At 46.3% G+C, this 143,259-nt stretch overlaps 4 protein-coding genes across 4 annotated transcripts; 3 read left to right on the plus strand and 1 right to left on the minus strand.

The window, feature by feature from the left end:
- Positions 1-1,670: 1,670 nt before the first annotated feature.
- Positions 1,671-4,788, minus strand: NXNL1 (nucleoredoxin like 1). Its single transcript, XM_056849642.1, has 2 exons — positions 4,463-4,788; positions 1,671-1,983 (listed from the first exon to the last, which is right to left on the minus strand). Exons 1-2 carry the CDS (start codon positions 4,786-4,788, stop codon positions 1,671-1,673), a joined length of 639 nt encoding a protein of 212 aa, XP_056705620.1.
- Positions 4,789-26,019: 21,231 nt separating this feature from the next.
- Positions 26,020-70,164, plus strand: SLC27A1 (solute carrier family 27 member 1). The gene is made up of 12 exons (XM_056858224.1): positions 26,020-26,186; positions 41,578-41,972; positions 44,496-44,657; positions 45,210-45,279; positions 45,916-46,007; positions 48,142-48,251; positions 51,202-51,411; positions 52,965-53,091; positions 54,212-54,349; positions 55,766-55,930; positions 65,635-65,781; positions 70,007-70,164. The coding sequence occupies exons 1-12, from the start codon at positions 26,020-26,022 to the stop codon at positions 70,162-70,164; spliced, it is 1,941 nt and encodes a 646-aa protein (XP_056714202.1).
- A 6,356-nt stretch (positions 70,165-76,520) lies between these two features.
- On the plus strand, positions 76,521-87,521 carry PGLS (6-phosphogluconolactonase). Its single transcript, XM_056857967.1, has 5 exons — positions 76,521-76,824; positions 80,264-80,371; positions 80,961-81,062; positions 85,106-85,246; positions 87,008-87,521. Exons 1-5 carry the CDS (start codon positions 76,522-76,524, stop codon positions 87,143-87,145), a joined length of 792 nt encoding a protein of 263 aa, XP_056713945.1. The 5' UTR covers position 76,521; the 3' UTR covers positions 87,146-87,521.
- Positions 87,522-101,836: 14,315 nt separating this feature from the next.
- COLGALT1 (collagen beta(1-O)galactosyltransferase 1) lies at positions 101,837-132,390 on the plus strand. The gene is made up of 12 exons (XM_056857311.1): positions 101,837-102,063; positions 110,529-110,639; positions 111,604-111,721; positions 113,318-113,452; positions 115,397-115,601; positions 116,931-117,050; positions 123,630-123,706; positions 124,937-125,043; positions 126,120-126,252; positions 129,423-129,550; positions 130,341-130,547; positions 132,123-132,390. The coding sequence occupies exons 1-12, from the start codon at positions 101,837-101,839 to the stop codon at positions 132,388-132,390; spliced, it is 1,836 nt and encodes a 611-aa protein (XP_056713289.1).
- The last annotated feature ends 10,869 nt before the right edge of the window (positions 132,391-143,259 follow it).

Below are 143,259 nucleotides of genomic sequence, written 5' to 3' on the forward strand. Positions count from 1 at the left end.
ATCATGATTCATAGACTCATCGAATAATAGAGTTGGAAGGTACTACCAGGGTCATCTAGCCCAACTCCCTGCACAATGCAGGAAATTCACAACTACCTCCCCCCCACACCCCCAGTGACCCCTACTTCATGCCCAGAAGATGGCCAAGGTGCCCTCCCTCTCATGATCAGCCTAAGGTCATCGAATCAGCATTGCTGACAGATGGCCATCTAGCCTCTTCTTTAAAACCTCCAGGGAAGGAGAGCTCACCACCTCCCGAGGAAGCCTGTTCCACTGAGGATCTGCTCTAACTGTTAGAAAGTTCCTCCTAATGTCTAGATGGAAACTCTTTTGATTTAATTTCAGCCCGTTGTTTCTGGTCCGACCTTCTGGAGCAACAGAAAACAACTCTGCACCCTTCTCTATATGACAGCAAGTGATAAAATCCAAACCAACATACTAATATTCCAAGCTACTAACATGGCTAGAATTTATTTGTTTGTTTGTTTGTTATTGTTGCGATTTATAACCCACCCTCCCCGGCCGAAGCCAGGCTCAGAGTGGGTAACATCATATAAAATACCTTAATACAGTCGATAATAAAAATAACCAAAAAAATCTAAATTTTAAACAATAAAATCCCAATTAAACTTAAAAACTACAATTCAATAGATGACGGCTAAGTATCTCTCATATTGCCGGAGAGAGGTGGCAGGTTACCCCTCAATTAACATAAATTAGTATAAAAAGGAGGGGAACAGGGAAGCCAGCAAGGCCAGCAAATCAATAATCAGATACAAAACCAATGAAAGTAACACCAGAATTATTTACAAAACTAGCAGCAAATAGGGCTTTATTTCATTAACCCTGAAATGCCTAGCAGAATGCAATGGGTTCACAGCTTTAATAAAACCTCTGATAGGAGGAGCTCTCTGGTGGGCTTCTATTGAGAAGATGCTCTCTAATGAAGAGGCCTCCACAGATAAGGCCCTGCTTCCACTGAATGTCAGGCTGGCTTGCATTGTTACTAGGGTTGCTGTCTTCCGGGTGGGATCCGGCGATCTCCTGGAATTGTGACTGATCTCCGGACTACAGAGATCAGCTCCCTGGAGAAAATGGCTGCATTGCTACATCCTGCCCTCCCCAGGCTGCACCCTAAATCTCCAGGAATTTCCCAGCCCCAAGTTGGCAACCCTAACGGTGACATGATTCCAAAGTAGAGCAGATTGCAGAGAGACTGCAATGCGTGAGGAGAAAGTAATCACACGTGATGTGTATAAAGTTTGCAAATAAAGAAAATATGGAAATATTAGTTTATTTTCTTGGAGTCTTCTTCTGCTGTTCATGGGGAGGAGTAAGATGCTATACACCAGTGGTTCCCAAAGTGGGCAGTACTACCCCCTGGGGGGGATTACCTAGGGGAGCACCTAAGAGGCAAGGGGGCAGTGGGGGCGCTAGAGGTGCCCCCCTACAACTGTGTTGTTCACTACACTAGATCAAGCTATGGCACCATGCTGGCAAATTTGGTGGAAACGATCAGAATTCCCCCCCCCCCCCAGACTTTGAAGAGCTGGTGCCGCTGGATGAAGTCCGTCAGTTTGGTTGTCAGTTATGCACATCATTAAGGTCAAAAGTCTTTCCTTTGGGAAGGGCCAGCTTCATCTGAGTTTCCAAGGAAAGCAAATGACCCCTCAAGAGGACTCCTCCTCATCTTCATCCACCTCCTCTTCCTCTTGGTTGCTTCTCTTTTTCCTTTTCCTCTTTTTCATCTTGTACTTTAGCCTGCGGATGGGATCGGTGACGCTCCTCCAGTTCAGGTCGTCGAAATCCTCTGGCATGAGGAAATTCCTGTCCACGAGTTCAGCTACCTCCTGCCAGTTCTGGAAGCACGCCGTGCCCAGTTCCTTGATCTCCTCTACCGCGTTGGCAGCGATGACCTCTCCGTTTGGCTTCAATACCACCACCACCGGGGGGTCGGTCACCAAAAATTTTAATTCCAGTTCCCTAGGCAACGATAAAGAACGGAAGATTAAGCTCTGGAGAAAGAAAAGCAGATTAGTGCGGAGGACAGGTAGGGTTGCCAGCTCTGGGTTGGGAAATACCTGGGGATTTGGGGGCGGAGCCTGAGGAGGGTGGGGTTTGGGGAGGGGAGGGACTTATGGGATATCGTGCCATAGAGTCCGCCTTCCAAAGCTGCCCTTTTCTCCAGGTGAACTGATCTCTGTCGCCTGGAGATCAGTTGTAATAGAGGGAGATCTCCAGGCTGGCCAACCCTAAGGACAGATATGGCAGAGAGATAAGTGATAGGGTTGCCAGGTCCCTCTTCACCACCAGTGGGAGGTTTTTGGGGCGGAGCCTGAGGAGAGCAGGGTTTGGGGAGGGGAGGGACTTAATGCCATAGAGTCCAATTGCCAAAGTGGCCATTTTCTCCAGGTGAACTCATCTCTATTGGCTGGAGATCAGTTGTAATAGCAGGAGATGTCCAGCTTCTACCAGGCAGTTGGCAACCCTAATAAGTGATCACTTGTGGAGTTCTCTTCTCCCACGTAAGGGATAGGATCATTTGCTCTGTGTTAGTACCTGGAGGTTGGCAACCCTATCCACATGACATATTTAAATGGTAGGGTTGCCAGGTCCCTCTTCGCCACCGGTGGGAGGTTTTTGGGGTGGAGCCTGAGGAGGGCGGGGTTTGGGGAGGGGAGGGACTTCAGTGCCATAGAGTCCAATTGCCAAAGCAGCCATTTTATCCAGGTGAACTGGTCTCTATCAGCTTGAGATCAGTTGTAATAGCGGGAGATCTCCATCTAGTACCTGGAGGTTGGCAACCCTATTAAATCGCCCAGCTCTGCCCTAAAATGATGCCACCATACCCAGGTTGGGCCCATGGGTAGGGTTGCCAGCTCCAGGTTGGGAAATACCTGGTGGGTTTGGGGGTGGAGCCTGAGGAGGGCAGGGTTTGGGAGGGGGAAAGACTTCAATGGGGTATAATGCCATAGAGTCCACTTTCCAAGGCAGCCATTTTCTCCAGGGGAACTTATCTCTGTCGCCTGGAGATCAATTGTAATAGCGGGAGATCTCCAGCCACCACCCAGAGGTTGGCAACCCTATCCATGGATGCGATAACATCTAATTTGGCCCTTCATGCAAGGCCAGGAAACCCTTTGAACAACAGAGATGTTGGCTTCTTTGACTGTCACTATAATCTGTGGTCTCCTGCTGTTCTATCAGTGTATGCCATTTTTTAAAAACCCTCTTTTTCTCTATTTGTGTAACATCTGAGAGAGAGCAACAGTAGGCTGCTCCCTGCTGGGTCCTCAGGACATTCATCCTTTTAAAGTTTTATTGTTTTAAGATAAAAAAAATTATGACGGACAAGAATGATCAAACATTAAAATATGCACGTTATTATAATAAACTCTGCTTTAATTATATTGTAAAACTTCTTGTTGAAGCCTTACTGTTGGGTTTTTCTTACCCCAGTAGTAGAAGAAGAAGAGTTGGTTTTTATACACCAATGTTCTCTGCCACTTAAAGGAGAATCAGACCGGCTTACAATCACCTTCCCTTCCCCACAACAGACACCCTGTGAGGTAGGTGGGGCTGAGAGAGCGTGACTAGCCCAAGGTCACCCAGCTGGCTTCATGTGTAGGAGTGAGGAAACAAATCCAGTTCACCAGATTAGCCTCCGCCGCTCGTGTGGAGGAGAAGGGAATCGAACTCGGTTCTCCAGATCAGACTCCACCGCTCCAAACCACCGCTCTTATCCACTATACCACGCTGGCTCTCCCAGCAACAGAGGACAAATATGGGAATGCATGGGAGGGAAAGAAAAAGCTGTATTTTTTTTTAAGTTGCAAGCAGCCTAGAGGACAATATGATTGGAAAGTGGGGCACAAATCACTTATTTATTTTAAACATTTATATCCCACCTTGACTCTTCAGACTCAAGGTGGCTAATAGAGCAACATGGGATCGTGAGGACACCATACGTCATAATCCAATCCACAAGATTTTTACAAAGCCCAGATTAAAAGCACACCAAAAGAACAGATTGCAAATTTAAAAGCTCACAGAATTTTAAAAATATTAAGTAAAATCACAGAAAATTTATATGATGAATAATAAACAGGTGCATTTTGCGTAGCAGTGTCCCCACGCATAATAAATCATACCAATTAAGTGTGATCATAGTTGCTCAGTTTTAATTGTGGTATTGCTCCGTCCCTAAGATGTTGTGGAAAAGACAACGATGCTGGGAAAATGTGAAGGCAGCAGGAAAAGAGGAAGACCCAACATGAGATGGATTGACTCAATCAAGGGAGCCACGGCCCACAGTTTGCAAGACCGAAGCAAGGCTATTAACGATATGACCTTTTGGAGGTCACTGATTCATAGGGTCACCAAAAGTTGGAAGCAACTTGACGGCACACACCACACACACACACACACACACACAGCTCTGTCAAAACAGTCAAGCTCTTACTTTTTTAATTCATCCAGAAAGGGTAAGAACAACCATCTCTTGGGCATGTCCTTCAGGAACTCATCTTGCTGTTCTTCCGTCTCGTCCAGAGACACGTAAATCAGGACCACCTGGGAGGCTCGCTCCACGTAAAATTCATCTGTGAGCCTCACAAAAAACTCCTTGAGGATGGGCACAAATTCCTGGCAGCGAGGACATTCGGCAGAGCCAAAATACAGTAGCATCACCTTATTCTCCAGCGCTCGGATCAGCTCGCGTTCCAGTTCCAATTCATCGTTGTCCTTGTTGTTCACAATCAGGGTCTTGTCCATAAAAAGGGAAACCATCGCTACAGCCTTAGCCAAGGGTGTTGAGCTAGAAAAATCATAATTACAAAAACCATTAAGGCCCGCAAACCTCTTATACAGCACAATTCTAAGGTCACTTTCCTAGGAGAAAGCTTCACTTAATAGACCTGGGCAGGATTCTGAGTAGACCAGCTAAGGATTACTTTTTTTAGTATTGCAAAGGAGAGCTAGTTGATATTGTAGTTTGTTTTTTTTAAAGTCAGGGATGGGTCCCACAGACCTGGATAGGTCAGGCTACCCCAATCTCGTCGGATCCCAGAAGCTAAGCAGGATCATTCCTGGTTAGTACACATGAACACATGAAGCTGCCTTATACTGAATCAGACCCTTGTCCATCAGTCAGTATTGTCTACTCAGACAGGCAGCGGCTCTCCAGGGTCTCAGGCTGAGGTCTTTCACATCACCTACTCACCTAGTCCCTTTAACTGGAGATGCCGGGGATTGTTGCCAACCTTCTGCATGCCAAGCAGATGCTCTACCACTGAGCCACAGCCTCTCCCCTTACTTGGATGGAAGATAGGGTTGCCAACTTCCAGGTACTAGCTGGAGATCTCTTGCTATTACAACTGATCTCCAGTTGATAGAGATCAGTTCACCTGGAGAAAATGGCCGCTTGGGCAATTGGAGTCTATGCCTGGCATCGAAGTCCCTTCCCTCCCCAGACCCCACCCTCCTCAGGCTCCGCCCCAAAAACCTCCCGCCGGTGGCGAAGAGGGACCTGGCAACCTTACTGGAAGACCACCAAGGAAATCCATGGTCATTATGCAGAGGCAGGCAACAGCAAACCCCCTCAGCTAGTCCCTTGCCTTGAAAACCCTGCGAAGGTCTCCATACATCGGCTGAGACTTGACGGCGCTTTTCACCACCAACGATTGGGTCATGCATACAGCCTGACCTCGTCTGTATTTCAAAGGCCATAGATTGGGAGCAAAATAGCTCGACAAATTGCAGTCTCTTACGTCAGAACAATGCAGCTGATGACCTTTTTGCAGCAACCAATCTATGCACTTTATCTTGCCCAAAAGGTGGCCCAGAGAGAAAGTGTGGCGTAGAGGCCAGACCACAAAGACCTGGGTTAAAATTCCGGCTCACCTGTGAAGCAAACTCGGTGACCCTGGCTAGTCACCTTTTCATAGCCACATCTCCATGCGATGGCTGCTGGTGAGGGCAGAGAGCAATAAGGGGCCAATGCCCTTACCTCTTCCGTCACGTGGCAAGGGGTGGATTAGACAGCAATGTAGGCATGCTGTTGACAGATGATTCTTTGCTTGAATCAAGGCCATTCCTTGAAGATCTCCATAAATAAAGCGGCAACAAATCAATGACTATGCATCGATACTCAGGGACTAGAAGGATCCTGAGATAGCTCTAGCAAGGCAACCGACTCTACGCATCTCGGCGCTACGGACCGTTTTTCTGTACCTGACAGACGTTATCCAGCCTCCTCCCCAGGATGGAACTCGACAGTCTCCTTGCTAAATGGACAAGGTGCTCATGCTTTGATCCAGCTCACTTTGAAAATACCTCCATTCCCAGAAGGGAAGAGCTAGGTTCCCCACACAGTTGGGTGCCTCATGTCCTCGGGGAGAGATCCTTTGATCGTTCCAGGAGAGATTCCCACCCCAGTCCAGTGGAGACCCAGTTGCCTGTTTTCCTTCCGCAGCTTGGATCACTGGTGTGAATAACCTTTCCTGCTAGGTCTTGCCTTCTTGTCTATTAATAGAATAAGTAGCCGGGGTTTTAATCTTCTTAAAGAGGACCTTTCGAGATAATATGGCCAGTGCTTGTGAGGATTTGTTGTTGACCCTGACAGCTTCTCGAACTGTCAGTGATCCTTGAGAACGGAGCGATTCCCTCTTTTCTTGGTGCCGCCTTCTAGAAAATCTTATAATTGGACAGAAAGAGCAAACTGCGCTACGCTTACCCCAAAGTCTAGCTACCCAAAAGTGTGACACTGTGCTTTGAGGTTGTGAGTCGTGTGACCCTTCTGATGCAACAGGCCCTTACAAAAATAACGTGAGATAAAACTGACGCCTAAAACTGTCTGGTTGTTTCTGCTATTGCTCTTCAAAGACATCTGTGTGCATTAAAAAACAACAACCAAACATGCTCACATCAAATTGGACGTGCACCACACATCTATTTCCCAGTGCTTTTCAGAACTGCTCTAAGCTCAGAGACTGAACGAAATGTCTCCCTGTGGTGGATGAAAGTTGACACACTTTTTAAGGATTTCAGTGCACGAGAATACACACACCTATGTACAAAAAGGGGCACTGGGTTATTTTCTATAGGGTTATAAAACACTAGCTAATGGCTGGCGTTACAGACACACACATCTCCTGGGACAATATTCAAAAACATTCAGATAATGAGGTATTATTTGACTAAACGGCACTTAAGGTAAAGGTAAAGGTCATGCAAGCACTGGGCCATTCCTGACCCATGGGGTGACGTCACATTCTGACGTTTACTAGGCAGACTATTTTTACGGGGTGGTTTGCCAGTGCCTTCCCCAGTCGTCTACACTTTACTCCCATCAAGCTGGGTCCTCATTTTACCCACCTCGGAAGGATGGAAGGCTGAGTCAACCTTGAGCCGGCTTCCTGAAACCGACTTCCGTTGGGATCGAACTCGGGTCATGAGCAGAGCTTGAACTGCAGTACTGCAGCTTACCACTCTACGCCACAGGGCTCTTATATAGGCACTTATTTAGGTATTCAACTACCTGAATAGTTCTGACTAGCCTGATCTCTTCAGAGTTCAGGAGCTAAGCAGGGCCGGTATTTGGACAGGAGACCACCAAAGAAGACTGGGGCTGATATGCAGAGGAAGTAGGGATGCCAACCTCCAGGTAGGACCTGGGGATCCCCCAGAATGACAGGTCATCTCCAGACTACAGAGATCAGTTCCCCTGGAGAAAATGGATGCTTTGGAAGGTGGACTTTATGGCATTGTATCCCACTGAGATCCCTGTCACCTGGGGATCAGTTGCAATAGCAGAAGATTTTGTATTGTATATTTCATTATATTAATTATTTATCTTGCTAACATAGGATTTGTTGCTACCCATGGGGAATATGTATATTTGGAGTGTTTAAGACAAGAAACCATTACCAACTGGAGAAATTAAGGTAGCTTTTGCAAATGTTATACAAACCAAGTAATTGTTATAAGAAATAATGGAGAGTCAGGTGGGAGTTTATAGTAATAATTTTATTGATAATAGGTGACAGAAGAGGAACTGAAGAACAACCAGAAACGGCCGTCTTCCTCTTCTGCCTGACATCTGTGGAAAAAGACGCATGGATTATTAATCCTATTATAGGATATGATTAGAACTTATAGTCAACATTGAGATATATTATATAACATGCTATTTTGACTGGAATTATACTTACCTGTGTGAAACCAGAATTGGTGGTATATATAATTTTTCACTGGTTGGTGTATATTAATAATATATGTATAAATATGTTAGTTGAGAAACTGAGTATATATTTGATGAATGAATATTGTTTCTGTGTTTATTTGGATGTAACTATACTGTACACAGAAGTGTCTATTTTTTGCTAACCACCTGGAGGTTGGCAACCCTAGTAATTCAGGTAACTTGAAATCTGCTTTAAAGCTCTTTGTTGGATTTTATACAATACAATGGTACTTGCCAATGTGTAAAATTCAAGTTGAACTGAGAAGTGCTGGGCTTTCGTATTGAGTGCAACCCTATGCAGAGTAAATCCAGTCTAAATCTATCAGCTTCAATTCGTTTAGACTGCAGTAACTCTGTGTAGGATTGCGCTGTGGGTCCCATAGAGTGGAATGGGTCTGGGAGGGAGGCGTGGTTTCTTTGGAATCACGTAAGCACGAGTAACCCTCCCCCTAACAAATAAGCCATGAGATATCTCTAACAATAGGCTGGGACTATATTAACCAAAGGATGGAGAAGTAATTTTGCTGATCTGGAAGTAGAGGAAAGGTCACCGGAACATGATGTACAGAACTAACTGCAGCTCAAATTGAATGGAGAGAGAAACAAAAGACAATTTGTTTTCAAGGGTTTATAGGTGACCCGTTCTGGTTAAATATTGCTCTAAGATTTGCAAGCATTGTCCAATTCAATTGAAAACGAGTGCCTTATCAAGAAATAGTTAGCCAAAAGGCATTCATTTTAAAGGATTGATATATGCTCCAACCTGTTAGAATATATTTATTTGATTCTCCTTCTTTTCATTCCACATGTCACAATGACAAATTTTGCTCAAAGCAGGTAACAAAATTCAAGCACGCATCAATGAAATCATCAACAACGAAAGCTAAAAAGTACAATAAAAACCGCAGCAGAAAACCACCCTGGATCAGAGAAATCAGAGAAAATTTTAAAAACAGGTTTTTTAAAAAGAGAGCAAATCAGAAACAGTCAACAAAACACCTGATTAATTTTTTTTAAGGCTTCACATCATTTTACTTAAACTCCTGTAATGAATGCACCGAGATCCAGAGTGGTGTAGCGGCTAAGAGAGGTAGGCTAATCAGGAGAACCAGGTTCGATTCCCCACTCCTCCACATGAAGCCTGCTGGGTGATCTTGGGCCAGTCACAGTTCTCTCTGAACTCTCTCAGCCCAAGTGGAGGCAGGCAATGGCAAACCACCTCTGAACATCTCTTGCCTTGAAAACCCTACTGGGTCGCCATAAGTCAGCTATGGCTTGATGGCCTAAATAAATAAATAAATAAAGACACCAGTGAACATTATAGGAGGACCACAATGCCACACTCTTGAGGGTCCCATTGCTTCATTAGCCAGAACCCAGGAAGTAGGGTTGCCAGTCTCCAGGTACTAGCTGGAGATCTCCTGCTATTACAATTGATCCCCAGCCGATAGAGATCAGTTCACCTGGGGGAAATGGCCGCTTTGGCAATTGGACTCAATGGCATTGAAGTCCCTCCCCTCTCCAAACCCTGCCTTTCTCAGGCTCTGCCCCAAAAACCTCCTGCCGGTTGTGAAGAGGGATCTGGCAACCCTACCAGGAAGGGCCATCAGGGTATAGATTATAGCAGGACCTAGATTATGCCAGGTCCCTCTTCACCACTGGTGGGAGGTTTGGGGGTGGAGCCTGAGGAGGGCAGGAATTGGGGAGGGGAGGGACTTCAATGCCATAGAGTCCAATTGCCAAAGAGGCTGTTTTCTCCAGGTGAACTGATCTCTAGCAGCTGGAGATCTGTTGTAATAGCGGAAGATCTCCAGCTAGTACCTGGAGGTTGGCCAACTTACCAGGAGCAAATGATATTTTGGCTATCCTGATCCCAAACTGCTTAGGAATGTATAGATCAGAACCAGCTCTTTAAATTCCACCCAGAAACAAATTAGGAACCACTGTATTTCCTACAGGGTGAAGGTCATCTGTTCACTAATGGGTGCCTCCCTCCCCCCAGTATAGTTCACAGTTCCATTGGTCATGACAGAATCTCAAAGTTAACATCACAGTGTTTCCTGTTTCTGTAATTTTGTGATTAGGCAAGTCTACAAGGGCCTTTTTTTGTTGCCAAATCAAAATGTTCTTTAAAAAACCAGTCTCATTGGTATTTAGTCCTTCAGAGAGATTGCCTAAAGTAAGGCACATTTCACAAGAAAGCTCCTTATCGTATTTAAAGTTGTTTCGACAATGAATTCCCCAATGACACACCATACCTACCTCCTTCCAATAAGAACTGAATCATTGGTGGCAAAAGTTATGATCATTAATCAAACCTATCATCAGTTTGCATTTCTTGCTTGCGGCAACTTCAGGCAATGTTCTGCAATTGCAACGGGTATTGCACGCAGTGGGATTTCAATAGCCTGGATGTAATGCTGCGATAAGGGGGCTGACACATTGATTTGCATCACTTCATTTGGCATATTATGGACGGCGAGCAGCAAAATGGTTAGAACCAACAAACAATCTTTAGTTAAGAACATAAGAGGTCCCCTGCTGAATCAGAGGTGCCCTCCAGATGGTAGCTGAAGATCTCTCCCTATTACAACTGATCTCCAGATGGCAGGGATCAGTTCACCTGGAGAAAATGACTGATTTAGAAGGTGAACTCTATGGCATTGAAGACCCTCCCTTCCCCAAACCACACCCTCTTCAGGCTCCACCCCCAAAATCTCCACATATTTCCCAACCCAAAGCTGCCCTCCCTCTCATCATCTGCTTAAGGTCACAGAATCTGCATTGCTGACAGATGGCCATCTAGCCTCTGCTTAAAAACCTCCAGGGAAGGAGCACTTACCACCTCCCGAGGAAGCCTTTTCCACTGAGGAACCGCTCTAACTGTGAGAAAGTTCTTCCTGATGTCTAGACGGAAACTCTTTTGATTTAATTTCAACCCGTTGGTTCTGGTCCGACCTTCTGGGGCAACAGAAAACAACTCGGCACCCTCCTCTATATGACAGCCCTTCAAGTACTTGAAGATGGTTATCGTATCCCCTCTCAGTCTCCTCCTCTCCAGGCTAAACATACCCAGCTCCTTCAATCTTTCCTCATAGGACTTGGTCTCCAGACCCCCCTCACCATCCTCGTTGCTCTCCTCTGGACACGTTCCAGCTTGTCTTCATCTTTCTTAAACTGTTGTGCCCAAAACTTAACACAATACTCTAGGTCAGGTCTAACCAGAGCAGAGTAAAGCGATACCACCACTTTGCATGATCCGGACACTATGCTTCTGTTGATACAGCCCAAGATCGCATTTGCCTTTTTAGCTATTTTAAGTGAATGCAACATCTAATGATTGAACACAGAACTGGGAAACAGATCACTAATTTCCAGTATGTTACATTTAGATGAGGGAGACCATGGTTCTAAATCTGGGCTGAGATGTGTGAAGCTCACTGAACTGGGATGCCAGGTCCTTCTTCGCTACCGGCGGGAGGTTTTTGGGGCGGAGCCTGAAGAGGGCGGGGTTTGGGGAGGGGAGGGTCTTCAATGCCACAGAGTCCAGTTGCCAAAGCGGCCATTTTCTCCAGGGGAACTGATCTCTATCGGCTGGAGAACAGTTGCAATAGCAGGAGATCTCCAGCTACTACCTGGAAGGATACTTTGTGATTTTGATTTCCTTGGGAGCCGTTCTGGCCATTGGAATTTTGCGGCTATGAGTAATTTGTCGTAGTTTTTATTTTCCTGTGGTGATTATGATCAGCTGACAAAGCCTTTGGCGAAACGTGAATATTGATCTAGACGACACGTCCTTATTTTTCATCTCTTCTTCGACTGTCTTCATTGGGGACTTCCATTGTCTACCTTCTATACTGACAATTCTGCAATACAAAATGATCTAAAGGGTACTTACCTTGGAAAGAAGAACCCATTAGTCCATTTTGTATATTTGTGTATATATTGCATATACATTGTTCGTCGTTATCTTAGAGCTAAGTTTTCACTTGTCACCTTGCACTTTTAATATAATTGTATTGCATTGAGATTTGGGTGCTGGTTTTGTTTTTTAACACTACCTGGAAGTTGGCGACCCTACTGAACAGCCTCGATTGACTGAGACCACTCACAAATATAACAATGCAAACAACAACAACAACCACCATATTAAAAAAAAACATCAACATTATTACAAAACATTATTACAACATTATTACAAAAAACATTATTACAACATTATTACAAAAAACATTATTACAAAAAGAAATAAAATAATGGCCCCCGCCATTCCTTGTTTGACGTCACAAAGGGAACCGGGCAAAAGCTGGCGGCGCCCTGGACGACTCCTGTTGCCCTGGTTACCAGAACGCCAATCTCCCATCAGCACACAACCTCCACTTCCGGTAAAAATCGAACGCCGGCTCTATATTGGGCTAAGGAGCTCTGAGCGGCGCTGCCGTCTCCTGATGACGCCGCCCCACTCCCTCTCTCGCCAACAGCGCCGCCCTGGACCGGAAGTGGCAGCCGCATCCACCCCTCTACGTCCTTACGGCCGCTCTCCTCCCTGCCCTTCTACCCCTCCGCTTCTCTATGCCCAGGCGTCGCCGTTCCTAACCCCTAGCTTCGGCCGCTCCCCCCCCACCCCGCGGCCAGGGAGGCGGGGTTTTCCCTTCCCCGGCCACGCCCCCCTGCGCGCGCACACCCTCCCCTGCGCGCGGAGGGAGGTGTTTTCTGAAGCGTCCGCCGGCAAGGTGCGCGGAGGAGAAGGCGCTGCGGGGAACGCTCGGGTCGACGGCGCGAGGTGCGGAATCGCCGCGTTGCCTTGGCAACGTAGTGGCGGGGGGACGGGAGGGAGTCTGCGGCGTTGCCCTGGCAACGGGGTGGGTGGGTGGCTGGCTGGCGAGAGATGGCATTGCCCTGGCAACGGGGCAAGGGGATGTGAGAACTTTGTTTTGCTCAGGGAGTGATTGTTGTGAGAGGGTTTTTTTTTTTGGGGGGGGGGGTTATTACGACTTTGGTGTGGATGGAAGTTGGTTTCCCAAAGGGGGGGTGTGAGGTTGGGGGCGCTACTGAAGATGGCAGATTTTTTTGGGGTGGGGGCAGTGTGAGGCTGTGGGGGGCTATTGAAGATGGCAGATCTTTTTTTGGGGGGAGTAGTGTGAGGCTGTGGGGGGCTATTGAAGATGGCAGATCTTTTTTGGGGTGGGGGCAGTGTGAGGCTGTGGGGGGCTATTGAAGATGGCAGATCTTTTTTGGGGTGGGGGCAGTGTGAGGCTGTGGGGGGCTATTGAAGATGGCAGATCTTTTTTGGAGTGGGGGCAGTGTGAGGCTGTGGGGGGCTACTGAAGATGGCAGATCTTTTTTGGGGTGGGGGCAGTGTGAGGCTGTGGGGGGGCTATTGAAGATGGCAGATCTTTTTTGGGGTGGGGGCAGTGTGAGGCTGTGGGGGGGCTACTGAAGATGGCAGATCTTTTTTGGGGTGGGGGCAGTGTGAGGCTGTGGGGGGCTATTGAAGATGGCAGATCTTTTTTTGGGGGGTAGTGTGAGGCTGTGGGGGGCTATTGAAGATGGCAGATATTTTTGGGGGTGGGGGCAGTGTGAGGTTGGGGGCACTACTGAAGAAGGCAGATCTTTTTGGGGGTGGGGGCAGTGTGAGGCTGGGGGCACTACTGAACATGGCAGATCTTTTTTGGGGGTGGGGGCTGTGTGAGGATCAACTTCCAGGTGGGGGGGGGCTCACCTGAATATCTCTTTTGGCTGGCTTGAGGGGAGAAGGTTGCCAACTTCCTCCGCTAGCGGTGGCAGCTGTGACATTAGGTGCATGAGCTGGTGGAATGGTGGGACGTGGGGTAAGAAAAGCATCTCCTGCTAATGAGCTGAGCGTTCTGTATGGGTTAAGAGTGCTGGGCAAGGACTGGGCTCGAATGTGAGTGTAGATGTGACACAGTCTTGGGTGAACAGATGAAGCTGCCTTATACTGAATTAGACCCTTGGTCCATCAAAGTCAGTTTTGTCTGCTCAGACTGGCAGCAACTCTCCAGGGTCTCAGGCAGAGGTCTTTCGCATCACCTACTCGCCTAGTTCCTTTAACTGGAGATGCCGGGGACTGAACCTGGGACCTTCTGCATGCCAAGCTGATGCTCTACCACTGAGCCACAGCCCCTTCGGTCACTCTCCCTTCTATGCCTAGACTACCTCCCAGGTGTCAGGATCAGGCGTCTGTCCCTAGCATCCCATAAGCAAACTCATCCAGGCAGGTAGTTCTGAAGCAGTAATACTTTATTAGGAGCAACAGGACAGATTAAATAACTGACTGTCTACAAACAGGTAAGGCTTGTAATGAGGAAACGTTGGCAGGTTACATGTTTAAAAGCAATACAGGCTTGGGAAGTAAACATGAGCAAGCAGTCCCGAGATAAGCAGTTCCCAGGGATGAAGACTAAACAGCGGCCCAGCATATGCAGAGCTGGGGAAAAACAGGACGGGGGAAACTATGGGGGTTACCGCACTTGTATTCCCAGCGATGTATTAAGAGTTTGAAAATGTTATAAAAAATACTGTTCACATTTGTTTGGCCTCTTTAGCTGTGAAGATGTCTTCCAACCATTTATAAGCCGTGGTATCCAAAAACCCTTTTAAAGTGATGTTTTTAATAACATTTTCAAACTCTTAATACATTGCTGGGAATACAAAGTGTGGTAACCCCCAATACACAGAGTTAACAGGCATGACAACCGAAGTCTTGACACGTAGCCAAACACTGGCCCAGGCCAGGTCAAAAGCCTTTACTCCTGTTAGGGAGCAAGGCCTAACATTAGGGTCATTGTAAAAATGGAAAAGGGGTGGGAGAACTATAGATGCTACTTTGAGTGCCTTGGAGAAAGGCAGGGGTAAAGACGCAACAGATTTTGGGAGTCCCAGACTGATTGTAACGACATAAGAGAACGACAGCTCCCTCCCCAGTTCCTTAACTTTTAACTTTAAAAAAATCCTGAAAGAAGTGGTTAAAAACCCAGGTGTTTTATACGGAGTGTGTCCTTGATCCAGTACCAGAGCATCTTCTGTGCATGCCCAAGATGGTTCCAGGTTCAATCTCGGATAAAAGCGCCAGGTGATGGGCGATGAGCGAAATTTGAGTCTTGTAGCACCTTAGAGACCCACAAGATTTTCAACTTTTGAGAGTCAAAGATCTCTTCCTCAGGTAATGGTGGTGGTGGAGGAAAGTGCTGTCAAGTCACAGCTGTCTTATGGCCATCCTTTAGGGTTTTCAAGGCAAGGGACGTTTGGAGAGGGTTTGCCATCGCCTGCCCCAATGTGGGCTGAGAGAGTTCCGAGAGAACCTCTTTCCCATCAAGTTCCACCCAATTTATGGTGATCCCATAGGGTTATCAAGGCAAAGGACATTCAGGGGTGGTTTGTCATTGCCTGTCTCTGCATAGCATCCGTGGACTCCCTTGGTGGTCTCCCATCCAAGCACTGACCAGGGCCAACCCTGCTTAACTTCCGAGATCTGAGAAGATTGGGCTAGCCTGGGTCTTCCAGGTGAGGATATCTAGCTGTGTGTGTGCGCGCGCCATTAAGTCACACCTGACTTATGGTGACCCTGTAGGGTTTTTAAGGCAAGAGATGCTAAGAGGTGGTTTGCCATTGCCTGCCTCCACGTCACGCCCCTGGTGTTCCTTGGAGGTCTCTCGTCCAAATACAAGCCAGGCTGAGAGTGTGTGACTGGCCCAAGGTCACCCAGCAAGCTTCATGTGGAGGAGTGGGGAATTGAACCTGGTTCTCCAGATTAGAGTCTGCCGCTCTTAACTACTACACCATGCTGGCTCTCATCAGGTAATGTGGTGTTAAAGACCTCTGTCTGGGAGCCTGGAGAGCAGCTGCCAGTCAGAGCAGACAATACTAACCTTGACAGACCAGTGCTTCATTAAACACAAGAGCTACCCAGGCTGAGTTTTCCTGGTCACTGGGCGCTCCTAGGAAGGGGGCATCCAATTACTTCACATCCTCACCCCTTGCTTGTGTGGTGTCTGGTTTGGAAGTCCTTTGGAATGAAAAGTTTTGCTCTGTAGGTATGGCTTTACACTGGGATTTGTGTCATGTGGCTCTGTTCAGAGTAGAGCCCAGGAGAAAGGAAAGAGATTGGCACGGTGATTAGAGGTGGTGGTGTGGCGGGTTCAGAGAAATGCGAGGCCATGCTGCGCCTGAGGCCCTTTGTTGAGGAGACGCCTGGCCGTCTTGTCAGGTTTTGAAAGGCTGTCGGCTTGCCAGGCTGAACGCGCCGTAGGGTCAAAAAGTCTGACCCGAGAAACTGTTGCATCGGTGGGCCAGGGTTTCGTGCGACAGGTACATGGCCAGGATTGGCAGCAGCATAAAGTGTAATAATTTATTTAGTTATGTCTGGGAATGTGCTGAGCTAGAAAAGACAGACAGGTGCCAGTGTAGGCATCAGACAAATGGATTGCCGGCAGGGATCTGAAAGCAGACTTTCAGTTATTTGAATAAAGCCAGTTCCAGGGACTGTCTCCTTATCGGCAGGGTTTCCTCTGTCTCTGGCAGATTCTTATCTCTCTCTCTCCCTCTCCCCCCCCCTCTCTCTCCCCATCCTTTTTTAAACATTCCCACATATAGTGATACGGTGTTTTCTCCCTGCTACTAAGTAACCTGTTCTGTTGCCTATCTATGCATGGCTCAGAAGTATTTCCTATTATCCCGTTTGTGTCCGCTGTGATTCTTCTCCTTTCCATGTGATTCGAGTAAATAGCTTCTTGTCATCTTTATTGCAGCCTAGATAGCTGCCGGCTGATACCATGTGCTTCTTTTGGCCTTCTCTTTAAGCTGACCCCTGTGTCGCAACCCATTGCTTTTTATGCCACCGATTCTGTATGCTTTCATTGTGTTTCGTTGGTGCGTGTTGCTCGGTTCTGAACTGTCTCCAGGTCCGTTCCCTTCTCTGTATTGCAGGCCACATGTAAAATTACCCGTTACAAAATTCTTATACACGGAGTTGATATGCATGCAATATAAATGACCAATGCCGGACCATTTGTGTTTCAGCAATAACCAAACTCAAGAACTCTATGCTGTACTAATGTCTAAACAAAGCTGTCAGCATACAAAATACGCAGTTCAAAAATCTATTCAAAAAGCCTAATACAAATGCCACTAGAAGAAGAAGAGTTGTTTTTTATATGCCAACTTTCTCTACCACTTAAGGGAACCTCAAACCGGCTTACAATCATCTTCCCTCCCCCTCCCCACAACAGACACACCCTGTGAGGTAGGTGGGGCTGAGAGATTCCCTCCCCCTCCCCACAACAGACACACCCTGTGAGGTAGGTGAGGCTGAGAGAGTGTGACTAGCCCAAGGTCACCCAGCTGGCTTCATGTGGAGGAGTGGGGAAACAAATCCAGTTCACCAGATTAGCATCTGCCGCTCATGTGGAGGAGAGGGGAATCAAACCCTGTTCTCCAGATCAGAGTCCACCTCTCCAAACCACTGCTCTTAACCACTACACCACGCTGGCTGACACACAATAAATATGCTAAATGCAAATGCCACCATAACACTAACAAACAGTAAATCTACTGTTACAGCAATTTTTTGAGCAAGTTATATTCCTTCATTTATCCAATAAGGCAAATAAGTTCGTAGGGATGAGGAAAAGAGAGCTTCACAAGAAAGCCAGAAACTCCTTGGGGGCGTGGCGAGACGACTCCTCTTCTGTCTCCAATACACAGCCTTTGTGGGTAACTTTCCTGCAACAGAGATAAGAGAATTACAGGAACTCTTAACCACTTACTTCGCATATTGAACTCACCCTGGGCTCATTATCGAAACTGTTTCTTATGAAGCCCTCTTTTCCTCATTGCTACCAACTTTTTTTTGCCTTATTTGATAAATGAAGGAATATAACTTGGTTTAATAAATAAAGGGAAGATGACTGGGGAAGGCACTGGCAAACCACCCCATATACAAGGTCTGCCTAGTAAACGTTGGGATGTGACGTCACCCCATGGGTCAGGAATGACCTGGTGCTTGCACAGGGGACCTTTACCTTTTTACCTTATAACTTGCTCAGCAGTTGCTGTAACAGTAGATTTATTGTTTGTCAGCGTTATGGTGGCATTTGTGTTTAGTATATTTATTGGGTGTCAGTGTTATAGTGGCGTTTGTACTAGGCTTTTTGAATAGATTTTTGCACTGCTTATTTTGTATGCTGCTAGCTTAGGTTTGGTCATATGTGTTTCGGCCTGAATAGGCCTTCCTCAGTGGTTATGAATACCGAAAGTAATTAAAAACACATCCAGAAATGTACCTTATGAGGGATTTTTATCTATTATCTTGTGTGGCTTGGTGTAAATTCTTAGCCCAAATCATGGGCATTGCCACATGGACGGTTGTTCATACAGTCTGGTATAGAATTAACAATGTTTCCGGATGTGTGTACATCAACCCATGATAAATCAACCTTTGAAGGTCCCTCTACTTATCTGATTGAGTTTTTCCCCCCTTTTGGTTGTGCCCTTCCCTTCTCTCACATTTTTAAAAAACGGTGACTGAAACCAGCCACAATATTCCTGAATCGTAAGCAATATCAGCATTGAGCTGGATGGCCCAGGTTAGTCCATTCTCAAAAGAAGAAGTTGGTTTTTATATGCCGACTTTCTCTACCGCATAAGGGAGAATCAAACCGGCTTACAGTCATCTCCCCTTGCCCTACCCACAACAGGCACCCTGTGAGCTAGGTGGGGCTGAGAGAGCTCCAAGAAAACTGTGAGTAGCCCAAGGTCACCCAGCTGGTTTTCTGTGTAGGAGCGGGGGGAAAAATCCAGTTCACCAGATTAGCCTCTGCCGCTCATGTGGAGGAGTGGGGAATCAAACCCCGTTCTCCAGGTCTGAGTCCACTGCTCCAAACCACTGCTCTTAATCACTACACCACGCTGGCTCACACATCTTGGAAGCTAAGCAGGGTTGGCCGTAGGTGGTATTTGGATGGGAGACCAAGGAAGTCCAGGGTTCTTACACCGAGGAAGGAATGGCAAACCACCTCTGAACGTCTCTTTCCTTGAAATCCCTATGTCTATGACTTGATGGCACTTTCCTTCACCACCAATCAGTATCAAGTTTGATTCCGTTCCTGATGTTTCTGATGCAGAAACAAGCCAGGGTGGAAATAGAAAATAGGACCATTCACTTGATTCCTCGGTTCCTGTTGCCCAGAACTGTAACATTTCTAGATTTGATCAGCACCATAAAAAAGAGCCCTTGGAGCAAACAACTGTCTAGCCCTGCATCCTATTTCCACTGCGGCCAGCCAGATGCTTCCAGGAAGCTTATAAGCAGAACACAAAGGCAACAGCCCTCCCTGCTGTTTGTTCCCCCGTTGTTTGTATTCAGAGATATACTGCCTCTGAATGCGGAGGCTCCATTTAACTGTCCCAGCTGATATAAATTCCTAGCCGTATCATCTATAAATTTGTTTAATGTCCCTACTCAATGGCTCACCACCACATCTTGTGGCGGTGACTTCCATAAGTTAATGATATGTGTGCGTGTAAAAGTACTTTCTTTTCTCTCCCCTGAATCTACTACCCATCTCTGGGTGATCCTGACTGCTAGAATTATGACCGAGGGTGAAAAATGTCTCCGTCCACTTTCTTCATACCATTTGTGATTTTACGATTCTTGGAACACTTCGTCATTTGAGGTTGGCGTCTAAGAATTTGCTTGTGTGTGCAGACTTATTTATTCAAACCATTTTTGTATCCTGCCCCTCAGTCCAAAGGTTCTCAGGTTACTCACAACATAATAAAATCATTGGATCTCCCCCTGTTATTTTAGCTGTTGATTTTTGCATTTTGTATTTACTGTTTTATTTTGTGTATCATCGTTTAATTCCTAGGTTGTTGTGACTAGATTTTTGTAGTTTATTGTTGTATTAGTTCTAGTTTTGCTTTGTAGTTAGATCTTGTCATTAGTTCTTTTTAGACAGTTGGGTGTAATTAGATAGTTTATTCCTTGCTGTATTTATTAGTATATAGCCCCCTTTACTTAGATTATGCATTTACTTGCCCTAAACAACTTCCCAATTAACCATTTGTATTCCTTTTTTTTGGGTTTAATAAATAATTAAAAATAATAATAAAATTTAAACTGTATTAAATGCAGCCCAGACCCATAGCAAAACGCATTGAAAGCAGCAGAACAATTGATAACAAATTAACATAAAAACATCCCCTCTGACCCATATAAAAACGTGTACATGAAGCAGCCAAATTAAACATGAGCAGAACAAATGAAACCTAAGCAGCGGCGCAGACCAGGGATGACTTAATTTAGACTCTCTCACATACACTGTATTTCATTTCCAGTCCAGAACAAAGCAACACACACACACAAAGGGGAAAACGTTCAAAAGAATGTTTGAGGTTAGGACAAAATGTTTCCTTTCTAGACCTGTGGATGACTAAACGTCAGTTTTAAATTTAAAAGTTCTGATTCAGGGCCAAACAGGAGCTGGCAAACTGATGAGGATGCCTATATTTATTTATGTATTAGAATTACTGCCCTGCCCTGGATGGCCCAGGCTAGCCTGATCTGAGATCTCAGAAGCTAAGCGGGGTCAGCCCTGGTTAGTATTTGGATGGGAGATCTCCAAGGAATACCAGGGTCATTGTGCAGAGGAAGGAAATAGCAAACTGCCCCTGTTAGCCTCTTGGGGAGGGGCTGTTAGCCTCTTGCCCCTCTTCTTGGGGAGGGGCTGTGGCTCAGTGGTAGAGCATCTGCTTGGCATGCAGAAGGTCCCAGGTTCAGTCCCCGGCATCTCCAGTTAAAGGGACTAGGCGAGTAGGTGATGCGAAAGACCTCTGCCTGAGATCCTGGAGAGCCACTGCCGGTCAGAGTAGACAATACTGACTTTGATGGACCAAGGGTCTGATTCAGTAAAAGGCAGCTTCATGTGCCTACCACATCACCATAAGTTGGCTGCGACTTTATGGCACTTTACACACACACATTAGATTTACTTCCCAATTCTTCTACCAGTGGGTCCGTCAAGCAGCTTACAGCTCGGATTGGCATGCTGATCAATTGACCAGTTAAATATTGCCAGTCGCTCAGCTGATGTAGGACTGGTCAGATGGATGAAGCCAAGAATGCAATTATATTGATGGCAGCTTATCTTTTTATGGTGTAATTTCATGGGAAGGGCTGCGGCAATTGAAAGCAGCATACCGAAGCTTCTTGTATTGGACATCTGTTGTATGTGCTGGCATCTCCAGACAGGAAGACCGGCCTGATGCCTGCTTAACACAAATGCCTTTAAAAATTGACATTTGTTTTCAGTAGTTAGTGGCTTTGTTTTGTTTGCCATAGGTTTTCAAGGCAAGAGACGTTCAGAGGTGATTTGCCATTGCCTGCCTCTGCATCACACCCCTAGTATTCCTTGGAGGTGTCCAAATACTTGGGAGGGTCGAGGCTGAGAGTGTGTGACTGGCTCAAGATCACCCAGCGAGTTTGCCCAGCAGAGTGGGGATTTGAACCCAGGTCTCCCAGATCCTAGTCCGACACCTTAACCACTATACCGTGCTGGCTCTCCCAGTTTTTACTTAGATGTGTCTGTCATCTGAATGAACCTCTAATTCAGGAGTGTCAAACTCATTTGTTATGAGGGCTGGATATGACATAAATGTTTCTTGGTTGGGCCGGGTCATGCCCTGCCAGCCCAGATCAGGACTGGAGGGGATGGCTGGCTTGCGAGCCAGATAAGAGCTCTCAAGGGGCTGGATCCGGCCCATGGGCCGTATGTTTGACAGCCCTGCTCTAACTTATCACAAACCCTAAGTACAACTTTTCAAAGTGCAGTGTTGATGTACAAATAATAACTAATATAATGATAGGAAGAAGGGTTGGTTTTTATATGCCAACTTTCTCAACCACTTAAGGAAGGATCAAACAAGCTTACAGTCACCTTCCCCTCCCCACAACAGGCACCCTGTGAGTTAGGTGGGGCTGAGAGAGCTCTAAGAGCACTGTGACTAGCCCAAGATCACCCAGCTGGCTTCATGTGTAGGAGTGGGGAAACAAATCCAGTTCACCAGATTAGCATCCGCTGCTCATGTAGAGGAGTGGAGAATCAAACCCGGTTCTCCAGATCAGACTCCACTGCTCCAAACCACCATTCTCAACCACTACACCACACTGGCTCTCCACCACAGTGGTTCTTGGACTGGTTCCCAATGCAATTTAAAATGCAACTTAAAATAGAGCCAATTAAAAAAATAAATAAAACAGCAGCCAAATGACCCTCAGAAGCGGGAGCAGCAGTTGAAGGCCTGTCTGAACAGGTCTGAGAAAAAGAAGGTGCGCAGGGGCCTAGCAGGCGTTTTTGGCAAGTTGTTCCACAGGCAGAAATGTTCTTTCCTTGAAGCTGTCCTCTTAGCCTGAGAAGTTGGAGACTGCTCTGTGAAATTCCTCCCTGTGATCTTGGCACCCACAGGGACAACATGCGGTAGAAAGTGTTCGTTCAGATGCCCCGGGAATGCTTCCAGCTGTACAAGCCGAAGCCCGCTCTTTGCATTTTTCCCAGTTTGATTTAATAATTAGATTTCCTCTCTGTCGCATGCTTCCATGTGAATGTGTGTCACATTCTTCTTCTTTCCCACCAGATAATCACTGGGGATGCAGCTTTGCATCCCCAGTGAGCCAGCGTGGTGTAGTGGTTAAGAGCGGTGGTTTGGAGTGGTGGAGTCTGATCTGGAGAACCGGGTTTGATTTCCCGCTTCTCAGCATGAGCAGCGGAGGCTAATCTGGTGAACTGGGTTTGTTTCCCCACTCCTACACACAAAGCCAGCTGGGTGACCTTGGGCTAGTCACAGCTCTCTTAGCCCCACCTACGTCACAGGGTGTATGTTATGGGGAGGGGAAGGTGATTGTAAGCCAGTTTGATTCTCCCTTAAATGGTAGAGAAAGTCAGCATATAAAAACCAACTCTTCTTTTTTCTACTTGAGAGCTATTGATTTTGAAGGTTAAGCAGGGTGGGTAATAATGGGAGGATTCCCCCCCCCCCCAAAAAAAACCCTGGAATTGTTGATTCAACATTCTTAAAAAAAATATAGTCAGCTTCCTTTCTCTCTTTTAAAACCAGCCTGATATGGACGTGTTAAAACAAGGCCTACAGTTACAATGGAGGGTTTCAACTAAGACCTTTCACTGGCAGTGGTTAATTGATATCATAAGAACGTAAGGAAAGCCCTGCTGGATCAGACCAAGGTCCATCCAGTCCAGCAGTCTGTTCACACAGCGGCCAACCAGGTGCCTCTAGGAAGCCCACAAGCAAGACGACTGCAGCAGCATTGCCCTGCCTGTGATCCACAGCACCTAATATAATAGGCATGCTCCTCTGATCCTGGAGAGAATAGGTAAGTATCATGACTAGTATCCATTTTGACTAGTAGCAATGGATAGTCCTCTCCTCCATGAACAGGTCCACTCCCCTCTTAAATCCTTCCAAGTTGGCAGCCATCACCGCATCCTGGGGCAGGGAGTTTCACAGTTTAACTCTGCATTGTGTGATGGAAGACTCCCTTTTATCTGTTTTGAATCTCTCACTCTCCAGCTTCAGCAGATGACCCCTCGTTCTAGTATTATGAGAGAGGGAGAAAAACGTCTCCCTGTCCACTCTCTCCATACCATGCATAATTTTATAGACCTCAGTCATGTCTCCCCTTAACCGCCGTCTTTCCAAGCTAAACAGCCCTAAGCATTTCAGCCGCCCCTCATAGGGCATCATCTCCCCAAACATCTCCTCACGCACTGCTGCCAGTTTGCTGGAGGATGCAGTGGGTGAACGACTGCCAGGTGTTGGCACCGCTGAGTCTGCCTGGCCCCTCGCCATGGGGGCTACTCATCTTGGTTTCTTCCGGGCCGTTTTTCACTTCCCATTCTGTTCCAGTGGACAGTGAAGGAAATGCTGTTGGCTTCTGGGCAGGTGATTTACGGCCCATTCCTAAGCGGAGCCAAGCCCGTCGGTGCCCATCCCCTTCAATGGATTTAGAAGGGTGTAACTCTGGTTAGGATTGCAATGTTAGAAAGGGAGACGGAGGGAAAGTCGCCCAACTCGTCATGATAGAATTGTATCTGGGTCTGTTCACAGGCAGTTCGATGACAGGTTGATGCGGGAGAGTTCTCTCTCATGTGATAATGATTCCACAGGGGGTAGCCGTGTTAATCTCTTGCAGCAAAAATGTGCAGGAGTCTTCTGGCACCTTAAAAATGATCAGGGTTTCAAAACTGGAGTATAAAAAACCGTCGTGGACTAGAGCAACTGACTTTGTTGGGCATCTGAGAAAGTGGGTGTTAATCCTGGAAATTTTACTAGGGGAAAGAGAAGATTGATATCTTTAAGATTCCGTGAGGCTCTCGTTTATTCTTTCTCACATGACTGGAAGGGTTGCCTACCTGCTTCTACCTATTTCTTGACAGTTCCTCATTTCATAAGAGCTTTTTTTCTCTTGCTAGATTGAAGGCTAACCTTTCTATGGTTATGCAAGGTAGATACATGAACCAACCCTATTCGGAAAGGACCTGCCCATGTTCTTCTGGTTCTGTTGATTGTCTAGCACACATGTTCCTGGAACGTCATTTGTATGAGCATCTGAGATCAAGATATATTATTCCTCTCCTAACAGATCGGACTAGTAACTCTGTGTCTGAGCGAATTCCCTATTCATTAAGTGACAGCGATCGTAAGGTTAAATTGGTAGCAGCAAAATGCATCTTATGTCCCTTAAACAACAGATTTGGAATTATGCTGCTCAAGATTTATGAATCAAGGAGCTTCTAAGGGAGAATGGAAAAGAAAGGGTGTGTGGTGCTTTATAAAAAAGCCGTAGAAGCATTAAGTCTGGAGTTATTGTGGTCACGTGCATCCCTCGAAGAAGAGGGGAGATTCCAAAGTGATCACTATTAAAGTGCTTAAAAAAGGCACCTGTAGTTTGATCATTCACCTGCAAGACCATTGTACAAAGGTTTCTGTGCTTCAACTTTGGTGATTCTTTGCAGTTAATAGGCCAACATTAAGAATGTTCCTGTATGCATCCTTTGTTTCATGGTGCCCAGGTGGTATTATTAGCTAGGTTCTCAGCATTCCCTATGGAGGCATTCTCAAGGTTGTGCACAGGAAATATTGGATCACCAGTATAATATACCTTTGGTGGCTCTGACCTTTCAGGAAATGGGAGGACCATTGTGTTCTGTAACAGGTACAATATCTAGATGGTGGCAGTTACACACAGAATGCATCACAGTAGGGTATTCTTTCCAGCAAAGACTGAGAGATCCAGGTTCGAATCTCCACTCTGCCATGGAAGCTTGCTGGGTGACCTTGGGCCAGTCATATCAGCTCAGCCTAACCTACCTCACAGGGTTGTTGTGATGATAAGATAGAGGAGAGGAGGAGGATGTAAGTTGCATTGGGGTGAAAGGCACGGGTATAATTGAAGGAAGTAAATACATGTTTGCTTTTCTGCAGTATCTCTTGCCTTGGTTAACCCTTCCTGCTCCTTGCTGCAATCCCATTGCCCGCATCTGCAAAAGGACCCTAGACATTCTTTGGTGGTCACCCATCCAAATACTAACGAGAGCCAACCCTGTTTAGCTTCCAAGATCTGATGAGTCCGGGCTAGCCTGGGCCATCCAGGTCATGCTCTGTCCCACACACTTAATGTTGTTGATGCGCAACAATCCCAGTAATCAAAACTGCATCTAACATTCTTTTTTTTCCCCTTCAGAATGCACACGATCGGGGTCTGCGCTGCTGCTTTTGGGACTCTTGGCCTAATGCGGTTTTTTGGTATGCCCTGGTTGTGGAGTGTGGCGGCTGCTCTGGGCATCTACATTGGCACTGGCGGCTGGAGATTTCTCCGGATTGTCTTTAAGACTGCCTTGAGGGACCTTCTGTAAGTACAAGCGCCTCCTGTGTTGTAGTGTGCAGGATACTAAATGAGAATCTCTCTCGCCCAGTGACAGCTCTGTAGCTGTTTCAGTGCTAAAGAATTCAGGGCTAAGGAATTTAATGGGCTTAGGTGGGTGGGAGAAGGGTATCTTCCATCAACCTCAAGGAAGTTAAGTTTCATCTAAAGGAGTTGGGAGCAGAAGCTTGTAGTAAATTGGATTTTTTGCTCTTAAGCCCTGTGGAGGTCAAGAAAGAACTTGTGTTAAATCTTGTTCCCATTTACTAAAGTCTTGTATACATATTAGGAAAGCAGCGGACAAGTCCAGGTTGGTTTCCCCACCCCTACACATGAAGCCAGCTGGGTGACCTTGAGCTAGTCACAGCTCTCTCAGCCCCACCTACCTCACAGGGTGTCTGTTGTGGGGAAGGGAAGGTGATTGTAAGCTGGTTTGATTCTCCCTTAAGTGGGAGAGAAAGTCGGCATATCAAAATCAACTCTCCTCCTCTTCCTCCTCCTCCTCCTTCTTAATGTGAGGAAGTGGGCAGCTGAAGCTCTTCATAGCATGGCGATAACATCAGCTGGTAAATAACATTCCGTTCAGCCGCGGTGAAAGGAATGGGACGTCTTCCTCCAGGCCTGCTGGTAACTTTCCAAAAGACTTGAGGTCATTGCTGCAACGAAACTCAGATCAAATCTTAGTGCCACAGCCCTGTTCTTCTTTTTGATGTAATCTGGTAGTGGGACCCAGTATATCGTAGTAGTACGCTCTCAAACATGGGGCTGGTTGTAGTTCTTTCTACAGTAGATAGTTTTCTTGCCTTTTATTCTCATAGCAACCCTGCGAGGTAGGCTGGGTTGAGAGCCAGGGACAGGAAAAGGACATGTGCTGAGCACTTAAATCCCCCCTTTTTATTGCCTTCCCGACAAACAGAAAAAACAAAGAAAAAATAGTTTTAAAAGATATACATAAAGGCAAAAAATATAACAGTGGTGGTGGATCTATCATTGCCTTGAAAATCCAGTGGTTAAGGGGCGACATGATAGAGGTCTATAAAATTATGCATGGTATGGAGACAGTGGACAGGGAGAAGCTTTTCTCCCTCTCTCATAATACCAGAACGCGGGGTCAACTGCTGAAGCTGGAGGGTGAGAGATTCAAAACAGATAAAAGGGAGTCTTTCTTCACACAATGCATAGTTAAATTGTGGAACTCCCTACCCCAGGATGTGGTGATGGCTGCCAACTTGGAAGGCTTGAAGAGGGGAGTGGACTTGTTCATGGAGGAGAAGGCTATTCATGGCTACTGGTCAAAATGAATACTAGTCATGATGCATAACTGTTCTCTCCAGGATCAGAGGAGCCTGCCTATTTTATTAGGTGCTGTGGAACACAAGCAGGATAATGCTGCTGCAGTTGTCTTGTTTGTGAGCTTCTTAGAAACACCTGGTTGGCCGCTGTGTAAACAGTCTGCTGGACTTGATGGGCCTTGGTCTGATCCAGCATGGCCTTTCTTATGTTCTTATGTCATGTTCTTATGTACACAAACATTTCTATAAACGATTTCCAAATATCTAAAAGTCCATGCACAATTGCCGTCTGTATGCTGTGCGTTCAAATATTGATCTAAGGTCCTCAGTCCATTGATTTACCAGAGGTGGGCATTTATCTTTCCAGTGTTGTAATGTGAGTGTTTTGTCTGTAGTAAGGACACGGAGGGTCCGTTGGTTAGCTTTCAAGACACAAGCAAATAGTTTTAAAGTACATAGATACCCTCAAAAAATCAGTGAACATTCGAATACAAAATTGATATAATAACTTCTTCCTAGAAAAACCAAAAAGAGCCCAAGTTGGATAGTCCAACTGCAAGGAGTAATCCCAATAATTAGTTAACAAGTATGCCTGATAATATAAACTAAGATCAGGGAAACTAAATCCTCCTTCGTTGAATGGAAGTTGCATCCTCTTTAAAGACATCCGGGCTGGTGAGGAACCCCACATATATTTCCGAAACAAAGTATTATTTTTATGAATATATCTGGAAGGTATAAAGATAGGAATTGCACGTAAAATTTAAATAATCCTAGGTATAAAATTAATTTTGAGCGTATTGACTTTCCTCCATAGAGACAAGTTTAAAGTTGCCCATCTGTCCAATTAGCTGTTTAAAATTTAGCATAATCATGTGCGGAATATTTCTAGGAATCAGTATTCAAAGATAAGGAGTGACATCTGGGCACCGCCAAACATGTCCATGGGCAGAACCCAATTAATTTTGCCCAATTAATTGAATATCCAGACAAGTCTCCAGAGGTATTAATTGTATTAATTAATGCAAGAATCGAAGACTGACTTCCCGAAATAAATAATAAAAGATAATCTGCGTAGAGAATAATTTTAAATTCCAAAGAGTTATGTGCCTAGCTTTTATAAATCCGACCTGGTCTACGTGTACCAATTCAATTCAGAATAATACTTATAGGACTGTAAATTTATTTCACTAGAAGCAGTATGTATTATATTCTTTTCATCATTGATCAAAGGGATATAGTTCTTATTCCTTTGCTGTCTTAAACGATATGCTAGAATTTTACCTGGTCTCTCACCACCTTATACTGCTGCCTTATACTGAATCAGACCCTTGATCCATCAAAGTCAATACTGTCTTCTCTCCAGGGTCTCAGGCAGAGGTCTTTCACATCACCTACTTGCCTAGTCCCTTTAACTGGAGATACCTGGGATTGAACCTGGGAACTTCTGCATGCCAAGCAGATGCTCTACCACTGAGTCACAGCCCCTCTAACAAGTTAGAGCATATTCTGCTTTCACTGATATTATATTGTTTAATTCATATTTAACTTTTTGCAATTCCTGCTAAAGTTCTGGTGTGGGGAATACAGCAAACTGGCTTTAAAAGTATTTAAATTTTTCAGTGTTGTTTATTTCATTTCTCTAAGCTTCTTCTTATGAGAAGCATATGCAATTATTTCCCCTCTAATAAAATCTTTACACGCATTAGCATGACTACTAGCAGTTCCTTGCTTTATATTAAAATATTCTGATAAGTCAGCTATCTGATTTTTTTTAAAAGTCTCATCATTAAGAAGAGAAACATTAAGACACCATAAACCAGTTTGTCCAGCCCAGTCTGGGAACTGCAAGTCTAATGATATGGGCCCATGAATCAGAAATAACATCTATATCACAGGCGTAATCTGGGGCATCAAAAAAGCTGAAGCAAGAAAGTAGTCTAACCAGAAACAATTATGATGCTCAGAAGAAACAGAAGTATAACCTCTGTCTGTTGGGTACAGTATATGCCAGGGATCGATCAAACCTAGCTCAGCATTATAGGCTTCAGTTCAAGTCAGATCATCTTTATTTCGATACAAGATCAGCTCTGAATAAAAATGAAAAATTAGGTTAAAATAATTAAAAGAAAAAAAGTGTCAGTGGTTCTGGGAGATATGATTTGAACAGGAGAAGGAAAGATCGGCTATGGGGTAAGATTTTCAGTCAGCCGTTTTCGAATCCCACAAGACCGAAGGCAAAATTTGGCCGCTTGGGTAGTTATCTCCCGAGAGGAGTCTGCTAAGAGAAGGGAAACGTTAGCTTCTCCAGATCTCCCAGGAAAGGTTGTCAATACACGGAGAATATACTGCGATCTTATATGGTTGTATAGGCTTTAGTTGCAGATCTCACCAAATAATATTCTTTGCGTGGGAGTGAGCTACGATCCAAAGCAGAATCTCTGTGGCTGAGCCTGAATCTGAATGGGAATCTCCCCAGTCCAAGTGTTAACCTGTATGTTGTAGAATGTTAGATGTGTGATTCTGTTTCCTGTTTGTTTGGGTTTTTTAAAGGGAAAAAACACCCAAATGGAAGCTGGGGTCTTGATGGGCTGACTCAAGGAAAGGGGCCTCTATTTCTGCCAGCCGATCCTCTGCTCAAAACCACACTCTCCTTGCAACTTTTATTCTTATGGGGGAAGAATTTATAGGGGAAGTCAAGTCTTTCTCCCTCTGCCAGTCCCCTCCTCAAAATTTCAGACACTTCTGGGGGCTTTCCCTTCTTTTCTTCGAGCGGCAGACTCTAATCTGGTGATCCGGGTTGGTTTCCCCGCTCCTCCATGTGAAGCCAGCTGGGTGACCTTGGAGTAGTCACAGTTCTTTCCGAACTCTCTCAGCCCCACCTACCTCACAAGGTGTCTGCTGCGGGGAGAGGAAGGGATGAAGATTGTAAGCCGGTTTGATTCTCCTTAAAAGGTAGAGAAACTGGGCTTATAAAAACCAACTCTCCTTCTGCTCCTTCCTTTCTTAGTAGGGCAACCCTAAGCAGAGTTACACCCTTCTCAGCCAATTGACTTCAGTGGGGAGGGGCCGTGGCTCAGTGGTAGAGCATCTGCTTGGCATGCAGAAGGTCTCCAGGTTCAATCCCTGGCATCTCCAGTTAAAGGGATGAGGCAAGTAGGTGATGTGAAAGACCTCTGCTTGAAACCCTGGAGAGTCACTGTCGGTCTGAGTAGGCAATACTGACTTTGATGGACCAGGGGTCTGATTCAGTATAAGGCAGCTTCATGTGACCATATGACTTGGAAGGGTATGTCTCTGATTAGGAGGATGCTGTAAGCATAATGTGTGGCATTGGCCCCTGAACTGGAAATACTGAGTTCAAACAGCTGCTCTGAAGCGTGAAACACACCAGGGGGCCTACACCTTAGGTTGACAAAGGCTTCATGCTTCTTGCCACGAAATCTCCATGTTAGGTGAACTTATATGGTTTGCACACAATGTCTTACACATATACACATGAAGCTGCCTTATACTGAATCAGACCCCCGGTCCATCAAAGTCAGTATGGTCTATTCAGACCAGCAGCGGCTCTCCAGGATCTCAGGCAGAGGTCTTTCACATCACCTACTTACCTAGTCCTTTTAACTGGACATGCTGGGGATTAAACCCAGGACCTTCTGCATGCCAAGCAGATGCTCTACCACTGAGCCACAGCCCCTCCCCTTACGCACGTGAGATTTCTGTGCAAAATGTTCAGTACCATCCTAATCCTCTTACTTGTGCCCTTCCCTATAGTAGAAATCGGCACCTGTTTTCTGCAAATTTGTGCATCCTTGAGATATTTGGGGGTGGGGTGGGGACAAAGGATTTGAGGTTGCTGCACTTACAAAGGCTACTTTACTTCTTACAGCCGCTGTCACCGCCCTCTGGCTCTCTACTTCCTCCCAATTGCATGGCAAGTGAGAAGTAACAGTGGAAAATAAAGCCCCCCTTAAGACTGTGGAAAGTGCAGTTAATGCTTGAAAAGACTCTTCTGTTCTTTTCCTGGCAGAGCTTGGGGGGGGTAAGGTCACGGTGACAGGCCAGCCTTCCTGGGCAAAACGCCACCAGCTTATTACTAAAGCTGCTCTCCCTTCCCCCACCCTGGGTCCCTACGCTCCTGTTTTGGATGCCCAAATCAGGTGTGATCTGTGGTTTTTAAAAGGTGGTTGATTTGTATTGGTAGTTTAACCCTCTGGAGAGCCAGCGTGGTGTAGTGGTTAAGAGTGGTGGTTTGGAGCGGTGGACACTGATCTGGAGAACCGGGTTTGATTCCCCGCTCCTCCACATGAGCGGTGGATGCTAATTTGGTGAACTGGATTTGTTTCCCCCCTCCTACGCATGAAGCCAGCTGGGTGACCTTGGGCTAGTCACAGCTCTCTTAGAGCTCTCTCAGCCCCACCTACCTCACAGGGTGTCTGTTGTCGGGAGGGGAAAGGAAGGTGATTGTAAGCCAGTTTGATTCTTCCTTAAGGGGTAGAGAAAGTCGGCATATAAAAACCAACTCTCTTCCTTCTCCTCCTCCTCTTAGGAGTCTTCCATTGTTCCTCTTGGCTCAACTGCCGAAGGAAGGCAGGCCGATGGAGGTATTTCTCTACATATGGGGAGATGGAATCTGTTAAGTGCAGTACCTGGTCTTTATTTGTTTATTTAAACATTTATTAGCTGCTTTTCTTTCATATGGAGCTCCAGGCAGCTTACAATATAAAGTACGTAAAATAAATAAGAATACATTAAACCAACATTTAATCAAACACAGTCCTAAAATGAAACCATCTTCAGCTGCCTCCTAAAGATTGGAGGAGAGGTGGCCAGGCACAACCTCCTTGGGGAGGTTGTTCCATGCTTTTGTGGGGCTGCCACTAAAAAGGCCCTCTCTCGTGTACCCACCAAGCACGCTTCTTTGCTTGATGTGGCAGTCGGGAGAGCTTCTCCCTGTGATCTTAATTCCTGGGCAGGAACATTATTTTCCTCTGGAGTCTTGGCATGTTGCTGGAATTTAATCTGGCCAGGGTTGTCCATTAAAACGAGGGCTGTCGCACGTAACAGCAGGGAATGGATCTGTTGCCTGCCCTCGGAATGTCTGAACTAAATGTTGTCTCCCTTGCTTTTTTGCCTAGATTTTTGTCAATATCACTGGAGCTACTGCAATAGTTTCACCCTCGCAGGTTGTTAGAGATTGAGCTTCTTGGAGGGTATGGCAGAAGAAGAAGAAGAGTTGGTTTTTATATGCCACCTTTCTCTACCACTTAAGGGAGAATCAAACCAGCTCACAATCATGTTCCCTTCCCCTCTCCACAACCCTGTGAGGTAGGTGGGGCTGAGAGAGCTCTTAATAGAGCTGTGACTAGCCCAAGGTCACTCAGCTGGCTTTGTGTGGAGGAGTGGGGGAAACCAACCCGGTTCACCAGATCAGCGTCCACTGCTCATGTGGAGGAGTGGGGAATCAAACCCGGTTTTCCAGATTAAAGTCCACCTCTCCGAACCACTGCTCTTAACCTCTACACCACACTGCTATAGTCAGAGAGTTGGGGTATACAAAAAATAAATCAGAGGCTGCTGTTTCATGTGTCATTGGGAGCCCTTCTGCATAAAGACACGCAGCTTCTGGCCGTTTGCGGCATTTTGCCGGTGACTAAGGTGACTTCCGCATGACGACGAACTCTGCGGTTCTCCATTGTGGCTGCTTACTCAGGCACGGGGCCACAGGGCTTCCATGGGGCAGTTTCCCCTGCCCAGTGGGGTTGCCAACATCCAGATGGGAAGGTGATTTATCAGTACACAGCCACTAATCACTCTAAATTTTCTTTTTCAAATTGTATTACACTTTGTACATATCAACATATGATGAATTATTACAGTAAGACATACAATACTGAATACACAAAACGGACCATAACATATAAATGTCCATGAATCAAAGTTTGTATTACTGATGTTCAAGGTTGTAAAACAAACATCCATCCAGAATTGCAATCATGTAATAGTTGGAACACCAGGGTCATATGTTGATATGTACAAAGTGTAATACAATTTGAAAAAGAAAATTTAGAGTGATTAGTGGCTGTGTACTGATAAATTACCTTCCTGCATAGGGATTTCCATAACCTTACTTCAGTACACCTCTTGTTTATAGAAAATCCAGGTGGGGGCTGGAGTTCTCCCACAATGACCCCTGATGTCCAGTCTTTTGGAGATCAGTTCCCCCAGGAGGAAATGCCAGTTTTGGAGAGCTCAAAGGTGACCGTGAGAGCGCTGCGGTGCTGGGTGGAGCCGGGAAACGAACCCTGCCTCCCATAAGCAGCAAACTCAGACCAAATACCCAGTGTGGAAGCAATATAAGTGGTCCTCGTTCCCGTTGGCACTGCGATGCTTTCGATTCCGTTCTGGGGTATATTTAGGATTAAGTGCGAAACCAGCTGAAGAATTTGCAGCTTCGTTTAGCCTCCAGTCCGAGGTAGGGTTATTTCAGGTCAGGGAGAGCTCAATGAATGGGTTAGTTTTCCTGGCTCCCCCGCCCCTACTTCCCTCGCTCTGGATACAATGGGGACTGGGAAAGTTGCAAAGCGCATCTCTCTCCCTCCCCCTTTCCTCCTTTGTTTCTTTCTTATTCACCTTTCACATGCATCACAATGTGCACAGAATACAGAACTGGAAGTGCATCACGTGGGGATTACACAGACATCTTCCCACAAAATGCTGTTTGTACAAAAAAAAAAAGTAGTTATCTTGTTACGTTTCAGGAAGGGGGTTGGCTGCTAACAAGCAGGGCTGTTCCGTCTTCAGATGATTTTGCCCAAGTAATAAAGGGCAAAGAGCAGGTTATGAAATTGTTGGCTTTTATTCAAAAGACATTTGCTTTTCTTCCCCCCACCCCATTAATAGTTATTTATTTATTTATTTTAAATAATAATAAGCACAGAAGGTGAAAAACATAAAACAGAACAGATAAAACGGAGATTACTACTATACATAAAAGGATCTAGCAAATTCAAATCAAGGACACAGAATAAACAGAATAAAGTACAATAAACATGCTTAATATAATATACAATAGAGAAGAAGACACTACTTCAGAGTAGTGACAAAATTCAAAAGCAGCTTAGCTAATAGTCAAATATGTCATATAAAAATAGTTAAACCAACAAGTAGAATATGTAAGCCAGTGTGGTTATTTCTATGATATCTATAATTATTTCTATTAATTTCTATATACCATTAGTTTTTAGATGAACTAAGTCAGAGTTTCCCAAAAGTATTGAGAACTTTTCAGGAGGGAAATTCGTCATGGAGCACGAATTTTCACCTAGCACCTAGATACTAAACTGAACAACAGTAGTATTTTTCTTTCCAATCGCTTCACGGAGCACTAGGAGATGTTTCGCGGAGCACCAAGTAGTTTGTGAACTTCTGTTCTAAGTAATTACTTTAAATGTGTCAATAGATTATATTTTTCTGCTGTATAATCAAGAGTTACATCATTATTTATAATATCCAGGCAATATACAAAGAGAATATAATCAATCCCTCAAACTTTATTGTGAGAACAGTATAAGTACAGGTTGAGTATCCCTTACCTGGACACCTGATATCCAGACCGATCCAAATTTTTGAAATATTGTTTAAAATTGTTTATAAAGTATATATAAAACATAAATGAATTTTGTGTTTAGACTTGGGTCCCATCACCAAGATATCTCATTATGTATACACAAAAATTCCACAATATGGAAAGATCCAAAGTATGGACCACTTCTGGTCCTGAGCAGTCCGGATAAGGGATACTCAACCTGTTATATGGTTTCCATTCCTCATAAAATTCTTCACTCGGCCTTTGTTCATGGGGTTTGCCAATTTTGCCATTACAGGATATTCTGCGATTTTGGTTTTCCAGTCCTCGAGATCTGGGCATTCTTCTAACTTTCATTTTGTTGCTAACGTAACTCTGGCTGCAATTACCATATATTTGAACTAGGGATGCCAACCTCCTGTACTGTTTTTCTAAACCTTTTGGTACGAGTACAGAGGTGCCATTTTTCTCCCCAACCTCCAGGTAGTAGCTGGAGATCTCCCGCTATTACGACTGATCTCCAGCAGATAAAGATCAGTTCCCCTGGAGAAAATGGCTGCTTTGGCAATTGGACTCTATGGCATTGAAGGCCCTCCATCCTCAGGCTCCACTCCAGAAATCTCCGCCGATGGTGAAGTGGGACCTGGCAACCCTAACTTGAACAGTTCTACCAAAGTTTTTGGCATACCTATTGGTATAGTTCCCAACAGCATATTGTTTGAGACCATTGGAAATCTAACCTTAAAGATTTTCTGTATGTTTAAAAGAAATTTGGTATGAAATGTTTTTTTTAAAAAATAAAATGTTTTAAAAATGAAATAACCCACATGACAACGGTCAGGCGTGTGAAAGCTAGGGTTGCCAACAGGCCTGGAGAAGAATGCCCTGCCCTTTTAATATGTCCTGCATAATATATAGCAACCTCAACAACCAGACTAGCCCAATCTGGAAGCTACATAGGGTCGGCCCTGGTTAGTTTTTGAGTGGAAGACCACCAGAGGACCAGAGTTACTATGGAGAGGAAGGCAATGGTAAACCATGTCTACTCATCTTTTGCTTGGAAAATCCACAGGGTAGATCTTTTTGCCGAAATGCGTTTGGCATTCTGTTTTATTGTATTTGGCAATGTTATTGTATTGTTACAGTTGTTACCTGTATTTGATGTGTTTGTATATTAAATTCCTAGTGGTATGTTTTGTGCACATAATTGAATTTTTCATTTATATATTCCATCATACTACTTGTTTTTGTTCCTTTGAGAGAAACTGGGGCTAAGGGGGAGGGTATAATCATCCGGGGGAGAAGTTCAGCTACTTTTAGGTAGTTCTGACCTTAGAGTTCCAGACGATTCCTAGAGCTATCCAGAAGTGATGGTAAGATTACCATAGAGTTTCTGGCCATTGCTAGAGCTACGCTTGTCACTTCTGGGCAGCTCTAGGAATCAGCAGGAACTCTATGATCAGAACTTCCATTATTTTTATTTTCCCCCAATCACTCCCTGTGCCATTCAGTTGTCTTAGCAGGAGCAAATTGAGGCCTAGGCCTCAACACCATCAGCATGTTGACATCACTTCCGGAAGTGATGTCATCACTTCGCCAACGACGACGTGGGAAATGCACTGGCATTTGGGCAAAACTCTATGGTTAAAAACAGCCTCCACCATTGAGTTTTTGCCCAATTACCAGAGTGTCTCCCACGGTGTCAGCTACATGCTGACATCACTTTCAGAAGTGACGTCACCATGCCGACAGTGTTGACAGTTTGCTCCTGGTAAGACTCTCACCCCACCCCATCTCCTGCCAGTTGCCAGGGAGTACCTGGCAACCCTAGGAATGAGGCTCTTTAGACCAGGGGTGTCAAACATACGGCCCATGGGCCAGATGCGGCCCCTCGAGAGCTCTTATCCGGCCTGCGAGCCAGCCGAAGCTGCTGCCCCCCCCATCCTGATGTGGGCTGGCGAGGCATGGCCCGGCCCAACCAAGTGACATTTATGTCGTATCTGGCCCTTGTAACAAATGAGCTCGACACCCCTGCTTTAGGCAAAGGCCAGCAGTATCCTTACCCCACCGCCCTCCGTTGACTCCTGTGGAAATCTGTAACGGAATGCAAAGCTGTGGACGACAGCTGCGTGCAGCTAGCGAGCTCTGGGCAATGAAGCTGAAATGGATAGCTGTTTCCAGTGACTGCAAGGAGCCTGCTTTGTCACGTGAAGAGGTTACTGAGGTTACAGGGGGATCCGGTGAAGAATCTGAATCCCGAAGCATCTCAGCTTTCATTTGAAGCCGGAAAAGAAAAGGGGGTTTGAGACCTTAAGACTACAGAGGGGCTGTTGAAAATATGCAGGCTCCGGTGTTCGGGTGTTTGACTTCTGGTTTATAGTTTTGAGTCAGACCCATTTTTCCAATGCCTTCTCCCCTGTCCCCTTCTGCCTGTCTTGTTCTGTCTTGTGCTGCTTGCTGCTGGGGGGGGGGGAACTCTCCTGGTTACACAACTTTCAGCAGTGTGCAAGTAGGGCTACCAACCTCCAGGTACTAGCTGGAGATCTCCTGCTATTACAACTAATCTCCAGCCGACAGAGACCAGTTCACCTGGAGAAAATGGCCACTTTGGCAGTTGGACTCTATGGCATTGAAGTCCCTCCCCATACCCTGCCTTCCTCAGGCTCCGCCCCCAAACCTCCTGCTGGTGGTGAAGCGGGACCTGGCGACCCTATGTGCAAATAAAACAATTTCATTCCACCTCCCCCCAAAAAGCAAGTTTGTATGCAATTTGTTTATACCATTTACTCTGGGCGCAGAACTTGGGTTTACTATTTTATTATTATTTTATTTGAAAATATTTTTTTTACCCCACCATATAATGGCCCTGAAGGCATTTGGCACTCACTGATGAAAGCACAAAATATTAGCAACATGCCCAAGGCTGGTGGGCAGATGTTCCCATGTCATCTTCCCAGTCTTCAAGGTCTTCCTGTCACGGCTACTGTTACAGGTTAAAAAAAACCCCACCTAGGGATGCCAACCTCCAGGTGGTGGCTGGAGATCTGCTATTACAACTTATCTCCAGGTGATAGAGATCAGTTCCCCTGGAGAAAATGGCCGCATTGGCAATTGGACTCTATGGCATTGAAGTCCCTCTCCTCTCCAAACCCCGCCCTCTTCACTCCACCCCCCAAAAATCTCCAGGTATTTTCCAACCTGGAGCTGGCAACCCTACTCCCACCCCAAAGGGGTGCCAGGGTTCCGCAGCCATGCGGGATTGGTGGTTGGCTGCTTCTTCCCATCCTCTCTCGATGTTCCTCTCAAGGGCAAGTTAGAAGCTTGGAGGAAGGATTGTTCTGTTGGATCCGGGTCTAGGCTTGACGGGGAAGTTGGTGCTTTATGGTGGACTGTCCTTTCTCTGAGGAATCTCAGCAGTTGCATTCCCCCCATGTCTTTGTTTGGTGCTGTACCAGAAGCGCTGGATCCAAACAACTGCTAGAAATTGTTCTTTGGACTCTGATCTGGAGAACCGGGTTCGATCCCCCACTCCTCTACCTGAGCGGCGGAGGCTAATCTGGTGAACTGGATTTGTTTCCCCACTCCTGCACATGAAGCCAGCTGGGTGACCTTGGGATAGTCACAGTTCTCTTAGAGCTCTCTCAGCCTCACCTACCTCACAGGGTGTCTGTTGAGGGGAGGGGAAGGGAAGGTGATTATAAGCTGGTTTGATTCTTCCTTAAGTGGTAAAGAAAGCCGGCATATAAAAACCAACTCTTCTTCCTCTTCATCCTGTTCTTCTTCCTCTTCTTCCTCCTCCTTGTCGTCTTCCTCCTCTTCTTCCTCCTTGCCTGTCCCTCAGAAATAGCAGCTGTCTCCACAGTGGGAAGGGGGAATTGGCAGGCTTTGTTCTTTGTTGCCCAAGCAAAAGCTGTGAATGAAGGGGAATGAACCCAGGGATTGGATGGGCCATGGAATGTAGTATGCAATGGGAATGGCTCTGTTCCACCTTCATGCTTGATTCTGTTTAGAACTCCAGGGATGAGGAGGGGAGGGAGCTTATAGCTACCCACTGATAGGTATTGGTTCGTGCTCCTCACTTGAACACACATGAACACATGAAAGCTGCCTTATACTGAATCAGACCCTTGGTCCATCAAAATCAGTATTATCTAAGACCGGCAGGGGCTCTCCAGGTCTTAGGCAGAGGTCTTTCACATCACCTACTTGCCTAGTCCCTTTAACTGGAGATGCCTGGGATTGAACCTGGGACCTTCTGCATTCCAAGCAGATGCTCTACCACTGAGTCACAGCCCCTTCTGTGACTGCTGAGAATTTTCCTGGGACAGCTAGTACAGAGGGCAGCCATGTTGGTCTGCAGAAGAGCTAGATTTGAGTCCAGTCGCACCCTCAGACCAACAAGGTGTTCCAGGGTATAAGCTTTCAATAAGGAGCCCTGTGGCGTATAGTGGTAAGCTGCAGGACTGCAGTTTAAAGCTCTGCTCACGACCTGAGTCCGATCCCAACAGAAGTTGGTTCCAGGAAGCTGGCTAAAGGTTGACTCAGCCTTCCATCCTTCCGAGATCGGTAAAACGAGTACCCGGCTTGCTGGGGGTAAAGTGTAGACGACTGGGTTAGGCAATGGCAAACCACCCTGTAAACACAGTCTGCCTAGTAAACGTCGTGAGGTGACATCACCCCATAGGTCAGGAATGACCCGGTGCTTGCACAGGGAAGTACCTTTACCTTTTTAAGCTTTCAAAAATCAAAGCTCCCTTTGTCATATCTGACGAAGGCAGCTTTGAGTCTCAAAGCCGATACCCTGAAAATCTTGTTAATCTTTGATGTGCTATTGGACTCGAATTTAGCAGCTTAATTTGCTTGCGGGGGGGGAAGAGTGTGCTGGAGATTTATGGCGTCTTTGTAATGTTTGCCTTTTTAACAAATATATGAATGGAGCGCGTGTGCGTGTTAAGTGCCATCAAGTAGCTTCCGACTAGGGTTGCCAGGTCCCTCTTCGCCACCGATGGGAGATTTTTGGGGCGGAGCCTGAGGAGGGCAGGGTTTGGGAGGGGAGGAGCTTCAGTGCCATAGAGTTCAATTGCCAAAGCGGCCATTTTTCTCCAGGTGATCTGATCTCTTTTGGCTGGAGATCAGTTGAATTAGCAGATCTCCTGCTACAACCTGGCAGTTGGCAACCCTACTTCCGACTCATGGCGACCTTATGAATCAATGTCCTCCAAAACGTCCTGTCGTGAACAGCCTTGCTCAGGTCTTGCAAATGGAGGGCCGTGGCTTCCTTTATAGAGTCAATCCATCTCTCATTGGGTCTTCCTTGTTTCCTGCTGCCTTCAACCTTTCCTAGCACAATTGTCTTTTCCAGTGACTCTTGTCTTCTCAAAATGGAGCACAGTAGAAGCAAATTACTATTTAGCTTATTAGTTGCTGTGAAATAGCTACTATTCAGCATACAAGGGGTCAGACTGTTTTAATGTTATTATTTAAGAATGGGTTTTATTTGACAGATTGTGATGGCCTTCGGCCACAAACCATAAACTTTGACTGGTTGATATTCAGCATGCCTGCTAGGGTAACGGAACCTTTGCAGCTTCTGGTGTCAGCAGTTAAATGGCCTTTGCCTACAGGAACGGGAACAGGGAAGCTGGGTTTTACTCATGGGGGACTGAGCCGTTGAGGCTCATAAGTTAGGATGCTAGGTGGCAACCTTATGCTCAAATGTTTAGTCTAGATCTGATGAGATCAGGCTAGCCTGAGCTATCCAGATTTTGCAAAACAGTAATAAAAAAAACTGAACCAATGCTGGAAAGTAAGAGAAAATCGTGCAAATTAACATTGCATATGTAAATAAAATTGCCAGATTTCCTGGATTCAGATTTGTCTGTCCCCTGCTATCATTGCCTTCTGCCAGTGGGTGCAGAACTTTTTGTTTTTATCCAGCATTCTACCACTAAATTCTTATTGACCCTTTTCCTTGGTCATGTGTATGTTTGTGGGTTCAGTTTTAATTCTTTTTATATTTGTTTTCTCCAGCATTCCATCACTAAATTCTCATTGACCCTTTTCCTTGGTTGTGTGTGTGTTTGTCGGTTCTGTTTTAATTCTTTTTATATTAGTTTTAAATCTTGTTTTAATTGCGTTGATTGTCCATTGCCTTGGAGACCCTAAGTTGGGTGGAAAGGCAGCGTAAAAAATGTTTTAAATAAATACAATGATCATACAAGGGGTGTGCACGCATACCCGACTCTGGTGCTAGTGCCATATAACCCTCTCTTGTGTTGAACGTGCCAGGGGTGTACACACATACCCTACAGTGCTAGTGCCATATAATCCTCTCTTGTGTTGAAGTAATTTATCTGAAGCCTCAGCCTCTTGAAAAGCGAGCATTTGGACGAGGCAATCCCCCGGAATTGGATTACTCTGTAGCCCTTTCCTCTCCATGTTGGGAGCTTTACATTTTGAGTCCTAATAACACAGACCTTGTCCCTCATTGTTGCAGGGGCCTGTTGGTGCTTATTCAGGTCAAGTATGAATTGAACCGTCATCGGAAAGCCAACGCCAACGTGCCCAAGATCTTCCAGAACATGGTCCGCCGGCATCCGGACAAAGTGGCTCTGATCTACGAGTCCACTGACGACAAGTGGACCTTCCGGCGCCTGGACGAGTTCTCCAACGGCGTGGCCAACTTCTTCTCCCAGCAGGGCTTTCTCCCGGGCGACGTCATCGCCATCTTTATGGAGAGCCGGCCGGAGTTTGTGGGCCTCTGGCTAGGGATGGCTAAAGTGGGCATCGAGGCGGCCCTCATCAACTTCAACTTGCGCCTTGATTCGCTGCTGTACTGCGTGAAAACCTCGGGGGCGAAAGCCCTCATTTTTGGCTGGGAGCTGTCAGCAGGTGGGACGTGTATCCATTTGAGGTTGTGACACACACACCCCTTAAAGTGCTTTGGGGCCAAACTCAGTGGTGGGAGGCCAAGAGGAGGATCTTCTTTGGAGCAAATAAATTTTATTTGTGGCTAATATGCCAGATAAAACACCCACCTTTAGTTTTAAGTGGGGGAGGGGAGACAGATAAGATATAAACATTTGCCTGGGTGGCCCCTGATCTCATCAGATCTCAGAAGCACAGCAGGGTTGGCCATAGTTAGTGTGTAGATGGGAGACTACCGAGAAAGTCCAGGGTTGCTACACAGAGGCAGGCAATGGCAAGCCACCTCTGGTCATCTCTTGCCTTGATAAACATTTGGGGTTGCCATTAGCTACGACTTGGCAGCACTTTCCTGGCCTGGTGGGACTCTGTCAAATGAGACTTGTGCCTTGTGGGACTTGGCCCAGTTCCACAGGGCCTGCAAGACGGAGATATTCTGCCAGGCCTGTGGCTGAGGACGGGGATGGTAGCCCAGTTCAATCTGGCCTCCCCTTCCTCTTGGTGTAGTGGTTAAGGGCGGTGGTTTGAAGCGGTGGACTCTGATATGGAGAACCGGGTTTGATTCCCCACTCCTCCACATGAAGCCAGCTGGGTGACCTTGGGCTAGTCATACAGTCTCAGCCCCACCTACCTCACAGGGTGTCTGTTGTGGGGAGGGGAAGGGAAGGTGATTGTAAGCCAGTTTGATTCTTCCTTAAGTGGTAGAGAAAGTCGGCATATAAAAACCAACTCTTCTTCTTCCTCCTCCTCTTCCTTTTCTTCCCGTCCTTCTTTCCCTCCCTTCTCCTTGTCCCTTCCCTTCCTCCACCTTCCCTTCCCCTTCCGTCCCCTTTCCCCTTGTCTTTTCCTCTCCTTTGTCCTTCTGTCTCCACCTCCTTGAAATGAATAATATCAGTTGGGACTCTTGGCCCTTCTATTGTTATCTGGAATTACGGCCGCCTATGGAAACGTCCTCCCCCAAGGGAAAATAGTTGATGGCGCCATCTTTATTTAAATGTAGTAAAATTGGTTCTGTTTTTAATTGCATTTTAAATTTTGTATTTATTATGTGTTCGTGTATGATATTAGCCGCCATGAGTCTGGTTAACTGATAGAGGGCGGGGTATAAATAAAATATCATCATCATCATCATCGCTAAACATAATAATTGGCATTTAGTGTCACTTGAGTATCTTTATTGTGAATGCTAGGTCCCATATTGCATCTAGTAGATGTTTTGTTTACTCCGCTGAGTGACTATTCTAACATAGTCATACCCCCCCCCCCAAATGTGGCTTTTTTGGGCTTCTCTTCCGAGTGACATTTGGAAATCTGGTTGCCAGCTCCAAGCTTGGGGAGTTCCTGGAGATTTGGGGGCAGTACTTCAAGGGGGCAGAGTATGGGGAGGGAGCTCAGCGGGCGCGTGATGCTGTCGAGTTCCCCCTCTGAAGCTGCCATTCCCTCCAGGAGAACTGATCTCTGCCATCTGGAGATAGATTTTAACTCCAGGAGAACTTAGAATCATAGAGCTGGAAGAGGGGCCATACAGGCCATCTAGTCCAACCCCCTGCTCAATGCAGGATCAGCCTAGAGCATTCCTGACAGGTGTTCGTCCAGCCTGTGTTTAAAGACTGCCAGTGAGGGGTTTCTCCCTACATTAAGATGGGCCTTTTCTAGGGCTCAATTTGATGCCCTCCTATCAGCTGTACTTTCGGGAAGAACACACATGAAGCTGCCTGATGCTGAATCAGACCCTTGGTCCATCAAAGTCAGTACTGTGTACTCTGGCCGGCAGCGGTTCTCCAGGGTCTCAGGCAGGGGTCTTTCACATCACCTACTTGGCTGGCCCCTTTAACTGGAGATGCCGGGGATTGAACCTGGGACCTTCTGCATGCCAAGCAGATGCTCTTCCACTGAGCCACAGCCCCTCCCTATGTATTAGTGAAGACACTAATACATTAATTGTTCCATTGTGAATATTATGATGATGCCAGAAATCGTTTAGTTACTCCCGTTATCTCGGTTTTTACATTCTTACACTTCTGAGGCCTCTTTGGTGAAATACTTACTGGAAGATAGGGTGACTTCTATTTTGTGCTCTGTAGCAAAATTTTGCTCTTATGTCTGCTGGAAACGGAAGGCATTAATGACGAATAAAGGCCTTATGGGTAGATCATTAGGTTAATCAGCACTGTTGAGATGCTGTAAGCAGGATTTGTATAGTTTTACCATCGGATGTATATTTTATATGTTATGCTGGCCTTTGGCTGTAATAAAGATGAATGAATGAACGAATGAATGAATGAATGAATGAATGCCAGCAAGGGAGATCTCACCACCTCCCTAGGTAGCTGATTCCACTGTCGAACCAACCTTACTGTAAAAGTTTTTCCCCTAATATCCAGCCAGAACTTTTCTTCAGGCCCCACCCTGTGTGGAAACCATGCTGAAGCCAGCATGTTTGCCGTTTGAAGCTTCTTATAATGGGCCCTGATTTTGTTGTTGTTGCAGCGGTAGCCGAGGTGAATGGCATGCTGGGTAAAAACATGGTCAAGTTCTGTTCTGGGGACATGAGCTCCGAATCCGTTCCTTCGGACACCAAGCATCTGGATCCTCTTCTGGCCCAGGCATCAAAATCCCCTCCGGCTCAGGTTTCCCCCAAGAGATTGGACGGTAGGTTTCCTTGCAGACGCCTGAGTTTCTGTTGATCTATGCTGGAGATAAGCATAAGTTGATCTATGCTGGATATAAGCATAAGTCCTGGAGAGAAGATCCTGGAGATAAGTTTTGATGCTCAGAGGACTTGATCTCCGCTTGCACTAGGCCTGTTTTCTAAGAGTAATCTTGAACGCATGAACACGTTTAAGTCCTCCGTCTAAGAACGGAGAGAGATATATCTGCGTTTCTGTAGCAACTCATGGATTTGCCCGCAGGGTCCAAGCGGGGACGCCAGCAGCTCTTCCTTCAGGGGAGTCTGTCAGAGGTGTGGGTTTCGGCAGAGCTTTCTTCCAGGTTCAGGTTCCCGATGTCTCAGCCAGGCACCTTGGGGCCCTGCGACTGGTTCAAAGAGCCGAATTGCCTCTGGCAGTGCGGGCTGCGATCTGTCGCGAGTGGGATCAGCTGGCTCAGCAGCCTCTTGGCTGATTGCAACTGCTTGGGTGATGGGCACGCTGCCAAGCCCAGCCCGCTGCCAGCTCCTACCCGATTCCCGTTTCTCTCCCCTAGATCGACTGTTCTACATCTACACCTCCGGCACAACCGGAATGCCAAAGGCCGCCATCGTGGTGCACAGCAGGTGAGGCGCGTCTGCGTGTCTGGCCGGGCCAGGGCGCTTAGTCTTCCGTCAGCGTTCGGTGTTTGTGAACATTTTTATCCTGCACGTGGATCGCTAGAGGACAGCCCTCTTAAAGTCTCCTTGTGTAAAGAAATATTTCCTTTGCCTATCATCGTCATTGGATGCCCTAAAGTTCTGGTATTTTAAAGGTGAAGGTAGTCTCCTGTGCAAGCACCGGGTCATTACTGACCCATAGGGTGGCGTCACATCCTGACATTTCCTTGGCAGACTATGTTTAAGGGGTGGTTTTGCCATTGCCTTCCCCAGTCATCTACGCTTTACCCCCAGCAAGCAGGGTACTCATTTTACCAACCTCGGAAGGATGGAAGGCTGAGTCAACCTTGAGCCGGCTGCCTGAAACAGACTTCCGTCGGGATTGAATTCAGGTCGCGAGCAGAGCTTTTGACTGCTGCTGCAGCTTACCACTCTGCGCCATGGGGCTCTACTATTTTAGGAAAGGAGAAACAGTTTTCTCTGTCCACTCCCTCTGTCCCATGCATTATTTTGTCAACCTCCATCATGTCCCCCCAGCTTAGTCATCTCTTTTCTAAACTGAAATGTCCCAGAACTCTTCAGCTTTTCTTTGCTTCCTTTCAGATATTACCGAATAGCAGCTTTTGGATATTACGCCTACAGAATGACTCCCGACGACATAATCTATAACTGCCTACCACTCTACCACTCAGCAGGTAGGCAAGATCCGTCAGTGCTGATTTCAGAATGGAGACCGGCTCCGGTGTCACCAGAGACTCTCCGATGTTATAGAAATGTTGGGGTGGGGGGTGGGAGGGATCCAACCATCCTTCAGATAGCCTTCCTCTAACCCTAAGGAGCCTTCCTCCAAATTAAGTGACTCTTTGATGGAGATAGCTTCAGGTGGCTAGCCGTGTTAATTGGAGCCAGCGTGATGTAGTGGGGTTTCCCCCCCCCCCTTCAGTTGTGATTTATATTCTTCTATCAGATCTTCCCTTATACTCTTCTGGTCTTACTGAGGAAGAAGCTATCCAAAGAATAAAACACAGACTATTAGATATAGGACTGCAAGATCTAAATAGTGCTGCAAATAAAACATGCTCCCCGTTAAATTTAGGGGGACCCTTTGACGTTTACCAACCCTCTGCATACTTATCTCTCCTGTGTGATCCAGCTCAACATAGAGCTATCTCTCTGGCCAGATTTAACGTTTTGCCATCTGCGGTACTCGAAGGCAGATTTCGGAAAAATCCTTTGTCTAACAGGCTCTGCCTGTGTGACAGTAATTGAATAGAAACAGTCGCTCGCGTTTTATTTTATTGTAGTTTCTACACAGAATCTCGTAATGAACTATTAAGCCCCCTGTTGGTAAATAGATTGAATGTCTCAGATTCTTTTAACGTTCTCTATTTATTGAACAATCGTTCACCCCAAATGTTGGAGACAGTGGCTCAGTTTTTAATGTTTGTTTTAAAAGCCTGCCAAACAGCTAATTAGGTGGCAGTACCAACAAACTATATTTCTCAATGTAACCGCCTTTTAACCATTTTATAAAGGGTACTTTTTAACTGCCCTGACCTGGATGGCCCAGGCTAGCCTGATCTCGTCAGATTTCAGAAGCTAAGCAAGGTCAGCCCTAGTTAGTATTTGGATGGGAGTATTTGGGCACTTTCACATAGCCCAAATAATGCACTTTCAATCCACGTTCTATGCACTTTGAAGGTGTATTTTACTATGTGAACTGGCAAAATCCACTTGCAAATGATAGTTAAGGTGCAGTGAAAGTGGATTGAAAGTGCATTATTTGGACTGTGTGAAAGTGCCCTTTATCTTTCTGCAGTCTGGTAAAGATGAGGCTGTTACTCTATCCGTAGTTTACTAATTAACGGCTACTTTGAAGAAATGCCGGAAGTTATAAGCAAGTTACGCCTATATGCTAATTTGCATACAGGCACTCTTTTTGCACTGGAACTGGTTAAGAGCAGCGGACTATAATCTGGAGAACCAGGTTCGATTCCCCACTCCTCCACATTAAGCAAGCTAGGTGACCTTGAGCCAGTCATAGTTCTCTTAGTACTCTTGCAGTCCATGAGGAGGTAGGCAATGGCAAACCACCTCTGAACTTCTCTTGCCTCGAAAACCCTACAGGGTCACCATACGTCAGCTGTGAATTGACGGCGCTCACAAACACACAAAGTCATAAGAACATAAGAAAAGCCCTGCTGGATCAGACCAAGGCCCATCAGGTCCAGCAGTCTGTTCCCACAGTGGCAAACCATGTGCCTGTAGGAAGCCCACAAGCAAGACGACTGCAGCAGCATTGTCCTACCTGTGATCCACAGCACCTAATATGATAGGCATGCTCCTCTGATCCTGGAGAGAATCGTGACTAGTATCCTTTCGGACTAGTAGCCATGGATACCCCTCTCCTCTATGAACATGTCCACTCCCCTCTTAAAGTCATATTGATATGAAATAGAAGAGCTAGATTCAAGTCCAATAGCCCCTTAGACCGAAAAGATTTCCAGGGAATAAGTTTTCGAGAGTCAATGCTCCATTTGTCAGATACCTTGGAAATCTTCTTGATCTTTAAGCAGCTACTGGACTTGGATCTAACTTTTCTCTAGTAGAGGAGCCACTTAAGTTGGAGGAAGGCTGCTTAGACTGGAGGAGGGCTTCAAACTTGAGCCAAAAGGCAAGGTGGGATATAAACATTTAAATAAATAAATACGTAAATAAACTTTGTTCACTTGTAGTGGTCTGATAAAGGTTGGATCCACCTCACTGATTTCTGTCAGCTGTACCCCCAAGCCCCCTCCCACGGTTAACCTTTCTCTTTCTTTTTTTTAGGGAACATCATGGGCGTCGGGCAGTGTCTAATGCACGGCTTGACTGTAGTGATCAGGAAGAAATTCTCTGCCAGTCGCTTCTGGGATGACTGCGTGAAATACAAGTGCACGGTAAGGGGGGGAACCGAAGCCTGTTCGTGGGCATTGCAGTTTATAGGAGGTGGAGGAGATGTGTTTGTTTCGATGCCTGAGAGGGGCTGTGGCTCAGTGCTAGAGCATCTGCTTGGCATGCAGAAGGTCCCAGGTTCAATCTCCGGCATCTCCAGTTAAAGGGTCTTGGCAAGTAGGTGATGTGAAAGACCCCTGCCTGAGACCCTGGAGAGCCGCTGCCTTTCTGAGTAGGCAATACTGACTTTGATGGACCGAGGGTCTGATTCAGTATAAGGCAGCTTCATGTGTTCATCCAGAAGGCATCTCCCTGCCTCTTCCCAGCAAACTGGGCACTGGGTTCGGATCCTTCGACATCTTAGCATCTGCTTCCTGAGGAAGCCGCTTTGCTTGGCATCATGGTATTGATGCTGTAGAGTCAGCAGTTGAGATGGTCCCTCTAGGGTTCCGGTGATCATAGAGTTGTTTGCTTTCTGCTTTGTGATGGCGTGCCATTAGTTCAGTACCCTTCTGGTCATCTCTGTGAAGGCAGAACTTCATTGCAAAGGAAGGTTCCAGCAGGGACTCCCTTGGCAATCTGCCCTCCCATGCCAGGCACTGCTATTTTAGGTAACGGTAGTGTCTTGCTTGACGCTGGCCAAGGAAAGCATTGCTTCGGTTTCTCTTCCTGCACTCAGTGCTTTACATCAAGATTAAATCCCTTAGGGTTGATCTTTATTCCTAGAGTTTGTGCTGCTGGCTTCCGTTCTCCTTTGACAAACCTGATTAAGGCTCCAGCCCCCGTGTACACTTGGGAGCATGTCCCATTCAACCAAGTGGAAATTACCTCTGAGTAAACACAAACAGGGGCAGTGAATGAGCAGACTGCAGTGTGAATGATCCCAAGCAGCAAGCCAGCTTATAAATAGCCACTTGCTTGTGTTGGGGTGACGTGTAAGAATTAAATTAATTTTATCTCCATGGACTCGTTTTCAAGGCTGTGGTAGAGTCCTCTCCTCAGAGCTATACCACCTCAGTTTTAATGTGTGTGTGGGGGGAGGAGGGGTTCATTTCTTTGAAAATGTACTCATGGAAAACGATTTGTTTGGAAGTACCCCTGCAGAAAAATACACCAGAGAATTGGTTCTTGTAGGTTATCCGGGCTGTGTAACCGTGGTCTTGGAATTTTCTTTCCTGACGTTTCGCCAGCAACTGTGGCAGGCATCTTCAGAGTAGTAACACTGAAGGACAGTGTCTCTCAGTGTCAAGGGTGTAGGAAGAGTAATATATAGTCAGAAAGGGGTTGGGTTTGAGCTGAGTATTGTCCTGCAAAAGTATTGTCCTGTAAGTATCAAGATAATGTGCTAATGAGGGTATGGTATGTTAATCTGTATGGCTATTGTTGAATGTTGTCTTTGTCTGGAGGTTTTTCAGGGCAGGAAGCCAAACCTTATTCATTCTTAAACTCTCCTCTTTTCTATTCAACAATAGCCATACAGATTAGCTTTGGATTACACACATTAACAGATCACTTCAGGATACAATGGTTCCATATTAACATACCATACCCTCATTAGCACATTATCTTGATACTTACAGGACAATACTTTTGCAGGACAATACTCAGCTCAAACCCAACCCCTTTCTGACTATATATTACTCTTCCTACACCCTTGACACTGAGAGACACTGTCCTTCAGTGTTACTACTCTGAAGATGCCTGCCACAGTTGCTGGCGAAACGTCAGGAAAGAAAATTCCAAGACCACGGTTACACAGCCCGGATAACCTACAAGAACCAATGAACTCTGACCGTGAAAGCCTTCGACAACACCAGAGAATGTTTGTATTGACCTGAAAGAGTCCAGGGAGAAGAATGTTGTGATGGCGAGCCTAAATTGTTTTGCGAACATGCAGTAGTCATGATGCTTCTTATTTTGAATATTTTCTTTTCCCTGCTCCCCGACCTGAATGGCCCAAGCTAGCCTGATCTTATTAAATTTCGGAAGCTAAGCAGGGCCCTCGTTAGTATTTGGATGGGAGACTGACAGGGAAGTCCAGTGTTCCTACGCAGAGGCAGGCAATGGGGAAACCACCTCTGTTTGTCTCTTGCCTTGAAAACCATATGGGGTTCGCTGTGACTTGACAGCATTTTCCACCTCCATCTTTCCTGTACTCAGAGAAGCAACCCCCACACCCACAGATGCTTATTATCTGGATCAAAGTCAGATTACAGGCATACCATGTAGCGTTTTAAGAGATGTTTGACTTGGTAACATAGGTTTTTTTAAAATTATACATGTGTGTGTAAAGTGACGTCAAGTCGCAGTTGACTTAGGGTTTTCAAGGCAAGAGACGCTCAGAGGTGGTTGGCCATTGCCTTCCTCTGCATAGCGACCCTGGACTTCCTTGGTGGTCTCCCATCCAAGTACTAATATTTGGTGATTTATAGGGGGTGGCATGCCCACTTGGTTATGACATCTTTTGCCACAGCGGGTACTACAATAGGTTGAGCGCCATTTATTTTCATAATTGGTTAATAATCTGGGAGTTTGTATTTTATTATGATGTTTTAATTGGTATTTATATGTCTGCTTGTGATTTTATTGTTGTTCTCTGCCCTGAGCCTGGTTTCGGCCGAGGAGAGCAGGCTAGAAATATAATAAATAAATAACCAGGGCCGACCCTGCTTAGCTTCTATAAGATCTGACAAGGCTAGGCTAGCCCCTCTCGTTTAGGGCTTTTTAAATTATACTAGTAAAATATTTTTGATATGCAAATTCCTTTTGTTTATTTCCCCACCAGTTTTTCTCCATACACCGATTTGGGGGTGGGAGATGATACAGCATTAAAAAAAATAAGAAAAATGTACTTCTTTCTTTCCTTCTCTCCTAGAGTGGAGGGCTTCAGGACCTGTTGCAGCTAGGTTTTGGCAGGTAACTCTTTCCAATCCGGCCTTTCCTTGCTGCTTTCAGATTATCCAGTACATTGGGGAGATCTGCAGGTATCTGCTGAACCAACCAGTCCGGGAGGCAGAAATGCAGCACCGGGTGCGACTGGCGATAGGCAACGGCCTGAGGCCCACCATTTGGGAAGACTTCACCCAGCGCTTCCGCATCAAGCAGATCGGGGAGTTCTATGGAGCGACGGAATGCAACTGCAGCATCGCCAATCTGGACGGCAAGGTTTGCAAATGGGTTGCCGTCCTGGCAGGGTTGCGGGTGGGAGGTCAAGGAAGGCAAGCTGTGGGGTGCATCTCGTCTAATATAGAGAGCCAGCGTGGTGTAGTGGTTAAGAGCGGTGGTTTGGAGCGGTGGACTCTAATCCAGAGAACTGAGTTTGATTCCGCACTCCTCTACGTGAGCAGAGGACGCTAGTCTGGAGAACCAGGTTGGTTTCCCCACTCCTACAAATGAAGTCAGCTGGGTGACCTAGTCATAGTTCTTCTCGAGCTCGCTCAGCCTCACCTACTTCACAGGGTGTCTATTGTGGGGAGGGGAAGGGAAGGAGATTGTTAGCCAATTTGATTCTCCTTAAAAAAAGGGAGAGAAAGTAGGCATATAAAAACCATCTCTTCTTCTATATTGACCAAACAAATTCAATGAGTACAGAGGTTGGGCCAAGCGTCCACCTAACCTGCAGCATTCACGGCTTGCCACGCCCATGTTTTGTGTCTCGCCAACCATCTGGAACAAGAAACCCTGGCCCGTTTTCAGCGCCGGACAGGGAGGAAGGCGCACGAAAGCAGCTGAAAAGCCTACTTCTTGGCTAACGGAGAGGTGAAAATGACCTGAATCGCTGAAGCACTCTCTCACCCACTGGTACAATTTGCACCCTACTTCACGGAGAGGGAAACTGCTTATCATAACAGTGGACTAGGGTGAGAAAGAACAATCTCCACTGACCTTTCAACCTCCTTTTTCCATTCCCAGAAAACGTTTGTCCGCATTCGCTCACCTCTTGTGGACCTAAAAAAGGATATGTCAGAGCTTGAGAAGGTGCAGAAAAGAGCAATCAAAAGGATTAGGGAACTAGAGCAACTGCCCTATGAGGAGTGGTTAAAACACTTAGGGCTGTTTAGCTTGGAAAGAAGGCGGTTAAGGGGAGACATGATAGAGGTCTATAAAATTATGCATGGCATAAAGAGGGTGGACAGGGAGAAGCTTTTCTCCCTCTCATAATACTAGAACGCAGGATCATCTGCTGAAGTTGGAGGGTGAGAGATTCAAAACTGATAAAAGGAAGTATTTCTTTACACAACACATAGTTAAATTGTGGAACTCCCTGCCCGAGGATGTGGTGATGGCTGCCAACTTGGAAGGCTTTAAGAGGGGAGTGGACATGTTCATGGAGGAGAGGGGTAATCATGGCTACTAGTTAAAATGGATACTAGTCATGATGCATACCTATTCTCTCCAGGATCAGAGGAGCACACCTGGAACACAGGCAGGATGGTGCTGCTGCAGCCGTCTTGTTTGGGGGCTTCCTAGAGGCATCTGGTTGGCCCCTGTGTGAACAGACTGCTGGACTTGATGGGCCTTGGTCTGATCCACCATGGCTTTTTTTATGTTCTTATGACTGCAACCAGAGAGTGGATTCTCTACCGGGCCCGCTGTCCTGCTGGTTGGAAAATCATGCATGAAGCGATGTGTATACCGCCATGGCAAAAAATTTGTGGTCGCTGCTTGTCTCTTTGTGTGTGTGTGAAAAAGTTTCTCCTCTCTGTCTTTCTCGGCAGGTCGGTGCCTGTGGCTTCAACAGCCGGATCTTGCCCAACGTATATCCTATCCGCTTGGTGAAAGTAAATGAGGAAACCATGGAGCTGATAAGGGGTTCAAATGGGCTCTGTATCACCTGCGGTCCAGGTAATTTTACTTTGGTTGCCCTGCAGCCACTACATTAATTATAGCGATAGTGGAGGGAGTGGGGAGGTAGACACCTAACACAAGTTCATAAGGTTGGAAGAGACCACAAGGGCCATCCAGTCCAACCCACTACCATGCAGGATCCCACAATCAAAGCACTCCCAAAAGATTGCCATCCAGCCTTTGCTTAAAGACCTCCAAAGACGGGGACTCCTCCACCCTCCGAGGCAGTGCATTCCACTGTCGAACCACCCTCACTGTCAGAAAGTTCTTCCTAATGTTTAGGTGGAATCGCTTTTCTTTTAGTTTAAATCCATTACTCCATGTCCTAGTCTCTGGAGCAACAGAGAACAAGCTAGTTCCCTTATCAACATGACATCCCTTCACATATTTAAACATGGCTATCATGTCACCCCTTAACCTTCTCTTCTCCAGACTAAACAAACCCAGCTCCTTAAGTCTCTCATCCTAGGGCATGGATTCCAGACCTTTGACCATTCTGGTCGCCCTCCTCTGGACACGCTCCAACTTGTCAACATCCTTCTTAAATTGTGGAGCCCAAAACTGGACACAGTATTCCAGGTCTGACCAAAGCAGAATACAGTGGTAGTATTACTTCCTTTGATCTAGACAGTACTCCTATTTATGCAGCCCAGAATTGCACTGGCCTTCTTAGCCGGCATATCACATTGTTGACTCATGTTCAGTTTGTGGTCCACTAAGACTCCCAGATCTCTTTCACATGTACTGTTGTCAAGCCAACTATCTCCCATCCTGTACCTGTGCCTTATGTTTTTAAATCAACAGTATTGATTTGATTTATATTCTGCTCTGTCCCATGGGCTCAGACCAGCTTATAGCAGGCTTCCCTAAAGCATTTCTGTCTCCAAATGGTCTGAACGAGCATGAATTATTTAAATATAATGGGTTGGATCCAGACTAAGGGGGCATTTCCCACCGATTTCTCCTCCCCTTTCTGCCGTAGATGTCCCTGTGTCCTTCATCCAGGTCCCCTTGATATCTCACCCCCCGGTACCCCCATTTTTGTTATGGATGCTGGACTATTGGTGTGAACCAACGTGATACTCCCTACGCCAACCTCTTCTCTCTTCTTCCCCAGGAGAGCCAGGCCTTCTTGTAGGCCGAATAAACCAAGAGGATCCCTTGCGCAGGTTCGATGGCTATGTCAATGAGAATGCCACCAACAAGAAGATCGCCTACAACGTCTTCAAGAAAGGGGACCAAGCCTACCTTTCAGGTATTATGAAGTCAGTTGCTTTGTTCTGTGGTGGATATGGACGTTTTCAGTTGTGGCAGGGGCTGTGGCTCAGTGGTAGAGCCTCTGCTTGGCCTGCAGAAGGTCCCAGGTTCAATCCCCAGCATCTCCAGCTAAAGGGGCTAGGCAAGTAGGTGATGTGAAAGACCTCCACCTGAGACCCTGGAGAGCCGCTGCTGGTCTGAGTAGACAATACTGACTTTGATGGACTAAGGGTCTGATTCAGTAGAAGGCAGCATCATGTGTTCATGTGGCATAGAAAAATAGTGTTACCCATGCTAAGCAATTAAGACCCTGGTCTAAGTTCCTACACCACTAAGTGATGTTCATATATCAGAAACTCTTCCATGGGTAGCCCCATGGATACATGATGTATGCAGGAAGGAAGTGTCTGGCCTGGTGTTTCCATGGTTGTAAACACTGCTACCAAGTGGCGAGTCTCTCATGTACGAAAGTTAAGTGTTGCATTATCTCTGTTGTGGTAACTGCCACTGGAAAGCAGTAAACATGGATGTGCCCAATAAAATGTAATTCTACATGATTTTATCCACGTAGGGGGTTTCAAGTTTCTGAAAGGGTCCTAAGATATGCATTATTTGCTTTCAAGTAGCTTCCGACTTAATGATGACCCTATGAATTAATGACCTCCAAAACATCCTATCATCGACTGCCTTGCTCAGGTCTTGCAAACTGAAGGCCGTAGTTTCCTTTATTGAGTCAACCCTTCATTGAGAGCCAGCATGGTGTAGTGGTTAAGAGTGGTGGATGCTAATCTGGAGAATCAGGTTCGATTCTCTGCTCCTCCACATGAGCAGCGGACTCTAATCTGGTAAACTGAGTTTGATTCCCCACTCCTCCACATGAAGCCAGCCGGGTGACCTTGGGCCAGTCACAGTTCTCCCGTAGTCTCTCAGCCACACCTACCTCACAAGGTGTCTGTTTTGGGGAGAGGAAGGGAAGGAGATTGTAAGCCGGTTTGATCCTCCTTAAAAAAGGTAATGGGCATGTAAAAACTAACACTTCTTCAATCCATCTCATGTTGGGTCTATCTCTTTTCCCGCTGCCTTCAGTTTTTCCTAGCATTATTATCTTTGTCCTAAGACAGGACTAGTTTTATGGCTTCTGTCCCAAAAGGGACTACTGGTTTTGTCTCGACAACCATAACTGTAGGATAGTGCAGGAATCCCTCCGTCGTTCCTATCTTCTGAACACTTGGTTTTGTCTGTACTTCATTCCCTTTGGGGCAGGGGGAGGGATGAGGTTGCTTTACCGTTGTCCTCGGTAGCTAAACTCCTCAGTTGGCAATAAAATATAGCTGTGCCGAGGTGTCGGCACAGACAAACCGATGGCACAGGTGTTTCAATTAAATACGTAGGTAAGCATGTCCTTTCTTTCCAGGGGATGTATTAGTGATGGATGACCTTGGCTACATGTACTTCAAGGACCGGAGTGGTGACACGTTCCGGTGGCGTGGGGAGAACGTTTCCACCACCGAGGTTGAGGGGATCATAAGTCACATCATCAGCAAGACGGATGTTGCGGTTTATGGGGTGGAAGTGCCAGGTAATATGAACCATGTTTTTCAGGTACGGGATCAGATCCGATGGACAACACTCGGCGATCCCTGATTGGATCTTCCGGGAATCTTTTAAACCATGTTACAGCTGCATTGGACCCAGTATGGTTTAGTGGTTAAGAGCGGTGGACTCTAATCTGGAGAACCAGGTTCGATTCCCCACTCCTTCCGTCAGCGGCAGACCCTAATCTGGAGAACCGGGTTTGATTCCCCACTCCTCTACATGAGTGGCGGACTCTAATTGGGAGGACCGGATTGGTTTCCCCACTCCTCCACATGAAGCCTGCTGGGTGACCTTGGGGCTAGTCACAGTTCTCTCTGAACTCTCTCAGCCTCACCCACCTCATTATTTATTTGTTTGTTTGTTTGTTTATTATTTCCATTTGTTACCCTGCTCTTCCCGGCCAAAGCCAGTCCCAGAGCGGCTTACAGAATATAAAAGTCATATTAATCAATAAAAGCATTAAAACATTTTAAAATAGCCCTATAAAATCATAATCATTATACTAATTTACCTAGGCGCCTCTAACAAACGAGTCACAATACAACCACCCAGCTAGGTGAGCAGATGGAAGGCACCAGATGAAATAAAAGGGGTTAACCACAGTGGAAAGGTTAGGGAGGCCAGTCTTTATATATAGGAACTGCAGCTGGCCTCAACCATAAGCCTGGTAGAATAGCTCTGTTTTACAGGCCCTGTGGAACTCTTTGAGGTCCCGCAGGGCCCTGGTCTCGCTAGTGAGGCTATTCCACCAGGCAGGGGGCAGAGCAGAGAAAGCCCCGGCCCTGGTCGAGGCCAGCCGGACACTCCTCGGGCCGGGGACCACCGAAAGATTGTTAATAGCTGAACGAAGAGTCCTCTGGGGAACATACCAGGAGAGGTGGTCCCGCAGATACAAAGGTCCCAGACCGTGTAAGGCTTTAAAGGTAATAGCCAGCACCTTGAATCTGACCCGATATTCCAACTGGAGCCAGTGCAGCTGTTTAAGCACTGGCGTGATATGAGCCCGCAACGAGGACCCAGTAAGCAGTCTTGCTGTGGCATTTTGTACCAGCTGGAGTTTTCGAGTCAGCCTCAAGGGCAGCTCTACGTAGAGCGAGTTACAGTAGTCTAGCCTGGAGGTGACCATCGCAGGCGGTGTCTGTTGTGGGGAGAGGAAGGGAAGGAGATTGTAAGCCGCTCTGAGACTCCTTAAAGGTAGAGAAAAGCGGGGTATAAAAACCGACTTCTTCCTCTTCAATTTGTAGAGGGCTGTGCAGAAAGAGGAAATGTGGGGTTTAGCCCTTTCGTCCTTTTCTAAAGTAAAACTATCCCCCCACCCCCATGCTCTTAAAGCGTTTTAAAGAAGAAAAAAAAGGGTAGCCATCTTATTTTTTCCTTTTAAAAGCCTAACTGCAGTGTAAGAGGTGTTTTTGATTACTGTAGGCACGGAAGCCTTAAACCCGTTCTCCTTGTTACAACTGAAATCAGGATTGCACCCAGTTATGATCAAAGCCTAGCAGAAATCCACAATCAATCTCTCTCTCTCTAAATTACAATTATACAACATTAAAAAACAACCTTTTTAACAAGCAAACATTGACCAATACTTATAAAACCTATAAAACATATAACTTTCTAAATAATCACTCTTTATGAACCACCACCAACAGAATCTAAAGTTTTAAGCGTGAGAAATCCACAGTCTCCATCAGGTCTCATTCCTTCCATAAGGCAAGTAAAGCCACCGGGAAGCAAGATGTTGTGCTCAGTTGCTCAAGATGTTTACAAATCGGCTTCCGGTGGTGCCGCTGGAGAGAGCACTCCATTTCCCCAGGTTGTCCTGGGAGAAATCCAAGTTTGCGTTATTTTTGGGGTACATAGATACCCCAATCCGACCCTTGCAAGTGGGTTGGAAAGCAGGAACTCCCTGCAGCCCGCAAACGCGGTTTGACCTCCTAGGTACTCTGAGGGGGCTTTTTTAAGCCCCTCGGAGTCCTAGACGCCGGTCCTGCGAGGGCACTAGGGAAGGACATCGCCAAAACGCAACTTTGGCAGCAAGCTCTACCCTCCACCGCCTTAATACCAACATAAGGACTACATAAAGAAAAGAACCTCACCTCTTGACACCCAAGTGAGTACAAAAGAACTCTTCGTCTACTTACTAGAAATTTGAACAGACGGGAGGCTGACAAGAATATTTCTGGGACCCCCACCCCTCCATAATCCGAACTGAAAAAGTTTGATCTGAGTTAGTCATCGGGATTAGCGACAGGAGCCTTATCGGATCGATCAGCCTAAACCATAACAAAGAGTCGGAAGGATACCTTTTAGACTGACAAGAATTATCACCAATGAGAGGTCCGAAGGAAGGGGAGGGTGATTTCTCTTCCTGATTTTCCGGCGAATTCCTGCCACGTTTGCAGTAAGGGAGTGCCTGGAACGGAAGACTCTCTATAACACCCTCTCTATCATTGGAACTAAAACAACAGGAAGTAGCCGCGGGACTGAATATCCGTCGCACTCGAGTTACTTTCAAATCATTCCTGAAGGAATAACCATCGAGAAGAGGCGATAGAAGGTCTGCAGCACTAGTAACTTCCTGTTTACTTCCTGATTAATCCGATCTAGAGCGACCGAAAAAACTCACTGGTATTTTAAAACTTTAAAATGCAATTTTAAAGCCAATTTTGACTCTTTTCAACCCGAAAAAATTACTAGGCTGATCTTTGAACTATCATCTTTTAACCAGTACCTTAAAGGCCCTGTCGGTGGACATGTATTTTACCAGCTTTTTTTGAATGTAAATGTCTCGACCCCGCTCTGGCTCACTACATAGCCCTGCCTATACTAAACTAAGGGACTCTTTACAAACCTCGACCATGGAAAAAAAGTTACAGGATATGCTAACTAAACAAACTGAGGCAACAAATAAACAGTTTGAACAGATGTCTGCACAGATGGCACAGTTGACTTCTATGATGACAAATCTTGGTCAAGCATCCCAAGCTATTAATCAGAAGTTGGATGTGGTCACTGGAGACTTGAAAGAAGTAAAAACTCAAATGATTGTTATGAAGACAGATATGCAAGCGATGGATGTATCAATTAAGAAAGTGATGGATGAGCACAAGGACACAAAGAAAAAATTAACAAGCCAAGAAAAACAGATTGAAACAATACAAGCGGATCAGATGGCGGCAAAAAATCAAATGGCAATGATGGAGATGAGAGTGAAAGAGACCAACCTTCGTATACGCAATTTTCCAGATATGATGGGAGATAATAAAGAATCTGCAATACCAAATTTGGCCTACTTATTTCAGATAGATGAACAAGAATTAAAACAAGCCATTAATAGAATATACAGGATACCACTACCTGCTAGAATGAGAAGATCTAAGCCAAGAGATTTGATGATAGTGTTCTATGACACCAGAGTTAAAGACAAGATTATGAAGATTCATTATGAAAATCCAGTGTCAGCAGGAGACTCCTCTCTTATACTACTGAAGGATATTCCAAGGCATCTACTTTCACAGAGGAATAACTACAAAGACTTTGTGTCTATACTGAAAGCTAATGGCATCAAATATCGTTGGATTATGCCACAAGGTTTGGCTTTCACCTATAAGGAAGTGAAAACGACAATTCTATCCCAAGCAGATGTGGGGAAATTTTTGAGAAAATATAAAATGGACCTTAAAGAATTACCTGGAGAGAAGGAGGAAGAAGAAGAGGAAGAAGAAGAGGTACAGGGTGCAGAAGGTGGTACTAAATTATAGACTTTTTATTTTGCTAAAAAATACTACATTATGGCAAAAGCAATTTCTTGGAATGTAAATGGACTGAATGAGAAAACTAAAAGGGCCAGAATCTTCAAATATCTACAGAAATATAAATACTCCCTAATCTGCCTACAAGAAACCCATATAGCTTCAAAGCATAAAAAATACTTGGAGAAACAGATGCTTGGACAAGCATTTATTGCTTCTGCTAAAACTAAAACAAAGGGAGTGGTAATCTATGCCCACCCCAGTCTCTGTCCAGAACTAGTATATAAAGACAATGAAGGAAGAATTGTAATTATCAGAACTAAAATATTGGGACAAAGGACAATAGTGGTTGGAATCTATGCACCCAATGAAGGGAAAAAATCCTTCTATGAAAAATTACATGACCTGATAACCCAGTACGCACAAGACCAAATTTTATTGATGGGCGACTTCAATGGAATTATTCTCCCATCTCTGGACAAAAAATCAAAAGCAAAAGATATCAATGATGGATGCTTGCCTAAAACTTTCTTTGCCATGGCTTCAGAATTAGAATTACAAGACATTTGGAGAACAATGAATACAACAGCTAAAGAATACACCTTTTATTCAGCAAGACACGATTCACACTCCAGAATCGATATGATATGGGCCAGTAAATCAATTTTCACGCAACTACGTAAAATTCATATTTTACCTAGAACTTTTTCTGATCACAATCCTGTTACCTTTGATTGGAACAATAAACAAGCATTTAGATGGCGAATGAACGATAAACTTTTAAAAGACAACAAGATACAAAAGGAATTACAGGTTTTAATGAAAGACTTTTTTGAAATTAACCTTAATGGGGAAACTTCTTTAAATACAGTTTGGGACGCATTCAAAGCTGTTCTGAGAGGTTTTATGATACAGAAACACTCGGCCTGGAAGAAGACTCAATTGCAATTTACAAACAACATACTTTGGAATTTACAAAATTTGGAGCAGAAATTAGTAATGGTAACACAGGAAGAGGAGAGAAGAGAAATTCAAATACAGATTTCTGCATCTAAACACCAATTAAATTTGGTAATAATGGAGGAAATGAATAAAAATCTGAAACTTGCTAAACAAAAGTATTTTGAATATGCAAATAAACCAGGAAAATTTTTAGCAACACAACTGAAGGACTCATTTCAAAAGAAGATTATAACAAAAATCCAAACTGCTAAAGGACCAGTTTATTCAACTTCAGAAATTCAGAAAGAATTTGTTTCATTTTACTCTAAGTTATATCAGAAAGAAAATACTCCAAAACAGAAAATAGACAAATTTCTAAACTCAATACAGATGAAAGCTTTGTCAATGACCCAGAGAGAATGTATTGAAGCTCCAGTAACAAGGGAAGAAATACAAGAAGCAATACTGAGACAAAAAACGGATAAAACACCTGGACCAGATGGAATTACTGCACTATTTTATAGAACTTTTAGTGACAATTTAGTTGGATTTTTTGGTTCACTTTACAATGCAATTTTGGACGAGGGAACATCCCCGGAGACTTGGTCACACGCATTTATATCACTGATACCCAAAGAAGGAAGAGATCCAGAAAAAACATCTAATTACAGACCTATATCGCTCTTAAATGTGGATTACAAAATTTTTGCTTCGGTGTTGGCATGTAGGATAAAGCAATTTATTAAGGATCTTATACATGAGGACCAAGCAGGTTTTATACCAGGAAGGCAAATAAAAGACAATGTAAGAATTTTACTAGATTCACTGGAATATTATGACCATAATATTCAACAAACTGCGGCTTTTGTATTTTTGGATGCAGAAAAAGCCTTTGATATGGTCTCTTGGAACTTTTTGAAACGGATTTTGGATAAATTGAATTTTGGAGATCGTTTTCAGAAAGGTATATCGGCTATTTATACCTCCCAACAAGCTAAAATTTTGGTTAATGAATCAATGTCAGATAACTGCCAAATCACGAAAGGGACTAGACAGGGATGTCCCTTGTCTCCACTTTTATTTTTGTTGGTGTTGGAACCGCTATGTGTGAAACTAAGAAGTATGGAGGACATCCGCGGGCTAAGAATTAAAAAACATGAATTTAAGTTGAGAGCATTCGCGGATGACCTACTGCTAATTTTGGAAAACCCAACACAGTCAATGAATATACTTCAGGAGACTTTGGATGATTTTGGAAAAGTATCAGGCTTTAAAGTGAATCAAGAAAAAACAAAGATAATATTTAAAAATTTATCGGAAATACAACAACAGGAATTTATATCATATACTGGCTGGGAGAAAGCTAACAAAGTTAAATACCTGGGAATTTGGATCACTGCAAAGAATAAAGATCTGTTAACCAACAATTACCTCAAGTTATGGGGTAAGATTAAAACTGATATGATTATATGGTCAAACAAAAAATTGTCATTAATGGGACGTATCTCAACGATCCAAATGAATGTCTTACCGAGGATGCTCTTCTTATTCCAAAATTTACCAATAATATCACAAACAAAATATTTTGAAACTTGGAGGAAAGACATTTCAAACTTCATCTGGCAAGGAAAAAAACCAAGGACTGCTTATAAATACTTGGTGGATCTAAAAACTAGAGGAGGTTTAGCACTGCCTAACTTTCAACTCTATGCTGAAGCGGTAGCTTTAGTATGGCTAAAAGACTGGATGAATTTGTCAAATGTACGTTTGCTAGACTTGGAAGGTTATAATAACTTAAGTGGATGGCATGGTTATTTGTGGTATGATAAAATTAAACTACAAGCAACATTCCGTAATCATATAATCAGGTCCTCTCTACTTCGTATTTGGATGAGATATAAACACATTTTGGAACCAGAAACACCGATGTGGATATCGCCCCAAGAAATGCTAACTTTGCGCCCACTTAGACCAGACAAATTTATTACTTATCAAGATCTAACTAATTGGGAAGGAAAGAAATGCTCACTAAAAGACTTTCAACTGCTTAAGGATGATTTACAATGGCTTCAATATTACCAAATCAAATCAGTTTTTGTACAAGATGCAAAAAAAGGTTTCTCTAAAGAAAAATCTCCTTTTCAAAGGATTCTACTAGACAATAATACAAAGCTGATTTCTAAAATGTATAATCTCCTTTTAACAATATACTGTGAGCAGGACACGATTAAACCAACTATGATCGATTGGGCTCAAAATGTGGGACATGATATTGTTTTAAATAAATGGGAAAGATTATGGTCTAAAGATTTAAAAGGAATAAAAGCACAGTTAGTGCGAGAAAACATCTATAAAATGATGTATAGATGGTATCTAACACCCAAGAAAATTGCAAAGATTTATAAAACGATGTCCCCTATTTGTTGGAAATGTAACAAAGAAATTGGTTCCTTTTATCACATATGGTGGACCTGTGACAAAGCCAAAGACTTCTGGGACATGATTTATAACGAACTGAGACTAATACTACAAAAGAATATATCCAAAACACCAGAAATGATGTTATTGAGTATGATTCCAGACGACTTAGCAACACAAAGAACCTTTTTGATATATGCCACAACAGCTGCGAGACTGCTTTATGCAGCGAAATGGAAAGGGCTAGAAACTCCAGAGAAAAAAGACTGGATTGTTAAAATGTTTGAAGTGGCAGAAATGGCAAAACTCACAGCTATTCTAAATGAAGAAAATGACGTTCGGTTTTTGGGGGAATGGGGGGCGTGGATGCATTATTGTGAATATGAGTTAAAATTGGGAAGAATGGAAGAATATTTTCTAATCTGATCCAGAGGATTATTTTTGATTTTTTTTTTCATATTGAATAAGCATAATTATATTTACTAACAGATTATGGTTTTTTATATATGGTATTGATATTTTATCAAGATTAGATTACCTATGACGGGAGGAACTTTTTATTAAGAGGCAGATAGAGGTGATGGGGAAGTCAAAAAATTTTCCATTTCTTTTTTTCTTTTTTCTTTTCTCTTTTTTATTATATGATATGGAATTATAACAACTTTAGGTTAGAATTGAAATTCGATATTGTTATAGATGTTGTTTAATGCAATGGAAAATTTCTATTATAAAACCCAATAAAATTTATATATATAAAAAAAGATGTTTACAAATCACCTGTCTTCTTGGAATCAGGGTGCAGTGAACAGAATAATAAGGGGGAAGGGAGAACCGCGTCAAAGGAGGCTCCATCCAGGAAATGTGTTCCGTTTCAGAGGTGGTACGCACAAAGATAACCCCTCAAACACAGACCTACACAACGTATTTTGTTGCAAGAAAACGAATGACATCCCAATGTCTTGTAAAAGCTGGGAGAGCTGGGGAAGAACCCCCGCCTGAGATTTCTGGAGGACCATTGATGGTCAGAGTAAATGATACCAGGCTAGTATGTCCAACAGTCTCGTTAATGTTCCCATAAGCATGTATGTGCCATCAAGTCTCAGCTGACTTATGGTGACCCCACCAAGGGGCCTACAAGGCAAGTGAGGAGCAGAGGTGGTTTGCCATTGCCTTCCTATGCAGAGTCTTCTTTGGTGGTCTCTCTTCCAAGTACCGACCCTGCTCCGCTTCCGAGATCTGACAAGATCGGGCTATACCGTGTCGCCTTCCCTCCCATGGTCCCACAGAAGAATAGAAAACCTCTTGAGGTTACAGAAAGACAATTGAGTGATTCTTCTCCCCCCACCCCAGCCCCTGGCACTTGACTCTCAAATCTTCAATAAAGTGAAAAGCGAACTGTTTTTCAAGATATTCCGTTCTGCAGCCAGGACCCCCAAGTCTTCACAGAGACAGCATTCCTGTAGAGGTGTGGAGTGCACCCAACTTTCCTTCTCGTTCATATAGGCTGGCCAAAGGGGTTCTGCCAAAGGGCTTCTCGGCAGCACAGCCTGGGTTTCTGGCACGAACAGCTGAAACGGAACAGAGTCTCCCTTTATGCTGAGTCACTTGGGAGCAGTCGATCTAATTGGGTCAGAATGAAAAATTGCAAAAGAGAGGGGAGCTGGTGTGGAGAACGTGCCCTGGGCAGATGCTCCATCACTCGCCCTTCATTCCCTCTGGGAGTTTTAGTAATTTTATCTGAACCCTGCTTGTCAACCTAACCCTGTCACTGAAAGCTGTGTGCGATTTAGAAGTGAGTCCCAGCAATTAAAGTGCGACACGTGGGATTCTTTGAGGGTGCTGTGAATCAGTTGCAGTAAAACCTAGGCTTATCAGCATGACGTAGTGGTTAAGACCGAAGGCAGGAGAATGCTGCTGCAGTTGTCTTGTTTGTGGGCTTCTTAGAGGCACCTGGTTGGCCAGTGTGTGAACGGACTGCTGGACTTGATGGACTTTGGTCTGAGCCAGCATGGCCTTTCTTACGTTCTTATGTTGTGTTCTTAGCAGTGGAGTCTCATATGGAGAACCAGGTTTGATTTCCCGCTCCTCCACATGAGCAGCGGACTCTATAATCTGGAGAACCGGGTTCGATTCCCCACTCCTCTGCATGAAGCCTGCTGGGTGACCTTGGGCTAGTCACAGTTCTCTCCGAGTTCTCTCAGTCCCACCTACTTCACAAGGTGCCTGTTGTGGGGGGAAGGGAAGGAGATTGTAAGCCACTTTGAGATTCCTTTCAATAGAGAAAAGCGGGGTATAAAAACAAACTCTTGTTACAAACTAAAAGAGAAGAGGGAGTGGAGGGGAAAGATAGACTAAAGGAGGTCAGTTTGACCATTCCGTGATGAAGAGGAGAGTTGTTAACCGGCATTTTGTATCTAGTTGGGGGTGGGGCAGGCTGAGCTTCCTGGGAGGGAGACGGTGTAACCTGCTAACTGTGAATTTGTATGTGGGAGCTAATTTGCCTGTTTTGGGGGAGAGGAGATCAGCACATTGCTTCTTTCCTGGACTCATTGCTTGCTTTTGTTTTTAAATTCAGGTGTGGAAGGTAAAGCTGGAATGGCAGCAATCGCTGACCCAGAAGCCAAACTGAACCCCAATGTGCTGTACCAGGAAATGCAGAAAGGGCTACCCCCTTACGCACGGCCCATCTTCCTCCGACTCTTGCCGCAGGTCGACACCACAGGTAAATGGCACATTTGCACCGAGGCTGTCTTGTCGCACGGTTTAGGGAAGGGTTGGATCCCGCCCAATTTTCTGCTCGGTGTCGCCCCTCCCCCCAGTTCTCTTCCTCGCTGCAACCCGTCCTGTGTAGCTTTTGTCCATGTGGGTCTCATGATTCCCGGCATAGCTCTTCCTCTCCTCTTTTGCCCTCTGGAAAAGAAGAAGAGGTGGTTTTTATACCATGTTTTTTCTCTACTGTAAGGAGTCTCAGAGCGGCTGACAATCACCTTCCCTTCCTCTCCCCACAGCAGACACCTGTGAGATAGGTGAGGCTGAGAGAGTTCCGAGAGAACTGTGACTGGCCCAAGGTCACCCAGCAGGCTTCATGTATAGGAGTGGGGAAACCAACCCGGTTCACCAGATTAGAGTCTGTCATCTCTCTCTTAACGAAAAAGCATCAAAACTCTGTAGCCTTTCCTCAGAGAGAAGGCGCTCCAGTACCTTGATCGTTTTGGTTGCACCTTTTCTGCACCTGTCCAGAATGGTACCCAGTATTCCAAATGTGGCTGCATCGTAGATCTGTAGATACCACCACCTCTTGGGGATTGGTGACCTACCAGCTTTCACGCCTAGTAGCTGCAGGTGCTTACATGTTTAAACAAGTGGCAAACTGATTGTGGGAATGGAGAGCCAGTGTGGTGTAGTGGTTAAAAGCGGTAGTTTGGAGCGGTGGACTCTGATCTGGAGAACCGGGATTGATTCCCCACTCCTCCACATGAGTAGCGGAGTCTAATTTGGTGAACTGGATTTGTTTCCCCACTCCTCCAGATGAAGCCAGCTGGGTGACCTTGGGGCAGTCACAGCTCTCTTAGAGCTCTCTCAGCCCCACCCCACAGGGTGTCTGATGTGGGGAGGGGAAGGGAAGGTGATTGTAAGCCGGTTTGATTCTGCCTTAAGTGGTAGAGAAAGTCTGCATATAAAAACCAACTCTTCTTCTTCTTCTCGTGTGCCTGGATATACATGTACCCTTGACTCTCAGCGTCCGAGCCTGTCCTTCAACGAGTAATTAACTCTGCAGAATTCTCAGCTCTTCAGTTCTGTTTGAGAGAAACAGGATGTGTTTTGAGTGGGTTTCTTCAAAAGGCCCCGATTTGCAAACAGGCTGCTGTTCCAAGTTTGTTGCCAAAGAATCCATTGTCTGTGTCCACAAAGAAACTGCCTGTTCACTTCGGCAGGGCTGGCATTCCTACTTCCACTCCCTCATGCTGGAATTAACAGGCTTTGAAAACTCTCCTATTTTCGCTTCGGAAAAGGAGAAGCTTCCACTCCCGTAGCGAAAGAGAAAAGAAAAAGAAAGAAAGAGTTGCGGCCAGAACTAAAACCACGGGAAGCGAGGCCCATGACACAGATCGCCTGATGGAGAATTAATGGGTCAGGTGGCAGCTTTAATTAACTGAAATGCAAGAAGAGAAGCTTGATCTTCCGCTGCGAAGTAGCAACGGTTTAGCTGGTGCCCGAGGCTCAGAAGAGAATCAGGCTGCTGTTTCCGAAGCCGCTGCCAAGGGCCGTTACGTCTTCTGATCGCGACCTTTGAGGCTGACCTTCATTAACCAAAGTTTAATAGGCACCGGAATTCCCGTAGATCCTTCCTCCCTCCCTTGTCGACGGCCAAGAGCAACGGGCAGCTGAACAGAATCATGGAAGAGTTGGGACCACCACGGTCATCTAGAAACTATCTGAGAAACTCAAAAACAGTCCTATGATGAATCTCATGTAGAGATGACTATTTCAGTGCTGGATGAGTTTAGACTTTTGAAGAACACCAGGGTTGCTTATCACAAGGACCTACTGGCTGGAAACCTATCCGAGTAGGGTTCCTGCAAATGGGGAAAGAACCTACTAGAGCCAGAAACTTTTAAAGGAACAAGTTTATCTATCTAGTCTGTTGTCATCTTCCTAAGGAACTGAGAGTGGTCTTAGAATCATAGAATTGGAAGGGACCACCAAGGTCATCTAGCCCAACCCCCTGCACAATGCAGGAATTTCACAACTACCTAGCCCCCAGTGACTCCTACGCCACGCCCAGAAGATGGCCAAGGTGCCCTCGCTCTCATCATCTGCTTAAGGTCACAGAATCAGCACTGCTGACAGATGGCCATCTTAACCTCTTCTTAAAAACCTCCAGGGAAGGAGAGCTTACCACCTCCCGAGGAAGCCTGTTCCACTGAGAAACCGCTCCGTTAGAAAATTCTTCCTAATAGATTGTGCTTCTTATCAAAGAGGTGAAGGGACAAAAAGAAGAAGAATTTACATTTTCTATAAATATGCACTCCTGTGACAAGCAAATCAGATTTCTCTGGATAGAAGTCTCAGAAGAAAACTAGGAGAGATAACTTGGGCTTTTTAATGACCCCTGAAAGCAGTAAGACAAAAGCTGAAAACCTGATTTGCTTTTAAAACTATTACCTGATATAATATGATTAAATAATAATTTCAGAATTGATTTGATTCGATTTATTGGATTTTTTGGCCACCCTTTCCTGGCCAAGCCAGGCTTAGAGCAGCTCCCAACCTTTTAGAAACATTTTAAAACCAGTCCATAAGTTACATAAAATATACATCAATAAAACCAGGCGCCCTTAACCAGGCAATACATCTATAATATTAATCTTCACAGTAATTGCAGGATTAACTTTTTCATGCCTGTATTTTTTTTTGTCTTGAAGAATAGTTTCTTACCTCAATAAAAGTTTCTACCAGCATTCTGTATAGTTTGCTGGTCAGTAGTTCAAAGTCCTGAACTCAAACCCCTTACTCTTTTATATTATCAGAATTAAAGGTTGTTAATCTACACAAACAGTCACCTTTAATAGGTAAATCCTTCTGCTAAACAGTTTTGCACAGGCAAAGCTCTTAAAATTGTATAGTGCAGGTCCTCTAAGAGGATGCGGGAGGGACTCTCTTGTTGTGCAGGGACATTTTGTAATGGTGTTCTGCAGCCCAATTCCCTTTGAATTCCTTTTGAATTCCATGCCTTCGCTGTGACTGTCTGCTTTGAACTATGGTGGTGGAAAGTGCCATCAGGTAACATCAAGGTTTGCAAGGCAAGTGATGAACAGAGGTGGTTTGCCATTGCCTGCCTCTGCGTAGCAACCCTGGGCTTCCTTGGTGGTCTTCCAACCAAGTTCTAACCAGGACCGACCCTGCTTAGCTTTCAAGGTCTGATGAGATTGGGCTAGCCTGGGCCAACCAACTTTGAACTGTAGGTACAACCATTTCCTCACTTCTGAAGAGTCTGGGACTTTTCAGTTAAGAAAAAGATGACTAAGGGGGGAACATAAGAAAAGCCATGCTGGATCAGACCAAGGCCCATCAAGTCCAGTAGTCTGTTCACACAGTAGCCAACCAGGGGCCTCTAGGAAGCCCACAAACAAGATGACTGCAGCACCATCCTGCCTGTGTTTCACAGCACCTAATAAATTCAGCATGCTCCTCTGATCCTGGAGAGAATTGGTATGCATCATGACTAGTATCCATTTTTACTAGTAGCCATGAATACTCCTCTCTTCCATGAACATGTCCACTTCCCTCTTAAAGCCTCCCAAGTTGACAGCCATCACCACCTCCTGGGGCAGGGAGTTCCACAATTTAACTATGCGTTGTGTAAAGAAATATTTCCTTTTATCAGTTTTGAATCTCTCACCCTCCAGCTTCAACAGATCACCCCGCCTTCTGGTTTTATGAGAGAGGGAGAAAAGCTTCTCCATGTCCACTCTCACCAAACCATGCATAATTTTATAGACCTCTATCAGGTCTCCCCTTAGCCGCCTTCTTTCCAGGCTAAACAGAACATGATAAAGAAAAATTATGCACAGGGTGGGAAAAAAGATGACTAAGGGAGGAACATGATAGAGGTTTACAAAATTATGCACAGGGTGGGTACGGCTGACAAAGGTAACTTTTTCTCCCTCTCCCAAAATACTAGAACTCAAGGGTGTTCATTGAAGCTGATGGGCAGTTGATTCAGGACAGACAAAAGGAAATACTTCTTTACGCAATGAGTGATTGAAATGTGGAAGGCCTCCTCATTGGACCTCCAGTGGAACCAGCTGGCCACTGTGTGAGACAGGGTGCTGGACTAAACGAGTCACCGGTCTGATCCAGCAGGGCTCTTCTTACGCTGTGTTCCAATCTGGGGAAATTCACCTTGCTGTAACCAGCCTATTAATTTCTTTTCTTGCCCATAGGCACTTTCAAAATCCAGAAGACCCGTTTGCAAAGGGAAAGCTACGACCCACACCAGACCTCCGATCGGCTATATTTCTTGGATGTAAAACTTGGCAAGTACCTACCGCTGGACGAGAGTACGTTCGAGAGGATTCAGGCCAGGAAGGTGCCCCTGTGATGCTTAACAAAAAGCCCGTTGCTGGAGAGTTGGCTGCTGGGAAACCTTTCCTGGGTAGAGACACAGACTTGGCTAGAAGAGACAAAACAAAGAAATTTTGCTCACGACATCTACAGCAGAGATTAAACCAGCCAAGGTGTAGGAGTGGGGTTTTTCCCTCCCCTTTTCCGAAAAGCACATTCACCCTTTCCTGGGCCAAAAGCGTGGCCCTTTTCTACAGCCCAGTCTTTAGAACGGTTTCCTTGCTCATAACCTTGGCATTGGGGGACTCCATATGAAACAGGAAGAGCTGATGGGACTGCATTGTTACCTTTAAAGCCCTCGATGTGCTGGGTGTTAACTGAGCTAGCAGATAGCCTTGTTCCATGTTTTGGCCCAGTTCCACTCCTTGGAAGCAGCGGCTTGATTACAGTCGTTCTGGGATTTCCTCACTTCTAATTTACACACTGTAGACCTTCAGGTGTCACCACTGGGAAAGCTGTCCTTTCGTTTACAGAGTGGCTGGCCGGCAACATCTCTTCATCTGGTCTTTAAAAAAAAACCCAGACTATTTTGATTTAAATATTTGAAGGCTATTGTAAAAAGCAAAAAAAAAAAAAAGTGGAAATTAGGCCCAGAAAAATGTCCTTTGCTTCTGATGGACCTGCCCAAAGAAGATCTCTGTGCTGCTCGAAAGCTTCCACACCTCTACAAATGTTTGTGTTGCGCACCTGCGGGAAAGAAGCCACCTGTATCTTTTTGCTTCATCTGCTTAAGGGCGCAAATGGCAGCTCTTGGCCCACAGTTGTGAAGCTACTAAGTTGTGCTGATCTGGGATTTCAGGAAAAATGGTTCAGTATTACTAAAGAACACAGTTTTGTTGTGACGTTCGCCCAGCATGGCTTCCCCGGGCTCCTTTTTTGTAGGAGGCGCGAGACAACCGATCAAAGGTGATTTGCAATGTAACGCTGGTGTTCAGATGTTCTGTTTTTTTCCTCCTGGATGCACTGTCTACTCTTGGTACGCTATTTTCAAGAAAGAAGAAGGGAAAATCTGTGTGGGCTTCTGGGTGCTACACCACCAACAAAGGGTGGGGGGACTTAACCCTAACAACCAGAATTAAGTACTCAAAAGGTCAAGAAAAAATAAACAAACGTCCAAGGCCAAAGGTTATACAATCTAAAGATTATGTCAGTAGAAAATGTGTATATATTTATTACAGGATAAAATCTAATCCCACATATAACACATAGAAGGCCCTGCAAAAGCCTACCAAATTGACATGCTCATATAACACAATAAGACATAAAATCACATACTAAGACTCTGACCATACGCGTTTCGGCCATACAGCCTTCTTCAGTGGTCTAAGCAATCAACTATTTATGTATATTTTTTAGTCTGGAATGTGGACTGCTTAGTGGTTCTCAACCTTTTTTGCTCCATTCTCCAGAATATAATTTCCCCCTTCCCAGAATAGTCTAACAGTTACTAAAAACAAACCACAATTTTACAGATTGTAGCTAGCCTGATCTCGTCAGATCTCAGAAGCTAAGCAGGGTCAGCCCTGGTTAGTATTTGGATGGGAGACCACCACAGAATACTAGGGTTGCTGTGCAGAGGAAGGCACTGGCAAACCACCTCTGTTAGTCTCTTGCCATGAAAACCCCCCCAAAGGGGTCGCCATAAGTCGGCTGCGACTTGACAGCACTTTACATACATATACACAGACACACATAATCTACAGGACATCACACTTTGCTGAATAGTGGTCCCAGTTCCCCCGCTGGAACCCTAAAATCCCCCCAGGGGAGAATTCCCCCCTTGTTGAGAAGCCTTAGACCACTGAAGAAGGCTGTTCATTTTTTCTTGACCTTTTGGGTACTTAATTCAGCTCTTTATTATGTTTTCTTCTGATCATAATTGGTGTGGAAGAACTACAGGAGGCCCTATTACCTTATCGGAAGAACTCCAGGAGATCCTGTTACCCTATTACCAAATTAAACCTTTTAACTTCCTGGAATTGCACAGTTCTCTCTGTGCCCCAAGCCCTGTCAGAGGGGCAGCTTTGAGGAACCTTTATTTTCTTTGGCAGGGAGTTTTGTGTACAGCAGTTTCGCAAGAACTTCTGCAGAACGACGTTACGTTGTTTTCCTGAGCACATCATCTATTTCTAGCTTCACCTTGGTTGTGGTTCAGAAACTAAACAGTGGTTCTTCTCCCCTACCCCACCCTTTTGATAAAGACTCAAAAATGTGCCTTTTCATAACTTCACGTCAGAACCAGGCATAGTTGAAGTTAACATTTGCAATAAGCCTAGCCATGTAATTTTAATCCTGAGAAGACAAAGGCACCTACAGCTGAGTAACTGCTGGTGAAAATGGTTGACCTTTATTTTTTTTAAAAAAACACACTAAAAGCTCATTTATGGTTTTAAATGAAAATCATGCACTGACTAACTCGGTTGTTTTGAAGCAAAGTTGTCAAAATATAGCTTTGTTTTGGAAAACAAAATTCAAAACTTAAAAGAATAAAGACACTTTAAAAGAACACCTCGGATTAATTTCTTTCCTGTTTGCTCTCCATGTGCACAAACACACACGAAGCTGCCTTATACTGAATCAGACCATAGTTTACAACGAAGAAAATGAAAGAAGAGCGCTGCTGGCAAATAAAAACAGCAGCAGTTTTTAAAAATAAAAACCAGTCCCAGGAAAAGAGGTCATTTTTTTTTTTTTGCTTTAGGCCTAAAAAGTTATAAAAGTTGTGCGTCGTAAACATCTCTGGGGAAGGAGTTCCATATGCAGGGTGCCACCCCAGAAAAGGCCCCGTCTCCAGGTAATGCAGGGTTTGTGGTGGAATGTGCCATCAAGTCCCAGCTGACTTATGGTGACCCCTTAGGGTTTTCAAGGCAAGAGGTGTTCAGAGGTGGTTTGCCTTTCCCGTGACTGGCCCACAGTCGCTCAGCAAGCTTCACGCGAAGGAGTGGGGAATCAAACCCGGTTCTCCAGATTAGAGTCCGCCGCTCTTAACCACACCACCACGCTGGCTCTCTAACAAAGGTTTAGTGATGGCATTAAACTATAGTAGAGATGGGAGTTCGTGGCTAGCCCTAGTTTATGCTCTACAATCTGCCTTCCTAAAGGGCAGCCACACTGCCATTCCAAACAGAGTTCCACGCTTCTAAGATAATTGAAATCAATTGACATATAGGGTAGTAACTCTGCTAAGGACTGATCCTGCTGCCGTGGCCCTGAGCGAGCCAGCCCCGTTGCTCTAGGACTGTTCCAGGAGGCAGGAAGGAAGCTGTATAATCTGTCTGCACTTTTGTGTTTCAGTTTTAGCTGCTTTCAGTCCCCAGCAGGGAGAAAAGGGGGGTAGATATATTTAAATAAATACAAGTATACAGCAGTACATTTAAAAGCAGACAAACCTAGTAAAAATGAATACTAATCATGATGCATACCTATTCTCTCCAGGATCCGAGGAGCATGCCTATATTAGGTGCTGTGGAACACAGGCAGGATGGTGCTGCTGCAGTCGTCTTGTTTGAGGGATTTCTAGAGGCACCTGGTTGGCCGCTGTGTGAACAGACTGCTGGACTTGATGGGCCTCGGTCTGATCCAGCAGGGCTTTTCTAACATTATGTAAATATGGGGAAGGGTGTTGGGACAGGGGGCAGGATAAATGCTGCTGCAGTCGTCTTGTTTGGGGGCTTCCTGGAGGCACCTGGTTGGCTGCTGTGTGAACAGACTGCTGGACTTGATGGGCCTCGGTCTGATCCAGCAGGGCCTTTCTTATGTTCTTATGGAGGAAAGGGGTATTCATGGCTACTAGTAAAAATGGATATTAGTCATGATGCATACCTATTCTCTCAGGATCAGAGGAGCAGGCCTATTATCTTAGGTCCGTGTTGGCGAACCTATGGCACGGGTGCCACTTCCGGCACGCGTAGCCCTTTCTGCCGGCACGCACGGTTCCTCCAAGCCGCTGGCCTTTCCGGCTCTGACCCACCCCGGATGGGGGAGGCTGTAGCCCAGGGGTGGGGAACCTCCGACATCATTGGCGGTGGCCCCCGGACTCTCCCACAGAAGCTGCCGCCATTGCCGCCGCTGGAGCGTGCGTGGCCGGCCAGGTGGGTGGGAGAGCGGGGAACAGAAGCCGAGCGCTCACACTCGGCATGGCCGGCGGCTTCTCCGGCGCCCTCTGGGCCTGTGCGAGCCAAGGGGCATGGCTGGTTGGTGGGTGCGAAGGAGGCGCCCTCTGCCCCACCCTGCTCGCCTCTCACAAGCCTGCCGCCGCGCCCCACCGAGTGGCAAATCCAAGGCAAAACCTCCCATGCATAAATGGCCTCTTTCTTTTTCTGTCTCCCTCTGTCCTTTTCTTTCTCTCCCTTGCTCCATTTCTTTCTCCCTTTCTCTCTCTTTTTTTCTTTCTCTCCCTCCCTTCCTTCCCTTTCCCCCTCCCTTCCCTTCTTTCCTTCCTTCTTTCCCTCCAGCAGCTTCTCCGGCACCCTCTGGGTCTGTGCGGGCGGAGCGTCGTGCAGTCCTATTCCACCTTTGAAGTGCCCACAAGCTGTCCTCCAAACACCTTTCCATTTGTCTTAATATGTAAAGAGAAAACACTAAGGAACTAGTTGCCAATCTCCAGGTACTAGCTGGAGATCTGCTATTACAGGTGATCTCCAACCAATAGAGATCAGTTCCCCTGGAAAAAATTGCCACTTTGGCAATTGGACTCTATGGCACTGAAGTCCTTCCCCAAACCCCATCCTCCTCAGGCGCCACCCCAAAAACCTCCCACTCATGGTGAAGAGGAACTTGGCAACCCTAGCCTCTCCCTCTGGGCCCCCTCTGGGGGTGGTATTCAGGTTAAATTGCCGCATTGGCACTCGGCGATAAATAAGTGGGTTTTTGGTTGCAGTTTGGGCACTCGGTCTCTAAAAGGTTCGCCATCACTGTCTTAGGTGCTGTGGAACACAGGCAGTCGTCTTGTTTGGGGGCTTCCCGGAGGCAGCTGGTTGGCCGCTGTGTGAACAGACTGCTGGACTTGACAGACCTTGGTTTGATCCAGCAGGGCTTTTCTTATTAGAGGACAGGACTATCCATGGCTACTAGTCAAAATGAATACTAGTCATGATGCATACCTATTTTCTCCAGTCTCAGAGGACCTTGCCTGTCATATTAGGTGCTGTGGAACACAGGCAGGATGGTGCTGCTGCAGTCGTCTTGTTTGGGGGCTTCCCGGAGGCACTTGGTTGGCCACTGTGAGAACAGACTGCTGGACTTGATGGGCCTCGGTCTGATCCAGCAGGGCCTTTCTTATGGAGGAAAGGGGTATTCATGGCTACTAGTAAAAATGGATATTAGTCATGATGCATACCTATTCTCTCCAGGATCAGAGGAGCATGCCTATTATATTAGGTGCTGTGGATCACAGACAGGGCAATGCTGCTGCAGTCGTCTTGCTTGTGGGCTTCCTAGAGGCACCTGGTCGGCCGCTGTGTGAACAGACTGCTGGACTGGATGGGCCTGGGTCTGATCCAGCAGGGCTGTTCTTATGTTTTCTTATGTTCTGAACCTACCGCTTATATTCACGACGGATTCAATTTCTGCTTCCTCTTTTGTGTGTCATTTGTATTTCCCCTCGGTGTTTGACGCCGAAGAAGCCATATTTCTGTTTCATTGGCGAACCTGCCTGGTGTTTGCGCGCGGCGGTGGATTTATGTTGGGGGTGGGGAGTGTGTGTGTGTGTTAAGTGCCGCCAAGTCGCTTCCGACTCATGGCGACCCTATGAATGAAAGTCCTCCAAAATGTCCTGTCTTTGATAGCCTTGCTCAGATCTTGCAAACTGAGGGCCGTGGCTTCCTTTATTGACTCAATCCATCTCTTGTTGGGTCTTCCTCTTTTCCTGCTGCCTTCAACGTTTCCTAGCACGATTGTCTTTTCCAGTGACTCTTGTTGTCTCATGGCGTGACCAAAATACGACAGGTGGTGGGGAGACACAAGATAAAAATGGAAATAAGCCCCGCGGAAGCCTTTCGGCATCACGTTTCTGCGCGCGCGCAGTTGTTCCGGGCGTGCGCGGCGACCGGTTGCCCGGGTTACGCCCGCCGCATAAACTTCCGTTGCGTTTTCCCACCGACTTCCGGCGGCGCTCTCTCCGCTCCTCCCGACTCGATGTTCTGCGCGCGGCCCTCGCCTTTTCCGGCGGGAACGACGAAGCGCCGGCGATCCCTCGGCCTACTTCCGCCCGCGTCCGGGCGACATCCTGCGCTTCCGCCCGGCCCCCCTTCCGCCGCTCTCTGGGTCCCCCCGGCGCCGCGGCCGGGCCTTTCAGTTCCCCCTGGCGGCTCCTTCCCCCGCTCGCCCGCCCGCCATGCCCGGCTCCTCGGTGCCCCGGCGCGGCCCGGCCGCCGCCCCCGCCTCGCCGCCCCAGGTCTCGGTCTTCCCTTCCCCGCAGGAGCTGGGCTCGGCCTTGGCCCAGCTGGTGGGGCAGCGCGAGGCGCAGTCCGGGCCCGGCGGCCGCTTCTCGCTGGGCCTGTCCGGGGGCGGCCTGGTGCGGATCCTGGCCCAGGAGCTGCCCGCCGTGGCCGCCGCCCCGGCCCGCTGGCTCGTGGCCTTCGTGGACGAGCGCCGCGTCCCCCTGGAGGACCCCGAGAGCAACTACGGCGCCTACAAGGTGTGTGTGTGTGTGGTTTTTATTGGGGGGGGGCGTTGACAGGCGGACCCACGGGGGCGGACCGCGAGGGGGACTGAGCCGGGGAGGGGTCCGGGGGCCTGTTGCTCCCTCTGGGGCTGCTTTCTGGGAGGAATTCCCTCGGGAAATTTGTCCCTGCGGTGGACAAATGAACACACGAAGCTGCCTGCTACTGCATGAGTCCATCACAGTCAGGATTGTCTGCTCAGACCGGCAGCGGCTCTCCAGGGTCTCAGGCGGAGGTCTTTCCCATCACCTGCTTGCCTAGTCCTTTTAACTGGAGATACCGGGGATTGAACCTGGGACCTCCTGCATGCCAAGCAGATGCTCTACCGCTGAGCCATGCTTCCTCAAATACCCATGAAGCTTCCTAATACTGAATGAGACCCTTGGTCCGTCAAAGTCAGTATTGTCTGCTCAGACTGGCAGCGGCTCTCCAGGGTCTCAGGTAGAGGTCTTTCACATCACCTCCTTGCCCGGTCCCTTTAACTGGAGATGCTGGGGATTGAACCTGGGACCTTCTGCCCGCCAAGCAGATGCTCTACCCCTGAGCCGCAGTTCCTTTAATAGAGGCTTAATGTGTGGAAATGGGCAGGTGAAGCTTTTCTGTGTGTGTGTGTGTGTGTGTATAAAGTGCTGTCAAGTTGCAGCCAACTTATGGTGACCCAGTAGGGTTTTCAAGGCAAGAGACGAACAGAGGTGGTTTGCCATGGCCTTACTCTGCATAGCGATGGAAGTCAGTAATGTCACCTGGTAAATAACATCCTATTAAGCCTGTGTTAATGGGGCAGAGCGCTTTCCCTCCAGGCTGTTGGCCACCCTAACAGGAAGTGACCCTGACTAGGCATCATTACTTAAGAATGTAAGAAAGATTTGCAGAGTCAGACCAAGTCCCACCCATGAATGCATGAAGCTACCTTATACTGAATCAGACCGCTGGTCCATCAAAGTCAGTATTGTCTACTCAGACTGGCAGCGGCTCTCCAGGGTCTCAGGTAGAGGTCTTTCACATCACCTCCTTGCCCGGTCCCTTTAACTGGAGATGCTGGGGATTGAACCTGGGACCTTCTGCCCGCCAAGCAGATGCTCTACCACTGAGCCACAGTCCTTCCCCCTGTGTAAACCACTTGTGAGTTCTTCAGAGGAAGGGCAAGGTGTATATAACATAATGTTTTTCAGAATCCAAGCACTTGCTCAAGCTCTTCGCAGAGGCAAAAAGCCTCATAAAATACCTCTCCCTTTATTCTGGCATGGAAATCCCATTGCTTTTTATAAACAAACTAGCAAACGTAGACAGAACCTGGGACCTTCTGCATGCCAAGCAGATGCTCTACCACTGAGCCTTTCACGTGGTCACATGAAGCTGCCTTCTACTGAATCAGACCTTCGGTCCATCAAAGTCAGTATCGTCTACCCAGACAGGCAGCAGCTCTCCAGGGTCTCAGGCTGAGGTCTTTCACCTCACCTACTTGCCTGGTCCCTTTAACTGGAGATGCCAGGGATTGAACCTGGGACCTTCTGCATGCCAAGAAGATGCTCTACCACTGAGCTACCTCCCTTCCCCAAAGTATGAAGCTGCCTTATGCTGAATCATACCCTGGGTCCATCAAAGTCAGTATCGTCTACTCAGACAGGCAGCGGCTCTCCAGGGACTCAGGCAGAGGTCTTTCACATCACCTACTTGCCCTAGTCCCTTTAAGTGGAGATGCCGGGGATTGAACCTGGGACCTTCTGCATATCAAGTGGATGCTCTACCATTGAGCCACAGCCCCTCCCCTAAAATACAGTTAGAATTGAACATATGAAGCTGCTTTATACTGAGTCAGACCCTTGGTCCATCAAAGTCAGTATTGTCTATTCCAGTGGTTCCCAACCTTTTTTGACCAGGGACCACTAGGACTTTTTTGTTCGGTGCAGGGACCCCAAGGTTCAAAATAAAAATTCCGATAATTTGAAAATAAACTTTAATCATAACTGTTAGTTAAACATTAAACTTAGAATACTATTTGAATATATTTTTATAATAGAGAACTTTTAATTGAAAATATTAATCTATTATGGGTTTATAACTTTGTTTCGTGGACCTTAATTTTGTTCTTGCGGACCCCTGGGGTCCACGGACCCCCGGTTGGGAACCAGTGGTCTATTCAGATGGGCAGCGGCTCTCCAGGGTCTCAGGAAGAGGTCTTTTCACATCATCTACCTGCCTAGTCCCTTTAACTGGAAATGCCGGGGATTGAACCTGGGACCTTCTGCATACCAAGCAGATGCGCTACAAACTGAGCCACAGCTAAGGATAATCAGACCCCTATACACACATTACCATGAACCAATTGTGTGGTTTCCAATTGCGCGTTGAGCAATTCAGTGCACACACAGCTGATTGTACGGTTTGCGTGTGACAGCAGAAGCGCATGCCTAGGGTTGCTAACTCTGGGTTGGAAAATACCTGGAGATTTTGGGGGTGGAGCCTGAGGAGAGCGGGGTTTGGAGAGGGGAGGGACTTCAATACCATATAGTCCAATTGGCAAAGCATCCATTTTCTCCAGGGGAACTGATTTCTATCAGTTGGAGATCAGTTGTAATAGCGGGAGATCGCCAGCTAGTGCCTGGAGGATGGCAACCCATACGCACACAGATGCTTGTAAGAGAGCTTTCCAGACATTATGATAATTCACCAGGAAGTGCATCGGCGGCGTTTAGCAGGAAGGAGCATTGCCTGCAGTCCTTTTGATATGCAAAGTCAGTGTGTTGCATAAACATTGGAATTGCTCAAACAGGTAAACTCACTGCTGGGGTTTTCCTGGTTTATGATCACATATGTTGAGGCCACCACACCACAGTGGATGAAGACTGAGTTCAGGCCTCTGCAGACCTCTGTGCTTCTCCCGATGGCTCTTGGGAGCCAAGTTTCTCTTGCACAGTTCCTCAGGTTAGAGAATTTTCATCAGTGTGCCAAGGGAACACCTCTCATGGTATCTCTGGTGCAATTTCCCAGGCCTGCTAGTTTAAAGTCTTCTGTAAATGTTTACAACTGTAACTTTGTTTGGTAGGGAAAGCTAAAGAGACTGTCAAAGGCATCATCATGGATCAGTTATTTAGTGGCGGTTACCAGCATGGTGTAGTGGTTAAGAGCGATGGTTTGGAGCGGTGGACTCTGATCTGGAGAACCGGGTTAGATTCCCCACTCCTTCACATGAGCAGTGGAGGCTAATCTGGTGAACTGGATTTGTTTCCCCACTCCTCCACATGAAGCCTGCTTGGTGTCCTTGGGCTAGTCACACTCTCTCGGCCCCACCTACCTCACAGGGTGTCTTTGTGGGGAGGGGAAGGGAAGGTGATTGTAAGCCGGTTTGATTCTTCCTTAAGTGGTAGAGAAAGTTGGCATATAAAAACCAGCTTTTCTTCTTCTCTATTTCAGACTTACCTCTTCTCTAAAATCGCCATACCCGAGGACCAAATTGTCGTGATCAACCCGTCGTTACCTGTGGAAGAGGCAGCCGTGGATTATGCGGCGAAGCTGAAAGAGGTATGGCTGGAAGGTGTGCGTGAGCATGTGTGGTAGGGCGGTCTCTTGTCGGCATTCCAGGCCTTATCTGCTGACAATCGATGGGCTACTGGGCATTAGCTCGGACGAGGAAGGTTAATTCCGAATCCTTGCTGGGTGCCCTTCCCAAACACATCTTACAGTTTGACGTGGTGGGAAAAGTCTGAGCCCAGTTTTTGGTTTTTCAGTCATATGCAAAGATGTTTGGGATTGAAACCAGCTGGGTGTCCTTGGGCCAGTCACAGTTCTCTCCGAACTCTCTCAGCCCCACCTCCCTCACAGGGTGTCTGTTGTGGGGAGAGGAAGGGGAGTGTAAGCAGGTTTGATTCTTCCTTAAGCAGTAGAGAAAGTTGGCATATAAAAACCAACTCCTCCTTCTTCCTGGCAAGCGGCAGCACCGCTGTAGATGGTCTTAGCACTCCCGTTGGACAGCCGGTGGGTTGTGGCTTCTGCTGGGTTTGTTGGCTTTGGGGGAAATGTTGGCCAAGCAAGGCCATCCCTGCGGTAATCTCTTGAACGGCTAGCATCCCCCTCCCTTGACACACTGACGGTTCTGGCATTGCTCTGGCAGGCCTTTCAGGGTGAAGATATGCCTGTGTTTGACCTCTTGATCTTGGGAGTCGGGCCGGATGGACACACCTGCTCTCTCTTTCCGGATCATCCCCTCTTACAGGTGAGCCAGGGTGAGGGTTGGAGGTGAGCCTGGGGGTCGTGCTTTGATCCAGGTAACTAGAGTTCAATGTTCCAAGCAGATGAACGGAATGAGATTAAGGTTTGCGGGTATCTCGCTCTCACCCTGAGATAACCTGCGCTTTTAAAAGAGGGGGTTTCACCAACACACAGCACAGGACTGGGCCGCTGGGAGTACATTCACGTGTGTGCTGAGGCCTACAATGGCTCCCAGTTTTTTTCAGAACATAAATCAAAGCTCTGGTTTGTAACCTTCCGATCCCTAAACAGCCTTGATCCACCTTATCTTAAAGAAAGCGGCCCCCTGTGTGAACAACTTCCCTGTGCCCTTGGGTCATGTGAAAGGGCTCTCCTTGGTGTAGTATCTCTGTTGGGAGCAGGGCCTTTTCTGTGGTGGCACCGTCATTAGCTTCCTCTCCAACATGCTTCTGGAAAGAATCGTGAATTCAGGTAATTAATGTACTGTGCCAGCAAGTCCTTGGCCAGCGTGGTGTAGTGGTTAAGAGCGATGGTTTGGAGCGGTGGACTCTAATCGGGAGAACCCGGTTCGATTCCCCACTCCTCCACATGAGCGGCGGAGGCTGATCTGGTGAACTGGGTTTGTTTCCCCACTCCTCCACATGAAGCCTTCTGAGTGACCTTGGGTTAGTCACACTCCCTCAGCCTCACCTACCTCTCAGGGTGTCTGTTGTGGGGAGGGGAAGGTGATTGTAAGCCTGTTTGATTCTTCCTTAAGAGGTAGAGAAAGTCGGCATATAAAAACCAACTCTTCTTCTTCTTCATGGTCACTCCTGTCACCGTTGGCATCTAGGGAACTAACAGTGTAGCCCAGTGCAGACTTACTCCAGTCTGAGTCCAGTGAAATCAGTTGACTTTGCTGGATTTCATAGGATTACACTGCAAGATTTCTATAGTCCAGGGCGCAAAGAGGCCCTCCGTCCACTAGGGGGAGCTGTAGAACCCCGGGCACACTGATGGATGGGATCAAAGTATTTCTGCCAGATGCTGACCAGATGTTTGCTCTTACCCTCTTTCCCCTTGCACCTTCCGACTTGCCTTCTCCATCCCTCCCTCTCTTCCATTAATCAGCAACCCTTGCTGTGATGTCTCCCTCCTCTAAGGTGGAAAATTTGGGGTGGCTGATTTTTTTTTTTTTTTTGGAAAAAAGCCGGCAGCTGATTTAAAGACTGGTTGACTAACCATGTGTTTCTTAACCAGTTAATAAATTACATTAAATAAGTTTTGCATGATGCTTAGATTCCAGTAAAGGTGTCCTTTTGAAGGAAGGAGGTGTAAGATTTGCCCAATAAAAAGTCAGCGAAGTTGCCATTGTTAGAAGGAAACACACGTGAAGCCACATGAAGCTGCCTTGGTCCATCGAAGTTAGTATTGTCTACTCAGATCGGCAGTGGCTATCCAGGGTCTCAGGCAGGGGTCTTTCACATCACCTACCTGCCTAGTCCCTTTGACTGGAGATGCCGGGGATTGAACCTGGGACCTTCTGCATATCAAGCAAATGCTGTACCGCTGAGCCACAGCCCCTTCCCCTTAATGTTTTCCTCTTCCTTCCCTATTGTAGTCGCACGCCAGAACCCGAAATAGCCGTAAAGGCCAAACAACTGCCTTTAAATCACAGTCCAACACATTAAATAAAACGGGCTCCTCCTTATCAGTTGATCAGCTAAAGCTTTAGTTGAGTAAACTGCCAGTTAAATTGATTGACGCTTGCTGTCTTAGTGGTGGTGTGTGCATGCACTAGTATTTGGAATTTGAGAGCCGGAGTGGTGTAGTGGTTAGGGGTGGTGGACTCTAATCTGGTGAACCGGATTTGATTCCCCACTTGTCCACATGAGCGGCAGACTCTAGTCTGGAGAACTTGGTTCGATTCCCTGCTCCTCCACAAGCGGTGGACTCTAATCTGGAGATCCTATTACCAAATTAAACCTTTTAACGTAACAGGTTTGATTCCCCACTCCTCCACATGAAGCCAACTGGGTGACCTTGGGCCAGTCACAGTCTCTCTGAACTCTCTCAGCCTCACCTACCTCACAAGGCGTCTGTTGTGGGGAGAGGAAGGGAAGGAAATTATAAGCTGCTTTGATTCTCCTTAAAAGGTAGAAAAAATCAGCATATAAAAACCAACTCTTCTTCTTTTTCTTAAAAAAAGAAATCCCATTAAAAGACACGTGGCTCTTTTCCAGCCCTGTGAACTTTGTTGAGAATGGGAAAATGGGAAGTTAAAATTGCTTTTAACTTTATGTATTTCAATCCTTGCAAGAGAAACAGTTACAAAAGCTGCCGAGGCGTGTGTTGAAAGGGAACTGTGTTTTGAAACACTTCCTGTGTTCTTTGCAAAGCACAACACATCTTCTGAGGACCAGAAGCATCAAAATGGTTAAGTGCCAAATATGCATGTCCCTGAGATGGGCACGCACCAGCCTTCAGCTCTGAGGTGCACAGACCACCTGGGATTTTTATTTTCCCCATTCTGATTAGCTGCATGTCTGCATTACAGCTTACTGTCCTGTGGCTTCAGACAAGTGAAGCTGGTGGAATGGCGAGAGATCACTCCCCTTTAATTCATAGAATCCTAAAATCATAGTGTTGGAAGGGACCACCAGGGTCATCTAGTCCAACCCCCTGCACAGTGCAGGAAATTCACACCTCCCCCCACACCTCCCAACAACGAAACCCTACTCCATGCCCAGAAGATGGCAAAAAAAAGCCCCTCCAGGACCCCTAGCCAATCTGGCCTGGAGGAAAATTGCTTCCTGACCCCAAGGTGGCAATCGGCATTACCCTGGGCGTGTAAGAAAGGGTCACAAGAGCCAAACACTGATGCAAACCTTCCTGCCCTCCCTCTCGTGATCTGCCTAAGTTCACAGAATCAGCATTGCTGACATATGGCCATCTAGCCTCTGCTTAAGAACTTTTCCAAAGAAGGAGAGCCCACCACCTCCCAAGGGAGCCTGTTTCACTGAGGAACCGCTCTGTTAGAAAAATTTTCCTGTCTAGATGGAAACTCTTTTGATTTAATTTCAACCCGTTGGTACTCGTCCGACCTTCTGGGGCAACAGAAAACAACTTGGCACCATCCTCTACGTGACAGCCCTTCAAGTAACTGGATGTCTGTCATGCTTTATCCCTGAAAGCTTAAGAGTGCCAGGGATGCAAAGAGCCTCATTGGCTCAGTGCAGTTTTCCAGAAACCTCCCTTGCACGCATGCACGTGCGTGCACCCTCGCCCCCTTGTGATATAAAAGTGCACCGAGATCGCCAAAATGTGTGGAAATAGTTCCCTGAATATTTTAATATTCCCAAGCCTTGTTCCGTGTCGAGTTTATTTGGCGTCTTTACTTCAGTTGAGGTCCACCGTCCTCGCTGAGACGCCAAGGCAGATTGTGCGAGTTAAAACAATGCAACGAGAACCATAGAGAACACACAGCCAGCTGTGAGTGGGAGAGAACTGGAGGGCAGCACACTTAGAAAGTGAATTGCACGTTCCAATAATGAAATAGAGGTGAACAGCCCAGCTGGCAAACCATGCAATCAGCAGTGCTTAGGAGGATAAAACCAGAGGAAGAGAGGGAGCGCTTTATGTTGCCCTGCCCTGGAGGGAAGGCTAGGATCAGTATGCTGACAGATTCATACATGCCGTTTAAAGGGAATTTGTTCACTCCTGCATGTCCAGATTCCTGCTTCTTTCTTACCCTACCTACTCAACTCCGCTGCAAACTTAATCCACGCCACAAAGGCCCTGCATCGTTTCTGGCCAAAGGCATTAACTTGGGCTTTTTGCATTGGAAAAAAAAAACATGCACGTGGTTGTCTTTTTAAGACCCTGAGAGCGAACGAGATCCGGTCGCCTACAGTATAAACCTTGATGCACGAACGGAATGGAAACTCCTGTATGGGGGCTTGGGAGGATCAGTCCCTAGGTAGGACCTCGATGCCGCTGTGCCAGGCAGACACTCCCCCCCCAATCGGCCGACCTTCCTACCCTTTCGTGACCTCTTTCCCCCGGCAGGAGCGGGAGAAGATCGTGGCCGCCATCAGCGATTCTCCAAAGCCGCCCCCTGAGCGGATCACGCTGACCCTGCCGGTCCTGAATGCAGCCCGGAGCGTGGTGTTCGTCGTCACTGGGGACAGCAAGGCTGCTGTGATAAAGGTAAATGCCAGAAACCCTCAGATAATATTTTACATTGCTGGGCTGGACCATCTTGCTTAAGAGTTAAAGTGGATCTTTGACTATGTATACATGACCCTCCTGGGTTCACAAGGTTGGAAGAGACCACAAGGGCCATCCAGTCCAACCCCGCCATGCAGGATCCCACAATCAAAGTACTCCCAACAGATGGCCATCCAGCCTCTGCTTAAAGACCTCCAAAGACGGGGACTCCACCACCCTCCAAGGCAGCGCATTCCACTGTCGAACAGCCCTCACGGTCAGGAAGTTCTTCCTAATGTTTAGGTGGAATCGCTTTTCTCTTAGTTTAAATCCATTACTCCGTGTCCTAGTCTCTGGAGCAACAGAGAACAAGCTAGTTCCCTCATTAACATGGCATCCCTTCAAATATTTAAACATGGCTATCATGTCACCCCTTAACCTTCTCTTCTCCAGACTAAACAAACCCAGCTCCTTAAGTCTCTCCTCATAGGCCATAGATTCCAGACCTTTGACCATTCTGGTTGCCCTCCTCTGGACACGCTCCAGCTTGTCAACATCCTTCTTAAATTGTGGAGCCCAAAAAGGTTGCTCCTTTTAGAGAGACCAAGAAAGGGGCAGATTCCCTTGCTCAACATAAAATCAAGGGTAGGATTCACTGGAGTGTTTCTGTGAGTGGAAGGTTTCCGCTGATGAGCACACTTTTCTCACCTCTTCCCTCTTCTCACCACCTCACCTCTTCCCAAATGCTCCCTAAAATGCCACCCCAAGAAATGGACAAATTTGTCCTCCATGTGCAGAAGTCCTTCCATCTGCAGAAACTCCCTGGTGCATCCAATCTAGAGGGATGACAGTGCTGTGTGATGTGGTGATGGCCGCCAACTTGGAAGGCTTGAAGAGGGGAGTGGATATGTTCATGGAGGAGAGGGCTATTCATGGCTACTAGTCAAAATGGCTACTAGTCATGATGCATACCTGTTCTCTCCAGGATCAGAAGAGCATGTTGAATACATTAGGTGCTGTGGAACACAGGCAGGATGGTGCTGCTGTTGTCTTGTTTTGGGCTTCCTAGAGGCACCTGTTTGGCCACTGTGTGAACTGACTGCTGAATTTGATGGACCTTGGTCTGATCCAGCAGGGCTTTCCCTATGTTCTTATGGAGGATAGGGCAATCAATGGCTACTAGTTAAAATGGATACTAGTCATGATGCATCCATATTTTCTCCAAGATCAGAGGAGCATGCCTATTATATTAGGTGCTGTGGAACACAGGCAGGACAATGCTGCTGCAGTCATCTTGTTTGTGGGCTTCCTAGAGGCACCTACCTGGGTGGCCACTTTGTGAACACACTGCTGGACTTGGAAGGCTTTAAGAGGGGAGTGGACATGTTCATGGAGGAGAGGGCTATCCATGGCTACTAGTCAAAATGGATACTAGTAATGATGTATACCTACTCTCTCCAGGATCAGAGGAGCACACCTAATATATTAGGTGCTGTAGAACACAGGCAGGATAATGCTGCTGCAGTCGTCTTGTTTCTGGGCTTCCTAGGGGCCCCTGGTTGGCCCCTGTGTGAACAGACTGCTGGACTTGATGGGCCTGGGTCTGATCCAGCAGGACGTTTCTAACGTTATGTAAATATGGGGAAGGGTGTTGGGACCGGGGGTGGGGGGACTTCAGAAATTCCTCCCGTATTTTGAGTACAGTATGCAAATTGTTGACTTTTAAGGGACGGGGTCCTAACCTTCTGTTTCTCGGGGCAGCGCATCCTGGAAGGCAACGAGGAGAACCCCCTGCCGGCTGCCCTGGTCCAGCCTCACACCGGGAAGCTGTACTGGTTTTTGGATGAGCCAGCTGCGAAGGAGTTGACTATTCCCTTTGAGAAGCACTCCATCTTGTAGGAGCTCACGTTCCGCCACCTTCTGGGTCGGGGGGAGTCCACCACGCGCGGGTTGCGGGTAGAGCCCGGCCCGTTAACATTCCAGGTCACAGTCTCCACGTCTGGTCGTAGCGCTAAGGAGTGGCACTAAACTAACACTGTTTTCTTCTTCTCTCTCTCTTTCTCTCTCTTTAATTTTGAGAAGTGGTACGTTTGTGGAGCACTGTGTTTTAACAAATACGATAATTTCTTTCGCCGGGACAAAGTGTGTTCCGGGAACACTTGCGTTCAGCTGCTAGTAGTCACGGGAATCGCAGGGAACGGCGTTACAGTCTTTTATCATGTGAACGGTCTAATGTGGTGTCAAGTGAATGCACAATTAAAGATGTAAATTGCAACCATTTGGCGCTGTGTTTTTCCCTCTTTCTTCGGCGTTCAGCTTTTCTTTAAATGCTAAATAGTGCAAAGAAGAAGCAAAAGAAGAAGAGCTGTTTTTATATGCCGACTTTCTCTACCACTTAAGGCAGAATCAGACCAGTTTACAATCTGTGACTAGCCCAAGGTCACACAGCTGGCTTCATGTGGAGAAGTGGGGAAACCAACCCGGTTCACCAGATTTGAGGTCGCTGCTCATGTGGAGGAGTGGGGAATCAAACTGGTTTTCCAGATCAGAGTCCACTGCTCCAAACCACTGCACCATGCTGTCTCTCATGACTTGGATTAATATGAGCATCACACTTTATTTTTTTAATATTCTATTTTTTATTATATAATAGATATAAAGCGTTACAGAAACATAGAAAATCTAACAAGAATACAAAGATATGAAAGTTTTAAAAAACTGAAATACTTTGAGCTGATCTCAAATAGGTCGCTATGATACATACAAACAATTCAGCTAATCTGTCATAATAAAAATATTCCATACATTCAATAGACTGACCTATTTAACTTGGAATGCTTGCATACCACCATCTGTATTATCATTGAATATCCATGTTGCTGCTTTACTCGTTATCTTTCTAAAAAGATGGCACATGAAATATAATCCTCCTTGAATTACTCGATTAATGAATTAATTATAAACCAGTTGGAAATAATTTGTAAGATTCGTGGGCGGACTGTCTTTAGAGATGAAACAATAGTTTAGGATGTTAATATTATAAATTAGGGCTGAATATACTAGTTAGAAATTATTAATATGGCAGAATGGTAAGAGTTAAATATCGAGAGGCAGAAGTAAAATGGAGGAGCGTTGTGACCCAAAATGGTCTATAGAGTCCAATGAAAATAAGGAGGAGGTTGGATAAAACTACAGCTCTTTATTTTGGCCAAAGCAATAGAACCGGGTGCACAGACTCCAAACCAACGGAGTCGGGAGAATGCCCCACCCCAATAGGCAGCAAACTGTACTCTTTATACTATGAAGGGAGTTACATTCCATTAAAGAGGTACATTTACCCATACAAGTCTCCAGCAGCGTCACTGAGCATTAAACATACAAAGTCAGCACTTTCTCTTGCTCAAGGAGGGAGGGAAAGCCTGCTGTCCTTGGGTAGAACCGGCTTAATTGGGGCTGTGTGTGTGTGTCTGCGGTGTACAATGGAATGTGTGTGTGTGTGTGTGTTAAGGGTTTTTTTCCCCCATGGGCACAACAGGAGGGTCACACTTTCCTAAGCAGCTAGACACAGAGAGGGGTGGGAACTCTTTCTGGGAGAATGAAACTTCAGTTCCACGCTTGCCAGGGACAGAGAAGGCCAGACACTTCCAGGGAACTATGAATGAAGCCTGTGCCGCCACCCCCAATCTTTAACAGTTAGCTTTTTAACACGCCAAGCTTCATTGCTTTCCCCAACTTTCCCCTCTACTGTTCTGACAGTTGCTCCTCAGCTGCCAACTGCTGCTTCGCAAAGCTCTAGAAAGGGTCTCCATCACTGTGGTCTGAAACATGGAGGTGGGGGGGCTGCCCACACTCCTGTACCTTGAACGATTTGTCAGCCCTTCAAGTGAATCTGCTAGGCAGCCTCTGTGACCTCTTAAGAGCAGCATTGTGAAGTCATCTGTGATGTCAAGCTTGAGAGATGAAGCTTCCGGCAGGCCTGGGCCAAATTCCTCACTCCCGTGGACCGCTTTCCCTTGAGCACAGACCTTCTCAGCCACAGAGATGCTCCAGAGGGAAATGGAAAATGAACCTGTGACTAGCCCAAGGTCACCCAGCAGGCTTCATGTGGAGGAGTGGAGAATCTTAACCTCTACTCACTGGCTCTTTTTCTCGCACCGAGTTCTCACAGAGGCGCTGCGTGAATGTAGTGGAGACCTGTGTGTCCATCAGCTTGTCATCTGGATGATCCTTCATCCATCCTCCCTGCAGACCCAACCGTCAAGTGAGTTGCAGATGAGGACCAGCCTCCAGATCCATGAAGCAAGAACTTCATACAGGCCATGTGAGAATTATCCCAGCAGCATGGCATAGTTATTTTCTGAGCATCCCCTTTGAGAAAGGGTATTGTTACAGAGCTTGAGAAGGTGTAGAAAAGAGCAACCAAAACGATTAGGGGACTAGAGCAACTGCCCTATGAGGAGCGGTTAAAACGCTTAGGGCTGTTTAGCTTGGAAAGAAGGCGACTGAGGGGAGACATGATAGAGGTCTATAAAATTATGCCTGGTTTGGAGAGGGTGGACAGGGAGAGGTTTTTCTCCCTCTCCCATAATACTAGATCGCGAAGTCATCTGCTGAAGCCTGGAAGGTGAGAGATTCAAAACAGATAAAAGGAAGTATTTTTTTCACACAATGCATAGTTAAATTGTGGAACTCCCTGCCCCCAAATGTGGTGATGGCTGCCAACTTGGAAGGCTTTAAGAGGGGAGCGGACATGTTCATGGAGGAAAGGGGTATTCATGGCTACTAGTTAAAATGGGTACTAAGTCATGATGCATCCCTATTCTCTCCAGGATCAGGGGAGCATGCCTATTATCTTGGGTGCTGTGGAACACAGGCAGGATGGTGCTGCTGCAGTCATCTTGTTTGGGGGCTTCCTAGAGGCACCCGGTTGGCCGCTGTGTGAACAGACTGCTGGACTTGGTGGGCCTGGGTCTGATCCAGCAGGGCTTTTCTTATGTTCTTATGTTCTTGTGTGGCTCGAAAGCTTGCTCCCAAAATATTACATACCAGCTGGACCAAATAAAGGTCTTGTCGCACCCGCTTCCTGTGCACGAAGGTGATGAGCTATGACTGAATTCAATGGTGTGCTGTATTTCTAGCTAGTGGCCACGAGGTGGCCCCCTTGGGTCACCATTGTGGGCCAAGTTTGCTGTGTCTTGGCACCAAAGGTCCTTCGATACTTTTCATTTGTTTTGTGTTTTTCCAAGTGTGTCTTCACACATTTTCCGTCCTCTTGTAAGTTCAGTCCCCCTCCCACACCCCTTTAAAGAACAAGATTTGTGCAAGTACTCTCCCGCTAGGGTAGCCAACCTCCAGGTGGGGCCTGGAGATCTCCTGCTATTACAATTGATCGACGACAGAGATCAGTTCCCCGGGGCAAATGGTTGCTTTGGATGGTGGACTGTATGGCATGGCACCCTGCTGTGGCCCCTCCCCAAAACCTACCCTCAGTCTCCACCCCCCAAATCTCCAGTTATTTCCCTGCTATATATCTTACAATCTCCTATACTAGGGTTGCCAACCTCCAGCTGGGCATCTCCTGCTATTACAACTGATCTCCAGCCAATAGAGATCAGTTCACCTGGAGAAAATGGCCACATTGGCAATTGGACTCTATGGCATTGAAGTCCCTCCCCTCTTCAAACCCCGCCCTCTTCAGGCTCTGCCCCAAAGACCTCCCGCCGGTAGCGAATAGGGACCTGGCAACCCTATCCTATACCCTTCCGCCATGACTTTAGGGGTAGGGTTGCCAGGTCCCTCTTTGCCACTGGTGGGAGGTTTTTGGGGCGGAGCCTGAGGAGGGTGGGGTTTGGGGAGGGGCTTCAATGCCATAGAGCCCAATTGCCAAAGTGGCCATTTTCTCCAGATGAACTGACCTCTATCAGTTGGAGATCAGTTGAAATAGCAGGAGAACTCCAGCTAGGACCTGGAGGTTTGCAACCCTACTTCTGGGTAAACCGGGAAGTGTCGTCGGCATGTTGCGTGGGTTACACACACGTCAGGTGTCTCCCCCGGTGTCTCCCCCAGCTGTCTTTTGGCTGCCGACCCTCAGCTGGTCTATGGGCAGCCCGGTGGATTGATGGGCTTTTGCCCGCCCCACCGGGCAATTGGCAAGCCTATATGTAGAGCGTTTGTAATTCCAGGAGATAACCAGGCCTCACCTGGAGGCATTCCAGGTCCCCTGGCAACCGGAGGGAGCTTTCTGGGGTTGGGGTGATGCAACCCGGAAGCGAAGCAGCAATTGCCTCTGAAAACTATGGTTTCCATAGACGTGGGTGGGGAGTGTGCTAGAGCATCTGCATCCCTTTCGGGTAAACCACCTACTACTCAGTCCTTTTAAACGGAGCTGCCGGGGATTGAACTTGGGACCATCTTAATGCCAGACAGATGTTCTACCCCTGAGCTATGGCCCCACCCTGATACTTTGGCTGACAGTAGATTCTGCCAAGATGTGAGCATCTTCCAGCTTTCTTGCTTTCATGACCCACGTTAGACTTTTGGTTTGCCTTGGAAATGCCTCCATCAGACCTGAACTGCTACCCTTTCTCTCTGTGTCTTGCCTCTCCCCCAATTGATCTCCCTGTTAATAAAAAAAATAGGATGTCTCACTGAATCACCATCTTGTAGCTGCTATGCATGTAAAACAAACATCAGGGTTCATCCATTGTAATGGACGGCACTTCACACATGAAGCTGCCTTCTACTGAGACAGACCCTTGGTCCATTGAAGTCAGTATTGTGTACTCAGACCGGCAGCGGCTCTCCAAGGTCACAGGCAGAGGTCTTTCAAGTCATCCGCTTGCCTAGTCCCTTTAGCTGGAGATGCCGGGGATTGGACCGGGGACCTTCTGCATGCCGAGCAGATGCTCTACCGCTGAGCCACAGCCCCTCCCTCCAGATGCGGATACTTGGTCAAAGAGGATTCCAGCATTAGAACAACTTCTTCCTGCCAAACTCCCATCCCTTCTTTTTCTTTTCTCCTTGGGAATGTATTAACATTCCCACTAGCTGAGCTCCATCAGAGTCCATTTTTATAGCCATGGAGTGTCACATGCTGCTAAAATAAACTTGGGTTCCCCAGAACAGAGGGAGGGAGAGGGAGATTTTGTATTAGGGGAAGAAGCATCTCAACGTTGTTTTAAGGTCTTGGCCAACCTTCTCTGTGCCTAGATGAGCTCCTGAATGCGTTAATGGTTATTGTTCAGTTTTTTAAAGCTCGCGAGGTACGTTTCCCTTTTGGAATGCTGTCAGGTTTCCTGAGAATTGTAGCCTTCCATGGTAGCAACGCAGCAGGTTGCTTGGAAGACTAGAGGAAAACAGTCCTTCAGACTGTAAGGAAAAATTGAGATGATTCTTCCAGACTTCACTTCTGAGACCCTTACGGCTCTCAATTCAACATGAATGGACAATATAGAATAGAATACAAAATATATCCACACTAGCCCATTGCAAGGAGTCCTAACTGTACGTTCTAGGGTTGCCAGGTCCCTCTTTGACACCGGCGGGAGGCTTTTGGGGCGGAGCCTAAGGCCGGAAGGTTTGGAGAGGGGAGGGACTTCGTTGCCATAGAGTCTAATTGCCAAAGCGGCCATCTTCTCCAGGGGAACTGATCTCTATCGGCTGGAGATCAGTTGCAATGGCAGAAGATCGCCTGCCACCGCCTGGAGGCTGGCAGCCTTAGTACGTTCTGAAAGCTGTATGGCCATAGATTTGGCTTCGCAGGCCTGTTTTGTTGAACAAAACATGCTTCTAGTCCTCATGACTGCAAAGCTAATGGATAGCCAGAGGTTGACGAAAGCCCAGAGGACAGATCTGTACAGATTTTTATCACTTCCCTGGAATAAATTGAGCAAATTAAGTAAATGTAGGCAACTCTGATTAATATTGCTTGGTGCAGAGGTTGAGTTGGAGCAGAAGTGAGGTGGGAGTGGAAGGGGCTTATGGAGGGCAAGTGTGGGGGCAGGGCGAGGAAGGGGGTCTTTTACTCCTTGATTTTGGCTAGCCCCAACGTTCTTCTCCCTGAAGGGTTGCCAGCCTCCAGGTGAGTAGAGAGAAAATAAGTACCAAAAACATCTCGTAGAATGCAAACACAATTTAGTGAGAGTGAAAAAACGTGCAAAAGTGAAACAGAACAACAGACATCACTATACAAACAATGAGAAGAGTAAATACATTGCTCCCAAGGAGTCTTCAATAACGCCTTCTTAAACGTAATTTATAAGTCCCAAAAAACTTCATACGTGGAAATTCATGAAGAAGACGGTGGGAGTAATCAAAATCGGGTTGAAACGCAGTTCGGATTAACTTAACGTTTTCACCGCCGCGTCGGCAGCTTCATCAGCACACCATTCAATTATCGGGAGACCAAGCTCCTACATAAATATAATAAATACTATAAATACTCTTAAAACATAGTTGCTGTTGCTAGTTGAAGGCATAAACGATACAGTTAAAATTCAATTCAATTAAGTTAATTAAGTCTGCCTGGTCCTCCAGGTAGTGGCTGGAGATCTCCCGCTATTACAACTGATCTCCAGGTGATAGAAATCAGTTCCCCTGGAGAAAATGGCCGCTTTGGCCATTGGACTCTATGGCATTGAAGTCTCTCCCCTCTCCAAACCCCGCCTGCCTCAGGCTCCACCCCCAAAATTGCCAGGTATTTCCCAACCCAGAAGTGGCTACCCTATCTTCACCCAAACCCCACATTCCCCAGGCTTCACCCCCAAATCTAGAAGAATTTCCCAAGCTGGCGTTGGCAGCCCTATCTCCCAGTGGGGAACAGGACTAGCTAAATCTCAGGAAAATTTGGTATTCCAGTGCGACAAGAAGCAAAGTAAATAAGGGCCAGCGTGCTAAAATTACTCTGTGTTGATACAGTAATGGAAAAAAAATATATGAATGCAATCCAAGAAAGCCTGGCCCATGGGTTCAAGCATCTAGAAAATAGTCACCCTCCCTTTGTCCTGACAAGCAGTTATGAATCATCTGGAGCCAGTAGGTTGAGGCTAACTGTACAATCTAGGCCGAGTTAGAAATGATGGAAAACTCTGTAGCCATTAGCTTGAGATTTGTTTGTTTTTTTGAAAACCACGGAATTATAACCCTTTTAAACGGTTTGAGCATGCAGCGGGTAAAAGCTCTTGTTTTTCACTAAATCCAGACTTGGTGCTTTCGTTCTGTGATTTCCAACGCGAAGCATTCCTTTCCAAATGCTTGCTTCTTCAAGGCATGCAGATGTTGTGGCTTCATCCTTCTCTCCGGGATGTTTGCAGCCAAGATCGCAAACATTTTCTTAAAAGGATGTTCCGATTGTCGGTCGGAACAGCGAAAGCAAGTATGAACGGACATGTTAAAACTGAGTAGAGACGCATTCTTTGTCGTGATTTACTGCTGGCTGCACAGAAGATGAAAAAGGAGGATCCTCCCATCGACTCAGGCCTCGTCCCCAGATGCCAACTTTGCGGTCAGAGGGAAGGGACGACGGCGTTGGAAATATATATAAGGATTCCAAAATGGGAAAGAACTACAGTAGCTTTGCTCCGACTGGCAAATAACAGCTACATACCACGCGAGATGATTCTGAAGGATGTTTAAAGGGAAGCTGCCTTATACTGAATCAGATCCCTTGGTCCATCAAAGTCAATATTGTCTACTCTGACCACCTGCGGTTCTCCAGGGTCTCAGGCAGAGGTCTTTCGCATCACCTACTTGCCTAGTCCCTTTAACTGGAGGTGCCGGGGATTGAACTGGGGACCTTCTGCATGCCAAGCAGATGCTCTGCCACTGAGCCACGGCCCCTCCCCGAAGGCTGACCTCACGGTCTCGAAGGAAAACAATTATGCAGGTTTTATTTCCTTTTGTCAGAATGCAAGAGAAGCCGTTAGTGAGGAAAGCTGCATAAGGTTACCAACCTCCAGGTGGTAGCTGGAGATCTCCTGCTATTACAGCTGATCTCCAGGCGATCTCCCTTCTATTGTGTTCTCCTAATAAACATATAAATGTATGTTTAAAGAGTGTTTAGTTCTCAACCCTTAGGTTCCCTGACCTCCAAGGAACACCAGGGCCGTGAGGCGGATCAGCTCCGGGTTGGGAAATACTGGGAGGTTTTGGGGCGGAGTCTGAGGAGGGCGGGGTTTGGGGAGGGACTTCAATGTCATAGAGTCCAATTGCCGAAGTGGCCCTTTCCTGCAGGGGAAGTGATCTCTATCAGCTGGAGATCAGTTGTAATAGCAGATGTCCAGCCGATACCTGGAGGTTGGCAACCCTACTTCCAAAGCAGTCAATTTTCTCCAGGGGGACAGATCTCTGTTGCCCTGGAGACAATTTGTAACCCTAGGAGATCTGCAGCCACCACCTGGAGGTCTCTGGTTTGCCAACCTCCAGGTAGGACCTGGAGATCTGGAACTACAATTAATTCCCAGGCATCAGAGATCAGTTCCCCTCGAAAAACATGGATGCTTTGGAAGTGGACTGTATAACATTATGCGTAGGGTTGCCAGCTCCTGGTTGGGAAATACCTGGAGATTTCTGGGGTGGAGCCTGAGGAGGGCAAGGTTTGGGGAGGGGAGGGACTTCAATGCCATAGAGTCCAATTGCCAAAGTGGCCATTTTCTCCAGGGGAACTGATCTCTATTTGCTGGAGATCAGTTGTAATAGCAGATCTCCAGCCACCACCTGGAGGATGGCAACCTTAGTGAGGCCGGGACAGGCAATGGCAAACCATATCTGTACGCATATCGCCTTGAAAACCCTATGGGATTCGCCATAAGACAGATGTGACTTTGGGGGGGAGGTTAAGCTTCTGAGAACCTGGGGAGGGACTTTGGCTCAGAGGAAGAGCATCTGCTTGATATGCAGAAGGTCCCAGGTTTGATCCCAGGCATCTCCCATTAAAGGAACCAGGCAAGTAAGTGATGTGAAAGACCCCTGCCTGAGACCCTGGAGAGCTGCTGCCAGTCTGAGTAGACAATACTGACTTTGATGGACCAAGGGTCTGGTTTAGTATAAGGCAGCTTCATGTGTTCATGTGTATAGGGATGCATTCCTTAAAATAATTTTATAGACCTCCAATTTGACTCTGTGCCCAATATATTCTATAAAATTACAGAGCCCACCGACATGGAAAGCATTCTACTTGTTCTTTTCTGGGCTGTATTAACCTTCCATACAAGGTGTGCATACCGGTATCAACCAGATAAACTTTTAATGTAACTTCTTAATGCAGAAAGTCCCAGGTCCAATCCCCGGCATCTCCAGTTAAAGGGACCAGGCATGTCGGTGATGTGAAAGACCCCTGATGAGACCCTGGACAGCCGAGGCTGGTCTGAGTAGACAGTACTGACTTTGATGGACTCAGGGTCTGATTCAGTATAAGGCAGCTTCATGTGCTCATGTGACATCATGCCATCGATGCAATGCTGATCACCCTTCATTTTAAGGGAGGGGGCTGTGGCTCAGTGGTAGAGCATCCGCTTGGCATGCAGAAGGCCCCAGGTTCAATCCCCGTCGTCTCCAGTAAAAGGAACAAGGCAAATAGGTGATGTGCAAGACCTCAGCCTGACACCTGGAGAGCTGCTGCCGGTCTGAGTAGGCAATACTGACTTTGGTGGACCAAGGGTCTGATTCAGTATAAGGCAGCTTCAGGGGGATAGGCCATGGCTCAGTGGCAGAGCATCAGCTTGGCATGCAGAAGGTCCCAGGTTCAATCCCCGGCATCTCCAGTTAAAGGGACTGGGCAAGGAGGTGATGTGAAAGACCTCTGCCGGAGACCCTGCCCGTCTTAGCAGGCAATATTGACTTGTTTAGGGGTTACCGCACTTTGTATTCCCAGCGATGTATTAAGAGTTTGAAAACGTCATAAAAAATACAGTTCGCCCTTGGTTTGACCCCTTGAGCTGTGAAGACGTCTTCCAACCATTTATCAGCCGTGGTATCCAAAAACCCTTGAAAGGTATCTATGCTCAATCTTTAAGGGAAAATATTTACAAAATGATGTATAGGTGGTATTTAACACCTAAAAAGATGGCGAGGATCTATAATACGATGTCCCCTAAATGTTGGAAATGTAATATAGAGATTGGCTCATTTTATCATATGTGGTGGACTTGTGATAAAGCTAAAGAATTCTGGGACATGATATACTATGAAATCAGATTGATACTACAGAAGAATATACCTAAATCACCAGAGATTATGCTACTTAGTATAATACCAGATACTATCTTAACCCAAAGAACTTTTTTGATCTATGCAACCACAGCTGCAGGACTGCTGTATGCAGCTAAATGGAAAACGACGGATATTCCAGAAAAAAGAGATTGGATACTGAAAATGCTAGAATTAGTGGAAATGGCAAAATTAACTGCATTGATAAACCAACGTGATAATGAACAGTCTAAGGGAGAATGGGAGGCATGGAGAATCTATTGTGAACAAGAATTACATTCAGGGAATTGACCCACTATGTATTTTCTAATGATTAACTATTGGATTTTTGTTTAATATTAGGGTCAATATTAAACTAAAGAAATATACTAATCTATTTTAAAGCAGAGGGAGGTGATGGGGAAGTCAGTGCTTAAATTTATTACTTTGTATTTTTAACAACATACAGAAATATCTTTTCATGATTGCTATTATAACAGTTGTTAAATGGATGATAAACTTTTATTTTTTGAAAACAATAAAAAATTTATATTAAAAAAAAAACAAAATATGGAGAGCTTCCAAGCCAAGCATCCTCCAGTGATGGAGGTAGCCATTTTCAAATAGGTGCTTGCTAGAAAAAGAAAGAAAATCTTGGCTTTTGAGGAGCTCAGGAGAAAATCTTGGCTTTTGAGGAGCTATTGCATTGAAGAAGAAGCAAGAGGGTGCCAGGAAACACAATGATTAGGGTTGCTAGCTCTGGGTTGGGAAATACCTGGAGTCTTTGGGGATGGAGCCTGAGGGGGGCAGGGTTTGGGGAGGGGAGGGACTTAAATGCCATAGAGTCCAGTTGCCAAAGCAGCTATTTTTTCAGGGGAACTGATCTCTGCCTCCTGGAGATCAGCTGTAATAGCAGGAGATCTCCAGCCACCACCTGGAGGTTGGCAACCCTAACAATGATGAACATCATGGGATCCCTGGGGACTGTGTTGGAGATCACTGTTCTCTGTCCTAAGGCTTTCAGGATGGCTTAATCAGACATCAATGAGAAATCGGTATTATACAAGTATTAAAAATCCTATACCCACAATTCAAAAATAAAAAGAATAATACCCACAATTCAAAAATAAAAAGAATAATAAGCCAAACAAAAGTGTGTCATGGGATACAGCGGCATTCCAAATAACATTAAAAAACAGGAAGGAAGCAACAAGTAAATGATGAAAAGCAGCAATAAACAAACCAAAACCAAACCGGTTATGGTTTCCAAACAGTGAAAGCAACCACCAGAAGGTCAAGAGAAGGAAAAATAGGATCGATTAAAATAGGAAGCCTCAAAACAAACCACCGGCCAGCTAAAAACAAACCATCAAACAAACAACCAGCAAAACACCGGAGGAAATAAATACGTTTTGCCTGGCGCTGGGTGAACCATTAAGGCCTGGTCTGGACAAGCGCTGGAATGAGATGCTCACAAGGTGGCAGAGTCCTGACCGGAGGTAGCAGGAACCTTCTCGTGTAAAACTTAATAAGCTGAATTTGAACAAATGTGTACACTGTTGGTGATATGCAAGTAGAAAAATCTTTTTGATATCTTGAAAATGGTTAATTATAATTTTAATAGAAAAATACGGGACAATATATGTATATATTTTTATACACAGAAGTGGGACTGAGGAAGACTCCGAAACAATCGTATCCCATCTTACTCTTCAGTTTTAAGAAGCCAACTTTGGATGTTATGATACCTTGATATGGCACTAGAAACTATATTGTACATACTTAGTTTCACAGTCACTTTTTGCATATATTTTCACTTGTTGTGTGCAGCACATCATTACAACTTTGGCTGTTACCACACTAGGTATTCCCAGCGATGTAATAAGAGTTTGGAAATGTTATAAAAAATACTGTTTGCACTTTCTATGTATTCCCACCGATGTATTAAGAGTTTGAAACTGTTATAAAAAATACTGTTGGCACTTTGTTTGGCCCCTTTAGCTGTGAAGACGTCTTCCAACCATTTTTTAGCCGTAGCATCCAAAAACCCTTTTAAAGCGATGTTTTTATAACATTTCCAAACTCTTGATACATCGCTGGGAATACCTAGTGCAGTAACAGCCTTTGTTATGCTATGCCAGTGTCAGCATTTTCCTGTACTAAACTCCAGGTATTAGCTGGAGATCTCCTGCTATTACAACTGATCTGCAGCCGATAGGGATCAGTTCACCTGGAGAAAATGAACGCTTTGGCCATTGGACTCTATGGCATTGAAGTCCCTCCCTCCCCTCACCCCGCCCTCCTCAGGCTCTGCCCCAAAACCATCCCACTGGTGGCAAAGAGGGATCTGGCAACCCTAAGCGGGTTCCAGTTCATTTGGAGGAATCTTATAGGGGAACTTGAAGTGGGAGAGGCTCGACGCCTCCCCTTTCAGTACTCCCCCCCCTATAAGCCTCCCCAAAACGATTCCCTCCACGTAAGAGCTGACTCAGGAAAAACTTGGGCGGAAAGCAAGGTTGTTGGCAGAGCCTCGGGCCTTCTGCTTTATTAAAAATATAGGGGGTTACTGCACTTTGTATTCCCAGCGATGTATTAAGAGTTTGAAAATGTTGTAAAAAACATAGCTTTAAAAGGGTTTTTGGATACCACGGCTGATAAATGGTTGGAAGACGTCTTCACAGCTCAAGGGGTCAAAAGAAGTGCGAACAGTATTTTTTATCACATTTTCAAACTCTTAATACATCGCTGGGAATACAAAGTGCGGTAACCCCCATCGCTTTAAAAGGGTTTTTGGATACCACGGCTGATAAATGGTTGGAAGACGTCTTCACAGCTCAAGGGGCCAAACGAAGGGCGAACGGTATTTTTTATCACGTTTTCAAACTCTTAATACATTGTTGGGGATACACAAAGTGCGAACGGTATTTTTTCATAACGTTTTCAAACTCTTAATGCATCGGTGGGAACACACAGAAAGTGCGAACAGTATTTTTTCATAACGTTTTCAAACTCTTAATGCATTGGTGGGAACACACAGAAAGTGCGACCAGTATTTTTTCATAACGTTTTCAAACTCTTAATCCATCGGTGAGGATACACAGAAAGTGCGACCAGTATTTTTTTATAACATTTTCAAACTCTTAATACATTGGTGGGGATACACAGAAAGTGCGAACAGTATTTTTTCATAACGTTTTCAAACTCTTAATACATCGGTGGGAACACACAGAAAGTGCGAACAGTATTTTTTCATAACGTTTTCAAACTCTTAATGCATTGGTGGGGATACACAGAGAGTGCGAACAGTATTTTTTCATAACGTTTTCAAACTCTTAATGCATCGGTGGGAATACACAAAGTGCGAACAGTATTTTTTCATAACGTTTTCAAACTCTTAATGCATCGGTGGGAATACACAGAAAGTGCGAACAGTATTTTTTCATAACATTTTCAAACTCTTAATACATCGGTGGGGACACACAGAAAGTGCGAACAGCATTTTTTCTAAGGTTTTCAAACTCTTAATACATCAGTGGGAATACACAGAAAGTGCGAACCGTATTTTTTATAACGTTTTCAAACTCTTAATACATTGGTGGGGACACAAAGACAGTGCGAACAGTATTTTTTCATAACATTTTCAAACTCTTAATACATCGGTGGGGACACACAGAAAGTGCGAACAGTATTTTTTCTAAGGTTTTCAAACTCTTAATACATCAGTGGGAATACATAGAAAGTGCGAACAGTATTTTTTCATAACATTTTCAAACTCTTAATACATCGGTGGGAATACATAGAAAGTACGAATAATATTGTTCTAAGGTTTTCAAACTCTTAATACATCGGTGGGAACACACAGAAAGTGCGAACAGTATTTTTTCATAACGTTTTCAAACTCTTAATACATCGGTGGGATTACACAGAAAGTGCGAACCGTATTTTATAGAGCGTTTCCAAACTCTTAAATCCATTGCTGGGGATACAAAGAAAGTGCAAACAGTATTTTTTCATAACGTTTCCAAACTCTTAATACATCGGTGGGGACACACAGAAAGTGCGAACAGTAGTTTTTAGAGCGTTTTCAAACTCTTAATGCATCGGTGGGGATACAAAGTGCGGTCACCCCCCATGGACCCAAGGGCCTGATTCAGTCTAAAGCAGCTTCATGTGTTCACGGATGGATGGATGGATGGAGATGGATGGATGGAGGGGGGGGGAGAGCCAAAGCCAGCCTCTCTGCCCGGGCCTGGCGCGCGCGCGCCCCCACCGCCCGCCTCTTAAAGGGGAGGCGCGCGGCCGGCCGGCCTCCCGCCCCCGCGGCCGGCCGGCGCCTCCCCGCGCCCGCCCCGCGCCCCTTTAAGGCGGCCTTTCCCGTCGGCGGGCGTGCGTGCGTGCGGCGTGGCCATGCGTCGGCGGGGCTGGCGGCCGTGGGTGCTGCTGCTGGCGCTGGCGGCGTGGGGCGCGGTGCCGGCGGGCGGCTACTTCCCCGAGGAGCGCTGGGTGCCCGAGTCGCCGCCGCGGCCGCCGCGGGTGCTGCTGGCGCTGCTGGCCCGCAACGCCGCCCACGCCCTGCCCGCCGCGCTCGGCTGCCTGGAGCGCCTGCGCCACCCCAAGGACCGCCTCGCCCTCTGGTGAGCCCCGCGCCCCGGGGGCGGGGGGGGAGGGGAAGGGGGGCATCCCTTCTTGCAAAAAAACTTTGCAAAAGCCTTTGCAAAAAAGTCTGTGCAAGAAAACAAAGCGCATCCCGGGCCGGAAATGTTGTTAGTCTTGAAGGTGCCACTGGCCTCTGGCTCTTTTCGACCGAAGAAGTGAGCTGGGTGACTCAGGAAAACTCGCACCCTGCTGGAAATGTTGTTAGTCTTTAAGGGGATACTGGTCTCTTGCTCTTTTCTGCTGAAGAAGTGAGCTGCGTGACTCACGTCAGGTCCTACCCCCCAGACATTTTGTTAGTCTTTAAAGTGCCACTGGTCTCTTGCTCTTTTCTGCTGAAGAAGTGAGCTGTGTGACTCACATAAGCTCCTGCCCTGCCAGACATTTTGCTAGTCTTTAAGGTGCCACTGGACTCTTGCTCTTTTCTGCTGAAGAAGTGAGCTGCGTGACTCACGTCAGGTCCTACCCCCCAGACATTGTGTTAGTCTTTAAGGTGCCACTGGACTTTCTCTTTTCTGCTGAAGAAGTGAGCTGCGTGACTCACGTAAGCTCCTGCCCTGCCAGACATTTTGCTAGTCTTTAAGGTGCCACTGGACTCTTGCTCTTTTCTGCTGAAGAAGTGAGCTGTGTGACTCAGGAAAGCCCATACCCCGCCAGACATTTTGCTAGTCTTTAAGGTGCCACTGGACTCTTTCTCTTTTCTGCTGAAGAAGTGAGCTGCGTGACTCACGTCAGGTCCTACCCCCCAGACATTTTGTTAGTCTTTAAGGTGCCACTGGACTTTCTCTTTTCTGCTGAAGAAGTGAGCTGCGTGACTCACGTAAGCTCCTGCCCTGCCAGACATTTTGCTAGTCTTTAAGGTGCCACTGGACTCTTGCTCTTTTCTGCTGAAGAAGTGAGCTGTGTGACTCAGGAAAGCCCATACCCTGCCGGAAATGTTAGTCTTTAAGGTGCCACTGGACTCTTGCTGTTTTCAGCTGAAGAGTAGTGTAATTTATTGGAGTCCTTGACCAGTATTAACTGAAGAAGTGAGCTGTGTGACTCAGGAAAGCTCATGCCCTGCCAGTAATTTTGTTAGTTTTTAAGGTGATGCTGGTCTCTTGCTCTTTTCTACTGAAGACATGAACTGTGTGACTCACGTAAGCTCATACCCCGCCAGACATTTTGCTAGTCTTTAAGGTGCCACTGGACTCTTACTCTTTTCTGGTGAAGAAGTGAGCTGTGTGACTCAGGAAAGCCCATACCCTGCCGGAAATGTTGTTAGTCTTTAAGGTGCCACTAGACTCTTGCTCTTTTCTACTGTTAGGGACAGACTAACACGACTACGCATCATGATCTATTTGCAAAAAAAAAAAAAAAAAAGAGTCTTCGAAAAATACTTGTCTACAGTGAAATAGTTTTAATAATTTGTAGTTTGCAGACACACTTTTTTTGGGGGGGGGGATACTTAACAATAAAAGAGCTTTCAGTTTTACAAAAGGCTGCCTGTTTGTAATGGTGCCTCTGAGCGAGTGTGGAGCGGCCCCCACTGAATAGGACTTTTATTTCTTTAAAAACGAACCTTTTCATAGCATTCTTCACGAGAGGTCGACAAGAATTTCATCCCTTACTGGCAATAGGGGAAGTTGCAGTTTAACATAACATTTGACAGTTTTCAACAGGTCAATCCAACGTAGTGAGCTGGCATGCAGTTTATATCGTAAAGTTATAATGTTTTACAGAACTTCTGTAGAGATTAAAAGATACGTACATGCTCTGTGGTGCTTTTCTTCCAGAAACTCTGCATCTTACTCAAAACAGGGAACTCACAAACATCCAGATATGTTGTTTTTTCCTGCATTGTAGGCCAATATACAGGGCCGGGTTTAGGTTTGATGGGGCCCTAAGCTATTGAAGGTAATGGGGCCCTTTATATGTCCAGCTGTCCTTTGTCAACAACAAATTGTTGCTGTTTTTTGTGTTGAATATACGCTAGATGGTAATTTATGGACCTAATAGGTATCTAAAGCCCTTTACACATAACAAAATATGTATTTTATCAAAGTAATTGTTGAACTGAAATACAATTAAGAAGAAGTATATTAATAGTGAAATAATTATTATTTCCTTTAAATATTGCCCCCCGCCAAGTGAGTGGGGTCCTAAGCTAGAGCTTGTTTAGCTTATACGTAAATCCGGCGCTGCCAATATATGTGGTTTAAGTGTGTGTGCGTTGAGTGCCATCAAGTCGCTTCCGACTCATGGCGACCCCATGAATCAAAGTCCTCCAAAACGTCCCATCCTTAACAGCCTTGCTCAGCTCTTGCAAACGGAGGGCTGTGGCTTCCGTGATTGAGTCGATCCATCTCATGTTGGGTCTTTTCCTGCTGCCTTCCACTTTTCCTAGCATGATTGTCTTTTCCAGTGACTCTTGCCTTCTCATAATGTGATCAAACTGCGGTTTAAGGGCTGGGGGCAAATATACTATTTTTTTTTTAAATGTGCTTCTGTTCTAGTTGACTTAACCTGTTCAACCCACTTCTATAGTCAGGTAGCTTCAAAATCAGTTTATGAGTGTTTTGAGACCCCTTAAAAGCATTTTCCTCTCTGGCTCTCGCTGCCTCTGCACACGGTCAGAGGCAGGCAGGTTGTCCCCTCTGGCACGGACCGGCTTTTTAAAAAAATATATAATTTATTGATTTTTCAAATGTATATATCACTATTTGACAACAACTATAACAAATAAATCATAGTAATAAGGGAAAAAATAAAAAATTGTTGTTAAGAAAGTAAATTAATTAATTAATATATTGACTTCCCCATCACCTTCTTCTACCTCAAAATAAAATTCTAAGTTCTATCGTTGATTATTTTCTGATCCTAACATTATCATTACCTCCAGATTACCTTTAATTACTTAGTAATATAACTAAATTTCCTTTCAATCAAATATATAAATATTACACTGTGGATCAGATCAAAGAGTAACCTTCCATTTTCCCCATATGCAGTTCTTGTTCACAATAATTCTTCCAATGGCACGGACTGGCTTTTTAAAGCCGAACAACCAGTTCAAGCACACAGTGCCTCTGAACATGTACAGAGACCTGGTCCCTTCTGAAGGACACTTTTCCTTTGAAGATCCTCCGTCTTGCATAGGAAGTCGTGAAAACCCTGACCACGTAATCCTGGCTTTCTGCACTCCTGTTCTGGCAACCGGCCAAGGGAATGAAATTTTAGCCAGGCTGACAGTCTGTTTGCTTGACAATCCCAGCAGCGAAAGGCGTTGATCTGACCGAGGGCTGATTCATACGTGGCAGCTTGTCAGGTTTGAGCAATGTAGTCATCCTGTATTTTAAAAGGCATGACTTGGTTAATGGTTCTGTTCCCAAAGTCATAGCCTAAGAGGACGTAATTCACAAATGTACTTGTAAGTTTGCAAATGCAGCTGTTTTGGGCAGAGCGGACTGTTTACAGCGCAATCCTAAACTTACACACTTAATCCTAAACTTACACACTTTCTAAGTCTGTTTAGGTTTCCAATGTCAAAATGCAAATTGTTGTGGACTTGGGAACGTCTGTTCCTGGATCCGCATGAGGGTTTCTGGGCGCCTGTTTAAAACTGATCAGGTTTGACAGGGAAATGTTGGGAAAGCGAGATTGTGGGCTCAGCTGGCTTGTGTAGCTGTCTGTTGTTGTGTACAACCCGAAGCAAGGGAAGCATCCCTATTATAGGTGGAAATGCTGCACAATGGTCTACTTTTACAATTTATTTACGAAATTTATGCCCTGCCTTGCTGGGCTGATCAGGGCCACCGAGGCAACTAACTGGTTAAAAACATACCTAATAGAAACACATTTTTTTTTAAAAATTATATTTTTCATTTATATAGATATAGATATAGACACACCTACATAAACTAAATATAGAAAAATACAGAAAAGTAGAAAATAATACAGGAAGGTTCTGGATGGAAATACAAAATTTAGATAAAACTACCTCGTACATACTATTATTCTATCCTACTTAGAGAGTATATTATGTCATATCTCTACCCTCTTAATATATGGTCCTCTTTGTTTTCTACTTGCTAGCTTATTCTCTATATTGCTAATATTTTTAACATTAACGTTGACTTATTTTTTAATTGAATATCTAATGCTTTCTTCCTTTACATAAGCATATATCTACTCAAACTACTCTGGAGAACCGAGTTCGATTCCCCACCCCTCCACATGAGTGGCGGACTCTAATCTAGAGAACCGGGTTCGATTCCCCACTCCTCCTCATGAAGCCTGCTGGGTGACCTTGGGCTAGTCGCAGCTCTCTCTGAACTCTCAGCCCCACCTTTCCCTCAAGGTGCCTGTCGTGAGCAGTCGAAGGTGATTGTAAGCCGCTTTGTGACTCCTTAAAGATAGAGAAAAGCGGGGTATAAAAGTAAACGCTTCACCTTCTAATTGTCTCCAGTGCAGGGGCGGGGGGGGGCAGTTTTGCTTAGCTCCACTTTGCAGTTTGACCTCTTGGAAAAAATGGGGAAGCGTGAGAAAGTTACACTTGGGAACCACCCGGAACATCATGTGATTACCCATTACAAAAGAAGAACTGGAAATGCCTAGTTGCAGACCAAGGCCAGAGAATTGTCTTCCTCTAGTAGCCCAGGCTAGCCTGATCTCATCAGATCTCGGAAGCTAAGCCGGGTCAGCCCTGGTTAGTATTGGATGAGAGACCTCCAAGGAAGTCCAGAGTCGCTACACAGAGGCGGGCAACGGCAAACCACCTCTGAACGTCTCTGGCCTTGAAAACCTTATGGGGCCGCCATAAGTAGGCTGTGACTCGACAGCCCTTTTCGCCACCACTGGACAAAGGAGGCCTAGAAAACCCAAAGGGGATCGCTGTGGTACACATGAAGCTGCCTTATACTGAATCAGACCCTTGGTCCATCAAAGTCAGTATTGTCTACTCAGACAGGCAGCGGCTCTCCAGGGTCTCAGGCAGAGGTCTTTCACATCACCTACTTGCCTGGTTCCTTTAACTGGAGATGCCGGGGATTGAACCTGGGACCTTCTGCATGCTGAGCAGATGCTCTGCCACTGAGCCATGGCCCCTCCTTTCTCAAAATTCTAAAAAATACCCACCAGGTGAATAGGGTGGGGATCCATGTTTTACTGAGAGATATAGTGATAGCAGGAATAGGATGGCTGAGAAATCTTGCGGCCATCAGCCTAGCAGGACGCCATCGGCAGTCTGTTGGTGTGTGGAGTCCAAGGCTTAATCCCCAACGTGGTGCCCAACACTATATTTCTTGATGCCCCTGTGCTTCTTCTCTGTAGTGTTTCTTCTCCAAAGCAAAGAGCCGATTGTGGCTTTCCTCCTATTGGATGGCGTAGAAGGGGCTGTGGCTCAGTGGTAGAGCATCTACTTGGCATGCAGAAGGTCCCAGGTTCAATCCCCGGCATCTCCAGTTAAAACAGTGGTTCCCAACCTTTTTTTGACCAGGGACCACTAGGACTTTTTTGTTCAGTGCAGGGACCCCAAGGTTCAAAATAAAAATTCCAGGAATTTGAAAATAAACTTTAATCATAACTGTTAGTTAAACATTAAACTTAGAATTATATTTGAATATATATATTTTATAATAGAGAACTTTTAATTGAAAATATTAATTTATTATGGGTTTATAACTTTGTTTCGCGGACCTTAATTTAGTTCTCGCGGACCCCTGGGGGTCCATGGACCCCTGGTTGGGAACCAGTGAGTTAAAAGAACTGGGCAAGGAGGTGATGGGAAAGACCCCTTCCTGAGACCCTGGAGAGCCGCTGCCGGTCTGAGTAGACAGTACTGACTTTGATGGACCAAGGGTCTGGTTCAATATAAGGCAGCTTCACGTGTTCATGTGTGACCCTTTCTCACAATTGTAAAAAACACCCACCAGGTGAACGGTGAGGGATCCCTGTTTTACTGAGAGATATGTATGGGGGGTGGGGGTAGCCAGAAGTAACATGGCAGGTATCTTTAGGAACCAGTGTGCGTCAACAAGCCAAAGGGTCGGGTACGTTGGTAAACTGGTCCTCCGTGACCCTGTTACCGTACTTGGGAACTGCTGGTCAATGGGTGGAAGCCGCAGTAACTTGAGGATCTGCTGTGAGAGAATAGGAGCGCCTTCAGAAGATTTCTTCCAATATAAGAAGAAGAAATGGAGGAATTAGAATATTCATTCTTAAAGGAAGTTAAAAATGATACTTATTATCTAATCCATTTTTCATTATAAAAATAATGCTTTTTATATCTGCTCTTCTTTTCTTTTTCTTTATTTCAAAATAGGTAAATGAAATAGCAAATGTTATAAATGTTTGTAACAATATTAGGATTAGAATCTTAAACAAAGGAGATTACAAATAAATGATAAGATTGAGGGAGGTGTAGGGGAAGTCTCTATATTTTATTTTTTATCCATATATGTATGCATTTTCAACAATTATTAATTAGAATTTATACTCTGATGTTCACTTATATTGATTGTTGAATACTTTGTCTAATCAGTATAGAAAAATAATTTAAAAATTTATAAATAGAAGATTTCTTCCCATGCTACAGCGTGGTGAAAGCCAAGCATAACTGAGGCCTCCCTTGATTTCTGGAGCAAAACTGGACAGCTTTAAAGAGTTCGGAAAGACAAGCACCTTTATTCTCACAGCAATAATTTGGCTCTTTAAGCATCTCAGCTGCCCTCTTTCTGCACTTGTCCGTGGGGTAGTGGTTAAGAGCGGTGGTCTGGAGCGGTGGAGTCGGATCTGGAGAACCGGGTTTGATTCCTCTCCTCCACGTGAGTGGCAGAGGCTAGTCTGGTGAACTGGATTTGTTTCCCCATTGCTACACATGAAGCCAGCTGGGTAACCTTGGGCTAGTCACATACTCTGCCCCACCTACTTCACAGGGTGTTTGTTGTGGGGAGGGGAAGGGAAGGTGATTGTAGGCCAGTTTGATTCTTCCTTAATTAACACTAATTATGATTATATACACAAACATTACATGTACTACTTTCTATTTTTATACCTTTAGTATACTTGGTACTTTTAGTATACTTGGTACTTTTAGTATACTTGGTACTTTTATACCTTTAGTATACTTGGTATACTTTAGTATACTTGGTCCCTATTACTTATATCTGTTGAGGGTACGGCGCTCGAGGCTAGATGGCCATCTGTCAGCAATGCTGATTCTGTAAACTTAGGCATATGATGAGGGGGAGGGCGGGAAGGTTTGCGTCAGCGCTTGGCTCTCATAGCTCTTTCTTGCATGCCCAGGGTAGTGCTAATCGCCACTTTGGGGTCAGGAAGCAATTTTCCTCCAGGCCAGATCGGCCAGGGATCCTGGGTTTGTTGTTTTTTTTGCCATCTTCTGGGCAGGGAGTAGGGGGTCACTGGGTGTGTGTGTGGGGGGGAGTACTTGTGAATTTCCTTCATTGTGCAGGGGTTGGACTAGATGACCCTGGTGGTTCCTTCCAACTCTATAATTCTAAGGTCTGAAACAGAAATGAATGCCTGAAGATGCTCAATGAAGGGCTTTGGCCTCTAGAATGGGGCGGGTGACAACGCCTTCTCTCTCCCTATTAGAAATACACCTTGTTGACCTCTTCACCGTTGGCCGAGGTCCACAAAGCCTTGCAAAAACGAAGGAACAAAAGCCCTCTCTGTCTCTCTGCTCCGGAAGTCTTCGCTCCCATCCATACTGCTCAAAGCAGTTGATGCACAATTTAAAAACACACACAAATGACAATAGAGCTATATGATAAAGAACAACAATATTTCTGTATTTCTCCCCCCCCCCCGCCACCACTTCCCCATGTTGCCAACTGTTGGTGAAAAAGCCTTTCAGATACTTCCATAAATGTTGCTACCTAAGGTTATATTAGCTTCTATGACGTCTCTCATGCAGGATCAACTTTCTTAGCATGATAGTTACTACATCCCCAATGGGAGCAGCATGCTGCTGGACTTGATGGGCCTTGGTCTGATCCAGCATGGCTTTTATGTTCTTATGATGCTGTAGGCTGCCTCCCCTAGTCTTTATGGTTCCCTAGTGTTTATATCCCAACAAGAGATGGATTGACTCAATAAAGGAATCCATCCCAACAAGAGATGGATTGACTCAATAAAGGAAGCCCCAGCCTTCAATTTGCAAGATCTGAGCAAGGCTATCAAAGATAGGACATTTTGGAGGACTTTCATTCATAGGGTCGCTATGAGTTGGAAGCGACTTGATGGCACTTAACACACACACACAGTGTTTATAGCTTTCACCATAGAGTCTAGGGGAAATTTCTAGAGCATCTCTATGTGGAGGCCATTTTGGCTGCTGCTCTTCATTTTCCCAAGGGTGGCTTTAGGGCTCTGGCTCGGGGTCACACGACTTGCAGTGAGTGACGTTGGAATGGTAGGCGGAGTCTCATTGTCCCCATCTTCGCAGGGTGGCGACTGACCACAATGTGGACAACACAACTGCTGTGCTTCGGGAATGGCTGGTCAACGTTCAGAGCATGTACCATTCAGTGGAATGGCGGCCCATGGAGCAACCCAGGTGAGTGGGCATGGGGGCGGTGGGAGGCATATGGTCTTTCTAGGCACACTTTAGGGAATAGTAGAGATAGCTTGGGCAGAACAAGGAAACGAGCTGGATTTGGAGCTGGTGCCAGTTTCAAACTGCGTTCTCGCTCGAGCTCTGCTTCGCAGTCTGCTTCCCTTTTTACGTTTTGCAGACATAGTAGTCTGGTTTGTAGACAGGCAGCTTGAACAGATCTGTTCGCAGAGGTCTTGGTTCACACCAGAGTTTTGGTATACAGCGGGGTGGAGGACATTTTCTTCTGAGGTTCATCTGGAGCGTGGTCATTCAAGGGATCGCCCACCCAGGGAGTACTGTGAGCTCTTCGTCTGTCCGAGCTGGAGCATTGAATGGATTAGACAGGGCCCTGTGGGATTAGAGTTCAACCACTACACCAGCCAACGTGGTGTAGTGGTTAAGAGCAGTGGTTTGGAGTGGTGGACTCTGATCTGGAGAACCGGGTTTGATTCCCCCACTCCTCCGCGTGAGCGGCAGTTGCTAATCTGGTGAAATGGGTTGGTTTCCCACTCCTCCACATGAAGCCAGCTGGGTGACCTTGGGCTAGTCACAGCTCTTTCAGCCCCACCTAATTCACAGGGTGTCTGTTGTAGTGAGGGGAAGGGAAGGTGATTTGTAAGCCGGTTTGATTCTTCCTTAAGTGGTAGAGAAAAAGTAGGCATATAAAAACCTCCTCTTCTTCCTCCTCTTCTTCCTCCTCTTCTTCCTCTTCCTCCTCCCCCCCCCCCCCCGATTTGGGCATGCTCTCTGTGACAGAGGATTATTCCTCTACCTGCTCATCCCAAGACCTTTGGAATACCGAAAACTACCATGCAGAAATCCTCTAACTGTATTCCCAGCCCAAGCCTAGAAGGATGCCGGTACTGGGAAGGGGGAGCTTTTCTGCTTTCAGAGCCCTGACTATGGGCCTTATTTTTCCTCACAGGGCTTACCCAGATGAAGAAGGCCCCAAGGACTGGTCAAATGCCCGTTACGAGCATGTGATGAAACTTCGCCAGGCAGCGCTGCAGTCTGCCCGGGACATTTGGGCTGATTACATCCTGGTAAGGAAGAGCTCTTCCCTTATGCTTGGTGGCGGATCATGACCTTAGGCAGATCATGAAAGGGAGGGCATCTGGGCCATCTTCTGGGCATGGAGTAGGGGTCACTGGGGGTGTTGGGGGGATAGTTGTGAATTCCCTGCATTGTGCAGGGGGTTGGACTAGATGACCCTGATGGTCCCTTCCAACTCTGTGATTCTATGATTTCCCTTTTGCCTGCTGCGGTGGTCTCTCACATTCCTTTGTAGCCTATCGACAGGACTGGTTTAGCTGCGTGTGCCGCTGGCGTTGCGAAGCATGTCCAGCCTGGCCGCCCTCCTCCTTCTTCCTCCTAGGCAAAAAACAGCTGGGGCGGGATTCCAGGGCAAAGCCGGAGCCAGCCGAACAGCTGTTCTCTGAAAGAGCCAGCCCCTTGGACTTCCAATGCCTCTTCCTTCCGCTCTGAAATTAGGCGCTGGCCTGCAGCCCAGAAATGCTTAGCAGCACATGATTTGTGTGTCTGTTCCTATCGCAAGGGCCAGGTGGTGGATCGTGCCTTTCTGCCCTGCTCGTGAAAGCCATTGGCACCCGGTTGTAATAGGCACGTGTCCAGCACATTAGATTTCTTCTGGTCCTGGTGGGACTATAATAGTCTCAGGCACATACCTCAGTCAGTGTGGTGTAGGGGTTAAGAACGGTGGCTTGGAGCAGTGGAGTCTGATCTGGAGAACCGGGTTTGATGCCCCATTCCTCCACATGAGCGGCGGAGGCTAATCTGGTGAACCGGATTTGTTTCCCCGCTCCTAAGCACGAAGCCTGCTGGGTGACCTTGGGCTAGTCACAGCTCTCTCAGCCCTACCCACCTCACAGGGTGTCTGTTGTGGGGGGTGGGAGAGAAGGTGACTGTAAGCCGGTTTGAGTCTCCTTTAAGTGGTCGAGAAAGTCGGCATATAAAAACCAACTCTTCTTGGATAACAGACTTAACAGCTGTTTCCTGCGACAATGTCTTCCAATATTTCACAGGTGGAAGTAGAGACATTTTTTTTCTATTCTTGTGTAAAAAGAAAACAAACAAACTGCCAGGGTCGATATGTAGAGGCAGGCAATGGCAAACTGCCTCTGAATATCTAAGTTGGCTGTGACTGTTTTATTTTCAAAAGTTTTATTTTTTTTTATAAATATAAGCAGAACATAAAAGAAAAATAAGCTGGCATATCAGGACAGCAGTTGCAATTAAATCAATTACACCAGAAGAAAAAGAATATAACAACAATGATCTAATGAACAATATTCAATAAAAGACAATAGCAATTGTGAGCAGTGTAGAGTAAGATACGGTAATAATGTCTGAATGTCTCTTGCCTTGAAAACCCTACGGGATCACCATAAATCATCTGCGTCTTGACGGCTCTTTTTACTGGCATCATGTGCATATTGTCACTAGCCAGGCTAGAATTGGCCCTAAAAGCTATTGAAATGCTTTAGTTCCTGGGCTCCTTGCTGGTTATCTCATTAAAGGAGTCATTCTGGGGTGGGGGCGGGCATGGGGGAATTCTCCAAGCCAAAAACGGGACAGCTGCTTTAAAACTGACTCTGCTTTTCGGCTGCGTCCTTCGGCAGTTCGTGGACGCGGACAATCTCCTGACAAACCCCGACACCCTGGGTCTTCTGATGGCTGAAAACAAGACGGTGGTGGCGCCGATGCTGGATTCGCGGGCGGCCTATTCAAACTTCTGGTGCGGGATGACCTCACAGGTATGTGGGTGACAGAATCTCTGGTTTGATCGGATTCCTTTTTTCCCACGGGCACACGGCAGTCACGGGCAAATGCTGCGGTGGTTGAAACACCTTGTGGTTTCCTGGACGAGGAGGAGAGATGCATATGTTAATAGAACGTTGTGCAAGTAGTTGAAATTTTTATTCTTGTGCTCCCCCCCCTTACACACCCATGGTGTTTCCCAATCTGAAATGAGCCAGCGTGGTGTGAGCCAGCATGGTGTAGTGGTTAAGAGCAGTGGCTTGGAATGGTGGACTCTGATCTGGAGAGCCGGGTTTGATTCCCTTCTCCTCCACATGAGCGGCGGAGGCTAATCTGGTGAACTGGATTTGTTTCCCCACTCCTACATATGAAGCCAGCTGGGTGACCTTGGGCTAGTCACAGCTCTCTCAGCCCTGCCTTCCTCACAGGGTGTCTGTTGTGGGGAGGGGCAGGGGAGGAGATTGTAAGCCAGTTTGATTCTTAAGTGGTAGAGAAAGTCGGCATATAAAAACCAACTCTTCTTCCTCTTCCTTTTCATTATGTGTTTTGGGGATGTTGCGCAGGAGCCGTATTTGGATTGGAATAACTGTGGACAGGATGAGGGTTCTTGCATCCGTCCCCCCACCCATGGGGTTTCCCAATTTGAAATGACCCTGGGGGAGCACTTTTTGCCCCAATTGGGAAACCTCTGGTACCCCAACAGAGGTTGGGGTACCCCTGGAGTCCAGTGCCCCTGGAGTCATTTCAGGTTAGGAAAATGGGATGGGGGTGGGTGGGATGTTGAAGCCCCTTCTTCTCAAATGCAGCGGTTCTGTTCTGAGCTGGCTTCATGTGCTTGGGGGCTCCCAAAATAGAATTCCAGATGTACACCTGATTGTGTGGACCTAGGGGAAAACGTAACATGTTGTTTGGCCTGTGGAGTACCGTATCAGGTATATTCCCACCTCCATTCTTGGCTCTCCGGCAAGGGGCATTGCCTACATCTGTCCCCATTCCTAGCTGTGGGGCAGAATTCTTTCCAGGTATGAATCGGCTATGGTCCGCCATCTGCTTCTCTTGTCTTGACCATTGGCGGTGATAGAAGGAAGATATAAGAAGGTCCCTATGGCAGAAAGTCTTTGTCCTTATGGGTCAGGGGATATTGAAACCTCAGAACATGTTTTGATCCGTTGTTCGTTCGACCGAGGAGTCCACATGAGGGTTCTTTCCCCTTTGCTTAACACTTTCCCTTGCCAGCCTGATGTGTTTTTGGCTAAGAAGCTCTTAACTGATGAAAAACCACAGTTTTCACTACTGACAGCTAAATTTTGTGCAACAGCTATCAACATATATCGTACCCGGGTAGGATAAGACTAACTGAAATATTTTATTATTTGAAATTATTAAGGGGGATATGTCAAGTTATGCAATGTTTATATAAATTTTATTTATACATGTAATATGTATACATGTATGTATACTTGTAAAGAGCCAGCATGGTGTAGTGGTTAAGAGAGGTGGTTTGGAGCGGTGGACTCTGACCTGGAGAACCGGGTTCGATTCCCCGCTCCTCCGCATGAGCGGCGGAGGCTAAACTAGTGAACTGGATTGGTTTCTCCACTCCTACACATGAAGCCAGCTGGGTGACCTTGGGCTAGTCACACTCTCTCGGCCCCACCTGCCTCTCAGGGTATCTATTGTGGGGAGGGGAAGGGAAGGTGATCGTAAGCTGGTTGGATTCTCCCTTAAGCGGCAAAGAAAGTCGGCATATAAAAACCAACTCTTCTTCTCATTTGTTGTTGTTGTGTTTTTTCTTTTTATTATCTGTTGTTGTTTTTTCCTGCTGGTCAGTGACCAAATTAATAAATTATTATTATTTGCATGATATCGCATGCTGTCCTGGGCCAGGATCGTTTCTTTACAGGAAAGCTCACGCGGCGTTTCCCTTCTGCTTCCTTCAGGGCTACTACAAGCGCACCCCTGCTTACATCCCTATTAGGAAGCGTGCCCGCCAGGGTTGCTTTGCTGTCCCCATGGTGCACTCCACCTTTCTCATCGACCTGCGGAAGGAGGCCTCCCAGAACCTTGTCTTCTACCCGCCCCACTCAGACTACACCTGGGCGTTCGATGACATCATTGTCTTTGCCTTCGCCTGCAGGCAGGCCGGTGAGTCGAGGTATTGCCTCCGCTTATGGAGAACGGCCTCAGCCAGTCTGGAGCCCCAGATCGGCAGTGGGATGACGTCGACTGAGGCCTGGTTGTTCATGTGCTGCTAGCGTTGTGTAGTGGTTAAGAGTGGTGGTTTGGAGCGGTGGACTCTGATCTGGAGAACTGGGTTTGGTTCCCCTCTTCTCCACATGAGTGGTGGAGGCTAATCTGGTGAACTGGATTTGTTTCCCCGCTCCTCCACACGAAGCTAGCTGGGTGACCTTGGGCTAGTCACAGTTCTGTCTGAACTCTCTCAGCCCCACCTACCTCACAGGATGTCTGTTGTGGGGAGGGGGGGAGGTGATTGTAAGCTGGCTTGATTCTTCCTTAAGCGGTAGAGAAAATCGGCATATGAAAACCAACTCTTCTTTTGAAAGAGAGCCAGGATGGTATAGTGGTTAAGAGCGGCGAACTCTATTTTGGTGAACTTGGTTGGTTTCCCCACTCCTCCTCATGAAGCCTGCTGGGTGTGACCTTGGGCTAGTCACATTTCTCTTAGAACTCTCTCAGTTCCACCTACCTCATAAGGTGTCTGTTGTGGGGAGGGGAAGGGAAGGTGATTGTAAGCCGGCTTGATTCTTCCTTAAGTGGTAGAGAAAGTCGGCATATAAAAACCAACTCTTCTTCTAATTAAAACCATCCTGTATATGTTGCCGTATGGGCTTGTTTTTAATATATGCATGAGCGCTTTAAACATATTTCATTGTTTTATTTAGATCTTGTTTCACCCAACCTCTTGGGTCCCCAACCGTGCTCTGGCGCAAAAACAGCTCACACAGAACTCTTCACTGTGCAGGTTTCTTGGGCTGGTTTTCAGTGCGAGTTCAACCTCCAGAGTAGTTGCTCACACCACTAAATTGGTGAACAGGGGCTGGAATTCAGCAGTGCACAAGCGTAAATGGAGTTGGCACAGTTCCGCTTGTGCAAGCTCTTATGTCCACCCCCTAGTGCTTTCCCCCCCAAATATTAAAGTGCCTAGAAATCAATTGCATGATGTTGTGGCCAAACGGGGAACTCAGATAAGGATTCAACCAGACCAGCTTAGCGCAAGCACCCGACATGGTCTCTTTCTTGTGCTTCCGCAAGAACTCTAGCACAAGTGGAAATTTCACACTAGATCCAACCTGGAGTATTGAACCATGTGGACTGCGACGCTGGTAGTTATTAAGAATCTATCGGACATCACTCCCATAGAGGCCAAATATACTGGGCCAAGGGCTCTAACATACGGAGAGTCCATCATGCTACGGTGTGTTCACTCCCACGTTCTTTCCCCATTGGTTGCAGAGGTCCAGATGTATGTTTGCAACAAAGAGGAGTATGGCTCCCTGCCCGTGCCTCTGCGATCCCACAGCACCCTGCGCGACGAGGAAGAGAGCTTCATGCACGTGCAGTTGGAAATCATGGGTGAGTCTCTTGCAGAACCAGTGGTCGGAAGGCTGCACACCTTTTGCATCCTTCCACCAGTTTCAACTAAGGGGTAGACTTTTGTGGGAGGAAACTGTTCCGTGTGAAGCCTACGCTCTGCAAAGTGTAGGGGTGGACCGCGTTGGGCAGTTACGACGCCTCGTCTAGGGAGACCGTAAGGACCCATGTTACGCCAGAGCTGACTTCCGTCGGCAGGGCTGTGTGAGCTACAAAACAAAAATCTGGCCCCCAGACTATCCAGGTTCCGTGCCAGGAAAAAACGGACTTTGTGCAACCCATGTAAAGAACATAGTCCTTCTATCCATGGGCTGGATCTCCCTGGTTGAACCTGGGTTCATTGCACATTAATGTAACCCGATTTGGGGGAAACCATATGCATTGGCTTGAATGGTCAGGGACGAAGCTGTGTGCTAATCAAGCGATGAATACAGAAAAGCAGTCTCCCAAGCTCAAATCAAGTCCCACCCCTTTAAATGCTGCTCTGCAATTGGCTAACTTCGCAGTACTCACCATGAGATAAGATTTCCTTCCCCCAAAATCCAACTGCCGCATAAAAAAGCATTTAAAAAACAAAAAAAATGGAGCAATCTGAAGGGGGGGGAGACGTCCAAGCCTCATTTTTAAAAAGCCTTTTTTTTGCTCAGAAAGAGCTCCGAGGTAGCAGGAAGCACTTGAATCCCCGCCTCTTGCTTTGTGAATGGCTGTGACAGAAGCCAATCTTTTGTTTCCCCTGCTTGCCATCTGCACATTGCTTGGAACTGGGCTGAGCTCAGGGGATGGGGGAAAGTCGGATTAACAGAGGAACGGGAGGACCCGGGTTGGTTTTGCGTTCGAACAGCGCCGAGCTACCAAGGAGCGGGATATCGTGCGTACTGAAAAGTGAGATCCTGGCTGAAACAGGGAATGAAGGAGGTTACAGCGACCATGCATAAATGACCATAGTGCGCAACAGCTGTGAGCATCTCCGCATACTTTCTTTAACGTGCGCATGGTTGGCATTTGGTGGGAGCGGAAAGGGGGTCCCGAAGGCAGGAACTAATTCTCTAAAACTAATTTGTCAGAGGGGGTTACTTATATGGGGGGAAGGCTGCGGCAAATCAAAAGCCTCAGGCAGAACTTCTGCCCCTCCTTTGCATCTCCTGTGTGCAGTTCCCACATTCGGCTGTGAATTGACAGTGGTGCCTCAGATCATTAAATTCTGATGGTACATGCATGTGTGAACGAGGCCTCCCGCTGTCAGATTTAACATGCAAAACTCTGCGTGTCTAGCAATGAGCCTTTTTTCATTTGATTGGAGGGAGACTTAGCATCACATGCCAGTTGTGATGTTCCTAACCACACAATAACATTAACAGCCTAGCATGCAGAATGGAAAGTTGGGATGGTATCATTCGTGCAGAAATGGAAAATACAACACCAATTTAAGTGTGAGTTTGGCTTAAGAACCAACACATTCTGTAGGTAAGCCAAGCGGGAGTTCTGTCCTCTTTTTCTGGTGTCCAGATGGCTGGGTGGAGAATCCATGTTCAGGGGTTGTATAGCTCTGAGTAACAGAGGAAAACCCTTCTTGGGGGCTTCCTGGAAGTATCTGTGTAGTCACCAATGAAAACAGCACGTTGAAGGATTCTTGGTCTGCTCCAAGGCGCAGATCTATTTAAAGGGCCCGCCGCGCGCCTCCAGGGAAGCTCCCTGGAGGCGCGCGGCGGGTCTTCAAACAGATATGTGCCTCCCGGCCGAGAGGCGCAGATCTGTTTGAAGCCCCCCCCCAGCCCTGCCGGGAGACCCCCCCCAGCCCTGCTGGGACTCCCGGCAGGGCTGGCGGGGGGCTGGCAAGACCCTCTGCGCAGAGGGTTTCCAGACCCCCCCAGCCCTGCCGGGAGTCCCAGCAGGGCTGGGGGGGGGGGCTTTAAATAGATCTGCGCCTACCGGCTGGGAGGCACAAATCTATTTAAAGGGCCCGCCGCGCGCCTCCAGGGAAGCTCCCTGGAGGCTTGTGCGGGGGGGGGGGGAACAGATCTGCGCCTTCCAGCTGGAAGGCGCAGATCTGTTTAAAGGGGCCGAATTCGCCGAATTTATTCGGGAACACCCCGAACTCGGCGAATTCGGCTCCCCGGTTTCCCCCCCTTTTTGAGTTCGGTTCGTCCGAACCGAAAAACCGCCGAATTGTGGGAAATTCGGCTGTTTTTCGGTTCAGACTGAACCGAATCAACAGCCCTACTTTGAACTACAACCTAAATACTTTCTGCTGGGAATGACCCCTCCACATTTAAAATCTTCAGATAAAGAATTTTTTTTTTATATGCAATGACAGCAGCAAGAACTCTTTATGCTAGTTACTGGAAGGACAAAAAAATACCATCACTAAACAAATGGATTACAAAAATGTATGAATATGCAGACATGGCCAGACTCTCAAATTGGATGAAGAAGAATCCACCGGAAGAACATGAACAGAAATGGCAAACATTTTACAGAAGACACACAGTGAATCCAAGTTAGAACTAAACTGAATATAGTTACGATCTCAGAGACCAGTAAGACTAGTAAGAATAGTTACTATGAAAAATGTTATTGTAATATTTTGATAAGTTTTGACATAGCCCAAAATAGAAAATAGAAACTAGATCGATAGAACAGAAATAAAAATGTATTAGACAGTGATAAAAATGTACAAGACCTGTCCAAGACGCCAACCCAATAAGATATTGTATCTATACCCTTTTTTTCTCTCCCCCATTTCTGTATACCCAAAAAACTAATAAAATATTTATTAAAAAAAAAAGGACTTGGGGGGTGGTGGCTGGCTTGCAGGCCGGATAAGAGCTCTCAAGGCGCCAGATCCCTCCCCTGCCGTATGTTTGACCATCCCCCGCCCTACGGGGTCACCACAAGTCAGCTGTGACTTGGCGGCACTTTACGCACACAAACCACACAAACCCATTGAGCTTCAGTGGACTCAAAAGGGTGTAACTGATAGCATCTTAGAAGTGGCATTGACACAACAAAGCCATCTTGTTCCAGAGCCTTTATTTGCTGGCCCCTGCTGTTCCAGTTTGAGGCACCTGGATCGGTCTACTGTACTGAACCTGCCCTCCCGGAACTGCCTCTGGTATCAAAGAGGCCTGTGTGTCCATCTGGCGGCCTTCGGATTGTGGAGGAGGTTGCTGGGCTCCGTCCCTTGAGGATGCTTTACAGTTGCGCTTTGTGCCGTCCGGCGCTGGACAAAGATCCTTTTGTGAACTCTGCCTGCCCTTAAAGGGGTGATTGTCACTAATTTCTCAAAATGGCCGAGGTGGGAGAGCTGAGCAAACAACCCTCTTTAATTAGTAGCTGCTTGCTTTGGAGAATGAAAGACGACTCCTGTATGTTTTTAAATTGGCTGTCCTCCCTTTTTGGTATATTTAAGATTTTTTTAAAAAACCTGTATACAGTGAATCCTTTGTCGGTGCAGTAAATGCAACAGCTAATACGGAGCATATTCAAACATGCTGTTTCTGGGCTGGGACAGTCCTTTCCTGGGACCATGCTATATTGGAATGCACCGGGAGGTGCTCTTTGAGAATTTCCCCATGCCAAAATCTCACTGTATGTAGAAAGCTAGTATGTTCCAGCAGAAGCTTTCTGTCTGTCCAGCAAGTATCGGTGGGGGTGCGGACGTGCCTTAAGAAATGGAAAGAGCAGCCAGAGATTTTAAATAATCAGTGAGGCCATGCATATTTAAGATACATTTTGGGGGGCCAAAATTGTACCCATCTGTGATTTAAACTTGCACCCTCTCTGGATGAGAACATGGGTACATTTCCTACAAAATGCGACTCTGGGCAAATAGCGCCACCTAGTGGTCAACACAGGATATGCTTGCCCAAAAAAGTCATAGAAGGACCCCCCCTCCCCCCGAGCTGTTCTTTCTAAACTTTGTTTAGCAGGACAGGATAAGAACATAAGAAAAGCCCTGCTGAATCAGACCAAGGCCCATCAAGTCCAGCAGTCTGTTCACACAGTGGCCAACTAGGTGCCTCCAGGAAGCCCACAAACAAGACAACTGCAGCAGCATTGTCCTGCCTGTGTTCCACAGCACCTAAGATAATGGGCATGCTCCTCTGGTCCTGGAAAGAATAGGATAAAATTATCTGCTTCCTTCCATACACCCAGGCAACTGAAACACTCTGTGCATTCAGAGTGTTTGTCATGCAGAAGGTCCCACGTTCAATCCCCAGCATCTCCAGCTAAAGGGACTCGGCAAGTAGGTGATGGGAAAGACCTCTGCCTGAGACCCTGGAGAGCTGCTGCCGGTCTGAGTAGACAAGACTGACTTTGATGGACCGAGGGTCTGATTCAGTAGAAGGCAGCTTCATGTGTTCATGTAATCACACAAAGGGGGTACCTTTTGTAGGACACATGTTCGTTCTTGTAGGTTTGAATGCAAACAGTTCAAAATCCTGTTTGGAATATAGCTATTGGGCTTGTGAATGGGAGGAGGGATCCATGTGGCAAAAGTAATAGAAAAGTTCAAGAAAATATTTTTTAAAGGGAATCCACAATGGTTGTCCTTGAAGACATCTAGAAATTATTCAGTCAGGGTATTTTTCCAATATTTATTCCCCATCTGGTATCCGTTTAAAGTTTAACACTGCCTTTCTGGCCTCTTTTGAGACTGCCTGCCATTTCCTCTTCCCAAAGGCAGTGCGCATAGGAACTTGGAAGATACGCTCCAAAGTTAATGGGTAATAGGCCGAGTGCTGGACTTGAACCTGCCAAGGCCTCCATAACTTGTGGCCAGTTATTGTCTCTCAGCCTAGCGTACCTCAGGCTATAGTAAACAGAGAGACAGTAAAGGGGCCGGAGATGAAACTGCAGTATCCTGAGCTCCTCAGAAGAAGGGTGGAATAAAACTTCACTAAAACTAATAACTTTTTTTGCTAGCCCTTCTGTTAGAGACTTGCCGTCAAAGAGACTCAACTTTTATAAAGTTCCCCTGCCAGGCTGCCTGGAAGAGATTCTTATTAGAATCATAGAGTTGGAAGGGGCCATACAGGCCATCTAGTCCAACCCCATGCTCAATACAGGATCAGCCTAGAGCATCCCTGACAAGTGCTTGTCCAGCCTCTGCTTGAAGACTGCCAATGAGGGGGAGCTCACCCCCTCCCTAGGTAGCCCATTCCACTGTTGAACAGCTGTAAAAAGTTTGTTCCTAATATCCACCTTTTCGCCCACAATTTAGACCCATTATTGCTAGTCCTGTCCCCTGCTGCCAACAGGAACAGCTCCCTGCCTTCCTCTAAGTGACAGCCCTTCAGATACTTCAAGAGAGCAATCCATGTCCCCCCTCAACCTCCAGGCTAAACATTCCCAACTCCCTCAGCCTTTCCTGGTAGGACTTGGTCTCCAGGCCCCCAATCATCCTCGTCACTCTCCTCTGCACCTGCTCCATTCTGTCCACAACCTTTTTGAAGTGAGGCCGCCAGAACTGCACACAAGACTCCAGGTGCGGCCTTATTGGCAATAGTTCTTTATTTCAGTGCATTTTTTATCCCACCCTTCCTCCAGGGAGCTTGGGTTGGCATCCATGGTCCTCCTTTCGGCCAGTTTTAATACCTCAACAGGCCGAGGAAGGTTGAGCAGAGTGTGTGACTGGCTCAGGGTCCCTCAGTCAACTCCCACGGCAGAACGAAAATTCCAGCCTGAGTCTCCCTAAATCTGGTTCAACACTGTAATTGCTACGCTCTCTATCCCTTGTACCTAATTGTAAAGTAGCCCGTTTGTAAACCTGCCTAGCCCAGACTAGCTTGACCTCGTCAGATCTCAGAAGCCAAGTAGGGGAGGGGCTGTGGCTCAGCAGCAGAGCCTCTGCTTGGCATGCAGAAAGTCCCAGGTTCAATCCCCAGCATCTCCAGTTAAAGGGACTATGCAAGTAGGTGATGTGAAAGACCTCAGCCTGAGACCCTGGGGAGCTGCTGCCGGTCTAAGTAGACAATACTGACTTTGATGGACCAAGGGTCTGATTCAGGATAAGGCAGCTTCATGTGTTCAAGTAGGGCCAACCCTGGTAAGTATATGGATGGGAGACCTCCAGGGAATACCAAAGGCGTGATGTGGAGGCAGGCAATGGCAAACCACCCCCGAACGTCTCCTGCTTTGAAAACCACACCAGGGGTCACCATAAATCAGATGTGACTTGAGGGCAAAAAACCCCCCAAAAAACTCAGCGTGTTTTAGTGGTTAAGAGCAGTGGACTCTAATCTGGAGAACCGGGTTCGATTCTCCGCTTCTCCACATGCAGCCTGCTGGGTGACCTTGGGCTAATCACGGTTCTCTCCGAACTCTCTCAGCCCAGAGAGAAAGGGAAGGCAATTGTAAGACACTTTGAGACTCCTTAAAGGTAGAGAAAAGTGAGATATAAAAACCAACTCTCCTTCTTCACTCAGGGCTCCAGGTTCACAATGTATATGGGGTCATCATTTATAGGGAAAGATCCACATTGTTTGCCTCTCTGTGAGACTGTTTGTCTGAACTGGTCAGGTGACCCACCCTCTGACTCTGCCTTGTCTTTCTTTGCAGTTAAGAACCCTCCACTGGAACCCTCCCGGTATCTCTCGGTGCCCCCCAAAGTCCCAGACAAGATGGGATTTGATGAGGTGAGCAGCAAAGCGAAGGGATACTTCAAGGATTCAACGATTACAAGGTGGATTTGTAGGATTATAAAACAATACAAAAGAGGCCAGGATAATAAATAACAATCAATAGTGCATAGAATCATAGAGTCGGAAGGGACCACCAGGGTCATCTAGTCCAACCCCCTGCACAATGCAGGAAATTCTGAACTACATCCCCCACACACACACACACCCCAGTGACCCATACTTCATGCCCAGAAGATGGCCAAGGTGCCCTCCCTCTCGTGATCTGCCTAAGGTCACAGAATCAGCATTGCTGACAGATGGCCATCTAACCTCTTCTTAAAAACCTCCAGGGAAGGAGAGCTCGCCACCTCCCGAGGAAGCCCACTGAGAAACCGCTCTAACTGTTGGAAAGTTCTTCCTAATTCTTGCAGTGAAACTGGTACGCCCAGCTAGAGAATCAATGAAATAAAAACCATATAATATTCCCAGTAAGTAGTGCAATATGAAGGGGGGGAGAAAGAGAAAAGTGTGGGGGAGGGAATCCTGCCTGTGTTTTTTCCACAATTAGACTACAACCCCATTACCTTTATTTTAAAAAAGTACCGTAATATTTTCTTCGAAGCTCAAACCAAATCCTGGATATTGCCTCTGGTTGGAGGCGAGCAGTTGTGTTTGTTAAGGTCGGTGTGGATTGGCCCTGTGGGAATGTTTTTGTTAGAAGCACCACGAGGCTGGCATAATCTATTCATTCCGAAAGCAAAAGCTGCCAGGCAGGGCTGTGGAACTCATTTGTTATGAGGGCCGGATATGAGATAAATGTCACTTGGTCGGGCCAAGCCATGCCTCGCCAACCCAGATCGCCTAGCGAGCCCACAGCGGGTGGACTCTAATCTGGAGAACCGGGTTTGATTCCTCCTCCATGTGAGTGGCGGAGGCTAATCTGGTGAACTGGATTTGTTTCCCCACTCCTACACACGAAGCCAGCTGGGCTAGTCACACTCTCTCAGCCCCACCTACCTCCCAGGGTGTCTGTTGTGGGGAGGGGAAGGGAAGGTGATTGTAAGCCGGTTTGATTCTTCCTTAAGTGGTAGAGAAAGTCGACATAAAAAAACCAACTCTTCTTGAAGTGCAGGCCGGGCTTGATGTTGACTTTGCGGGCCAGCGTTAGTCATCCCCTCCCTTGCCTTTCTGGCATGGGGGGGCTTCTCTCTGCATTTCTGACTGCTGCATTCCTTCCTTTTCCAGGTCTTCATGATTAACCTGAAGCGTCGGGTAGATCGCCGGGAGCGGATGCTGTGGGCCTTGTACGAGCAGCAGATTGATTGCAAGATCGTCGAGGCTGTGGATGGGAAGTGAGTATCATCTCCGGGGCCCGCCTTCATCTGGGGCTGTCCAAATAGCTATCCGTTGCCTCCCCACTCCAAATGCAAAAGAGGAAACAGGCCTTCTCCTGTACGGGTAGAACTATCAGCTGTATTTACAGGCCCAGCTTCTTTGTAACAAGCAGAGCCCGTTCTTGATATTCTCTCACACCGAGTGGGAAATTGGATCTGCCAAAGCTGGGCCGTTCTAGTGGGTTGGAAACTAGAGCACAAAGAAATAATAGATAGCACTTTCTTTTCTTGGACTAGCTTGGTATGGAAATAGGCAAGCTTTTGAATTACACAGACCTTTTTCTCTGCATGCACTGCTAGGGTTGCCAGGCAACTGATGGAAGGGCTGGGGGTTGGGATATGAGGGGGTGATGTTGGGTGCACCCAGAAGTGTTGTAGGGTAGCTGTAGGAATCGCCGGAAACTCTGTGGTAAAACCACAGATTTTCCAGTGATTCCTAGAGCTACCGTAGTTCATTTCTGGTTTTTCCCCAGAAGTGATGCAGTAGCATAGCTGACATTGCTGGGGGGGGGGGGTGTCTTCCTGCCGCTGCTTGGGGTGATGGCAGGCAACTAGGGCTAGCAGTTGGAGGCCTGGTGGCCCTAACACACCGTCGAGATTTATCTGCCTTTCCATTCTGAGAGCCAGCGTGGTGCAGTGGTTAAGAGCTGTGGTTTGGTGCAGTGGACTCTGATCTGGAGAACCGGGCTTGATTCCCCACTCCGACACACAAAGCCAGCTGGGTGACCTTGGGCTACTCACAGCTCTCGCAGCCCCACCTACCTCCCAGGGTGTCTGTTGTGGGGAGGGGAAGGGAAGGAGATTGTAAGCCGGTTTGATTCTTCCTTAAGTGGTTGAGAAAGTCAGCATATAAAAACCAACTCTTCTTCTTCTGCCCAAACTCTGTATCCACTGCAAGCTTGTGTTGATATGGATCCAGGCAAAGATAATTGCTTTGCTTCTTTGTATATTATTTTATTTCCTATTGTGAGAATTGAACTTGGCTGTGTCTGATAGCTTTCTCTCTGATGCCTCTTGTTCCCTTTTCTCCCCAGGGCAATGAATACCAGCCAGGTAGAAGCCATGGGCATCAGTATGCTGCCCGGTTACAAGGACCCATACCACGGGCGCCCCCTCACCAAGGGAGAACTGGGTTGCTTCCTGAGCCACTATAAGATTTGGCAAGAGGTAAGTTTAGTTATAGATTGCCTTTTCAACTAAAGAAGTTCTAAGATGGTTGACAGCATAATGCTACAATAAAAGTTTTTTTAAAAAAGGGCTGCATACACACACACAAATTCTGTGACATAAAATACAAATCACGTTCTCAACAGTTCCACTCTCTCGTCACACCGATTCTTATCAATGCAGTTCAAAAACCTGCTGGAAAAGGCAGGTCTTCAAACCCATCCAGAGAAGCACATTTGTGGGGAGCCGGAAGTGGCCTGTGCCAGGCCTTTGGGAGGAACAGGACGACTCCTGAAAAAAGAAGAAGACAAAGAGTTGGTTTTTATACCCCGCTTTTCCTCTACCGAAAGGAGTCTCAAAGCGGATTACAGTCGCCTTCCCTTCCCCTCCCCACAACAGACATAGAATCATAGAATCACAGGGTTGGAAGAGGCCATAAGGGCCATCTAGTCCAACCCCCTGCTTAATGCAGGATCAGCCTAGAGCATCCCTGACAAGTGCTTGTCCAGCCTCTGCTTAAAGACTGCCTGTCTAGGTAGGAGAAGAAGAAGAGTTGATTTTTATATGCTGACTTTCTCTACCACTTAAGGAAGAATCAAACCAACTTACAATCACCTTCCCCTCCCCATAACAGACACCCTGTGAGGTAGGCGAGGCTGAGAGTGTGTGACTAGCCCAAGGTCACCCAGCTGGCTTCATGTGGAAGAGCAGGGAAACAAATCCAGTTCAGCAGATTAGCCTCTGCCGCTCATGTGGAGGAGTGAGGAATCAAACCCAATTCTCCAGATCAGAGTCCACCTCTCCAAACCACTGCTCTTAACCACTACACCAGCTGATTCCACTGTCGAACAGCTCTTAGTGTAAATTTCCCCCCCTAATATCCAGTTGAAGACTTTCTATTCCTTGGCTCCGCCATCAACCAAAAGGGAGACTGCAGCCAAGAAATCAGAAGGAGATTGAGACTGGGAAGGGCAGCCATGAAGGAGCTAAAAAATATTTTGAAGTGTAAGAATGTGTCGCTGGCCACCAAGACTAGATTAATTCATGCCATCGTATTCCCTATTTCTATGTATGGGTGTGAAAGCTGGACAGTGAAGAAAGCTGATAGGAAAAAATAGAATCCTTTGAAATGTGGTGTTGGAGGAGAGTGTTATGGATTCCGTGGACTGCCAAAAAAACCAATCAGTGGGTTATAGATCAAATCAAGCCTGAACTGACCCTAGAAGCTAAAATGACTAAACTGCGGCTATCGTATTTTGGTCACGCCATGAGACGAAGAGTCACTGGAAAAGACAGTCATGCTAGGAAAAGTTGAGGGCAGCAGGAAAAGAGGAAGACCCAACAAGAGATGGATTGGCTGTATAAAGGAAACCACAGCCTTCAATTTGCAAGATCTGAGCAAGGCTGTCAAAGACAGGACATTTTGGAGGACTTTCATTCATAGGGTCACCATGAGTTGGAAGCGACTTGACGGCACTTAACACACACACACAATATCCAGCCGGTGCCTTTCCTCCCGCAATTTAAATCCATTGTTGTGAGTCCTATCCTCTGCTGCCAACAGGAACAGCTGCCTGCCCCCCTCTAAGTGACAGCCCTTCAAATACTCAAAGAGAGCAATCATGTCCCCGTTTCAACCTCCTCTTCTCCAGACTAAATGTTCCCAACTCCCTCAGCCTTTCCTCACAGGGCTTGGTCTCCAGGCCCCCTGATTGTCCTCGTTGCTCTCCTCTGCACCCACAAGGTTGGTGGGGCTGAGAGAGTTCGGAAAGTGTTGTGACTAGCCCAAGGTCACCCAGCAGACTTCATAAGGAGGACTGGGGAATCAAACCCAGCTCACCAGATTGGAGTCCGTCGCTCACGTAGAGAAGTGGGCAATCAAACCCGGTTCTCCAGCACTTGTCAGGGATGCTCTAGGCTGATCCTGCATTAAGCAGGGGGTTGGACTAGATAGCCCTTATGGCCCCTTCCAACTCTGTGATTCTATGATTCTATGTCTGTTGTGGGGAGGGGAAGGGAAGGCGACTGTAAGCCGCTTTGAGACTCCTTTCAGTTTACCCTGTCTACCGCTCTTAACCACTACACCATGCTGGCTGAGGCCTTCCCCTGATATTGCCTCCTGGCACTGGGATTCAGAGGTTGACTGCCACTGAACGTGAAGGTTCCCTTTAGACCCCATAGCTTGTAGCCACTGATAGAGCTGTCCTCCATGAATCGTTCTAATCCCCTTTTAAAGTCATCTATAAGACCATTACGCAAAAGCACCCTGCATTTTTTATGGAGAAGTAGTGGGATGGGAGCCCTGACCTGGATGGCCCAGGCTAGCCTGATCTCGTCAGATCTCAGAAGCTAAGCAGGGTCAGCCCTGGTTAGTATTTGGATGGGAGACCACCAAGGAACACCAGGGTTGCTGTGCGGAGGAAGGCACTGGCAAACCACCTCTGTTAGTCTCCTGCCATGAAAACCCCAAAAGGGGTCGCCATAAGTCGGCTGCGACTTGACGGCACTTCACACACACAAATTTGCTTACTGTCCTGACCTGGATGGAGAGCCAGCGTGGTGTAGTGGTTAAGTACGATGGACATACCGGATTCGATTCCCCACTCCTCCACATGAGTGGTGGACTCTAATCTGGTGAACTGAGTTGATTTCCTCAACACATGTAGCCAGCTGGGTAACCGTGGGCTAGTTCTCTGAACTCTCAGCCCCACCTACTTCACAAGGTGTCTATTGTGGGGAATGGAAGGGAAGGAGATTGTAAGCTGTTTTGATTCTCCTTAAAAAAGGTGGGGAAAGTTGGCATATAAAAAACCAACTTGTCGTCGTCTTGTTGTAATCTCGTACGGTCTCAGAAGCTAAGCAGGGTCAGCCCTGGTTAGTACTCAGATGGGAGTCCTACTAAAGAATACCAGGGTTGCTGTGCAGATGAAGGCACTGGCAAAACCACCTCTGTTAGTCTCTTGCCATGAAAACCCCCCAAAAGGGGTCGCCATAAGTCGGCTGCGACTTGACACACACACAGTGGGATGGGAGGGGGTGCTTATGGGATTACTCCAGATTAGAGCCCACCACTCTTAACCACTATGCCATGCCTGGGGGCAGGGGGTGCTGGTAGCAATGGGCGGGGTTAAAAGGAAGAGGAATTGGTGACGGTTTTGCTTTCTTGGCAGATTGTGGAGAGGGGCCTGGAGAAGTCGGTGGTGTTTGAGGACGACCTGCGCTTCGAGATCTTCTTCAAAAGGCGCCTGATGAATCTCTTGTACGACCTAGAGGAGGAGGGCCTGGACTGGGATTTGATGTGAGTGGGGCAGTGCCTGGGAAGCCGACTGGGGTAGCTTTTAGCAGAACCCTCCCCCAGTGCTGTTTAGCTGGGAAAGAAGGCAAAAGGGGAGACGTGATAGAGGTCTATAAAATTATGCATGGTATGGAGAGAGTGGACAGGGGGAAGCTTTTCCCCCTCTCTCGTAATACCAGAACGCGGGTGGACTCTTATCTGGAGAACCGGGTTTGATTCCCCACTCCTCCACATGAGCTGTGGACTCTGATCTGGAGAACCGGGTTTGATTCCCCTCTCCTCCACATGAGCGGTGGACTCTTATCTGGAGAACCGGGTTTGATTCCCCACTCCTCCACATGAGCTGTGGACTCTGATCTGGAGAACCGTGTTTGATTCCCCACTCCTCCACATGAGCGGTGGACTCTGATCTGGAGAACCGGGTTTGATTCCCTACTCCTAGCATGACCAGCAGAGGCTAATCTGGTGAACCGGGCTTGATTCCCCACTCCTCCACATGAAGCCAGCTGGGTGACCTTGGGCTAGACACAGCTCTCTTAGAGCTCTCTCAGCCTCACCTACCTCACAGGGTGTCTGTTGTGGGGAGGGGAAAGGGAAGGCAATTGGAAGCCAGTTTGAATCTCCCTTAAGTGGTAGAGAAAGTTGGCATATAAAACCCAACTCTTCTTCTTCTTCCTCCTCCTCCTCCTCCTCCTATATAAAATGGTAAAGCAGTTTAAGCACAACTCGATTGCAAACTTCCTTAAGCATTCTCTGTTCTTCCTGACTCCGTTTCACTCTTGGCTGCCCCCAGCTACATTGGCCGGAAGCGCATGCAGGTGGAACACCCGGAGAAAGCCGTGCCTCATATCCGCAACCTGGTGGAAGCTGATTACTCCTACTGGACGTTGGCCTACGTCATCTCCCTGCAGGGTGCCCGGAAGCTGTTGGATGCCAAGCCCCTCTCCAAGATGCTACCCGTGGATGAGTTCCTGCCTGTCATGTTTGACAAACATCCTGTGTAAGGCTGGGCTTTGTAGCAGCTAGGAGGGTACAGCGGGGGCTGGGGGGGTTGATGCCAGGGTCGGTAGTACGGGCTGGGGAGGTGTTGGTTGCTTTTGTAGATGAGAGCATCTTTGTCGCGCGAGATGTGGTTTTTTGAAACAGGGGAGACAGGTCAGTGACTCCCTGTGGTTTCCCATGATGGTACCAGTTATAGCTGGATCTCTATAGAAAAGGGTGGAGTTGCAGCCTGATGAGATGATTTGGCCAGAAGGGGGCAGTAGTTTCAGAGCTACCCTGTTTTTGAGAAAGTGTGCTTCCAGCATTTTGAAATTGAGTGCACATCTGTGTACATTCTGTGTGCACATGCACGTCTATGTACACTGTGTGCGCACATGCATTTGTGCTTCCTCTTACATTTGTATTAACTCCTCTGCTTCTGTCTGATGTGCATATCTTTAGCCATTTAGCGATTTCTTTCCCTCCCCTACTTTGTTCCTGGTGTGCTGTTGCAATCACTCCCTCCCCACGTTGTTCAAAGCCAATGCACTTTTCTGCCTTCTCAGTCCACATCGTTTATAGCCAAAAGATAGATTTCCCAAGATGGTGTTAGGTCAGTTCCCTATATGAGAAGCTCAAAAACAGTCCTGCAAGGAGTCTCATGTAGAGATGACTACTTCAGTGCTGGATGAGTCTAGACTTTTGAAGAACACCAGGGTTTCTTATCGCAAGAACCTACTGGCTGGTAACCTATCCTGGTAGGGCTGCTGCTATTGAGAAAAGAACATACTAGAGCCAGAAACTCTTAAAGTAGCAGGTTTATCTATCTAGTATATTTGCATCCTCCTAAGGAGCTGAGAGTGGTGTTACGGCAATACGGAGGTCCGTGGAGGAGAGAGACCCGAGACCGTTGTCAAGAAAACAGTTTCATTTGCAGCTGCGGCTCAGCTGCCTTAACAAGCATAAAACACAGAGCCCCGATTGTACTGGGGAATGAACTTTTATCCTAATTCCAGGCTAAGACATGACGCGTCAACATTAGGTGCTTATCTGCTAGTTTCACAGAGGAGCAGAGAAGCGCTGCGGTTCCATCCAGTTCCCGTTATCATTCACCATGACTTTCCCCCCAATAACTCAACACACAGAGCCGTCTTGTACTGCAGCAGACTTTCCCCTTGCTATCTCAATACATTCACAGGAAAGGAGAAGAAGTTATCAAAAACTATTAAATCAAAAAACTCAAGTGGATCCTCCACATTCAGAGGAAGTCTACCTTGCTGTCTCAGTGGTCTACATGCTTCTTCTTTCCCCCATTTTATGGTCACAACAGCCCTGTGTGGTAAGTGAAGGTGAGAGAAGTTAACTGCCCTGGTTTGTCTGAAAAGAATTGGAATATGTTATATTTCCCCCCCTCACTTTCACTTAAAGGGGCTTCAAATTTTAATCTGTTTCCACTGGGGCTTCGTCCAAGGAATGCTGAGAACTGTAGTTTTGCATAGTTAAATTTCAGCCGACCTAAATTTGTAGCATCGAAGCCCTAAATTTGTAGCATTCAGGCCCTTTCAACACAATATTGTGTTTCCCCTCCCCACAGTACTGAGTATATGGAGCATTTTGAGAACCGGAACCTGCTGGCTTTCTCGGTGGAACCCCTGCTGGTTTACCCGACGCACTACACGGGGGACGAGGGGTACGTCAGCGACACGGAGACCTCGGTGGTGTGGAACAACGAGAACGTCAGGACGGACTGGGACCGGGCCAAGTCCCAGAAGATGAAGGAGCAGCAGGAACTGAGCAACGAGGCCAAAAACTCCGACGTGCTGCAGTCCCCCCTCGACAGCACTGCCCGCGACGAGCTATGACCCCGCCGGGGCACAGATGGTGGGACTGAGGGAGAGGCGTGGTGTGAGGAAAGGGTGTTTCCCTTCCCAAGGGTTTATGGGAATGATTGTCTTGGGTGACAGATGTTGCACGTCTTCCACCATAACTTGGGACATCGCGCAACGGGTGAACCCAAGTCCCGGAGGCATGCCAAGACCTCCTGTTTGAGGGTGGGGGGGGGGACGGGAGCTCGATGCAGTTTGCTCAGTCCTTTCCACCACCCCCTCCCCCAAATGCCGACTCCCTCCTTTTGCTTGGAAAGCGGTGCGGGTACAGTCTTAATACTTCCATTTGCGCAAGAGGAGTTTTATTCTCTGAATAACCGGTACCCTCCAGGGAACCCCACACCTGCTGGGGGTGAAAGAGGGGCTGAGACGTGGTCCAGACAATCAGGTTGTGGCACCCTCGTGCTCTGGGTCAGACTAGACTAGCTGTTTTGGTGTAAGTTCAGGACCGTTGCGATTATTTTTATATAAAAACTTTTGACAGTGATAATTTCACGTCTCCTTGTTGTGGAATACTGATTTTTCTCCCCCCTCCCCCAAATGCCTTGCCAGCATTTAAGGTTGTGACTGAGAGGAAAGTTTCAGATTCCCCGAGGTTTCTGAACTTCCTTTTCTAGCATCTCCCATGTCCTGTGCGTATGAGGACATAGAGTTGGAAGGGACCACCAGAATCATAGAGTTGGAAGGGTCCACCAGGGTCATCTAGTCCAACCCCCTGCTCAACGCAGGAAATTCCAAACTACCTCTCCCCCCACACCCACACACACACCCAGTGACCCCTACTCCATGCCCAGAAGATGTCCAAGATGACCTCCCTCTCATGAACTGCCTATGGTCATAGAATCAGCCCTGGTACATCCTGACCTGTTCAACCCAACCATCAAAGGCTCAGGATGTGACGTGTGGTTCACCAAGGAAGGCATGGCCAGAACTACATTTCCCAGCATACAGCGTGACAAGCTAGCCTATCGTTTCAGAGAGGAGCCGTGTTGGGCTGCAGCGGAACAGCTAGATTTGAGTCCAGTGGCTCTTTAGAGACCAACAAGATTTTTGGAGTATAAGCTTCCGAGAATCAAAGCTTCCTTCGTCAGGTACGTATCTGACGAAGAGAGCTTTGACTTTTGAAAGATTATACTCCAAAAATCTTGTTGGTGTCTAAGGTAGGACTCAAATCTACCCAAGCTAGTCTATAGCACTCACTTTCCATGGTTGGAACCTGCAAGTGAGAGAGCCAGCGTGGTGTGGTAGTTGAGAGCAGTGGTTTAGAGCAGTGGACTCTAATCTGGAGAACCAGCTTCGATTCCCCACTCCTCCACATGAGCAGTGGAGGCTAATCTGGTGAACTGGGTTGGTTTCCCCGCTCCTACACATGAAGCCAGCTGGGTGACCTTGGGCTAGTCACAGCTCTCTTAGAGCTCTCTCAGCCCCACCTACCTCACAGAGGGTCTGTTGTGGGGAAGGGAAGGGGATTGTAAGCCTATTTGAATCTTCCTTAAATCGTAGAGAAAGTTGGCATATAAAAGCCAACTCTTCTTCTACTGCTACATCTCAAAGTGGTCTGAACCAGTAAAACTGCTATATTTTTGTTCAGAGACGTACCATTACATTAAAAACAGGTTCCAGATTCCAAATTGGTGTTATGTGCAGACACTGGAATTGAAAATACTGAAAACATCTGAGCTGTAGTAATCTCACCTCCTGAAACATGGAAAATACCTTGACCATCCTGATATTTTAAAATGTAGTGAACCTTGAAACTCTATTGACTATGCCAGCATGGTGTAATGGTTAAGAGCGGTGGTTTGGAGTGGTGGACTCTGATCTGGAGAACCGGGTTTGATTCCCCCACTCCTCAACATGAGCGGTGGAGGCTAATCTGGAGAATCAGGTCGGTTTCCCCACTCCGACACATGAAGCCAGCTGGGTGACCTTGGGCTAGTCACAACACTCTCAGCCTCACCTACCTCACAGGGTGTGTCTGTTGTGGGGAGGGGAAGGTGATTGTAAGCCGGTTTGATTCTCCCCTTAAGTGGTAGAGAAAGTCAGCATATAAAAACCAACTCTTCTAAAAAAATAAAAAAAAAGGACTAGCCTACATTGTGGACAAGAGGGATTTTTTCTCGTTGTTGAGGGGTGGAAGCTTTTTGGCAGCCCACCTAAAGTTTCACCAACACTGGAAGAACATGGCACATGATAGGCAACATGAAATATAGGGTTGCCAGCTCTGGGTAGAGAAATTCCTGAAGATTTTGGGGGTAGAGCCTGGAGAGGGCAGGGTTTGGGGAGAGCTGGGATAGGACATCAGATGAGTGGTAATGCTATAGAGTCCACCTTCCAAAATGGCCATTTTCTCCAGAGGAACTGATCCGTCTCCTGGAAACCAGTTGTAATTCCGGGAGACCTCCAACCACCACTTGGAGATTGGAAACTAAAGGTATATACGCAACGTAGGGCTTGGGGTATTATCTGCTACAGATGCCACAGAGCACTACCTAGCTTTTATGAGGTGTGGCGTATGTACATTTTGATCTAGCTATATCAGCATGATGTAGTGGTTAGGAGCTGCAGACTCTAATCTGAGAACTGGGTTTGATTCCCCACTCCTCTGCATGAGCAGTCAACTCTAATCTGGAGAACCGGGTTGGCTTCCCCACTCCTCCACATGAATCCTGCTGGGTGACCTTGGGCTAGTCACAGTTGTCTCTGAACTCTCTCAGCCTCACCTACCTCATAAAGTGTCTATTGTGGGGAGAGGAAGGGAAGGCGATTGTAAGCCGGTTTGATTCACTTTAAAAGGTAGAGAAAGTCGGCATAGAAATACCAACTCTTCTTCCTCCTCCTCTGCCTGCAATGTATGAAGCCACTATGTGGGTTAGACTACAGCTGTATCGTCTTGGAGAGAAATTATTACAGGTATGTGCAGGCTTGGATCCTAACAACAATAAGTAGAGTTCTGCTCATGGAAGAATAAGAAGAGTTGGTTTTTATATGCCGACTTTCTCTACCACTTAAGGGAGACTCAAACCGGCTTACAATCACCTTCCCTTCCCCTTTCCACATCAGACACCCTGTGAGGTAGGTGGGGCTGAGAGAGCGTGACTTGCCCAAGGTCACCCAGCTGGCTTCGTGTGTAGGAGTGGGGAAACAAATCCAGTTCACCAGATTGGTCTCTGCCGCTCATGTGGAGGAGTGGGGAATCAAACCCGGTTCTCCAGATCAGACTCTATCGCTCCAAACCACCGCTCTTAACCACTACACTAAGCTGGCCGTGGTAGGTAGGTACAGATTTATTGTATATAGCCAAAGGCCATTACAATCAAGTAGACACAATCAAATCAGATTCAACAAGAAAACAGTTAAAATCAAGTACAAAAATAAATGTAAATCGAATACAAGTTGTCCGGTTTAACTGCAGTGCTGGCTCGAATTTTCCTACAGTAGTAGATTGTGCCTGTTTGTTTTCACCCCCCAAACCCCTAAATGGATAAGTGATTATTTATGCCTCAAATCAAATTTGTTAATACGGTCGACTAGCCGATCACATACCAACATGTCAAAATTTCCAGACACAATAGTTTTGCACCACAAAACTCTTACATATAAAGGCGTACATATAAAGGCGTAAGGTCAATAAAAGCAACCCCTGGTTAAAATTATCATATTAAAATTGATAAAATTTTCTCTAATAAATCAATCATTCTCTAATAAAGTTCTGCGTAGTTTAATAGCAACAGCGCAGAACTTGGCAGTTTGGAGCATAAGCTGAGGGTCTTCTAATAGGAGCTTCTTGGCCAAAAGCTCAACTGACTCGTCAGGGAATTTACTAAGTAGGGGAGGGGGATTATTTATGCCTGTTTTACAAAGGGAGACATGAAGGTGAAAGACTATGTGGGCCGGTAGTTGAGCAAAGAAATCAATCCCGAAGTATGAGATGAGCGATAAACTCAGCAATATCTGGATCATGTCTACGCTGTTCCTGGTGAAAGTCACATCACGACATTTGCTAGGCAGACTATGTTTACGGGGTGGTTTGCCACTGCCTTCCCCAGCCGTCTACACTTTACCCCCAGCAAGCTGGGTACTCATTTCACCGACCTCAGAAAGATGGGAGGTTGAGTCAACCTTGAGCCGGCTACCTGAAACCGACTTCCGTCGGGATCGAACTCAGGTCGTGAGCAGAGCTTGGACTGCAGTACTGCAGCTGACCACTTTGCGCCATAGAAACAGCTGAGGGTCTGGTGGAGCACTCAGTAAATAAAAGGTAAAGGTCCCCTGTGCAAGCACTGGGTCCTTCCTGACCCATGGGGTGACGTCACATCCCGACATTTACGAGGCAGACTATGTTTATGGAGTGGTTTGTCATTGCCTTCCCCAGTCATCTTCCCTTTACCCCCAGCAAGCTGGGTGCTCATTTTACCGACCTCGGAAGGATGGGAGGCTGAGTCGACCTTGAGCCGGCTACCTGAAACCGATTTCTGTCGGGATCAAACTCAGGTTGTGATCGGGTTGCCAGGTCGCTCTTCACCACCAGCGGGAGATTTTGGGGGCGGAGCCTGAGGAGGACGGGGTTTGGGGAGGGAAGGCACTTCAGTGCCATAGAGTCCAATTGCCAAAGCGGCAATTTTCTCCAGGTGAACTGATCTCTATCGGCTGGAGATCAGTTGTAATAGCAGGAGATCTACTATTACTATTAGTTGGCAACCCTAGGTTGTGAGCAAAGTGCAGCTTACCACTCTGCGCCACGGGGCTCTTCACATTCATTCTCCATTCTATTCATACTTTATTTCTTTTGAAAAAAAATATATTTTCCAGCAAATGCTGTTGATTGATTTAGGAACAGTAGTAACTGGAAACTATTTCCGAGCATGCTACAGGCATTTTTTCCCTAATGCTTACAGTGCATACTTAAGCAGAGTTACACCCTTCGGATGGAAATCGAGGGTGTTAACTCTTTAGGACTGCGCTGTGAATCTATTAATCGGCTAATTAATGAAAAGTCGAAAAGTTCTACAGGTGCTCTCAGCAGGGATGATATTTTGGCAACTGCTGTATTCAAGAGGGTTTTCACAATCAGCTATGCCAAGAGAAAGCCCCTTGCTATTAAACGCAAAACTTTCTTGGGTTTACGCGTCTGCCCCTGCTCATTAAGTCAAGCCCCTCGCCTTCGTACCGTCCTGTGGGGCTCGCTTTTCTGTTTCCAAAACACGATCTCTCCTGTGAGCTCTCGCAGACAAGTCCCCCCGCCCCAACGTTAGAAACTTTTGCACTTTTAATAAGGCCCTCGGAGCTGTCGTACGAGCAGTACTTTTTTACTGCAAGCGTAATTAAGAAACTTTGCACAGAGCAATGCCCCAGATAGGTCATTATTTTTTAGCGACGAGGTGGCAAAACGTATACGCTCCAGTTTTCTCTTTTGTGTTACAGGTGGGGGTGGGATGGATAGCTACAGCTGGAGTGTTCTAAGCTGGGCTCCCAAATACTTTTAAAAGGTAAAGGTAGTCTTCCCTCTCCCATAATACTAAAACGCTGGGTCATCTGCTGAAGCTGGAGGGGGAGAGATTCAAAAGAGATAAAAGGAAGTATTTTTTCACACGACACATAGTTAAATCGTGGGGCTCCCTGCCTCAAGATGCGGTGATGGCTGCCAACTTGGAAGGCTTTAAGAGGGGAGTGGACATGTTCATGGAGGAGAGGGCTATCCATGGCTACTAGTTAAAATGGATACTAGTCATGATGCATACCTATTCTTTCCAGGATCAGAGGAGCATGCCTATTATCTTAGGTGCTGTGGAACACAGGCAGGATGGTGCTGCTGCAGTTGTCTTGTTTGGGGGCTTCCTAGAGACACCTGGTTGGCCACTGTGTGAACCGACTGCTGGACTTGATGGGCCTTGGTCTGATCCAGCAGGACTTTTCTTATGTTCTTATGTTCTTAGTCCCCTGTGCAAGCACCAGGTCATTACGGACCCATGGGGTGATGTCACATCCCAACGTTTACTAGGCAGACTGTGTACGGGGTGGTTTGCCATTGCCTTCCCCAGTTGTCTACACTTTACCCCCAGCAAGATGGGGACTCATTTGACCGGCCTCGGAAGGACGGAAGGCTGAGTCAACCTTGAGCTGGCTACCTGAAACCGACTTCCGTCGGGATCGAACTCAGGTCGTGAGCAGAGCTTTTGACTGCAAGGCTGCAGCTTACCACTCTGCGTCACGGGGCTCTTAAGTATTTTTAACTAGGAGACAATTCACCCCGCTATTTTAGATGGAAGAAGGATGGGTATGCCATTGACACAAATGTTATTGCATAACGAGCTTACTGCCACTGAACATGGCCACTGGACCTGTTAGGACGCTACTGTAACCTGAATCATATTCTCCCCCCACCAGAACAACACGCCTGTCCCTCTTCTGAAGCCACGAATGTCCACATGTGGGAGTTTCATTTGAATTGGTATCAACACACTGAATGCCCTGATCAGGATGTTCCAGGCTAACCCAATCTTGGCAGATCTTAGAAGCTAAGCAGGGTCGACCCTGGTCAGTACTGAGATGGGAGACCACCAAGGAAGTCCAGCGTTGCTACGCAGAGGCGGGCAATGGCAAACCACCTGTGTTGGCCTCTTGCCTTGAAAACCTTACAGCAGGGGTGTCAAACTCAATTGTTACGAGGGCCGGATATGACATAAATGTCACGTGGTCAGTCCGGGTCATGCCTCAGCAGATTGAGTGGGGTGGCTGCCTCGGCTGGCTTGCGGGCCGGATAAGAGCTCTCAAGGGGCCAGATCCGGCCCGCGGGCCTTATGTTTGACAGTCTTGCCCTACAGGCTTGCTGTAAGTCGGCTGCAACATGATGGCGCTTTCCACCACCAAACATAGTGTACTGTTCAGGACCTATTTGCACAGTAACTCTATGCTAGACTTGCTGTTTGCCCCCCCCCCTTCAATGATTTGAGCAGCAGAAAAAACAGGGGGAAGGAAAAATAGCGTTGATGGTGAAACTCTAGGAATTTCCCTAATCTCTTAACCAAATACTTTGGGGAAAGTCCTGGAGCAGCATGGATGATGTGAAGTCACACCCTCTAAAACTCCACTCTCCCCAGTCACAACCCCCCAAATTTCCATGGATTTGTCAGCGCAGGGCTGGCAACCTTAGCCTCCTCCCTAAACCTGAAACGCAGGACTCTAAAGTCTAGTTAATGCTGAGCAAGTCCATATTTTTTTATTTTCCATGTTTAGTATTTATAAGTGCATTGCATTACTGAACAACAGCCTTTATTTCATGGCTATTTCACACTTGAGCAAATGCAAATCTGCCATCGGCAATGCAATTCTAATCAGAGCTATACCCTTTTAAAACCATTGACTTCAGTGGTGAGAATGGCTTGTATCTTCTTAGGATGGCTCTGCGAGCTTCCTCCCAATGCTTCCTGTTTCTCCTCCTTCCTTCTAGCGTAACCCAACTGCAAAAGAATTGTGCCCCACTTTGGGGTTCTGACTCACAGTTTGGGAACCACTGGCATTCCCTACCTGGCATCCCCTACCCAAATGATGGGTCAATCTAGACAAGCTTAATATCACAGAACTCCAAAAAAACTTAAGGATAAGGCACCTGGACCAGATGGTTGACAGCAACTTCTTATAAATGCTTTGAAGAAATATGAGCAATGCCTCTCCAAAGAGTAACGAGTGAAATACAAGAAAGAAAGATTATACCACCAACATGGCAAGAAGCAAATATAACTTTAATTTATAAAGAAGGAAATCACCTATTATTACCACAACCGTACAGACGAATCTCATTATTAAACATGGACTATAAAAATGTTACAACAATCATGGCTGAAAGACTAAGAAAATGTATTCCAGATTTAATTCATGAAGATCAAATGGGATTTGTTCCAAGAAGATATATGAAAGAAAATGTTAGACATATATTGAATGCAATTGAAAACTCCAAAAGAGACAAAATTGCATTTATGTTCTTAGACATAGAGAAGGCTTTTGATAATGTTTCTTGGTTATTTTTAATGAAAGTCTTACATAATATGGAATGTGGAACATGATTTTTAAACTGATGCAAAGTATTTACACAAAACAGCAAGCCAGAATTTCAATAAATGGATCTTTAACTGAAAAAAATTGAAATGGCAAAAGGAACATGGCAAGAATGTCCAATATCACCAATATTATTTATTCTAGCAATGGAAATATTAGCTACAAAAATTAGACAAGATACAAGGATCCATGGAATTAAAAAAAAGCTAAGAGTATAAAATGAAAAGTTATGCAGATGATGTGATCTCAGTGATAAAACCAAGTATTTCTTTAAAAACTACCATGGAACACATAAATAGATTCGGAATTTATTCTGGATATACGTTGAATTAAAAAACTACTGAATTAAAACTATTGAATTAAAACTACCATGGAACACATAAATAGATTCGGAATTTATTCTGGATATACGTTGAATTAAAAAAGACAAAGATAACATTTTTAATGAAATCCAAAGAAGAGGAAGAAGAGATAGGAAAAATAACAGAATGTATTGTTACTAAAAAAAACACACCAATAAAATATCTGGAAATATATGTAACTGGACAAAATGATAACCTCTATAAATATAACTAGCAAAGAGAAATATCAATGAAAATATTCAAAGGGGAAAAGTTTAAAATGTTGTGCCTAGGAAGAATCTCTGCAATCAAAATTAATATATTACCAAGGCTGTTTTTTAACTCCAGATGTTACCTATATATACAGATTAAAATACTTTGAAAAAAATTGCAGAGAACAATAAATAACTTCATATGGAGCAGAAGAAAGCCAAGAGTAAGATTTAAAGTATTACAAGACAAGAAAAAAAGAAGGGGACTAGCTATACCAAACATCAAATTGTACAGTCAGTCTGGATATCAGATTGGATTATTGATCCAAAAAGGAGAAGTGTAAAATTGGAAATAATTGATGTTAAAGAAGAAATACATAATTATCTATGGAGTAAGAAGTCACTAAGAGCATTTCAAACACAAAACAGAAGACATATTTTGAGAGATGGTTTGTTAAGAATATGGTTTCAGTGCAGAAGCACAATAAGTCCCTCAACTTCTCCATTGAAATCTCCAGTTGATGTTTACTATGATAGCAAGACATGGCTGAAAACAGATGATATAACTTGAGAATATGATGGATAAACAAGGGAAAATAAGAACCTGGCAAACATGCATGCCAAGCAGATGCTCTACCACTGAGCCACAGCCCCTCCCTAAAACTGTGAGCAAAAAAAATCATAGCTTGATTAAAATTGGGTCAGACTGCTAAAATCAGATTTCCCCAGGGCTGCACCTAGCCTACTGGTAGCCGATGGATAACCCCCAGACCGAACCTCGCTCCAAAACACTTGGTCCCCCTTTGTTTCAAACTGACATTTCTTGTTCTTCGGGGTTGGTCAGAGTTGCTGCCTTCCAGGAATGATCCCTCCCAGGTCCTCGGAAGGAGGCATAAAAGCGCAAGCTTATCTCTTAATTCACTGGGCCACTAAGCAAGGGTTTGTACGTTTTGGCAGATCTCACAGAGGGACCAGCGGGATTTGGATGCGAGAAGATCAGTGCTGACTTCTCCTACCCACCCAACAGCATCGTTCATCATCTGCTGAACAGATCTGTTGCTTCTAGGTGACCTACAGACAAAAAGGTAAGTCTCACAATCAGGGTGTTTATTTTGGAGGGCCAGCTACTCTTCTGGCAAACTGAACAGAGCTTCTAAATACCTAGTCAGTAATCCCATAAGAACCCCCTCCCATCCCACTACTTCTCCATAAAAAATGCAGGGTGCTTTTGCTGAATGGTCTTATGTGTGTGTGTTAAGTGCTGTCAAGTCGCTTCCGATTCATGGTGACCCTATGAATGAAAGTCCTCCAAAATGTCCTATCTTTGACAGCCTTGCTCAGATCTTGCAAACTGAAGGCTGTGGCTTCCTTCATTGAGTCAATCCATCTCTTGTTGGGTCTTCCTCTTTTCCTGCTGCCCTCAGCTTTTCCTAGCATGACTGTCTTTTCCAGTGACTCTTGTCTTCTCATGACGTGACCAAAATACGACAGCCTCAGTTTAGTCATTTTAGCTTCTAGGGTCAGTTCAGGCTTGATTTGATCTATAACCCACTGATTTGTTTTTTTGGCAGTCCACGGTATCCGTAACACTCTCCTCCAACACCACATTTCAAAGGAATCTATTTTCTTCCTATCAGCTTTCTTCACTGTCCAGCTTTCACACCCATACATAGAAATAGGGAATACAATGGCATGAATTAATCTAGTCTTGGTGGCCAGTGACACATTCTTACACTTCAAAATCTTTTCTAGCTCCTTCATGGCTGCCCTTCCCAGTCTCGATCTCCTTCTGATTTCTTGGCTGCAGTCTCCCTTTTGGTTGATGGTGGAGCCAAGGAATAGAAAGTCTTGAACAATTTCAATTTCCTCATTGTCAACCTTAAAGTTGTGTAATTCTCCTGTAGTCATTACTTTTGTTTTCTTGATGTTCAGCTGTAGTCCTGCTTTGGCACTTTCTCTTTTAACTTTCAGCAGTAGTCGTTTTAAATCTTCACTATTTTCTGCCAATAATGTATTGTCATCAGCATATCTCAAATTATTAATGTTCCTCCCTCCAATTTTCACTCCACCTTCCTCTAAATCTAATCCAGCTTTCCTAATTATATGTTCTGCATATAGATTGAAGAGATAGGGAGATAAAATACATCCTTGTCTGACATCTTTGCCAATTGGAAACCATTCCGTTTCTCCATATTCTGTTCTAACTGTGGCCTCTTGTCCAGAGTACAGATTGCGCA

Source organism: Euleptes europaea, chromosome 1 (genome assembly GCF_029931775.1).
Source record: "Euleptes europaea isolate rEulEur1 chromosome 1, rEulEur1.hap1, whole genome shotgun sequence".
Lineage (NCBI taxonomy): Eukaryota > Metazoa > Chordata > Lepidosauria > Squamata > Sphaerodactylidae > Euleptes > Euleptes europaea.

Bases quoted from the DNA above. Each gene is read 5' to 3' on its own strand.
- NXNL1 (XM_056849642.1), bottom strand. From the start codon at position 4,788: ATGGTTTCCCTTTTTATGGACAAGACCCTGATTGTGAACAACAAGGAC. The intron at 1,984-4,462 runs GTAAGAGCTTGA...ATCGTTGCCTAG, and splicing joins TTTCTGGATGAATTAAAAAA to GGAACTGGAATTAAAATTTT.
- SLC27A1 (XM_056858224.1), top strand. From the start codon at position 26,020: ATGCACACGATCGGGGTCTGCGCTGCTGCTTTTGGGACTCTTGGCCTA. The intron at 51,412-52,964 runs GTTTGCAAATGG...CTTTCTCGGCAG, and splicing joins TCGCCAATCTGGACGGCAAG to GTCGGTGCCTGTGGCTTCAA. The intron at 65,782-70,006 runs GTAAATGGCACA...TCTTGCCCATAG, and splicing joins GCCGCAGGTCGACACCACAG to GCACTTTCAAAATCCAGAAG.
- PGLS (XM_056857967.1), top strand. From the start codon at position 76,522: ATGCCCGGCTCCTCGGTGCCCCGGCGCGGCCCGGCCGCCGCCCCCGCC. The intron at 80,372-80,960 runs GTATGGCTGGAA...TTGCTCTGGCAG, and splicing joins ATGCGGCGAAGCTGAAAGAG to GCCTTTCAGGGTGAAGATAT. The intron at 81,063-85,105 runs GTGAGCCAGGGT...TTCCCCCGGCAG, and splicing joins CGGATCATCCCCTCTTACAG to GAGCGGGAGAAGATCGTGGC.
- COLGALT1 (XM_056857311.1), top strand. From the start codon at position 101,837: ATGCGTCGGCGGGGCTGGCGGCCGTGGGTGCTGCTGCTGGCGCTGGCG. The intron at 115,602-116,930 runs GTGAGTCGAGGT...CATTGGTTGCAG, and splicing joins CTTCGCCTGCAGGCAGGCCG to AGGTCCAGATGTATGTTTGC. The intron at 129,551-130,340 runs GTGAGTGGGGCA...GGCTGCCCCCAG, and splicing joins GGCCTGGACTGGGATTTGAT to CTACATTGGCCGGAAGCGCA.